A 124499-nucleotide genomic window follows, 5' to 3' on the forward strand; every position below is an offset into this window, starting at 1 on the left:
CTTTTGCAAAAGACCTCGTGCAGAGGGTGAGAAGACAACTGACTAGGCACGCGGCTGTCCTGGCAAACCAAGCATCCAATTGAGGACCAGCATCCAGCATCCTCCAGAGCTGGGGTGACTCTAAGATCAGGAGGATGTTTCTAAACAACAGGATGGAGCTGATACCTACAGAAGCCTCATCTTTCATAACCGTTACCTTGGGAAATTATACAAACCCTGAGAAGTTACGTGCTTGGAGCAGGGCTCAAAACATTTTGAAGCTCCTCTTTGGGGATTACCTTCAAAAACAGCTAACCAAAAAGTCATGTCATTTCTCACGGAGAACATCAGCAATGCATCAACCTTACCTGTCCCGCAGGATTTCCCTAGTGGTCCAGTGGTTAAGCACTTGCTTTGCAGTGCCAGGGACTCAGGCTTGATCCCTGGCCAGGAACTAAGACCCCACATGCTGCAAGGCACCCCAGCCTGCATGCCACCGCCGGAGAGAAACCAGAGAACGGCAGCCAAAGATTCTGCCTGCTGCAGACCACACAGTCTGCGACTGAGTTGATGCAGCCAAATAAATAGATGCATGTTAAAAATTTTTACCTGTATCTCAAAAGACACTGCCAAGAACAGCCAGAGATTAGATATCACAGCAAATATATTGAAAAAGAGTAAAACCCTCCACAAAATAAAAAGAGCCATTTTTTTTTCCAACTCATATCACACATAGCTAATTTCCCTAAGGTAGAATTTCTAAAAAAAGCATTAAGAAAGAGGCCAATAAATTCATATGAAAAGAGCGTGGTTTGAGAACACAAACCGATAATACATGTCAAAGGAATTACTAGCGTGAAAAGAAGCTCAACTCACAGGTAATGAAAGGTGCCCTGAGAACTCGCTTTCTCCTCTCAGCTCTGCACGTCAGAAGCTTGGTGACACAGGCGGGCAGATTCCGACATAGGTACCTTGGCAAGATTTATCAATATAATGTAGGTACTGATGGTTTGTGGGTTTCCCTTGTGGCTCAGCAGTAAAGAACCCACCTGCAGTGCAGGAGACGCAGGTTCGATCCCTAAGTAGGGAGGATTCCCCTGGAGGAGGGCATGGCAACCCACTCCCGGATTCCAGCCTGGAAAACCCCATAAACAGAGGAGCCTGGCTCACTACAGTCCAGGGGGTTGCAGAGAGGCAGACACAACTGAAGTGACTGAGCACACATACACACACGCACACACCGTCGATCAGCAACACCGGCCTGGGACACAGAGCTCAGGGAGACCCAGGGAGAGGCAGCTGGCCCAGGCCGTGGCAGCAGGTGTAAACAGCAAGCAGCTGACAAGGCTGGTCTCTACGCCCGCCCCGTGGAGGCTCCACGTTCACCCAGAGGCCTCAGCAGGTCCAGGCCTGGACTCAGTGACCAGGCCTGTGAGTGATCTCTATCCCACATCACTCTCCAGGGCTGCCTCCCTGAACGTGGTCCTCTGGGTGGGCCCTGAGGCCAGAACCCGCTTCCAGGGGACAGGGGAGGGGTGAGGAGGCTGAGGAGCCTGGGATCGCCTGGGGCGGCTGGCGGGGCGGCCTGCAGTCAGAGCCTCTCTGTGACATGATGACCTCTTCCACACACGCCCCTAACCCAACAGCCACCCCACGGATCCATTTCAACGTGTGCCAGGGATCCGGGGGTAAGGCATTCTGGCACAACTTGTTTCTGTGAAACAAGAAACCTGTTTCTTGTGAAAATCCAACTTTTCATGATTTTTCTGTCTGTATTACAGATTTAGTACTGTGGGCAACACATTCTCACAAATCACTTTCCAAATATAAAACTACTAAAATTTAACTCAAATATGTTGTATTATTTCATTCAAAAAACATTAGCTGAGTGCTTGCAAAATGCTACATGAAATTAATGTTCTTTATCTACTCTCTCAAAAATGACAGTGTAGAAAGAGAAATATCTATCAATAAATAAGACTAACAAAAAAATTCCAAATAATAGTGCAACCTTACACTGGTCCTAGTAATTAAATATTTTCCCACTCTTTAATTTTTTATCCCTACTTCACATGCGGTGGTTCTCCTGGCATTTTCTGACTACTTAAGGATTGCCAGGTGCAGAAAGCCACTCAAATCAGCTCAAGTAAAACTGGATTTTCTGAGCAAACATAAAGTAATCACCTAGAAACAAAGTCTGTAATACAGCTGGACACTTGGGAGGTGGACATGTCTTTAAAACAAATCTATCTTTTCTTTCACTCTGCATCAGGCAGCCTTGGATGACCAAGATGTCCAGAAGGGTTATTCCAGAAATTGATATTTGTGTCAACTGTTCATATAAATATTTTAAAGGTATTACATATTTTCCTATAAATATGAACTCATACTTCCTCACTTGTAACTTTTCAGTAGCTAGTGGTTATCCTCTGAGTGTGAACCCCAGAGTCCTAAATTTTAATGACCTTCCCTCTCTTCACCTACCCATCTTTATTCCACGACACCCTGCCCCTTAATTCCCAGACATTTCTCATCCTGTGGTTATTCTTTGAACTGGTATCACTTTAACATCATATAAATTGTACTTAAATACTTTTTTTCACATTTTTAAAAACATTTGCAGTCACGTCTGTGTGACTGTGACAGGAAGATTGGGAGAACGAGGCACCAGAAGCCTGCCTCCTGCCGCCACACGCACCATCTTCCTCCATCTTCGTGAAATCGGATCAGGGAAGATCTCACACCCAGTCCTCCGAAATGAAAGTGGTTGATAAAGTTTCCATTTCATTTACCTCTCCCAGTGGTATTTGCATTTGATCATGAATCAGAGCTTTAAAATAAAGTTAAAACGTTAGACTGTTAGCATTGCCATCATCAGCCAGGAGAAAATTGATATTATTGGAAAGGCAGGAGAGGACCCTTCGGTGCCTCCTAGTTCAAACCATATTCTGCCTTCATAAAAGTCTGACCTTGGCTGCACTCTGATTGTCAAGAAAGTGTATATCACACAGATGAATAAACTGAATTTCTCATAAAGCTGGCTATTATTGCATCTGCCAAGACAGGACTTCACAACTACTCATCAACACACATTTCAAATGAATTCCACAGTAGGCCAGCAATGATTCAATAACTTTTGTTGAACAGTGTTTGAAATTTTGCTCTTATCTATATTTTTTATAATAGTCAACAGAGAAAAGAATAATGCATGCCTCTGAGAAAAGAATAATCTGGCGTTTTAAAGAAGTTCCGGGGTGCACATTAGAACAAAAAACCACCCTGCTCCAGTGTGTCAGGCACGCACAGCTCTGAGGCATTCTCAAGTACTTTATCATCCAGCTTTTCCAAATGCTGTTTTTTAAAAGCGTCCAGATGTCTATCCTAAAGGCAATTATTTCCTTAAAGTTCATAGAGCGTCAGAGACAAAGGAAAAATACATTTTAACGTTTGCATATTTGTCCCCCGGCAGTAGAAGTTAAACATTAAATTCCACTACAACTCTAAAAGCAGTAGGGAAAAAGGGACCATGGGTAACTTTAGTCAAAGACTTCAGAAAATCTGCCAGTCAAGAAAGCTTGGACAAATTCTCACATTTTCTTCTGAAACGTAGTCAATGCCTCCCTAGGGATCATGGGTTGCTCCTTACCTAGACTAGAGCGTCCAGGTTTTCCATCAAACCTTAACCTAGGTGTTGCTATAAAGATATTATGTAAACATGATTAATGGGTTTCCCATGTGGTGCTGTGGTAAAGAACCTGCCTGCCAATGCGGGTAGATGTAAGAGACTGAGGCATAATCCCTGGGTTGGCAAGCTCAGCTGGAGGAGGACACGGCAACCCACTCCAGATCAGGAGCGGGTCTCCAGCATCAGGGTCTTCTTGCCTCGAAAATCCCGTGGACAGAAGTCTGGTGGGCTACAATCCAAAGGGTCACAGAGAGTTGGACATGACTGAAGCCACTTAGCAGGCATGCAGACATGATTAATATCTTCAATCAGTTGACTTTAAGGAGATTACCCTTGTTGATATGGGTGGACCTCATCCAGTCATTTAGGAGCCTTCAGATCAAAAACTGAGGTTTATTGGAGAAAAATGAATTTTGTCTCCAGACCATCAGCTTTTGTCTGCTGGCCTGGAGACTTACCAGCGCCCACAGTCTTGTGACCCAGTCCTTGAAAGAAATCTCTTTATAGGTGACAGATGGATCCATCCATTGATAAATATCTCCATCTCTTACTGATTAGGTTTCTCTGGAGAACCCTGACTAATACACTTTTCCACGCTCTTTTGTTGTTCAGTCGCTTAGTATTGTCTGACTCGTTCAGACCCCAAGGACTGCAGCACGGCAGGCTTCCCTGTTCTTCACCATCTCCCGGAGTTTGCTCAAACTCCTGTCCATTGAGTCGGTGATGCCATCCAACCATCTCGTCCTCTGTCGTCCCCTTCTCTTCCTGCCTTCAATCTTTCCCAGCATCAGGGTCTTTTTCAGCGAGTCAGCTCTTCGCATCAGGTGGACAAAGTATTGCAGCTTCAGCTTCAACATCAGTCCTTCCAATGAGTATTCAGGATTGATTTCCATTAAGAGTGACTGGTTTGATCTCCTTCCAATCCAAGGGACTCTCAAGAGTCTTCTCCAGCACCGCAGTTCAAAAGCATCCATTCTTCAGCACTCAGTCTTCTTTATGGTCCAGCTCTCACACCCATACATGACCACTAGAAAGCATAGCTTTGACTATGCAGACGTTTGCCAATAAAGTAATGTCTCTGCATTTTAATATGCTGTCTAGGTGGGTCATGGATTTTCTTCTAAGGAGCAAGGGTCTTTTAATTTTATGGCTGCAGTCACCATCTACAGTGATTTTGGAGCCAAAGAAAATAAAGTTTGTCCATGTTTCCACTGTTTCCCCATCTATTTCCCATGAAGTGATGGAACCGGATGCCATGATCTTCGTTTTCTGAATGTTGAGCTTTAAGCCAGCTTTTTCACTCTCCTCTTTGACTTTCATCAAGAGGCTCTTTTGTTCCCCTTCACTTTCTGCCATAAGGGTGGTGTCATCTGCATATCTGAGGTTATTGATATTTCTCCCTGCAATCTTGATTCCAGCTTGTGTTTCATCCAGCCTGGTATTTCTCATGATGTACTCTGCATATAAATTAAATAAGCAGGGTGACAGTATACAGCCTTGACATACTCCTTTCCCAATTTGGAACCAGTCCATTGCTCCATGTCCAGTTCTAATTGTTGCTTCTTGACCTTGAAGTGAAAATATCTCCTGCCATATCAATAAACAAGAAATGTCACAGCCATCAGCTATTTCTGTCCTCCAAACGTGACTGTGGGCTCCCCAAAATGCGATCCAGAGGATGCCGCTAAGCCCCACAGTGATTGCTGAGGAGCTGGAGGAATGCAGATCACTGCGTCTGACAGTCCTCAAGCTGAGCAAGGAGACAGGATTGGTCCCAGATAGCTGAGGTGCATTTGAAAGGGGCAAATTCAGTGAGCCCAGAGGCTTGCATCTTCCCATGCACAGGATGCTAAACTCCTTAATTTGGTATCCGATCTTTGGTGTTCAGACTGCCTGCTCCTTTTGTTGCAAACTTGCATATAGCCTGACTCCCTCTCCTGCCTGCTTGGAGCAGTTTTCTCAGGGCTACTGAGACACTGTCTCCCGGGCTCAGAGTCCTAAACATTCCCACCAAATAAAGTAACTCTCTACTTTCAGGTTGTAATTATACTTTTTAGCAGACACCAACTAGCGTCACAAACTTTAAGAGGTGGCAGAGTTGAAAGCCAGAAGGAACCCTCATTCAGTAAATTCTCCTGGATTCCACTTATCTTGCACAACTGAGCCAGAAGCTCCAAATACAACATCTTTTCCCCATAACTGGTGGGGTGGCGCGTGTTTTATAAAACACGACCAGAAGCAGCGGTTTTCCCTGGAGGCTGATGAGGTATCTAACATGTCTCGTAAGCCCTAGTCCCTAGTCACTTGGTCTCTGAAGACTGAGGTTGTAGGAACACTAGATTCTGGGTCCAAGGAGACACAGAAACGTGCAGAGAAGGACCGACAGGAGGGGTTGGGGCCTCGTTTTTCATCTGGGCTTTACCTGCAGGGACCCCAGAGCTGTCGGGGCAGGTGCCCGGGAGTGATGGGGCCAAACTCCCTCCTGATCGCAGAGAGGCAGCTCTGAGCGGTGGGTGAGGTGAGATCTTAATTCCCTGCCCAGGAATGGAGCCTGGGAAGCCTGGGTGAAAGCCAAGATTCTGACCTCCAGACCAGCAAGGGCTAGAGGCCAGCTTGCCCCCAGTGACAAATGCAAGTTTCATGGAGGCAAAAGCTGTAAATGCAGATACAGTTTATTATTAGAGACCCAGCCTAGCAACAAGCAGAAGTGCACACAGTTTGTTTAGACGAGACAGTGGCAAGGCAGAGAGGACACTGGAGAGGAAGGGCGTGGGTGTGTTTCTCCACCTTGGGGAGGAGCACACCTCCCCAGTGCGGAGGAGCACGGAGAGGAGGCGGTTAGGCCATTTGTATTCATCAGTTCTTCCAGGTCTTTGTTGACCTTTTGCCAATTATTTGGTTTCTTTTTCCACACCTGGTCTAACCTGGAACCCCCCCCAACATGTGTGCACACCTTTTTTCAAAGATGGGTTCCAGCCCAGAGGCCTGTGGGATCACGTATGGAGTGGTGTCCCCTCCATTTTGACCCCTAAGGAGCCTTCCTGTGCACGTGAAACGTCTCTGCTGCCCCAATGATGGGAGATACAGGACCTCCTGATCCTTTTCTCAGAGCTTAGCCTCTCTCTGTTCCTACCACGTTGTTGTTCAGTCGTTCAGTCGTGTCTGACTCTAACCCCGTGAACTGCAGCACACCAGGCTCCCTGTCCTTCACCATCTCCTGGAGCTTGCTCAAACTCATGTCCATTGATTCGGTGATGCCATCCAACAGTCTCATCCTCTGTCATCCCTTTCTCCTCCTGCCCTCAATCTCTTCCCTCATCCTACCACTGTTACCTTCAAAGTGTCCTCAGGAGACCTTTTCCATGAGCAGATAGGAGACTGATTGTAAATACCTATCCTGGAGCCCACCTAGCCCATTTCAGGAAATGCAAACAGGAGGCTGGCCGTAACTGTCCAGCCCGTCTTTTCTTGCCCCGGGAGATGTGAGCAGGAGGCCAGCTGTGAGCGCCTGGCCTGCGTCTGTCTCCGGCCTCACTCCTGCCTGCGCCTCACTGCACATTCCTGGTCCAGTGCCCTGTTTTAAAAAAGTGAAAGTCTCTCAGTCGTGTCTGACTCTCTGTGACCGCATGGACTATACAGTCCATGGAATTCTCCAGGACGGGATTGCCTTTCCCTTCTCCAGGGGATCTTCCCAACCCAGGGATCGAACCCAGGTCTCCCGCATTGCAGGCGGATTCCTTACCAGCTGAGCCACAGGGAAGCCCTTCTTAAAAAGGACTGGCAAATTTTATAGGCTTTGGGTCCCATCGACCTTGGGGACACCCTTGTGCCCATAAGCACAAAAGAATGTTAAAGGGTAGATGTTAATTTTAGAAGCTTACTGTCTTTGGTTGGTGGTGATTTAGTTGATCAGTCGTGTCCGACTCTGTGACCCTGTGAACTATAGCCCACCAGGTTCCTCTGTCTATGGGATTTCCCAGGGAGCAATACTGGAATGGGTTGTCATTTCTTCCTCCAAAGGATCTTCCCAACCCAGAGATCGAAACTGCATCTCCTGATTTGCAGGCAGTCTCCTGAATTACAAGCAGATCCTTTAACAATTGAGTCAGCAGGGACGCCAAGAAACACTTTCAAATGTGAACATAGATAACACGGATCCTTCTTTCTGGATGATTCCAACCAGTGTTCAAGTATGCTGTCCATTCTCTCATCCTAAAATATGACCCTTTCTTTCTTCCCCTTTACACAAGCTCCCAGAGAGAGTGCCAGCCCCCACTGTGGCCAGGCTGCCAGCGCTGGGTTTGGGGAAGGTGCAGAGACCCTCTCCCTGCACTAAAGGCCTATCCCCCAGGCAGCTCTCCACCACCCCTTCTGCAGAGGCCCCTCCCAGACACCCTTCCCACCCCTGGCCGGCCCCTGCTCAGCCTGGTCTTCGTCCTGGTGGGGTGAGTCCTCAAATCCTTTGTTCTCCAGCTTATGCCCTCCCCAAGCGACCTCAGTCAGCCAGTCTCCAGATTCATGAGGCACCCATAGAAGAGACAACTCCCCCCACAAACCGTATTTCCCACCCTGACCGCTGCCTCAAACACAAGCACCCACATCTGCTTGGACACCTAAGAAGCAGGACTGAAAGACAGTGTCTGACCTCCCCCTCGTCGGGGCAACGTCACCCTTTCCGCTGCTCGGACCAGTCATCCTGGCCCTCCATGTGCCCCCCCCCCAACCCCCACACACAGTGAGGCCAGACAAACCGAAGCATCGGAGTCTGGAGCGGAGAGAGGGTTACTGCAGCGTCATGCAAGGAGATGGGTGGCTCAAGCCCTAAAGAGCCTCCAGCTCCCCAAAGGGTTTCAGCAACGCATTTTTAAAAGCCAGTAAAGTGTGGGGCGGGGGGGGGGGGGGGGCGGGAGGTGTGGTCTCAGGGTTTGTGATCAGATAGGCACAAACCTCTACTTGGCTGATGGTGAGGGAGCAGGGTGTGGTCACAAGAACTGAGCTCAGTCCTCAGGCTCCAGGAGGCCTGGGGCTGTGTGCTCACTGTCACTGAGCAGTTACGATCTCCTTTGGTGGGGGGTTTTCATGTCTGGGAAACCACTCAGGAGATGTGCCTCAGATATTATTACTGTCCCTCGGAGAGGACCTGAACAGAGGCCGTAGGGGAGGGTCTGACCCTGGAAGGCCCACCAGGTCCTGCTCCTCCCTTGCCCTCACCCCACCACCTTTCAGCCTGTCCCTGCTCTGCCTGAAGGAGCACCCCGCACCCAGCATCTCTCAGCACCGGCTGGTCTCCTCCCTGGACCACCGCACTGGTTTCTAACTGGCTTCCTGCTTCTGCTTCTCCCCACTCCAGTCTCCCTCCGAACGTCATTTCCCAGAGGGGCCACAGTGGATGGTAAGGCCCTCTGTGTGCCCCGCGCCGCCCCCCGCCTGACTCAACCTCTAACCTGTTTCCTAACAGGCTCCCCCTATTCTCGTCCCTCCAGCCCAGTGGCTCCCACAGTTCTCTGAACACACAGGCATCCGGCCACCCCAGGGCCTTCGCACTTGCCGCTGAGTGTCCTGGAAGGCAGGCCCCCTCCCCCGAGACGGGCACAGCGGCTCCCTTCCTTCCAGGTTGAACTGCACGCCTTCCCCTCCAACAATTGCTGCCCTGGTCCCCACCTCCCCACCCTGTCACCCCTTACCCGTACTTCCTGTCTCCTTCTGTGCCTGCTCCCACTGGCTGTTATTAACTGAGACAGAGGCAAGGCCTTATCTCCAGGCAGACCTCGCTCCTGCAGTCTTTCCGTCTGGCTCCCCACCCATCCTGGCACGCACACAGCAGTGGACAACAGGCACTAAGGAGACGAGTCCTCGCAGGGGGATTGGGGTGGGAGGGAGCTGGCACTGTGCAGGGGATCCCGGAGCTCCACTGAGTCCCCACAGCCAGCAGCTGGAGCAGGGAGGATGAGGGCGGAGGCTGTGCCCCGCTGGAGAACGTGGCTGTCATCCGGGCCATCCAGAGCCCTGCATGCAGCCTGACCTCCCTGCTGTCCCCATCAGACCGGCACATCATCTGCCGCCCCTCATCTTGGTCAGCATCCACCAGCCACCCTGCCAGAGGCCTGAGTGTCCCCCGGGAGCCCTCCCTCTTCCTCAGCGCCCCTCCCTGCCTTCCCAGTCCAATGGGCACTGCCTGCCCTCTGCGGTCAGCAAAGAGGGAAGCACGTGGGGTCTGCAACTTCCGAATTCTGACTCCAGCCCTTTCGACAATGGCAGCAAATATTAATTAGGGGCCCACCAGCCGGGCACCCCTCCAAGTGCTTGACAGGCAGGCAGTCATTCGTTTTAACAGGGGTGCAGGGCAGGTGCCCTGCCGCGCCCACTCCAGCTGGCGCCTCGGGCCGCCAAGAACCTGGGGGCTGCGGGGGATCTGGGTCTCATCCCAGAGCTGCCCTGAGGCTGGGGCTAAGGCAGGAGCTCCCTGCACGTCGCTGGCGGCACCGGGACCAGCGGCCTCGCCGCCCCGCCCCGGCGCCGCCCCGCCCCCCAGCGCCGCCCCGCCCCCGGCGCCGCCCCGCCCCCCAGCGCGGGCCCCGCTGGACCCGCCTCTGCTCCGGGGCAGGCTGCATCGTCCCCTGGGCTCGGGGCGAACACGTGGCACACGTGCGTGTTCGGCACACGCTGCCCCTTCCTGGCTCCTCCGTCCTCACGCCTCTGTCAGGCCAAGCCCTACAGCCACCAGGCCGCTCCCTTCAGAAAGCCCCCCAGACCCCCACCGCCCTGCCTCATCTGGGAGCGCTGCCCTCCTCTCGCTCAGCCCCTCTGATCTCCTCCTTTGTCTGGCTTTAAGGGCACAGCTGATATAAGTGCATCGTAAATAGTCCTGAAAACGTAAAAGCGAATGAAGGGGTGAAACACTTGATCCGTAATTGTTGCTCAGTGAGACCCTGGCCTTCCTGGAGAAGGAGCCCGTGCTCATCTCCTAGAGGCGAAGTAAGCTGCAGGCTGGTGGGTGGCCCCCACGCCTCACCCCCTCACCCCTCATCACCCCGGGGCCCCGCCTTCCGTCTGTCATTCTGACCAGCCTTCCAGGCACCACCAAGGCACCCGACTTCCCAACCCAATGGAGCAAGGCCACAGTGTCTCTGGGCTCCCTGATTCAGGGTCAGGAGTTTGGGGAGCACTCGGGGAGGATGGCTGCTTTCTGCTCCTTGAGGCCTAGGAGCTCGACCAGGGGGACCCAGAGGCCAAGGAGATCCAGGCTGGTTCCCTGCTGAAGGCGCTGGCGTGTCACTGGGCCGCCCTCGCAGGACAGGGGCTGGGCTCTGAGAACGCTGGCCTGGAAGAGGGGTGCACATGGGCTCAGCATTGCTGGGACCTCACTGCAGAGGTGCAGAGCCTAACTCCTAGGGCAGGATATCACAGGGGTGCACCAGGGTCAAGGGCAGGGACACACATCCCCTCTTCTCCATGGCACTGGCAATAAAGTCACAATGGAAGGAGAACGTGGGTTTTGTGGGTTTGCAATGGCTGGGGGCCATCTGTGGAAAATACACCTGCCACACGGACACACAGCTCATAAAGCGTCTCCCTGTCAGTGCACATGAGCCCAAGAGCTCAACATGGTGTTGAAAACACGCCATTCAAGGTTGAGATCTCACCGGAGAACAGAAACTCTAGACGCAATTAGAGTGGGAGGATGATATCTATTGTGTGTGTACACATTTCCTTCAAAAATATGCTGAATCCAGAATATCCTTCTGTAGCTCAAGAGTGAATGGGTCTTACGGAAAGCAGTTTGCTTTTATTTTTATTAATAAAATTAAGCTATTCTTAAAGAAAAATGCTAGATACATATGTATATATACACACACTTTTTGTATAAATACAAAAGCAACAAATTGATGGTAGAAAAAGGCATGAAAGATGTTTTTTGTTTGTTTTTTCCCACACAACGAAAGTTGTACAAATCTCCTTGCCTTTTTATTTCTTGGATAAAAAGAAGTGACAGGTGGCTTGTGTGTGTGTATGTGCGCGCATGTGGTCAAGAGATCTCTCTCAAATGTTTTCCTTGTTTACATAACTTTTTCTGTTACACGTTATGGAATTCATGCACCTAATTTTCTGGCACTCACATCTACAGTGGAGTCTGTTCGGTTATTAACTGGAATTTATGGCAGAACCATCAAGCCTCAATAGTGTACAAGTAGACTATCTGCTTTGTGGGTATCGCCAGCAACTATTCATCACAAACCAGAGATGAAAGTGATTCTAGGTCTAAGCAAAAATATAATTCCAAAGATACATCCGTTGATGAAGGGATTTTTTAACTCATGCAGTCTGGTCTCCTGGACATTATTTAGATTAATTTCCTGACTTCCTTCAGTTTGGGTAATTTGGAGATTTAACTGGACTGAATAAAAATGTACTGAGTGTGTACCATGCAGGAAACTTCGTGCTCCTGCTCCAACATGAAATGCGGAAGGCTCCTTCCTCTCATCATATGAAGAGCAGTGGGGGATAGGGGGAGTGGTCGTATACCTTGCTCAGAAATATCAGAGACAATGAGGTTTGGATAGTTTATCTTTTACCTGTCAAAAGACCCATTTCAACTTTATTGAAATTAGTAACATAAACCTCTGTCACCGTGCTCACAGACGCAAGACCATCTTCATGTGAAGTGTGACCCCACAGCCCCAAGGGGAAGCGGCCCCCTCTGCCTCCTTCACGCTGGTTCCTCCCACCAGCACGAGGGGCCCGCCAAACACCCATTCATCACTTTATCGTGTTCCTTGCTCCCTCGTGTACACTGTCCTTGAAGTTCCCATGAATCAGGGGGCATTACATCCCCCAGTACATGCATGGTGGGATTTTATAAACACTGTAAGGACCATGTTAACTGGAACTTGGCAGGACTGCCGTTTGCAGAGATGGCTGCTGGCATCGGTGACGTTTCTACAAGCAGGCAGCAGGGCAAACATTGCTGCTCCCCTGTGGCCTGGGCTCCCCAGTGTTCAGCCCTCACTGACCTGTGCAGGTCAGAAGGCCATCCTCCTGTTTCCTGGTCACTCCAGGAAGACATCTGGGGGAAGCAGATGAGATGTGGTTTGTGATGCTCAAGTGAAAGTCGCTCAGTCATGTCCAGCTCTTTGCAGCCCCATGGACTGTAGCCCAGCCAGGTTCCTCTGTCCGTGGGATTTCCCAGGCAAGAATACTGGAGTGGGTTGCCATTCCCTTCTCCAGGGGATCTTCCAGATACAGGGATCGAACTGGGGTCTCCTGCATTGCAGGTGGATTCTTCACTATCTGAGCCACCTAAAACTGACTTCCATGTGGAACCTAGTATATATGGGGGTGGGGGGTGGGTTGCATTTTAAGAGTGACTGGAGTCAGGGACCTGGGAGTCAGGGAGCTTCTGGGGTCTGTCAGTGCCCTGAGCGTCCTTGGATTCCTCCAGCTCCCCTACCGGCACCCAGCCACCCTCTACTGCAAGGAGGGAAGGCCCCACAGAAAACCGGGAAACAGGTAAACTTCACCTTCTGCACAGCCCGCGTCACTGCTCAGCTGTCTTCCTGACCTCCCATCTCCAACTCCAGAAACCCCCAGACGAATCTTTTCCGAGGAAAGAAGCAAATGTTTCTGCAATGGTGGACACCGTTCTGGTGGCATTACCAGCCCTGGAACGTGGTTCACAGACCCCCGGTTTGTGAGGGCTGGCTGGGACAGGTGGCCCTGAAGCCACACTGGGCGCTGGCTCTCCTCGCGCGCTCTGCCCGCCCAGGAGACCCGGGTTGAGCCTTGCCAGGGGTCAGACTTCCGCTCCCCCGGGGAAACAGTGAGGGTCCCCGCCGGCTCCCGGGAACTATCAGATCAGACCCCCGACCTGGAATCTAAGTCGTGAGGACTCCAGCGTCTCCCCCAACGCCTCCTATTTTTCCACCATCAGGAGGTCGAGAATCCGGGGTGGGGGTCGGGGGAAGGGCCATCTGACTGTGTGCAGGTGACTGACGTCCAAAGGACAGTCTTCCTTCGGACCAAGAACTCGACACTGACCGCAAGCCAACAGATGCTCAGGCCGCAGACCCCGGGGCGCGCCCTCCCGCTGTGGCGCCGCTCTCCGGCGAGCACCTGTCTGTAGGCTGGATGCACGAGGACCTCCGGGCGTTCTCAAGGGGCCAGTCTTGCGGCGGCCCTGAACCCCGAGCCCGCGCAGCAGAGTCAGCCGGGCGGCCGCGCTTGGCCCCTCGCCGCCCGCGGAACGGGGCGTGGAGCAGATGCTATCGCTGGTCCCTCCCCGCGCTCGGGCGGGGTGGTTCGCAGGCTCAGCCGCGAGCGGAGGCTCTAGAGCCGCAGTTCAGCCCGGGCCGGAGTCCGCGCCGCCCAGGGCAGCCCCGCGCGGGGCCCGCGTGCGCCCGGAGCCCGCGAGGCGGAGCCGCGGAGAGGCGGTCGGCGCGCGGGCGGCAGGTGGGAGGCCCGGCTCCCGAAGGCAGTGTTTACCTGGCTCGCAGGAAGCCCGGGAGGCGGGGGAGGAGCGGCGGGCGCGCCGGGCCCTCGGAGCTGCAGCCAGACTGCGCCGCCGCGCCAGCGAGGACGAGCCTGCGGCCCCGGCGACCGCGGCCGCGACCCCGAAGGCGGCGCCGGAGCCCCGGGACCCCGCGCGCTTGGGGCCCCGGCGGCGGGAGGCGGCCCGGACCCCGCGGCGCCCGCGGCCTGGAGAGACGATCGCCGCGCGGTGGGTGACCTCGCCGGGGGCGGGCGGGTGCCTTTGTCTGCGCCCTCGGAGCGGGGACGCGGGAACGGGGCGCAGGGCTTCCCCGGGCGGCCGCGCAGGTGGCGGCAGGTGGCACCCGGGCGGCCACTCTGCGAGGGGTGAGCGCGGGTGTAGACGCCGACCCGGAGCGGCGGGGCTGTCCCCGACGGGTGTCCAGGTGTGGGCAAGGCCGGGTCGGGGGCCGGGGTCGCGGGCAGAGCGTAGGAGGCGCTCGGGGTGGAGTTTTGGGTGGGAGGTGGCAAAGGTCAAGGAGGCCACCCTGGGCGGTGCGGGACCGCTGCGAGCTTCAGGGCAGGCCGGGGTACCCGCCGCTTAACGCGCCCCGTAAGGATACGTCTGGAGCTTACCGCCGACTCCTGCCTGCCCCCTCCCCCAGCCCGGGCGAAAACCAGTTTCCCTTTGAACGCCGAGGGCGGCGACAGGCGACGCTCCGGGCTTCCGCCTTCCGGAGGCCTGGCCTGGCTCCGCCGCGCCGCCGCGTCCACCTGCGCCCACCTGCGCGCCTGGCGCCCGGGTGTGAAGCCCCCCCTGGGCCCGGGACTGGCCGGCGTCCCGAGGGTGCCGCGTGCTCTGCACGATCCCCAGGCACCCGGTGGCTCTGGCTCCTCTGGACTGCTGGGGGCACTGCCTCGTTTCTCCCAGGCTCTCCTTTCTCCTCTCCTTTCGGAAGGCAGAGGGTGGGGTTGGAGAAGCCTTGGAGTTTCTCTGGGGATCTCAGTAGGACTCTGGCAGGAAACAAGCGCCTTTGGGTTTCTGGTTCTCTGTTTTCCAGTAGCGACAAGGTGAGGGAGTCCATACCGTGAGTTCACAACCTCTGCAGCGCGGCTGGAGTGTGTCTGGGGAGACCCAGACCCGGTTGGGGGCGCTGGCTGTTCTGACAGGGACTCCACACCTGGCCTGGAGAGATTCTCAGAGGAAGGGCGCTTTAGGGTGTGTCCCATTTAAGACATGTGGCTTTTGGACAAGACCCCCCAGCCCAGGGAAACGGTTTGCAGAGTATGGCCCAGGAGTCTGCGACACCCCGAGAGCTGGGCTCAGTCCTGCCCCCGGCTCCCTGGCAGAGTCACGCTGGAGTGCTGGGGGCCTTCGTGGACGTGGGGAGCTGAGAGGGGTGCAGACCCAGACGGAGCTAGGCCGGAGCAGCCCTTCAGGAAGGGATGGTCAGCACTGGGTCGCAGCCTCACAGCTGTTTCTCCCAGTTCAGGGGAGGGGCCGTCTGTTCTCCAACTTTTTTTTTTTTTTCCAAATGGGATAAACCAAAACCTGAAAGGAGGGAATCCAGTTAAATATTATGTAAAATGGTGGCTGATAGTAGCTCCCAATGGTTTAACTGTTCCGAAATGACTACCTTTACTAACTCAGGGTTAAACAAAAGCTATTTGGTTCAAATTCACTTTAAAAACTTTCCAAACTATCCCATTTCTGCCCAAAGACAAGAACACTTTTGAGTCACTTGTGCTGTGATTTGGTGTTGAACCGCTCCAGCCTGGTTTGGACTGGGAATGGCTCTGGCCACTTGCCCTGAGGAAAGGCATCCATGAAGGCGGAAAAGGGCAGAGACCAAGGTTTCTGGCGATTCTTCCTTTTTCCTCCTGAATTTTTAAACATTAATGGGAGGTTACGTTGTTTGACTTTTAGTTTCTCTCTCGAGTCTTTAAAAATCTGACACTGGATCACAGCTGTCCCTGGGCCTTTTCTCCCCAGGTATCCAGGTAGCGTTTCTGACCACTTCCCAGTGGCCAGGCCATCTTCTGAGAGCTGCGTATCATTGCATTAACAGGTGTAATACCCTAGGATGCCCTCATTTGATGTAACTAGCCTATTAGAACTCTCATTTTCACTGAGTAGGAAACCAAGGCACAGAGATCCCCTGGGGGCGCCCAGGGCTCAGTTCCAGAAATCTGACACCAGCCCCTGTTGCTGCCCTTCAGGGCGAAGAGGGCAACTTGCAACACCCACCGAGCTGCCTTTTTCTTCTCTGGCTTCCCTGGTGGCTCAGAGGTTAAAGCCCCTGCCTGCAGTGCGGGAGACCTGGGTTTGATCCCTGGATTGGGAAGATTCCCTGGAGAAGGAAATGGCAATCCACTCCAGCATTGTTGCCTGGAGAATTCCTTGGATGGAGGAGCCTGGTGGGCGATAGTCCACGGGGTCGCAGAGAGTCGGACACAACTGAGCTTCATTTCACTTCTGTTTAAAACCCCACCACTAACGGGTGGCTACACCCAGCAAAGCGTGCTTCCTCTGCAGGGTGGTGGGACTGGAAGGCTGCTGTCTCGTCTCTGTTCGTCACCTCTTCCCTAACTTCCTCAGCAAAGATATCAATAAAGAGGGAAAGACAGTTCTCTAATGCCTCAGCACGGTTTTTAGTAAGTCATCACAAGCAGTGAATCACTTCCACTGGTCCTTTAGAGCCACTGAAGGAAGCTTAAATCAGCCTGAGCTTGCGGGCCCCAGGAGGTGGGTTTAATCAACAGTAAGTGTACAGTAATTTAACCAACAGTAATTATAATGATGCTGAAGCTCCAGTATTTGGGTCATCTGATGAGAAGAGCTGACTCATTGTAAGAGACCCTGATGCTGGGAAAGACTGAGGGTAGGAGGAGAAGGGGACCACAGAAGATGAGATGGCTGGATGGAACCATTGACTTAATGGACAGGAGTTTGAGCAAGCTCCAGGAGATGGTGAAGGACAGGGAAGCCTGGTGTGCTGCAGTCCATGGGGTTGCAAAGAGTCTGACACGACTGAGCCACCGCAAAACAGCAGCAGTTATACGTGGGGAGGCCCTGCTGGTCCAACGTCCTCCTAAATGCGTGGCCTCAGGCTTCAGCCACAGAAGCAGAACCAGCAGAGACACACACGCATGACTTAACGTGAGGAACCGGGGCCAGAGAGGCCTGCAGGCCTCAGGCCGGAGCTCTCGGGCACAAGCTGAAGCTGCCTCCAGAGAAAGAGCCAACCTCACGTTACAGCCGGGAAAAGATAACCAGTAATGCATATTATGAAGCTCTTAGCAGTGTCTGAGAGTCAATAACTGTTAAAAATTCATAAATATGGATCAGAACTCTGAGCATCACTGAGTAAGTGTGAGGCTCTATTATAATAATAATAAAAAAGATGGATGCCCGGAGAGTGAGGATAGACAGACTCGGGTGAAGTATCTGGAATGTACCAAACATTCTAAGACTCAGCAAAATAAACCACCCAAGAGGAGAAGTAACTGAGCAGGCTGGCCCAGAAGAGAAAGCCCAGGGGGGCTAGGAAAATGGGAAGGGATGTTTAACCCACCAGTTCTCAGAAGCAGAAATCACATCAATGGGATAATTTTTTATACCCATCTGTAAAGATCTTACCGTCTGTGCCAAGTATTGAGGAAGATAAGGAGAACTGAGAACTCCCATGGTGGTGAGTATAAATAAAAGCAGACACTTTAGACAAGAGCCCAGAAAAGCTGAAGACAGACGTTCCTGTGACCCGGTGCTTTCAGTTCTGACTGCACCCTCTAGGGAGAACCTGGGCTCAGCCACAGGGCACATACAAAGGTTACTCCCAGAAGCAGTTTTTAAAAATATATATTTATTTACTTTTATTTATTTGGCTGTGCTGAGTCTTAGTTGCGGCCGGTGGGTCTTTTAGCTGTGGCATGTGGGGTCTAGTTCCCTGATCAGGAATCAAACCTGGGCCTCCGGCATTGAGCGTGCAGAGTCTCAGCCACTGGACTGACAGCGAGGTCACCTGGAAGCACTTTTAAAAACCTTGTATTTTGAGATCGTTGTAGATTCACATGCAACTGTGAAAAATAATAGAGCTCCACATGTGCTTCATAACATCTTGCAAAACTATAGAAGATATCGTAATCAGGAAATTAACGTTGGTACGACCGATCAGAGGGGTTGAGATGTCACATTTCACCAGGTGACATGCTCCTATGCATCTGTGTGTGGTTCTGTGTAATTTTATCGCACGTGGATCATCGCGTGACCACCCACGCAGGTGGGACCATTCCATCACGAGGTCTGCAGGCTGCCCGTTGTGGCCACAACCAACTTCCCCTTCCTGCAGCCTATGCCCTTCGCAGCCACTGCTTTGTTCCCCATTTTCTGTAATTCGTCACTTTGACAATGCTGTTTAGGCGGAGTCACACAATATGCCCCCTTCTTTTTCACTGGCTTTTTTCACTAAGTGCAGTTCTCTCGAGATGTCTCCAAGTTGTTCAGTGTCCAGAGCATGCTGTGGAACATATGCCCCCCACCCCCTGCTCCTCTAGTTTTTTTGGTTTTAACCATCCACCCTTTGAGGGTTTCCAGCTTGTGGCTATTTGAGGGCACCTACTATGACGTACAGGTTTTTGTGAGAACACGGTTTTTGGTTTTCACTTCTCTGGGATAAATGCCATTGCTGAGTCATAAAGCAAACGCGTGCTCCAGTTCACAAGACTTTGCGCTCTGTTTTCCCAGAAAGTTTGCAGCGTTTACATCCCACCGGCCAGGTGTGCGTGGTCCTGGGTCTCCATGACAGCATTTGGCCCTGTCTTTGCTGGGTATATGAGCTGTTCTGACAGGTATGCGCTGAGACTTCACCGTGACTGCAGTCTGCGTCTCCATCACAAACAGCGATGCCCGTCTTTCCATGAGCCGTGTCTGCCATCTGCACATGCTCCCATGTGCTCCCATGCTCCCATGTGCTCCCATGCTCCCATGTGCTCCCATGCTCCCATGTGCTCCCATGTGCTCCCATGTGCTCTCATGCTCCCATGTGCTCTCATGTGCTCCCATGTGCTCCCATGTGCTCCCATGCTCCCATGTGCTCCCATGCTCCCATGTGCTCTCATGTGCTCCCATGTGCTCCCATGTGCTCCCATGTGCTCCCATGTGCTCCCATGCTCCCATGTGCTCCCATGCTCCCATGCTCCCATGTGCTCCCATGCTCCCATGTGCTCCCATGCTCCCATGTGCTCCCATGCTCCCATGTGCATGCACATGCTCCCGGGGAGCAGCCTGGTCTTGCCTTTGCCTCCTGTCTGATTGGTTTGTTTGGTCTCTAGTTCCTTGTAGATACGCTCTGGAGACAGGGCTGGTGGTCTGCAGTTCCTCAGGCAGTGTATCTTGTCTTCAGCCTAACCACAGGTGCTTTTGCAGGGAGAAACTTTTTCATTTTGAAGAGATCCATTTGTTGATTTTTTTCTTTGTGTCTTGTGCGGAATCTCAGGCTACTGAGACCCGCTGAATTGAAATCGGCATTGCCTATTTATCTAGTCTTGGCTGTGATGGTTCTTTGTTGCTGTGAGATCTCCCTCTAGCTGCAGTGAACGGGGCCTACTCTCTAAGGTGCAGGGTTCAGCTTCTCACTTTGGGGGTTTCTCTTGTTGCGGAGCATGAACTCCAGAGCATAGACTCAGTAGCTGTGTTACACAGCTTAGTGTAAGCCTAAGTTACACAACTCAGGCTTAGTCGCTCCGCATGTGGAATCTTCTTGGACCAGGGATCAAACCCATGGCCCCTGCTTTGGCAGGCAGATTCTTAACCACTGGACCACCAGGGAAGTCCTAATTTTTTTTCTTTTACGGATTGTGATTTGGGTGAACCCTTGGCCTAGTCTGGAAGATTTTCTCCTGGCTTCTATTTTTCCTACAAGTTTTATACTTACAGTCTACACTGAAGTCAGTTGTCCATTTCCAGTTTTTGTATGATGAATAAGGTTCAGGTGGAGGGTTTTGGTTTTGGTTGGTTTTTGTTCCTACCACGGAATGCCACCTTGCCCAATACTGTTTGTTGAAAAGATGATCCTTCCTCCATAGACTTGGTTTTCCATCTTCGTCATAAATTGTGTCCACATTTTTGTGTGGGTCGATTTCTGGGCTCCCTGCTCTGTTCCCGTGGTCGAGATGGCTGCCGGCCACCCGGATCACGCTGTCCTGCTTACCAGGGCTGAAGGGTGAGCCTGACTGTCAGGTAGTGTGAGCCCTCTCACTTCCTTCTTCTTCATCAGAATCCTGTTAGCTGGGCTGGCTCCTGTACCGTTCTGCACATTTTAGAGTAGGCTTTATCATGTCTACAAAACCCCTGCTGGAATATTTACAGTGTGTGTGTGTTGGGGGGGGGGGGTGTGCGTGCGCGCCTAGTCGTATCAAACTCTTCGTGACCCTATGGACTGTAGCCCGCCAGACTCCTCTGTCCATGGCATTTCCCAGGCAAGGATACTGGAGTGGGTTGCCATTTCCTTCTCCAGGGAATCTTCCCAACCCAGGGATCGAACCCACGTCTTCTGCATTGACAGGTGGATTCTTTACCATCTGAGCCACCAGGGAAGCCCCTGCTGTTTCATATGTGCATGTGCACGTGTGTGTGTGTGTGTGTGTGTGTGTGTATACTCTTATGACGTATCTAAAAACCACTGAGTGTTAATTGCTCAGTCGTGCCCGACTCTTTGCGACCCCATGAACTGTAATTCTCCAGGCTCCTCTGTCCATAAGATTCTCCAGGCAAGAATACTGCAGTGGGTTGCCATGCCCTTCTCCAGGGGATCTTCCCAACCCAGAGGTTGAACCTGGGTCTCCTGCATGGCAGACAGATTCCGTCTGAACCACCAGGGAAGCCCCCAGTCCACTAAGAAGCCTAACTAATCTGCCCCACCACCCAGACAGACCATCTTTCTTTCTGTTTTCATAGTTTTCAGTTTTGTTTTCTGTTTTAATTGAAGTATGGTTGGTTTGCAGTGTTATGCTCACTTCCGTTGCACTGCAAAGCAATTTCCTTACGCTTATATTCCGTTCCATGTTCTTTTCCGTTACAGTTTATCACAGGATATTGAATGTCATTCCTGGTGCCATACAGTAGGACCTTGTTTATCTGTTTTATATACAGCAGTTTGTATCTGCTAACCCCAGGCTCCTAATTTATTTCCCCACTCCCTTCCCCCTTGGGAACCATGAGTTTGTTCTCCGTGTCTGTGAGTCTGTTTCTAGACAGACTTATTTTCTGAAAGGACACAGGAAAATGAAATGATGGTGTCCAGACAGGCTCTGTCAGCATCCTGGGGTCAGACCATTCCCCAGGGGGTGGGGGCCCTCCTGCCCCCTCTGCCCCCCGCTGGGGAGCCAGGTGTAGTCTGTGGCTCATCGCTGTCCCTCAGCGACACTCTGAATGAGTGGCGTCTTCCTCTCATTACAGGCGAGGAGACGTGAATTCTCGGGGGTCAGTAGACCCGGGAGGTCCTGTGACTCCCAGGGCCTCCTCTGCTCTGTCTGGTGACCCTGTGACGGCCAACACCGCTGCGCTATGCTCCTGAGGGCTCGGAAGCACATTCTCAAACCCAGGCATCCCTACACCCACGTCTGACCACGTGGACTCAAGTCACTGTCCCCAGGGAGGGAGGGACGTTGGACCACCTCCTGGCCCCCGTCAGCCCCAGGCCCCGTCCCCAAGCTGCTCACGAGTGCTGGGAACCAACCAGAAACCAGGGGCTGCTGTTTTAAAAGGGGCCCACTTTTGAAGGAAAGAGTCAGTATGAAAACATGCAAGAGCAGCGTCTCTCTCAGTGGGGACTTGACGCCCACATCAGAACTGCTACCGGTTTTGAAAAGGGGTCAGTGGTTGAGAGCTGGCGACACGGGGGTGCCACCCTCCAGGGTGCGAGGCAGCGTCTCCGAGGCCCAAAGCCACAGCCTTTCACAGGAAATGAGCTTCTGCTCAGAGCCCCGGGCGTTGTTCTTGGGGAGTGACGCTTCTCCGGGGTGCTGTGAATTTCAAGACCCAGGACACAGGAGCCGTTGGCGTGTTTGAGTGAACACACTGGATTTTAGTGTTGTGCTAATGCTAATTACGTGGTACCTAGGCTTGGATTTGGTTTATACCTCTGAGGTGTTAAAAATCTAGGAACTGGTGAGTGGTGGTGATGCTTCTTCTGAGAGCTGAGTTTACTTGGTGGCTTACTGCGTCAGGTTCTGCTTTGATCGGTGGCCGACGCTCATTGCAGACCACCCCGTGGGCAGCTCTGAGGGGCACTCCGGGATGCCACGTCCCGCCCTGGGCCCTGCAGATGACGGCTGAGCACCGAGGTCCCAGCTGCCGGGAGCCCCTCAGCCAGCGGCCCCCCAGCTGGAGTGAGACTTCCTGTATGTGGAGGTCGGAAAGGCAGGCAGAGCCACTGGGCGACATGCCCCGCTGTCATGGGGTTTTCCGAAATGTTTATTTCGGAGCATGACTCCTGCAGTCAATTTCCCCTTGTTTCATGGGACGAGGGGGTTGGGAGGTGGAAGCTGGCAAGGGTTTGACTTGTCTGAGTGTGAGGAGCCTGGTGGCCCCATCCTCGAGGTTTTCAGTCAAGAACGGGCTCCCGCTGGCGCCCTCACCACTAATAACTGCACCCACAAGTGTGGGCCTCGCCTTTGGGGTGTGTCAGCGACAGAGGGTCTCCCCCAGACACATCCGGCACCCTCTGCTGCAGTTTGCGGCACCCCCCTGGCAGGAGCAAAGAGCCAGGGGCAGAGACAGCTCCTCTAGCAAAGATGCCAGAACCTCAGCCTCCCCCACAGCGGCCGCCAGCCTCCCCAGAGACGGAGGACCTCCCCCCGGAGTCTGATCAGAAACCTGCCGGAGCCCGCAGAGAGGGCGGGCGGGGACCGAGACTGGCTGGGAACAGGATAGCAGCACCCCAGCAGAGCACCTGCAGCGGCCGGAGCCGGACCCCGAGTCTCCTCGGAGGCTGTGGATGAGGATGACACCCAGCGACCACGCCCGACCCGGCAGCCACCTGCTGGCATGTCGGCCAGAGTGCTCGTTAAATGCAGAGTCCTAGGCCCTGGTGCCTGGACACCACCTCCAGTCTTGGGGTCTCAGCCCAGGAACGTGTGTTTCTAGTAGTCACGAGGCCCACTGCCCAGTGAGAGGCAGAAACGGGTGAGGAGGGCCCCAGGGGCGTCTCGGCGACACAGGTTCACCTGAACACACCTGCACGAGCTCCCGCTCATCCACTTCAGCACGACTGAGAAATTCTATTTCCTGGTAAATGACTTTCTGTTCAAAGAATGATTCATGGAAAATCACACCCTGTACTGGCGGTGTGTTCCTGTGCGTATCGCTTATTTTTGATACTCTCTCCATTTAGGGGGTGACATTCTCTTTCGTGCCTCTGAGCGCTGGCATATCTGACAAGGAATATTTATGGATATTCATCCTCTCCATCCGGTTTCTTGGAGAGTTGGAACCTAACATTTTTGCTAAATTGCTCTGAGACGAAAGCTCCAGAGCTGCATTATAGGCGCCCAGATGGGGCAGCTGCACAGTTTAAATTCCCTGATTCTCCAGGACACTCAGAGGCCCTGCATGAAGGAGACATGGCTCTGGCCCTGAAGACTGAATCGTAGTGTGTCATCAGGGAGCTTGGGGTCCTAAGATAGGTTCCCTAGGGCACTGCGTTTGCGGAGCACCTCGCAAGATAAACAAAACCTGTACAGGAGTCCTGACGAGGGGCTGTGCCAGCAGAGGGCCGCTTCTGACCCTCCTAGCAGCCCTGCGCCCCCCTGCCTGCAGCCTGGCTGGGGGTGAGTTAGGGTGAGGGCTGGGGTGAGGATCTGCAGCTTCTTCAGGGCTCTTTCCAGGATGCCCACCTTCCCTGGACAGCTGTTCACAGCAGCAGCTCCGTCCCCTGGTTCTGATCACATTTAGTTTGTAAGGGGCTCAGCACTCCACCCCGCACTTACTTTCTGGGAAATTTAGAAGTTTTTCTCATCTCCCACCGTCCACATAGAGGTCAGGTTGGTGTCTGCTACCTCTCTGATAGCTGGTTCCACTAACCCTGATCATCACCATCCAGCTGACACCCAGAAGAGTCTGAATTCTGCACAGGTCACCTCCAGTCCTTTGGCACCCTGATGCAAAGAGCTGAGTGACTGGAAAAGACCCTGATGCTGGGAAGGATTGAGGGCAGGAGAAGGGGATGAGAGAGGATGAGATGGTTGGATGGCATCACCATCTCGATGGACATGAGCTTGAGCAAACTCCTGGAGACAGTAAAGGGCAGGAAGCCTGGCGTGCTGCAGTCCATGGGGTCGCAGGGCGTTGGACACAATTTAATGACTGAACAGCAGCAACAACCACCACTGTCCAAGTCCTCTTTACCAGCCAGGACGTGGGACATCCTGTGGGACATCAGCTCACTGTGTTGCCTTAAAGGACCACGTCAAGCAGGAACCTAGACACAAATGATTCTCGTATTTTAGGGGCTAGGTTTCTCAGAGTGTGGTGGGGGTCAGGGTGTGCTTCGGTTGTTTTTATTCTGGTCCTTTTGGATGTCTGAAAACAAAATAACCCTGGACTGACAAGCTAAGACCAGGGGTTTACGAGGTGGGGTCCCATCCGGCGCCGTCTTGCTGGAAACAGAGGATAAATTATATTTCAGACTCAAGCCCAAAGCATCACTGGTTTTGAAGGATCATTTGTACTGCTGTATGGCAGATGCTGTCTGTTTTAAAAGGCAGATGATGATTACTTTATTCTGTCATTATCTCTGTGTGTCAAGACTCATTTTTAAAGAGAGAAGGATTTGAACCAGGTATTAAAAGCTAGCCTTGTTGATTTCAGACAGTGTTTGGAAATTGTTATGTGAAGAGAAAAAGGACATAGCAGTACTGACTTGGCAGATGGCCTTTCTGAAAAGGCATGGAAGGGTCGTGTTTAAAGCCACATTAAGTAACAGTCCTAACAGTAAAACATGTGTATTTATATGGAAATTTTTACATAGGATTAGCAACACCAAAATAAAGTGTGTGATGGGAACTTAAAGCAGATTTTAATGTGAAGGTAGATGAAAACCTGTACAAATATTTATACTCTTTTTTAATAAAACTTCATTCGTTCATGAAGACAGGCAAAGCCCCAGATGTCATTTCTGTGGGCTTCTGTGGCAGAATCACCTCAGAGCCTGGACTCTCTGAGACTTAACTTCATTGCTTTCACAACATGTGGGCTTCCCAGGTGACTCAGGGGTAGAGCATCCGCCTGCCAATGCAGGAGACACAGGAGATGCAGGTTCGATCCTCGGGTCGGGAAGATCCCCTGGAGAAGGGAGTGGCAACCCACTCCAGTATTCTTGCCTGGAGAATCCCATGGACAGGGGAGCCTGGAGGGCTACAGTCTATGGGGTCGCAAAGAGTCGGACACGGGTTAGTTGAGTACCAGGCCTTCCTTGGTGGCTCAGCTGGTAAAGAATCTGCCTGCAGTGCTGGAGACCTGGGTTCGATCCCTGGGTTGGGAAGATCCCCTGGAGAAGGGAAAGGCTGCCTACTCCAGTATTCTGGCCTGGATAATTCATGGACTGTATAGTTCATGGGATTGCAAAGAGTCGGACACGACTGAGCGACTTTCACTTCACTAGCAGCAGCAGCAGCAGCAGCATACGTATACACACACACACAACATGTGTTGAAGAAGAATTTGACAAATGTACCCTGGACTCCATGCCGCGTTTGTTCCTGGCTTTGTCTGCCTGGAGCCGCCGTCGGTGACTGTGAGGTCTGTGATCTGTCGGAGCTCTGCAGGACGGCGGTCCCAAACCCCGCTGTTTCCCCATCCGTTTTTCAGGTTAGCCTGCCCATTATGGAGTTTTCTGCAGGCAGCTCATGTGGGTTTCATGACTAATTACAGATGTTCCGGGAGAGCCTGGGAGGCAGGTGTAAACGCAGAGAGGAAGGAGACGGGAGGTGTCACTCACCCCTCACAGCAGGTGAACCCGGACCCAAATGGGTGCTGTGGGCTCCGTGAGAGAGAGATCACTAGGCTGAGGTCTCTGCACTGCATAGTCCTGGCTGCCTGTTGAGACCCTGTGTGTGTAGCCTGTCTGCACAGCTAACCAGGCTGGAAACCAGTAACCGAAAGGCCAGGCACTGCACCAGATGCAGTGTGGACTGCCCTGGGCTCAGCGGTTTCTATTCCACCCTTCAGTCGCCTCTCCCATTAGAGTGTGGCTCACAGTTAGCCCTTTGGAAAGGTGGCTGGCAGCTAGGGGACACTCGGGTGACAGCTTGTCCTGTCTCGTTTGGACCCGGCCCCCAGCTTCGGGAACCCAGCCGTCTGCGTGTCCGACATGGTGCAACAGCTTCGCTCAAACCTTGTCTGGAAAGGCTGTTTTCAAAGCTTCCGGGGTTACGGGGCGAACGTGTGGTCCCATCCTGGCGGAAGTCGGTGCAGCGCCCCCCTCAGCCCGCCCCCTCGCTTCCCCAGGAGAGCAGAGCCAGTGACCTGTCCAGGGCTGCCCGCTGCTGGTGGCAGAGGGGACTAGACTCAGGCTTCCTGCCCCGCACGCCTCGCTTCAGTCACCCTCTTGAGCCCTTCAAGTAGGTCCTGAGCTGTCTTTGGACGTTACCCCCTTTTTACCCCCTCTTGGCATCAAAAACCATGCTTTGGGGGGAGTGTGAGTGATTAAGACCCTCGAGTACAGTGTCAGCGTGGTCAGGGTTGATCAGGTAAACACAGTATTGTAAGCGCTCTCTGCCAAGATGTTTTCAGTTTTCATTTATTTCCTGTAAAAGGCTTCTGAATAATCGTAATCGTGATGGAGAAACAAAACCATAAGGCCTCCACCTTGTGGTGATAAAGCATCCTTCTTAAAAGAAATGGCAACCCACTCCAGTGTTCTTGCCTGGAAAATGCCACGGACAGAGGAGCCTGGTGGGCTGCAGTCCATAGGATGGTAAAGAGTCGGACATGACTGAGCACACACACACACACTCACGCACTCTGAAAGGATACTGATCCTTTTAGGCCTTAAAGAGGACACTTAGAAACTAAAAAGCAGGCAGAGCCAGGTGAAAAGTTCAGGCTCAAACTACAAGCTTATTGGCAGCCTCATATCCGTCACGTCTGTTGTGCTCTGTAGATACTTGTTATTTATTCATACAATTTAGTTAATACAATTTTTCGGTAACAGAGTTTTTTTAAAAAGATTTCACTTGTGGGCTTCCCTGGTGGCTCAGTGACGGAGAATCCGCCTGCCAGTGTAGGAGACGCATCTTCCCTCGTGGGGGATATCCCGCGTGCAGCGGGGCAGCCATGCCCGGCGCCACAACTGCTGAGCCGAGCTTGAGCCCTGAGCATGCGCTTTGCAGCCAGAGAAGGCCGAGCTCTGCAGTGAAGAGCAGGCCCCCCTCGCCGAAACTAGAGCAAGCCCATGCTCAGCGACAAAGGCCCAGCGCAACTGAAAGTAAATAACTGATTTTAAAGAAAGATTCACTTGTAGGATATATTCCTATAATGCTCCGCCGTTCACTGCTGTCTGCAGCGGGGAGTGACATCGTGGGGAACAATGGTCAAGGCTCCGCCCAGGTTGCTGTTAATGAGCTTTGAGCTGTCAGAACATACCTTAAAACATGTGAAGTAGAGAAAAAGCTGCGCCTCTATCCCCCAGGCAGCTCTGATTCCCTAATAAACTGGAGGCTGCACGCATCGAGGGTCCTTTTCCTGCAGAAATTCAGCTCCCTGCCCAAGTCGCTGGGTCAGCCTTGAACCTGTGACTGTGAACTTGTGTCACCCAAACTTTCCAAACCTCGTGAGCCTCATCATCTGTGAAAGGAGGAGCTTTGGAACAGCACCCACCTCCGCCTGGACAGGAGCAAGTCGGGAGGATGGACGTCTGGAGAGGTCCCTCCCAGGGCACGCAGGCAGCACCATCACACTGGCCATCCTCTCGAGCCTCCCGCCTCGGTAGAGCCCTGTCCACTGAGTCCTGCTCTCCCGGAACGTCTCCCTCCCTTTGCTTTATCTGTACCTGCCGCCGGCCCACATCCCTCACCCTCTGCAGTCCCGCACGCCCCAGTGACCACGCAGAGCCCTGACAGCTCTGAGCCCTGTGCCTGCGGGGCCTGATGGGGTGATGACCACGCCTGCCTTCTTTTCCCCGCTCAGCATCTGGAAGCTTGTGGGAGGAGCTCACCTGGGAAGAAGGTGCCAGGTGGGAGACTGACTCTCTCCCTGGGACCGCCGTGGGGCTGCTGGTCTGAAGCTGGAGCGGTGAGATCGGCAGTCCCAGGGTTCACGTGTCCTCTGTGTTTTCAGGAAGATGAGAACTCGGGCTGTAGGTCTCTTGACCGCAGACCTCACACCAACCTGGGCCCGAGCAATATGTTCCCTCCCCACGCACAGTTATCAGGAGCCGTCATGTCTGACGCCAGGGAACATGTGAGCTGTTCTGGAGGTGGATTAAGTGCACGAGCTCAGCACGCCCCCTGCCCTTTGCTCGCTGGCTCTGGCCTTGTGCGAGGCCCACGATGTCCGTGCTTCCTGTCTCCAGCGCCAGCATCCTGGTCATGGGCACGCCGGTACCTGTCACAGCAGCACACATGTGGCCCCCACTGCACTCGGCTAGTAAAATATTAACTGGTCATTTCCACAGCCCTCCTGGAGTAAACATGTACCCTCCGGGACCAAAGCCTCAGAGCAAGCGGCAGAGAGCCTACAGGAAGGGGCACCCCAGGGACTTGAGCTCTGGGACTGTTTCTCTGGAAGCCCCACCTGCTGGTCTCCAGGTGGGCAGCCCAGGCACAGCCTGACCCAGGGGGGTCAGCGGGGCCCGGCCTCCATGCCCACGGCTGAGTTAGGCCCCGGGACGGGGCTGTTTGCCGACGCCCCACCTGCTGCGGAAGGTGTGTGTCCTGCATCTGCCTGAGTCCACTTCCCGACCATCAGAGAGCCTGTGACTGCGGGCCTGGTGGGCCAGGGCCCCAGCAGCCCGGCTTCCTGGGAGCTGCGGTTTTCACACGGAATTTCCTATCTTCCTGTTGTTGTCATTATTCACTCAGCCGTGTCTAACTCTCTGTGACCCCATGGACTGCAGCACGCCAGGCTTCCCTGTCCTGCACCAGCTCCCGGAGCTTGCTCAGACTCATGTCCGTTGAGTCAGTGATGCCATCCAGCCATCTCATCTTCGGTCGCCCCCTTCTTCTGCCCTCAGTCTTTCCCAGCATCAGGGTCTTTACCAATGAGTTGGCTCTTCACATCATGTGGCCAAAGTATTGTAAGAGCTACAGAAAGCTAAACATGCTGGCTAACCATATATGTGTGAATATATTTATAAGGCTTTCTAAAAGTCATCCTAACTTAAGCATTGATGAACTACTGTTTGGTTTGCTGCTTTTTTTCCTTCAAGGAGACGCTTTGTTGTCACTGAGAGAGGTGATGTTATGGTAGCACCTGGAGCCGGGGACTCCAGGATGTCACTTGCATCCTGTTCTGGTGAGGACTTTCCTGCAGAGTCAGCTGATACCGGGGACCAGGCTCAAGGAACCACAGTCAGACTCCACAGCGCCGTCCTTTTGCCGTTCTGTGATTTCTTTTTTTTTTTTTTTAATGGTTTTTGAGAACTTTCAGGCAGTGTTCGTCCGTGGTGTAAATCTGATAAGCCTGGAGAAGATAGAGAGTTAGTTGCTCAGTCATGTCCAACTCTTTGCAACCCCATGGACTGTAGCCCACCAGGTTCCTCTGTCCGTGGGATTTCCCAGGCAAGAATACTGGAGTGGGTTGCCACTTCCTTCTCCAGGGGATCTTTCCAACCCAGGGATCGAACCTGGGTCTCCTGCATTGCAGGCAGATTCTTTACCAGCTCTGGGACTGTGGTCAGTAGCTGTGGATATTATGTGATAACCCAGCACGAAGTGTCCCATCCCCTCAAATCTAGAAGCTGCTTTCTTCTGATACTTCCTATGCGAGACCACAGGTGGTCTCGTGCTGGAAGCTTGAGGGTGCGAGGGAGTTTGGGGGGAGCCCGAGGATCTCAGAGGTCAACATCACAGGCGTTCCTGAAAGCAGGGTGGCTTCTTGGGCATCCCGCCCCGGTTCCCATCCTAAAATGGGCTTTTGTTTTGTCTCGTTCACAGGAGCGTGTGGGGGTTTATTTGGGGTGGTTGTTCTGGTGATGGTGGTGACTGTTTACTGTGTTCTGAGCACAGGGTGTTACAGGAATGTTTTTGACCTGGGAAATAAAAATGATCGTCTGCAGAAAGCTGGCATGAGCCCGGGGGTCCTGGTGGAGGGAGGAGGCAGGGATGGGGGTGGGAGGGGAGGAGGAGGACAGTCCCCAGCGCGGTAGGAGCCCTCAGTTGGTCTCACTCTTCTCTGTTGGGCCCTTTGACTTCCTACGTGAGCTCCTTGCTCTTTCACACGCGCTCTCTGGGTTTTCCTTTAAAGGTCAGAGGCGCAGGCCTACTGTCTGTCGTTCAGAATCCTTGCAGCCCCCGCCCACCTCTTAGGGGGCTGGGATCTGTGTGGTCTGTCAGGGTCCACACCCCAAGACAGGCTGTGCCCAGCACAGAAGGGCGGCTGGGAGCAAGCCAGCAGCTGCCGCTTGTGGGGTGCCAGGCGGGTGCAGAGGGTGTGGGGGAGGCGGAGGGCCCGCCTTCAGCTCTGCATCGCGTTCACTCCGCCTCGCATCAGCGGCTCCCAGAAAGGAAGCACGGTGCCCCTTGGGTACCTCGAAGCCCCTTCAGCGTGTAGTTCACAGGAACTCGGGGCTGCGAGTCATCTGGATCAGCTCAGAGGTTAGGCACACAGCGTGACGGTAGTGAGAGCAGTGAAGTTATCACTTTATAGTAAGCCTGAAAGCCTAGTGGGAAGCTGAGGCTCTGATACTTTGGCCATCTGATGCGAAGAGCCAGCTCACTGGGAAAGACCCTGATGCTGGGAAGATTGAAAGTGAAGGGGGGCGGGTGGGGCGACACAGGATGAGATGGTTGGATGGCATCATTGACTCAGTGAACATGAATTTGAGCAAACTCCGGGAGATAGTGGAGGACAGAGAAGCCTGGCATGCTGCAGTCCACGGGGTCACAGAGAGTCAGACACAACTGAGCAACCGAACAGCAAAAAATGCTAGGGCTCCACTAAGGGTTAATACCAAAGGACATGGAATTTTGAAAGCGTTGCTTTAATGATGTTGAAAAGCAGAGAGAGCAGGAGTTAGCCCCCTGGTGGGGTTTTAATCCTGCTGCCAAAGCCCGTGTGAATCCTCTCCGGGCTGGGACGGCTGTGCGCGGATTCCAGCGGGTAGATGTTAAAACACGGACTGTGGATTCAGTGCTTCTGCGGTTTCACACCTGACCCACGTCTGTGATCCCAGGCGACCTCAGCCTCTGGGTCCTTCGCAGCCCCTCCCTGCAGACGACATCCTGCTGTTGCTTGTACCGTCAGTATTCACACATATGCAAGTGCAGACAGGACAGAGAAAAGCTATGAATACTCTGAGCTACTGTACGTGGAAAATTGCACCCAAGTCAGTTGAGAAGGATGAATGGACTTTGGTTTTCTCCTGATTATGAGGCAGTGTATTCACTGAACATCTTTATTACAAGCAAGTTGAACTTTGACAGTTAAAATGTCTGCGATGATTGGCCCTTCGGGGTCATAATTAACTCCTTATTTGTCTCATTCTGCTGCCGGCGTCTCATGTAACATACACGCCATTCTCTAAGGGAGGGAAGAGAGGTGATTATGTTGCCGATGGACTGTCCGGGGCCCGGGGAATTTGAGTCTGTTACTTTATTGAATCCTCTGCAGATGGACTGCAGGTATTATGATCTGATTTGACAGATGAGAAATCGGGAGTTCAGAGAACCAAATTTCTAAGCTCTGCAGTAAATAGTAATTGGCGGGCATGGAATTAAAACCCAAATAAATCTTTGCACATACTTTTCACCAGCTGTTGTTGCAAGATATTGGGCAGGAAATTAAAAAGATGCCCTCTTCCTCATGAAGCTTGAGGATCCACGTACAGGTGTTCATGAGGACCACGAACAGGTGTTGTGTAATTCAGCCGTTTTCTCAAGGTGACTTGTTAGAACAAAGTCTTCTCTTTATCGCGTTGATGAACAGTCTAGAAATGGATGAACACTTTGGATTGAGGCCTCGTCTCTCCCACCGTGAATCTATGGAGACGATGATTTCATGACAATCCCATTGCCTATGAAAATGCACTCAGAGTTACTTCAGAAACAGCGAGCTCAGCCTTTTGGTGTCCGCAGCCTCCCCTGGGTCTCAGTCTCCCCTGCTTCTCTCTTCTTGCCGCCCCTCTTTCACCCCCGAGTCTGGTCTGGACCTAGGAGAAGTCGCGCCGTGTCCTGTGCGGGGCTGTCTTTGACGGAGAAGGGTCAGGGTTAGGACCGAGCAGGAGCGTCGCTTCTGGGTTCCTGAGCTTCTCACCCTTTTCTCCTCCCCTGACCTCAGAGTTTCAGCGCAGATGTCCACATGTGCGAGAGCCCATGTCAAGGGCTCTACGGAAGGTGTGCGACAGCTAGACGGCTGGAAGATGTTTTCTCAACCTGTCAACACCCACCCTGGGGAGTCATGCCACCACTCCCACCACGATGACACAAGCGTGCGTGATCATGAAAACAATATGGAAATTCTCAGTCATCCCAGTGGCTGCTTAGAAATCTCACGTGGGCCTGAATTTGCACCTAAGGAGTACGGGCAGCCGCTATCACCTGGAGTCCACCCTGCTCCCAGTACTGACCCTCCTCTTCCCCTCCCACCGTGTTCCTTTCATATTATTTCACAAAAAGCTTCCTAATAACCCAATGATGCTTCCGGCCTGAGTTCCAAGCGCATTCCACATGAATTTTCCTCTTTCTCTCTGTTTGATTAATTACAAAAATGGAATGGAATAGAAATGACCTCACACGCAGCTCTTCCGCCTGCAGATGGCTCTTTGCAGCGTGTTACAGAGACCAGCTGTGGGGCGCCTCCGTAAGCCCGCCCCCTTCTGTCCCCGGCGGGTGGGGCCCGGTCACCCAGAGTCAGGTCCAGGACCCGCCGTCGGGGCTGCGCCACATGCCTCACGTCCTGATGGCCCCGCTGGTGAGGGGCCCTGAGCTGAGAATGGTCACGTGGCTTTTCCTGTCTTTCTTTTCCTGCCAGTGCAAATTGTGCATTTAAGGCTAGAATCTGCCTACTGGAAATGATGCATAAATGCTCTTTCTGTTCATCTGAGACCGAGGAAGAAGTTTGTACACGCTTAGAAATCTGACCTGGAATGTTTGTTTCTATCTATTCTGTGCCCAGTAGTCTTGAGTTCTAAAAGTACTGATTAATGTATTTCGCAGACAGTCCTCTGAAGGACAGCCTAAAGTTATGCTCCGAGGGGTGATGAAGCTCTGGTCAGAACACACGGCCTGGAGGCGGCCTCCCGTCCGCAAGGGGCAGTGCGGGGGTCTCGTGCCTGGATCAGCTGTGCTTCAGAGCATTTGGTCCAAAGACAGCGCCTCTGTGTCCAGAAGCAACGCTCTCCCCGCCCCCCGATACTGACGTCGCACAGTATCCTGTTAGGTGAAATCCTGAGGTTTGTGTTCTGGAAGGAGGGGACAGGGAGTCAGGATTTGCCTAATACCTGCAGGGGAGGTGACTGAGGAGGCGAGAGAAAGACGAGGCCAGAGGAGGTGCTGCCAGGGGAGAATGTGGATGCCCGCGGGCGGTTCTCTGCACCAGGGCGGGGAACCCCAAAGTCCAGGCTGCCAACTGGAGAAGAAGTTAACTATTTTGCCTGTGATTAATTTCAAATACAACAACTCTGTTCTTTTTTTATTTTGGAAATGACTATTTATATGTAATTGAAAAAGTTTATATAATTTTATCACTTTTATATTTGTATAAATTGAATAGTTGCAAATATATAACTATATATAACTATATATAATTGAAGTATAGTTGTTTACAATGTTTTAGTTTCAGGTAACACAGCACAATGATTCAGATATATAGATATAGACAGATTCCTTTCCAGATTCTTTTTCCTTGTAGGTTATTACAGAATTTTGAGGGCACTCCCTGGCAACCTCTGCACTTTTACTACTGAGGGCCCAGGCGCCACACCAGGTCAGGGAACAAAGATCCCAGAAGCTGCATGATGTAGCCAAAAAATATATATTGAATAAAGTCATCCGTGCTATACAGCAGGCCCTTGCCCTCTGTCTACTTTGTATGTAGCACTGAGTATCTGTTAATGCCAGCCTCCTAATTTATCCATCTCCCATCAAATACATCAGTTGTTATTTGTTAAACAGAGAATGGATGCGCAGATGTTCGATGCATTGTATTTTCTGTATTACATACACCACGCTGGTTATCAGTACTCACGACCCTGCATGGGGGCGCAGAGAGCTGGAAGTCCAGAATGACCCTGGCTCCGCCCCTGCGGTTCAGACTGCCACCCTGAACAGAGAACACACAGTTCTGCGCTTCAACTGCAGCTCAGGCCCCAAGGGGACAAAGGCGAGTCCCCTCCTCCCTGTCTGTGCCCGTCTCATCGAGCAAACCACCGTGTGTGCCTCAGACCTCCATTTCCCCAGTGAGACGACCCCCATAGAGGCGTTTTGGGGGGTGATCCGTGTGAGTGAATTGGGAGGGTGGATGATAGAATACTGAAATTGTCTGCAAAGGTCAACTTGCATTTTTAAAAGCATCCATTTTATTTATTTTTTAAAAGCATCATTTTTTAAATTTAAAAATACTTCGTTGCTAAAAAATGTCAGCCATCATCTGACAATGCAGAGTTTCCACAAACCTTCAATTTGTAAAAACTGCATCAGCGACAAAGAGCAATGAAGCAAAGCACAACAAAATGAAGTCCGCCTGTCCACATTGCAGTGCTCTTAACTGTAGCCACCATGTAAACACACACATTGAAAGCACAGGTTTTTCCACGCGCATGTCTTCACACATGACGCACTCTTGTGGTTCCCCTAAGTCAGCAGTGTTTTTATCGCCACTAGGGCCCTGGCTTTGATTTACCAGAGCATGCTGTCCCCACTTGGATCTACGTTCAGCACTTAATCTGAAATTCAGATCTTGAAAGATCTGCCCTGGGTTCCACCTAAAAAATATGAAGACAGGAAGAGTTTCCACTCTGCAGGGACTTGGCTGTGTGCGGTCTCCCGCGGCAACAACCCACTGCTCCCCACACACAGGAGGCGATGCTATCAGATGCTGTTGCCCCCTTTCTCACCAGTCGACCTGGGGAAGAGCATCCAACATCCTTCACAGTCACCAAGGAGACACTCAGAAATACGGGAGGCTTTGGGGAAGTTCAGATACTGATACTGACATGCTTCTCTAAAGAGTGTCTTTGCAGGAACGAAACTTGCCTTTCATTGGGTGTATGAAATATTTTAGAAACCCTCCCCATGTTTAGAGGACAATTCAGTTTTTTGCTTTTCAAGGAGCGCTGTTCCTTGTTCAGCTAGAAGCTGGTCCTCACATGTTCTTTGAATCATCACACGATGAGGGTGACAGAGGGTGAGATGGCTGGATGGCATCACTGACACAATGGACATGAGTTTGAGCAAACTCCGGGAGATGGTGAAGGACAGGGAGGCCTGGCGGGCTGCAGTCTGTGGGGTCCCAAAGAGTCAGACACGACTTAGCGACCAAACAAAGCAACGTGATGAGTGAACTTTACAATGGTCCTTCAAGACTGGTCACCTGAGCCAGGGGACAGGTCTAAAGTGATGGTGCAAATGGTCCTCATGGTTCCTACAGGTCCAGGGATGCGAGTAGGTCGAGGGACCTGTGTGCAATGAGTTTGGCTGAATTCTTCAGTTGTGTACCTTTCTGGGGGAGAAAAACAGTACATTTGCTGCTAGAAAAGTTTGGGCTAGAAAATTCACATGAGGCACATGGGCTTTTTTTTTCTAATACAACTTTGTCTTCCAAGTTTCAAGGCGAGTGTTTGCTTTCGCAGCACGGGGACTGTTGGATAAGGTCTGTGTGCGTTCTTTTCACGTTCCAAAGCTGTGACCTTCACTTCGTGTTGTTTTTGGTTGATGTTGATTCAATGAATCGTGTCACTCCTGAATGTGGACTGTTGGGTTTCAAGGTTGAAACTCAGTGTCTTTGAGATCCTAGATGATTCAACCAAGCCCTCATCAATCAGATTTCTAAATGAAGAAGTCATTATTTGTAGAAAACCTAAGATTCCCTCTCCTTTCTGTACTTTGATGTATCTTAACCTCCACAGTTTCTAAAGAAAAATTCAAGAACCAGGCAAAGAAATATCACTGGAGTTTGATACCAAGAACTGCCTGAGCGAGCATCGAAGCTCATTCAGGTATCTAATCTGAGTCCTAATTTTACCATTGGCCAGCTAGGGGGATATAGGAAAGCTCCACTCTGCAGGGTTTTTTGTATACTTATTTCATTTTGGTTTTTGGTTGACTCAGGACCTTAGAAGGAAAACCAACCATAGCAGCTAGTAATCTTTCAAGCCTGTTGCTGCTTATAAAGCATTCTCAGGAACAATAAGCAGAAACCCACCAGACTTGGAGAAGATATGATTTATTTTATCTGAAAATTTTACAATATATGTGTTAGGGGCTTTTGGTTTGGAATCTGTGGTGGCTTCATTTTAAGTGGTCTCTAGTGGTGAAGAGAAGTACATGGGGGGCAGACAGCTGAGGGGTTCCTGAACAAAGAGGGCTTTGGATCAGGGCTCCTTTGGATCAGGGGCTAGTGGAGATGCCCCTTTCTGGATACCAAACAAGCACAGGAAATCAAGGAAAGGATGACCCAGGTTTTGCTACTTGGCTTCATGACTGTCTCCATTGGCCTTCCTTGCTCACCTGCGTGTCCTGGCAGCCCTCTCACAGAGCCCCTGTACATTGGTTTGCAGAGACCCCTGGCAGATAGGGTAGAACCAAGACTTTCTGGGCCAGGTATCCTTTCAGAGAAAACTCAGCCGCCTGCCAGCTCTTCCTGGGCGGTGTTTCTGTGCTGCTTTATTTGAGGTTGCAAGTACCTGGAAAAGAGAAGCAGATGTTTTTCAAGAATGTTTATGAAACTTCTGTTTTTAAGGTGCACATTAACGGGGCCCAAACTCTTGCATTTGCAGCTCACTTCGTGAGATTATGTACATGTCCTCTAGAATTTGCTTGGGCAAATCTTTATCCATGGGCATTGGAAACCCCTTGGTTTCTGCACTGAAGCCGTTCCAGTCTTGCCAATGGCCCCACTCCAGTACTCTTGCCTGGAAAATCCCAAGGACAGAGGACCCTGGTAGGCTGCAATCCATGGGGTCACTAAGAGTCAGACACGACTGGGTGACTTCACTTTCACTTTTCACTTTTATGCATTGGAGAAGGAAATGGCAACTCACTCCAGTGTTCTTGCCTGGAGAATCCCAGGAATGGTGGGGCCTGATGGGCTGCTGTCTATGGGGTCGCACAGAGTCGGACACGACTGAAGCGACTTAGCCGCAGCAGCACCAGCAGTATCTTCCTACAAATGCTGCCGATCCTTGGGACGCCTGTCTGATAAGCGGCCTTTGGTCGGGTCTGCTCCTTCTGCGCTCGCGGGACTCTCAACGCTGCAAGCGTCCTGTGTGTGTCTGTGCAGCGTCCGCAGCTCCTCCCCACGTCTGTCCGTCTCCTTACGTCATCGGGCGTGAAGTATGCCTCTGTCCGTTGGTTGGGACTTGCGCCCGGTCTGTGAGCGCGCTAGAGATGGGCTGATCTTCCTGGACAAGGAAACTCGCTGAACCGTGCGTGTCCCTGGACAGAATCTGGGTCTGGATTTTTGCCAGGGATTAGAGGACAGAGACGCTGCCTCAGAGACTTCAGGTGCCCCTTGAGTTTGGGGGCTTTCGTTTTCTCTCTTCAGAAACAGATGTCGCATTCAGAACGGGATCATTGTTCTGATTGGAAAACCATGTTGGAAACTCTGGAAGTACCACTTCCAAGGCTAACGGCCTCTCTTTCCTTTCAGCATCTGAAGACTCGGGGCTCAGGATGGGGAACCATGCAGGGAAGCGGGACTTTGGTGCCGAGAAGGGCAATAAGGTAAGGAGTGAGCCACCCCCAATCCTTCAGGTGCTCGTATGCCCTGTGGCCGCCAGAGTTTTCCCCTAAAGCTTGTTACTTTCTTTCCCTGGAAACTTCTAGGGCTGAGAATGCTAGTCCTGCACACAGACCAAGACCCGAATTCCTCGGCCAGGACGCCAAGCCCACTGCATTCTCACTGTGGCTGGTCGTCCGGTGGCACCTGCCCCCATGTCCCTTTCCGCACTGATGGTTAGGGTGTTTGGAAGATGCAGGAGAACAAATGGGAAAAAATGCAAGTAAAAACCATCGGAATCCCTCCAGCGACTCAGAATGACTCCTCTGTGGATTTTTAGGCTCGGATTTCCCATTCTCCACCTCATTCCATAGGCATTGGCTTCCCTGTGTGGTGAGGAGCCTCTAGGGATGACCTCTGGGTCCCCAGAGTGTCTGAGCCCCTTAAACTGATGACCCATCACCAGGGCATCTCTGTCCACCGAGGAGTCATTTCAGATCATGAGGAAATAGCCCTGATGTGTGTGCGTTTCCCCTGTCCTTTGTAGGAGGGAAAGTTTACTTATCCGTTGTCTTTGGTCCTTTAACTCAAGACTAGGGGACAGTTCACAGAATGTCATGATGCTGAGGATGGACCTGCATATGCACAGCAGCATTTCATAAATGTCCACTGGGTTGAGTTACGTCATGCTGCAAACCCCAGCCCTCTTTGTCAAGAATCTGTAGTCAGGTTTCATTTAAGAATAATGAACTTTCTGCCATGGGTGCTTCTCTGATCTATATTTGGACTCCAACATTTCTGTATCAGCCAAGTGGGTAATTTTCCGTAATTTGCTTCCATGCCATTCATGTAAACACATGATTACATAACTGTTTTTGTTCCTATTTATAAAGTGCTTCAAACACTTGAGAGAAAACATTGCTTTACCTAAAACAATGTCATGGCTTTCCTTTCCTAATGATTTCAGGCCCAAGGCAACTAGAAGGGGTTTACGTTTCTACGGTGTTGTTGGTTTGGAATTCTCCCCTCCCCGTTGAAAGGAGGACCCGTGTTCTCAGTGTGTAAACGGTCCGAGTAGATACTGACTGGGGACTCCTGGTATTTCCTGTAAGTCGCCTGAGGACTGCCTTACTGATGCTCTCCCTGTGAAGATAGTGGTGACTCTGAACCTTCAGTTACTGTGAAGACGGCTCTGGGCGGTGTCTGCCCCAGGAGCACAGAGGCCCCACTGAGAGTGAAAGTAGAAAAGAAGCTCTTCTCAAGAGAGCCCCATCCTGTTAACACTTGGTATTTTAAGGCTCAGAGCAACTGATTTGCAAGTCTGCTTCTAAAAACCTCAGTGGCTCACAGCTTCTTTCCTGTTGTTGGACATTGTAAAACATCAAAACATCCTTCTCATTGATTTCATTTTTACCAAAGTCAGATTTCTGACCAACAGGAGAGCCCATACTTAGGCTTTTGTTATCTGAAAGCTAAACTTTAACATTCTGATAATTTTTAAAAATGGTCGTTTTGGACCCATGGCTTCTATGGGACGCTGTTACATGTGACAGCCCTCTCCTTTGTTGTTGTTTAGTTGCTAAGTCGGGTTGGACTCTGCGACCCCATAGACTGCAGCACGCCAGGCTTCCCTGTCCTTCACCATCTCCCGGAGCTTGCTCAAGCTCATGCCCATTGAGTCGGTGATGCCATCCAGCCATCTCATCCTCTGCCGTCCCCTTCTCCTCCTGCCCTCAATCTTTCCCAGCATCAGGGTCTTTTCAAATGAGTCAGCTCTTCTCATCAGGTGGCCAAAGTATTGGAGTTTCAGCTTCAACATCAGTCCTTCCAATGAACACCCAGGACTGATCTCCTTTAGAATGGACTGGTTGGATCTCCTTGCAGTCCAAGGGACTCTAAGAGTCTTCTCCAACACCACAGTTCGAAAGCATCAATTCTCTGATGCTCAACTTTCTTTATGGTCCGGCTCTCACATCTGTACATGACTCTTCCTTTAATTTTTTGTAACTTGATGGAAAATGCCTGAGGCCTTTTAGGTGGAGTGGTCTGTGGTGTTACTTAGCATTTCAGCTTAGAAAAGGAAAGATCACACACACTCATGCCCTGCTGTTTACCGTCCTGCATGTTTCTGCAGTCACTCTGGGAGGCTTTCTTTTCACTTACGAGACAGTGGACAGATGAGAGCTTGTCCTGGGAGCAGTTGTTGACCCGTCAACAGGCAGGGGCTGCAGGGAGAGTCAGCCCGTGCATCCTCCCAGCTCTGGTTCTTTGCAGTCCCCTCTCCCCACCGGCGCCGCCACCACCATCAGCTCCGCGTCCACAGGCTCCCGTGGGCTGCCTTCGTGGCCCACAGGCCTGTGTTGGGCGCGGGAGGCAGGGGCTCCTTGTGACGACCCCTCCCATATCAGGCACCCACTGCCACCCCCAGGGGCTCCCTGCCAGGAGCATGTGACCTCTGCCCCCAGGCTCCTCCCCGTGACAGCCCACTCTTGGCTCACTTGTCCTCTCTCCTGATGAAGCTGCACCAGGATGCAGGGAGGAGCTCGTGAAGGAAGGGGCTCCGGCCTTTCTCTCCCTGTTTCAGCCTCGCGTGTCTGCGTGTGGCAGGGTCCCCTCTGGCAGCGAGGCGGCTGTGAGCGCCCTCCTGGCCCATCAGGAGCAGAGTGATGCTGGTGGGGGGAGACCTGTCCTCCAGGGGGACCAGAGGCCTTCAGGCAGGAAGGCCACCTGCTCGCTTTGGGGTCCTTGTTTTCCTGCGTGTCCTGGGGGACTTGGTTTCCAGAAAGCTCCCCTCACTAACCCTCGCTAACTCACCGGCTCTTTCTCAGTCGGAGCGCGGAGTGGAGCGCGGAGTGTATTTACAAGGTCGTTTGGCAGAACTGGGGAAGCACTCAGCCGGGTGACCTGTCCCTGGGGACACACAGTTCTCAGCAGCCCTGCCCGAAGAGACTCCAGGAGGAAAAACCGGTTTCTCAAGCTAAAAATAGCACCGCCTACCCCTTGGGGAGGCTGTGCCGGGCAGCCCAGGGCCCGAGCTCAGGTGGACGTGACTCTGGGCCCCTCTGGGCCCTGGGGAACAGGCACGATCAGAGCCAGCCTGCTTGACCCTCGGCAGAGCCCACCAGTGCTCAGGTCCAGGCCGGTCCCTGAGGCTGCTCTGCCGTCTCGTCTAGGGTGGCTCTGACCGCAGGCAGTCTCTCCCCGGTGGGTCTTAAGGTTTGTTTAACTTTCTGTTTTGAACATTAGCCCCAGTCCACGTGGGGATCAACTTGAAGAAGGAGCTCTCAAATCGCATTGTCTTTTTTCTCACAGGAAACTAGTGAGGCTGTTCGCTAGTTTACAAGCATTGATGTTCTTCAGTCGCTAAGTCGTATCCAACTCTTGTGACCCCATGGAATGCAGGCTCCTCTGTCCATGGGATTTCCCAGGGAAGAATACTGCAGTGGGTTGCCATTTCCTCCTCCAGGGGATTTTCCCAACCCAGAGATCAAACCTGAGTCTCTTGAATTGGCAGGTGGATTCTTTACCCCTGAGCCACCAGGAAGGCCCAGTCAGAAGCATTACAACCAGGAAATGTGAGAAATAAAGAGCACTTTATCTTGGCATTCCCGCATTTTTTCCAAAATGATGAAATCAAGAGTTGATCCATTCCAACTCTGGAAAATCTTACACTAATAATTTTGAAAGCCCGTTCTTCACCTGTGGGATCTCCATACTATTCCTGGCAGTGGTATCTGGCCCACAAAATTTCCCCAAAGGTGCCCAGCCATGTTTCTGGATTTTTCCATTTAATCAACTTAAGAAAAAAGGTACCATGCTGAGAAACAAGGTCGAGAGCAATAGCAGAATTCAGATGCCTGTCGGAATTTTACAGCAGGGAGTAACTGGTTAGTCTGTTTTGTGTTTCCAATTAAACTGATTAGCTCTTTGAGCTATTCCTCCAAGCCCAGAGCGTGCTGGCCGCCCCTCCAGGGATAATCATAGCCCTGGGGAAGCCATTCGGTATTTAATCATCAAACCCCACTGTCTGATGAGCCCTTGCGATGCTGTGCCAGCGACACTCTTAGAAGTGAGAGACGGAGTTTGCAGATACATACAGAAGCACCAAGCAGCTCAGCCCTCCCCACCAGGGCGGAGATGAAAATGTAAATTTGCCAGGAAAATAACTTTCTTGCAAACCTGCCACATCCCCGCTGTGGGACAGATTCTCCCCCCGGGGGTTTGTGCCTTAGTGTATTCCTTTACAGAACCGTGATCCAGCATCATCTTGCCCCAAGTGTGGGGTGCCGTCAGTGGTCTCTCTGATGCAGGAGGCCCCATACTTGCCACCCTGGCCTCCAGAGGAAGAAGCTTTCTACTTGAAGCCGTCACTCGCTGCTGGGTCCCCGCCGTCCTTTCTCCACCCACACGGAAACTAAGAGCCCTGAGGCTCCACTCGCAGATGTGTGTGTCCTTGCCCCCACCGGGTGCTGCTCTTGGGGGGATCCAGTGCGCCCCCCCCCCACCGCCCACACTGCCAGCTCCAGGCCAGCACTGTTCACCTGAGGGTCCCAGCCCCGGGGCAGGATATCGTCCCCGCCGCCTGCCCTGAGGACAGCACAAGTGGGGCCTTTAAACCCCAAAGCCAGGGTGTTTTCTCCCCAGGTCAGGCTTCCTCCTGCGGTTCCTCCTGAACCAACCACGATCGCCATGACTACCACAGTGCACGGGAAGCGGGTTTGCTAAGAGACTGTCTCCCATCGGGTCGGGTCGCCCAGACCCACACGACGGGGCTGCCTGCCGTGCCTTCGAGCAGGGAGTCATTGTTCTGTGCTGGCAACTGTCAGAGCCATATTCGGGGAATTCCATTGTCTCAGGTGAGAACTGAATAACTATTTTTGGAAAACTCAAGTAGTTACTAACCTAAATAAGAGATGTTTTAAAATGTAGAGGGCAGAAAAATAGAAAGTATTTCCCTGAAGACACTTACCAATCTAGTCTGATACTCAGATATGCGGAAACACCTAGTCAGCGTCTGAGAAAGCCCTAGATCATGAGATACGGGCACAGTTGCACTCGAATCTGTCTGCACCGGTCCCAGAGTCCTCCGTCTGCCTGTCTCCCTCCATCTCCGCTCGTGTGCCCATCTGTGTCACACACACACATGCACCTATCAGGAATCGCCCTTCACCGCAACGGTGGGGCATTAAACCACCTTCCAGGCTCTGCTGGGGGCTCACGTGGTTAGGAATCTGCCGGCAATGCGGGAGACCCAGGTTCGATCTCTGGATTGGAAGGATCCCCTGGAGAAGAGAATGGCTACCCACTCCAGTATTCCTGCCTGGAGAATCTCATGGACAGAGGAGCCTGGCGGGCTACAGTCCATGAGGTTGCAAAGAGTCGGACACGACTGAGCGACCAACACTTCGCTTCACAAACCACCTCCTGGTGGGCAGACGGCATGCCATCCAGTAGCTGCCTTGCGTCGGTTCCTCACCATGCAGACCTGCAGGAGCTGCTGCCCTGTGCGCCAGCCACCTGGCGGGCAGTCACATGACACGCATGGCTGAGAAGCACATGGTACAACCCAAGAACCAAATCTTCAGTGTTACTGGTTTTGAAAGGACTTAGATTTTAAGATCCGCATGTCTCAAGGGGCAGTGTGGTCCCACCGTGCTTGCCGCGCCTACCCTTTGTTCCAGCATCCCCAGAACCTGGCAGACTCGCATCAGCTCCTTCTTGTCAATGACAAACACTGGGGCCTCTCTCAAAGTCATACGATTTTGCACAGCAGTGAATATGGAGTTCAGAAGGTAAAGTCCTCTGAAAACACACCCTCATAAGTACCAGCAGCTGCAGAGGTCAGCACCGTGAGCTCCAGCCTCGGACCTCGGCCATGAAGGTCCCCCGTCCCCGCCCAAGGGGACCACCTGCTGCAGGACTGGGAGACGCACGTGGCAAACAGCGTCCATGCGTCTAACTGCTTCTGGGTTTCCTGCACTTCCTGTAGAAGCCTGCCCGCCTGACTTGCTTGGTGCTAGAACTTCAGTGAGCTCTTGAAAAGAGAAATAAAATCATGTAGAAAATGCGCCCTGTCAAGGAGGCCTTCCCAAATCTGTGAGTGATCAGTAGTCTCTGATTCGAGTCGTGGAGAATCAGCATGGGATCTGTGTCTGACTCGAGGAGGACCCACAGGAGTTTAAAATGAAAGACCTTGTCCAGGCCAAACTTGTGAAATCGGCACCGAAGGACCCAGGGCCGCCTCTGAAGGGGGTGTAGTCTCCCAGCCGTCCTCTGGGCCCTGAGGGACGGCAGTGTCCCCAGGGAGGGTGAGGAACGTCGCGTTTGAGAAGCAGCGCTTCTCAGCAGCAGGAGAGCACAGCCTTGCTGAGACTTCTGAGCTCTCACTTCACAGCCGGGCCTGGACGTGCGGGGTCAGCACCCGCCTGGGCTCCAAGGGGAAGGAAGACAGTCTGTCGTCGCAGTCTTGGGTGCCTAGCACAAGCCTACGCTTGATTCTGATTTGTAGGGACTGTGAGGGGGGCATTTTGTTGCCTCTGAAAAGCTCAGAACACGTACACCTTTGTTGGTTGGGCGGCCATGGGCCTCACTAACAGACCTGAGTGAGGCGTGAGACACGGGTGTCATTAGTGAGCAAACCGCCCCCTCAACAGCCCTCATAAAAGTAATGAGGCAGTGACGAAGTGGTGCCCCAGGGAGCATAAACCCGCAGAAGGCAGCTCAGCAGCCCTGATTCATGACCCCACCTGGCTGCGTTCCACCCGAGCTCGGCCCCAGGCCAGCCCCACCCCTCCCAGGATGACCTCGTGGACCCCTGCCCAGGGGCCCTCCCTTCAGTTCCCTTCAGTTCAGTTCAGTCGCTCAGTCGTGTCCGACTCTTTGCTACCCCATGAATTACAGCACCCCAGGCCTCCCTGTCCATCACCAACTCCCAGAGTTTACTCAAACTCATGACCATCGAGTCAGTGATGCCATCCAGCCATCTCGTCCTCTGTCATCCCCTTCTCCTCCTGCCTTCAATCTTTCCCAGCATCAGGGTCTTTTCAAATGAGTCAGCTCTTCGCATGAGGTGGCCAGAGTACTGGAATTTCAGCTTCAGCATCATTCCTTCCAAAAGAACACCCAGGGCTGATCTCCTTCAGAATGGACTGGTTGGATCTCCTTGCAGTCCAAGGGACTTTCAAGAGTCTTCTCCAACACCACAGTTCAAAAGCATCAATTCTTCAGTGCTCAGCCTTCTTCACAGTCCAACTTTCACATCCATACATGACCACTGGAAAAACCATAGCCTTGACTAGACGGACCTTTGCTGACAAAGGAATGTCTCTGCTCACCTGCTAAGCTCAGGCCCTGAGGGGACCTGAGGCCCCCAGCTGAGGATTTAGGGCTTGAAACCCCAGGGGTGTGGAGTCCCCTGCAGTGCACATCTTTTGTGTCCTGTCACCCTACCGTAGGGCTTATTAGGGTTGAGCACACTTAGCTTTTATTAGAAACCACGAACACATTTGCAAAGAGCTGACTTTGGGCCACAAGAGTCGTTCAGAAGAAGTGACACATTGTCAGACATTTCTGAGATGGATCACAGATTCTGTATTGCACGTCCTCCACCTTGCCCTGCCCTCAACACACGCACACACAGACACACACACACACACCTAAATGGAAACAAACAAACTGGGAAACTATTTTAAAGAAAAGTGACACATTGAACACCAGTCATTAACTATAAACGACGTGACAATGAACTTGTCCTCTGGATGAAACTACAGCAGAGCAGCCCACCCCCGAATGGCTCTCGGATGTCCAGCCCCCCCCTCCCACCCCGCCATGAGCCTTCTCTCCTCGCAGTCATGTTCTTGGGCGCCCAGCAGCTGATCACACAGGTCAGGAGCCCGGTGACCTACGAGGCACCTGTTTATCTTCTGGTTTTCAGCTGGTCTCACAGGCATTCCTTCCGCATTCCTTCCCTCCCTGTCCCAGCCCCTGACTCCTGTGTTCCTGCGTCTATGACGCTGAATCATTTCTGAGAGTTGACGGGACAGGGCAAGGAGGCCAGAGACGTTGGCCCGTCATCAGACACGCAGCGCAGAACAAGCTGAGGCAATGCTGAGTTCAGTGAATAATTTGTTTTAAGTTGGGGAAGTATTTGAGCTCGAGATGGATACACGTGGCCTGAAAATCGTGTTCAGGTTCAGTTTGGGGTTTGCATTGGACTGAGAATATAGTTGCAAGTGTGGCACCACAGACAAGATTTCGTGAATTGTTAGGGACTTGAATTTAAGCAGGAAGAGGGTGGAAGAGTTAGATTTCCCAAGAATGGACAGTGTACTGAGCGCCCTCCTTTAGGGGGTCCGGGTGGACTGGCTGGGGAGAGGGCGTGGGTGGTACATGTTTTTAATCCCCAGTCTCTTTGGGGCTCGCCACTTGGGGTGCCCACGGGCAGCTCCCGAGCTGCTGTTTCTGACCCTCTGCCAGGTAATTTCAGAAAGGCCACCGTGTTATTTTATCTTTGAGGACAAGTTTATTTAGAACTCTGACAGTGAAAAGTGTGTCCTTTCGTATGAAAAACTCTGCACTTGCTTTGTTATTAAGGAAAACTTTTTAAAAAATTAATCAAACACAATGTTTTAAATGAAACAAAACCTAAAAATCTAGATTTTAAAGTGATGCTTCCTGTCCTTTTTACTCATGACTAAAGCAATGTGGCTTTAAAGTTTAAATTTGAGAGATTTTAGAGACCGGAATACATTAATGAAAATTTATCTTTCTCTGTGTGTGTGTGTGTGTGTGTGTGTGTGTGTGTGTGTGTGTGTGTGTGTGAGGGTGGGGGACATTTTTTCGTCCACCAGCCTCCAAACTGCAAAATACCCATCAGCAGCTGTGTGGACATCTTCTCAGGCTCAGCCCGAGCTCTGCACTCGGACGAATCTAACACACGATGGTCCTAATTGAGATTTGATATGCACATTAATTTAATTGTCATATGGTTAAACAGAAGTGCAGATAAACTTCATTATTGTTTCCATGACTTTTGATACTTGAAAAACAAAGTCTCTTATTTCCTATGTCCTAAATTATGCTGTTGCACATGTTATATGTAACCAAATGTAAGTCGTGAGTGAATAAATAAGGCAAGTTGTTAATTATTCTAATTCCCCTTGGAGAGTGAGGGTGGCTGCAGCCCGGGCTATTCACAGACGTGCGTGTGTTCACACTTGACCTTCTCCGAGCTGCACTAAATCGCAAAAAAACAGCGTCTCAGAATTTAAAAATAAACTGTTTCTGAGTGTGTTGGGGGGGACAATGCCTCTTTCCAACTCAGTCTGCAGAGTGTCTTTGCCGGCACACCGGGGGCCTGGCCCCCACCCCGGTCCCCCCCACCTGCACCCGCCGCCCTCCCCCCTTGCTGCAGACCCCCTCTTCCAGCTGCTCATCGTGTGCCCCTCAAGCTGGTGTCCACCCACACCCCTGGGCTCATTCTCTTTCCCTGGCTGGCTCCCTTCCACCCTGCAATGCACACCTTGTGGGAACGAAGACTGGCCTGCCTGTGCCCACACCTCCCGGGCCCCTGGGCACCAGCACGGCCAGCAAGTCAGCAGCGCTTCACCCCAGGGTCGGCTTGGGTGCGGTCTGGTCAGTGGGAGGCATCCAAGCTGACCTCGGTAGTGAACTTCAAACCCTGCGGGGCCCTTACTTTTCCTAGAAATATCTGAGCGTGCATTTGCAGAGAGCGCCAAGCACACACTCTAGACGGAGCAAGGAATCGATCCCAGTGGTCTTGGTGATCGACATCCGTCACCTGTGTGTATCAAGCTCTTGAGAGGCACTTGGTTTCTTAATCAAGCTCAGGTGACTCATCTTGCTCTTGATCGGGTGGAAACCAGCTTCAGCCTGACTCTTCCTCTGATTCCTGGAGCGAGTCTGAGCAGGTTCTCTGTTTCGGGGATCCGCCTGGATGATCGTGCATATGGAACTCAGCTAGGAAGAAAAGCACCACAGAGGCAAGTGGCAATTCCATTTTGCAAAACAAGTGTGTTCCTTTTGAGCAAGGGAACCAGAACGCAGGCGCAATCCGAGTTCTCTGTGAAATCTCTCTTCCGTTTATTTCTCAATCTTGTTGCATTAACAGGCACATTAAAGCCTGATTTTTCCTTATGAAGATTTTATTTCTGCCTTTACCAAAATGTGGGGAAAAAAAAAAACAGAAAATGCATATAGTAAAATCAGTAGTGATGAAGTCGAGCAGCGACCATACTAGCTGAGGGTCAGATTCTGTTACAGTCACGACACGTATGGACTATTTCGTGTTCAGGATAGTCCAGGAGCTACATGGTGTCATTATGCCCATTTTGTGTGGAAGGAGGAAACAGAGGAGGCAGAGGTGAGGCTTATATTCAGAAAAATGGTTGGAACCTGGTACATCAGCGTGTTTGTCCTTTAAGCAAAGACACATCTTCCAGTACTAGTCTTCTGCGCTTCATCCTGTCTGCATCAAGGAAGCAGTTGAATACCCACGGGCAGGCTCAGAGCAACAAGTTCAAGGAGAGTAGGCAGGAGAGGTTTTCATTCTACGAAACTAAATGACGTGAATTCACCTTCAGATGAAGAAAGTCAGAATTTTCCGTTACCTTATTCTGTTTTCAGTTACTGTAGACTACCCGTTTGAGCTAAATGAATGTCCTTCTGTGAGTTAGCTTTAAGTGCATTTTAACTAAACTTTCTAGTCACCCAACCATCAAACTCTTTCAGTAAAAGAGCTCCGCTAAAACCCACCTCCCTCTCCCCCGAGCCATGCCCGCCCTATGTCAGCGTCCTTCTCATGCTACTTAACCAGCTGATAGAGCAGTGGCTTACAGAAATAAGCAGCAGGATATCTGCATTCCTACAGCAGATGTTAGCATGTCCAGTTGCACAACAGGCCTCAGTAGGCAGTTTTACTGCGACACTCGTTAAGATTTATGTTGCTCTGACTTCTGACAGTCGGTGATGAAATAAAGTCCCGAGCTCCTTTCTTTGCATGGCTTATTTACAGAACACTGTGATCATAGTTATGCTACTAAATGGTCTTCCAGAGAGGGTGGCTTTAAAAGTAAGTAGTGAAAGGATCATTTCCTAATCCAAGATAATAGGGCCGCAAGTGCCTCAGACGTGCAGTGCTAAATTCTTTCAGTGCTGTGGCAGTGTGTCGCTTAAACCACCTGCAAAGCATCCATGCTTTCTAAACATCTCTACTGAGATGTGCTGCGCATGCCGTACAACTCGCCTGTATAGTCTGTACAATTCAGTGATATTTTTTAGTTTAGTCATAGACGTGTGGGACTCTCACAGCAGTCGATTTCAGAACCTGTTCATCACCTCAGGAAAGAATTGTTCCCTTCAGATGTCACTCATCCCCCCAGCCTCCCAGCCCCTAGCCATACGTGACCACTGCTTCTAGATTTCTGTACTCTGGACATTTTGTCTGAATGTAACCATTTAATATGTGGTCTTTTCTCTCAGGCTTCTTTCAGGCAGTATGACATTTGCAATGGTCGTCCATAGTGTAGCCTGTGTCATCCTTTTTAAGGTCAAATAATGACTCATTGGAAAAGACTCTGATGCTGGGAGGGATTGGGGGCAGGAGGAGAAGGGGACGACAGAGGATGAGATGGCTGGATGGCATCATGGACTCGATGGACGTGAGTCTGAGTGAACTCCGGGAGTTGGTGATGGACAGGGAGGCCTGGCGTGCTGCGATTCATGGGGTCGCAAAGAGTCGGACACGACTGAGCAACTGAAATGAACTGAACTGAACTGAACTGAATATCTTTTGTATGGATATTTCACATTTTATGTATCCATTCATCCACTGATGGACAGTTGGGTTGTTTCCACGTTTTGGCTGCTATAAATAACAACCACTATAAACAAAAACTCACAGACAAGTTTTAGTGTGGACATATGGTTTCGTTTTTCTCATATAGCTTCTTAACTTTTAAAAATCCTAGATTTTCATATACTCATATTATCAAAAATTCTTCTTATGTTTTCCAGGCAAATCTAGGAAAGGGGCCCTAGATTTGAAGTCTCATCTCATTGAGAGTCATAAGGTCAGCATTCTTTTCCTCTGGAGTCCACAGTATTGAGTAGGAAGCATTTTTGGTACCTTTAGTCATAAATCTATTCAAGTTAATCACTCTAGCCATCTCCCTACTCCCACCCCCCAGCCCCAGGCCACCACTAATGTGCTTTCAGTCTCTAAAGATTTGTCTGTTCTGGACATTTCTTATGTATGTAATCATATAACGTGTGTGTGTGTGTGTCTCATTTCTTTCACTGACGTAATGTTTCCAAGTCTCATCCGTGTTGTAGCACATGTTGAAAGGTTGTTGTTGAATCACGCAAAGACACCGGGATTCTTGGCCCCCGGAGGAGAAGAATTCAATCCGGGGCCAGAGACGAGGCTTGATCACTCAGAGCTTTTGTGTAATAAAGTTTTATTAAAGTATAAAGGGGATAGAGAAAGCTTCTGGCATAGGCATCAGAAGGGGGCAGAAAGAGTACCCCCCTGCTAGTCTTCAGCTGGATGTTATATAGTCACCAGCAGTCTGTTAATGAAAGAGAGGAATGTCTCAAAACTCAGAATGGCACCAGGCCCCTCACCCATAAGATGTATTTTGGGATAATCTTGGCACCAGATGGTTCATCCTGGGCCATAAAATGATTAACTTGAATCTTGAAGAAGAGCAGATCACCATACAAATAGTTTCATTTACACAGATTAGAGGAACAGTATCTGAGTATAACAGACTGGTTTGTCAAGTAGGTTCTGAGCCAAAAGGCGGAACCAACTTGAAGACGGAGTTTGGGGGTAAATGCATAGTATTTTAGCATAGCTTAAGATAAACATTTCCATAAGAAAAGGCATTGGTTATCTCTAGGCTTGAGAACAGTTAACTTCAGGTGAAACCAGATGTCATTATGCAACACAGTATTTTCAGAGAAACCTCCTTTTAAATTTGTCTGCTGCTGCTGCTAAGCCGCTTCAGTCACGTCTGACTCTGTGCGACCCCATTGACGGCAGCCCACCAGGCTCCCCGGTCCCTGGGATTCTCCAGGCAAGAACACTGGAGTGGGTTGCCATTTCCTTCTCCAATGCATGAAAGTGAAAAGTGAAAGTGAAGTTGCTCAGTCGTGTCCGACTCTTAGCGACCCCATGGACTGCAGCCTACCAGGCTCCTCCGTCCATGGGATTTTCCAGGCAAGAGTACTGGAGTGGGGTATAGAGAAGGAAAAAATATAGCTAGTTTCTTTCCTCCTGCCACTTAAGAGAGATAAAAAATGTCTGACACTTGCAGGCTATTTCCTCCGTTTGGAGACCCCTGGCCTTCCTGCCTGTTTCCCTCTCAATGTCAGTACGTCATCCCTTTTTGTTACTGAATAATATTCCACTGTAGGAAAATGCCATGTTTTACTTATCCATTCATTGGTTGGTGAACATTTGGGTTGTTCCCACCTGTTGGGATTGTGAATCGTGATGCTGTGAACATGTGTGTGTGTGTTTGCATGGACATATGTTTTCATTTCTCCTGGGTGTATACAGAGAACGCACGTGCTGAATCAAATAAGTAACTCTGCTTCTGAGACGCCAGCCGACTCTCCCACAGCGGCTGTGCCATTTTGTTACCAGGGGAAGCAGTTTTCATTTTTCTTCGTAGTCTTTACTTTGATCCTGTAAGCTTTCAGTGTTTTGCTGGTATCTTCTGTTACTTGTCCAAATCCAGCCAAGAGCAAGAATAAGACTATGATCCTTGTTTATTTTAAGAAATAAACCAAAAATGCTGAGTAATAAGTGCAGAGTAATCAGAAGTATTTTATATACTTCTTAATAGTTTACAAACAATATACAGTTACACATCCATACTCACAGTCACGCACACACTCAGACACACACACATACACAGACACACACATGATTTTTTCTGGTGCTTGTACTTTGGTACTTTAATGGTTTCAAACAAAGTTTACCACCAGACTTAAGTAACAGAAACATGTGGTGGTGGTTTAGTCGCCAAGTCCTGTCCGACTCTTTGCACCCCATGAACTGTAGCCTGCCAGGCTCTTCTGTTCATGGGATTCCCCAGGCAAGAATGCTGGAGTGGGTGGCCATTTCATTCTCCAAGGGATCGTCCCAACCCAGGGATCAAACCCAAGTCTCCGGCACTGCAGGCAGATTCTTTACTAACTGAGCCCCCAGCCCCTAGCCCCCAGCCAGAAGGAACACACAGGACTTTTTCACCCACAGAAAGCACCTGTAGATTCGGTCCTCCCCGCCTCACTCTGGTCCTTGGAGCGCCCACACCGCCCTGGCTGGCTGGTCGTCGGCCGGATGGTTTCCTTGCTTCCCTTGCCCTCTCTGCTGGCCGCTGAGGTCTCAGAAGTGACCGAGAGCAGACAATGGGAACTGAAGCTAAACACGTGCACGGCCAGCTCTACGGGGCCTCAATTTATTCTGAGAGTGAAATGAATGATCTGCTTCTTAAATCAGAGAGAGAGAGAGTCTCCCACAGAGAGAGTCCTCAATTTTCCTTGAAAACACAAAGTGTGTCTGGAGCCTGGGCCTGGCTGGTTAGCGCACTGGCTTCCGCCCCAGGTGCCTGCCTGACCCCCTTCACAGGTCGCTGCGCCGTGGGCTCCTCTCTCCACCAGCCGAGTGCCTTCCTGGGAGGATCCTGGGCGGGGAGGGTCCTGGGTGACCCCAGTGGCCAAGCCCACGCCAGCTCCTGAGAGTCACGGGCAGCTCAGGGGTGCCAGAGGGCAACCACCCTGGAGAGGGGTGACATTCCAGCTCCAGGGATGCAAGTCCGCCCCTCAGGATTCCCACCAGGGACATTCTGCCTTCTTTGACCCTGGAGCTGCGTCCACCCTCTGCTTGAGGCCCCGGCTGGACATCCAGGGAGAAAACAGTGGGAAGAAGGCTCGTGTCAGAAAGTGCACGTGGAATCAGTGACCCCAGCAGAAGACAGTGTGCAAAGACGCTCCCTTGTTGCCGTCACTCTTTCTGTCTCTGGGAATTATCGCCCCAGTGTTATAGGAAGTCTTCTCTACCTTTCCTCTGATGAAACAAGAATATTTTAAAAAGTCCTCAGTTCACAGGAATTTCCTAATCACACAGCTAGAAACCTCTGCGTCATGATGTTCCTTGCACACTCGAGCAAATGAAGTAGAGGGAACTTCAATTGTTTTCCAAAGTTACCCATGTTGGGGTTGAGGGGGCTGGATTCAAGTACAAGAAATGGTCCTCAGAGACCCGGTTCTTAGCTTTTGTGCAAATCATGATTTGGTACAATCAAGACCTGACTCATTGGAAAAGACCTCGATGCTGGGAAAGAAAAGGCAATAGGAGGGGGGGCGGTGGAGGGCAAGATGGTTGGATGGCATCACTGACTCAGTGGACATGAATTTGAGCAAGCTCTGGGAGGTAGTGGAGGACAGCAGAGCCTGGCGTGCTGCAGTCTATGAGGTCAGAAGGAGTCAAACATGACTTAGTAACCAAACAATAAGAACAACACCCCCTCCATGATGACTAAGGTCAAAGATGCGTGTGGCACCCTGAGACTTCTCTGATGAGGGTTATAATGCTGGGTGGTGACTGGTACCCAGAGCTCTGTGGCTCCAACCAGGCTGTGTTCTGTCAGGCAAGCCCGAGAGGCTGAAACGTGGATGCGGAGTGTGGCAAATGTGCCGCTGCTGAACCTGTAATGAAATCTCTGCTGGGCTTCTTCTTTCTGTTTAAGACGATGACATCAGTCAAGCCTAAGATACGGAGGGAACATCATGGGAGAGGGAGGAGTGGGTGACCAGCGAGACTTACCTGGCTCAACATCTGAGAAACTGAGTGTGGTGGATCACACCGTGCATTTTTCCTAGAGTATCTCAGAAAAAGTAAGCGTGATGCTCACTCAGCAAGCTGGCTCACCCAACCCGGGACCAGTTTAAATGGGGCTGATCTGATAGGGACTGGCTGGATGGTTCTCTGGTTTTCTTTTTGAATTTTGTCCACAACATGGGAGCTCCCCACGGAGGCCCACACCTTCACACTCCTCACATCCTCGGCTCCTGCAACAAGGTCCTCATGGGAATAGATGAGTGAATGGGAAGAGAATTGAGGAAATAAAACCAGATAAGACTTCCCCTGCAGCTAAACCCATGATGCCCACTCAAGTGTCGTGGCAGTTCAGGAAATGTCTTTTTTTAAGGGACTGAACACTTCTCGAAACCATTTCTCACTTCTTTTTTTTTTTTTTTTTTTTTAAGCAGTCTATAGTGGACCATGTCTCCAAGTCTAACAGGTACCTGGTTTTGCAGTTTAGAATGTCACTTTTTAAATGTCTCAACACCTTTCCTGTCCTGATATGTTTTCTAGTTTGAATCAGAACTTTTATAAACTTTTTAACTTCTAAAAAATGTGCCTGCAGTGGGTTTTTTTTTTACCCCTCCCCCAGAGCTTTCTTGTTATTTGTCAGAAGTTTCTATAATGATCAGCAGCTTATCCTCTGGGTCATTCCTCCTAAAATTGCCACCCTAAGACTGTCAGTCTTATAAAAAGGCTGGGCTGACAAAAGGCAACTTTTCCTCCATAACTGTGTGTGTGTGTCAGTAGCTGTACCAAGTAGAAGAAAATCTCTAAAAATGACACTTGAAAGGATGGGGTCTGTTGCCAGGGAATTGGACATGATGGTTAGCAAGCACAGCAAACTGCTTCAACTGAGATGAACATTGTGCCAACGTTGTTGAATAATGAATCTCCTTGATGATTATGGGAGTTGTGCTTGTTGTATTTTCCCCTAAAATTCACAGGGGAAAGTAAGTGGATTCTTACACTGTTAGGCTGATGGAAGGGGAAACTGCCACAAATATTACAAAGAAGTCCTAACAGCTTGAAACGCACTCAGAGATTTACAGTCACAGACACAATTTAAGAATCAGGATGCACTGGGACAAGGACACTTGGGGTCTCCATGTCCTGGGCCTGACCCTGTTATAGGCTGAGCCCTTTATCACATTTCATAACTTACAGGAAGCTCTTCTTTATCACGAAAATTCCGTTCCATTTGAGACACATCACCTTTAATTTCTTTGTGTCACTTGTGGTCATTTCGCTTATTGAAAGTGTGTTCTTTGTAAGGATGCTTTTTACACTCACAAATAGCAACAGTATCAGGTCTCGGAAACAAGTTCTTTTCTTTGGACAGAAATTAGTCAGTAAATTTCCCAGGGCAGCATGTACTTTCCACACACCTTCGTGCTCCATGGTGTGGGGGAGAGGTGTTTACTCAAGTAGAGGGTTGGTACGGAGAAGGGAGAAGGTGGGGGCAGAGGGGGAGGTGCTTCCGCGGTCCTGCCTGTATCGCTGCTGGGGCGGCACCTGTGGGCGCTCTGATGGAAGGGCGCCCTGTTACGAGAGCCCAGAGGCTGCGTGAGGCATGGTGTGAGACACGAAGCATCTCTTCACCACGATGCCACTCCAGCCTCACCCATGGACTCATTCCATAGTGAGGAAGCTGTGTGACCATATCATAAACCTCCATTCACTGAAAGCACAATGATTTGCTTGAAATATCAAGCTTTTCCTCTGAACCATCATCCCTGACCCTCAGCACTGTTTTACTGAGTTTTACCGAGAAGGAAAACGCTGTCCATTCTAGTTAGAAGACATAATTGATTTTGCAGGAGCATCCTGATTTTAAAATGTGGGAAAAAATATCCACAATGATTTACAGTAACAGCTAAATTGTATTTAATTAGCCACTTCTCCAATAAAGCTGATTATTTTGTAGTTAGTGAAGGATATGATATTGATGGGTTTCCCAGGTGGCGCTAGTGGTAAAGAACCCACCAGCCAATGCAAGAGAGATTCGGGTTCCAACCCTGGGTGGAAAGATACCCTGGAGGAGCAACCCACCCCAGTATTCTTGCCTGGAGGATCCCATGGACAGAGGAGCTTGGCGGGCTACAGTCCATAGGGTCTCAAAGGGGCGGACATGACTGAGATGACTTAGCATAGCGCAGCACCTGATATTCGTACCAGCATAGAAGGGAGACGTGAAACCAACACAGATAACAAGAATTTATAGCTGATGAACGAATCTATCACAAAATCCTTTCTGTTCCAGGTTTTACTCTCTTCTAAAAATAAATAGGTAGACACGAAAAAATACATACTACGTTACCTTCGGCTCCCTCTGCTAAAACAGAACTTAGCCATTTAAAACTAGTCTTCAGTTCAGTTCAGTTACTCAGCCGTGTCCAACTCTTTGTGACCCCATGGACTGCTGCACACCAGGCTTCCCTGTCCATCACCAACTCCCAGAGCTTGCTCAAACTCCTGTCTATCGAGTCGGTAATGTCACCCAACCATCTCATCCTCTGTCGTTGTCCCCTTGTCCTCCTGCCCTCAAGCTATTCTTAAACAGCATAAAATTGAAGTTTTCTCTCCAGCACTTGTGGGGGACCAGGCGCTGTGCCAGGTTTGGGTCTAGAAAGATTTATCAGGCAATATCCCATCCTCAAAAAGTTTACAGTGTTGGTGGGGAGACAGGGATGGGGCATATTGGTCTACAGTAGAGACCAGCTCAGATCTACAGGATGGGGGGAGGGGGACACAAGAAGGGGACTGGAGACAGGGAAGCCACTGACGTTGGGGTGGGGCTCGGTGAGGGCCTGAACCCCCAGGTCAGGTGGAAGGGATGATCTGAAAGATAGCGACGCAAAGTGTGCATGGAGCCCAGAGAGTGAAGCAGCAGGGAGCGGAGCTCAGCGGGGCAGGCTGCCCACGGTCTGGCCAGAAGCCAAGTTAGGCACTGTCTTTAAAAGATTATGGTTTGACTCATTCAGCCTCCAGAAATGTGTCTTGTGCAACGTTGAGCAAGCAAGCAAGGAGTAAGGCAGCATCAGTCATAACAGGTCACAGGGTCCTGGGCTGGAGCCTGGTCACCTGGGAAGAGTGACGCTGTGATGCAGGGCTAGGTCCCTGCTGACCAGGACACAGTGTCCTCAGGGACCACCTCTCCAGGACTCCTGGTTCAGTGACAGAGCAAGAAGCAGAATCATGTCCAGAGTGTGGCAGCATTTACATGAACACAAAAAGGAGGAGGAAGGGCGTGAACTTGGGCAATGGCTGAAATGAGCCCAGGCTGTTTTGAGGAAGACAGAGGCTAGAACCTCGCCCGCAGGCAGGGTGGCAGCTGGGAGGTGCCCAGGGAGCCTACTCGTCTCCCCGTGACCTTTTCAGTGCTTTTTGAATTTGATGTCAAGCTCAGGCATTCCATAGGAAAATAATTAAATACCATAAAATTGATTTAAAATAGGAACTGAACCACGTCTATTCTGTGCACTTAAATTTTAAAATTCAAAAAGCACCCTGGGGAAAAAAAAATGACATAAACAAGAAAAAAGACAAGGAGTCCTCTCACACCCAAAAAAAAGCACCATGGTCTTCATAAAAAAAGCAGAGGGAGTGGGGGAAGGGAGGGAAGAAACTCCAGCTCTGAGGGTGCAGGTTCCCAGAGTAGACAGGATGGAGACCCAGCCAGTCCAGCCCCTCCCCTCAGAGGTCCAGGTGGTTGAGGATATTAGTATCAGTCCTGCACCCTGGAAGGGACTCTTCCCCCAGGGCTGCTGCTGTTGTCCAGTTGTTCAGTCGTGTCTAATTCTTTGCAACCCCATGGACTTCAGCACGCCAGGCCTCCCTGTCCATCACCAACTCCTGGAGTTTACCCAAACCTATGTCCATTGAGTCAGTGATGCCATCCAACCATCTCATCCTCTGTTGTCCCCTTCTCCTCCTGCCTTCAATCATTCCAGCATCAGGGTCTTTGCTAATGAGTCAGTTCTTTGCATCAGGTGGCCAAAGTATTGGAACTTCAGCTTCAGCATTAGTCCTTCCAATGAATATTCAGGACTGATCTCCTTCAGAATAGACTGGTTGGATCTCCTTGCAGTCCGAGGAAATCTCAAGAGTCTTCTCCAACACCACAGTTCAAAAGCATCAATTATTTGGCACTCAGCTTTCTTTATAGTCCAACTCTCACAACCATACATGTTTACTGGAAAAACCGCAGCTTTGACTAGACAGGCCTTTGTTAGCAAAGTAATTAGTCTCTGCTTTTTAATATGCTGCCTAGGTTGGTCATAGCTTTTCTTCCAAGGAGCAAGCCTCTTATTATTTCATGGCTGCAGTCACCATCTGCAGTGATTTTGGAGCCCCCCAAAATAAAGTCTGTCACTGTTTCCATTGTTTCCCCATCTATTTGCCATGAAGTGATGGGACTGGATGCCATGATCTTAGTTTTCTGAATGTTGAGTTTTAAGCCAGCCTGTTCACTCTCCTCTTTCACTTTCATCAAGAGGTTCTTTAGTTCCTCTTCACTTTCTTCCATTAGAGTGGTATCATGTGCATATTTAAAGTTCTTGATATTTCTCCCGGCAATCTTGATTCCAGCTTGTGACTCATCCAGCCTGGCCTTTGTCATGATGTACTCTGCATATAAGTTAAATAAGCAGGGTGACAATAGGCAGCCTTGATGTACTCTTTTCCCAGTTTTGAACTAGTCAGTAGTTCCATGTCCTCTTCTCTCCCAGGGCTACCACTGGGAGAAAGTTAGAACCCAAGGGAATCAGTTTTGGTATCAATTCCATCCCATGCTTTCAGCTCACAATCCAAAACAGGAACCAAGTAGTCACATTCCTGAGATACATGGGATGATGTCTAGCTTATTTAATTTAATCATTTCAGTTTCTTCTGTACGGAAATACATCCAGATGCTTGCATGCTCAGGCAGAGAAAACAAAGCAGAATGCCACATCCTGTACAGAAATCCACAGCCTAAACTGAAATTCCACCTCAGACCTTGAGGATGGATGTGAGAATTTGTTTATCAGCTCCAAAATGTGTCAGGAGGAAAACATATTATTTTAAGAGTTTATGTTGTGTTGTTTTTTTTTCCCCCCAGGACAGTGAAACTAACAGAGAATATGAAAAGAAGAGAAACACTCGTGACCTTTCCCGGGAGATCTCGGAAGACAGTGATGTGTTTGGTATGTAATGTGAAAATGAGAAGATGTGATTTCCTATGGTGATCCTGGGCAAACACATTCTCATTTGGAGAAGGTCTTACTTTTCTAATTACATGAGTGAACTGTGAATCTGTTCTCCTTGTTAGAAGAGCAGGCTGTGCAGAAACCTGGAGGCTAAGTACCCTCCACCCACCTCCTGAGAACACCCTCACATGCTCCGCCGCCATGAGACTGCCCTGGCCACCCTCAGCGCCAGTCTCCGTCTTGCTTGTGCTCTTGGCTGGGTTTCGCGTGCTGTTTTGTGCCCACAGACACCAGAGATTCCCCAGGTTTCCCCTTGCTATACGCTGTTTCTCCAATCATGTATTTGATCAGTTGGGTGTGGACATCAGAAGCGGTCACAGTGCACATAGGAACTATCTAATGAGGAAGGGCGGTAGTCCCAGGACCTGGACACGCTGGAGTTCATGGTAACTGCCAACAGTGACTCAGGAGGTGTTGGGAAATATGTTTTCTGTAAAAGTTTACTTACTCGTCGCCCTAGAGACGGAGGTTGCCTCTCAGGTTCCCACCAACTTTTGTGTGTTCACTCTTGGTCCCCTCCGCCGCCTGATGGTGGGCCTGGTGGCTCGCCCAGGGCCACAGGCCAAGCTGAGACCCGAGCAGACCTGGCCTAGGTGTTGCTCCTTGCTCCACGTGTTTGTATTCCTAGATGCCGGCTCCTGGTGGCTCACTTATCAAAACAGAGGGCTGTTCTCTGGCTGCTAAGACATACCTTAGTCACAGAGCGAGGCCTCCCCTCAGGGTCTGGCTGGGTCTCTGCTTATTTCCAAAAAAGAGTCTCTTCACACTTCACTTATCAGGCAGGAAAATCCACCCCAGTTTTGTTTTTTTTTTTTTTAATTTTGTTCCCGATTTATCTGCTGTTTTAAAAAATTCCTTTCCTTTTCTATAATCCCATCGTTGTTGAGTGGCACACAAGAAGGATGGAACTAGACAGGCTACCACTGCCCACTTTCTCAGTATCTTAAGCTTCCATGAAAATCAACCCAAAGGCCCACAGATGAAGCCCTGAGGATTGGTGTAGGGGAGTCAAGATAGGCAGGCAGGAGAGGAGACATTGCTGTGTGCTGATTTGCTTGGGGGTTTTCTTGGGGCCTGAACAGCCCAACACCTCTTGGTGGTGGGGTTTGAACTCCATGGGGGAAGAGGAAGGGGGAGAGGGGGCAGCCTACCTGGAGAGCAGCCTGCGTGCCTTGGGGTCTAGAGCGGGGCACAGTCTGTGAGTCTGTACAGAGCCTCTGAGTGTCAGTGACTTTAACACTAAAGCTGCCTGTAATCCTCTAGATTAAAAGGTGTCTTTAGCCTTCTATTCCAACTGCATATGTGTATAAATACATAAAAGAAAGTGACAAAGCAGAAATGTCCAATTTTAGGTTCTACATACAAAGAAGAGCAAGTTTTTAGAGTTGTTTTGGCTAAGCTCGCTTATTTTTAAAGTAAGCATCATCTTTGTCATAATTCTGCAGATTAATTGCTTTTAGGATTATTCATAACAACATCAGCCTTCTCTTCTGCTATCAGCATGCCCACACACAGTTTTATTGGTATATAAATGTGTATAATGGCTGTATGACACGAAAAAAATCTATTATAAGCCTTTTCCTTAAGTTATAAATGTGGTATAATTCCTGAAGTACTTTGAAAGGAAGCCCTCCTTTAACCTTCTCAGATCCATCTGCAATTTGGAGAGTTTTTTATTATCTAGAGTTGAATGTGAAAACCAAAGGAAGTGCAAACATCCCAGTACAAAGCTAGATTTGCCTTTTACTGGGAAGAATCGTGCCATCAGCCAGCTTCTGCCTGTCTTGTCGACTGTACGCTCCCGGTGCCTTGAACAGTAAGACCAGCTCAAATATCTGCTGATCTGAGGTTCTGCTCACAGGCCAGGCTCTCAGCCCATCAGGATGACTGGGGAGGAGTTCCCTGCTTGTCAGCCTCAGGGCAAGAGCTGCCGTCACCGCTGAGTCACGGCAAGGGGGAAGTGTGACCGCGGATGGGGTGGCCCGGGACGGGACCCCCCCCAGGCTCCCCAGCCTGGTGCTCTGCTCTCCTGAGTCATGCAGAGTGGGCCCTGCGGAGCTATCAGATGTCTGCTTTTGAACTTCATATAACCTCCCGATCCTAATGCCTTCCTGGGGGCCAAAGACGCCCAGTCTAAAGTGATAAGGGGGAAAGAGGCTGAAATAATCTTGGCTATCAGTCTTGACTATCTGCTCTTGGGAGACGTATATATGAATTCTTGTCAAATTCTGAAGTGTATACTAATGTCACTCCAAAGAAATCAGCAACTGGGTCTTTCCCTGACCAGACAGAAACTCCCTAAACACAAGAAGAAGCTGTGCTCCTGTGATGGTCCGTGAGCCACGAGTCACCAGCGGCCACTTAACCATGCTCCTCAGGCTCCTGGGCATCATTTTGTCCACGTGTCAGAGAACTCAGGGGTGGGTGAGGCGTGGGGGGAGGCCATTAGCCTTTTCCTAACCCAAGTCTGAGGAATGCATGTCCTCAGGGTCCCAGCGGAGGTCAAGCCAGCTCTGTGAGAGTCCTACTTAAAGGCCGGACAGAGAGTTGAGAGGCTCTGACTGGCACTGACCGCACACAGGTGCTGAGTGCCAGGCTCACATGCCTCAAGCCACGAGTTGCACAACTCAAACCAGAGGGACTCCCTCTGTCTCTGGGGAGTGCCTGCAGACTTTACTGGGCTCAGGCGTGTTGGACTCTGCAGCCCCATGGACTGTAGCCCACCAGGCTCCTCTGTCCATGGGATTCTCCAGGCAAAAATACTGGAGGGGGTTGCCACACCCTCTCCAGGGGATCTTCCCGACCCAGGGATCGAACCTGGGTCTCCTGCACTTAGCACTGTGCCACCTGGGAAGCCCCAGGCTTCTTTAGCAGTTGTATTTACTTTTTCATTTCCTGGGAAACTTTCACTGCATGCTTTAGATCTGAGTTAATAACTCATTGGCGTGCTCTTGGAAATCTTTCTGTAGTTTGTCTTTGGGCTGCAGGTGGACACACTTGGGACTGTTTTGCCTGGTCACCCAAAGAGGAAGAAACAGTTTAGGACTCAATCACACCCTATGAGAACCATGAGCTGCCTGGGATTTGGGGAACCAGGCTGTTCTGCGGTGGGACAGTTGAACCTCACACCCACACACTCGGCACAAACTAGCCTTGTGGTTGGAAATCCAGGCAGGAAGGAAGGTAGACACTCACCCCAGCCCCTCCCCCAGAGCTCACGAGTCCGGGGACTAAAGCAGGGCAGGTGGTTCAGCCAAGGCGGGCCGAAGATGCAGGTCTCCCTGACGATGCCCAGAGGACAGAAGTCTCCAAGAGAGGGCAGTCCTGCTCTTTCCAGAGCAACCGTGGTCCCTTCCAGACATGCCGCTCATCTCCCAAGTCAGAGCAGTGGAGTCCTGTCACCCTGGATGGACGCTAGTGCAGCTCACAGGCTCATGGGATCCTGAGAATGTGGCTGCACTGTGTCAGGTCAGATAATGGACATAAAATTGTCCAGGTTCAATGTCTAGGGGGAAAGTACTCATATTAGAAACATTTGAGTATATGTATATAAGGACTTCCCTGGTAGCTCAGCCGGCAAAGAATCCGCCTGCAATGCAGGAGACCCAGGTTTGATCCCTGAGTCAGGAAGATCTCCTGAAGGAGGGCATGACAGCCCACTCCAGTACTCTTGCCTGGAGAATCCCATGGACAGAGGAACCTGGCGGGCTACAGTCCCTGGGGTCACAAAGAGTCGGTCATGACTAAGCGACTAAGGACAGCACGGCACATAAAAGGACAAAGTTATAAAGCATATAAATTATGTATTACTAATATACGTATATATTTTAAGTGGCACGCATGCATACTTAGTTGCTTCAGTTGTGTCCAGCTCTCTGTGACCCCATGGACTATAGCCCACCAGGCTCCTCTGTCCATGAGATTCTCCAGGCAAGAACACTGAAGTGGATTGTCCTCCTGCAGGGAATCTTCCTGACCCAGGGATTGAACCCACATCTTTCATGTCTCCTGCACTGGCAGGCGGGTTCTTTATCACTATTTTAAGTGGGTAGAAGAATATATATGTGCATATATGTATGTTTTTATTTTACAAGGCCAGAGTTAATTTACTCTGAGAAAACACACAAAGAAATGAAACATAAAAAAAATCAGGTGGAGATGAAGTAAGGCCCCATGTACATTTGCTGGCTGTACAGCAGTTGCTGCAGCTGAATTTGACACTTAACCTGGAGCTTCCAGCTGCCTGATGGAAGTGAGACCTCATCAGCTTCTCCTTGTACACGGGAGGCGGCATCGACTCCCCGTCCCCACCTTCTAGCCGTGTGGTTTGGGGCAGTGTCTGTCCTCATCTGCCTGTGTGTCGGCCTCCTCGCCAGCACGGGGCGGTGACAACGGAACCACCGTGAGTGACAAGCGAGCGGACACCTGGGGGCTTGCCGGCGCCCCGCCCCCGTCCGCCGCAGTGACAGCTGTTGTTTTCAGACAGACGTCTGCGTGTGCTCCTCGAAGGAGGGAGCGCTGTGGTTAGCACGCTGCGCAGGCGTTTTCCTGTTTAAATCGTCATCACAGGCGATCACGTGGCAGTCAGTGACCTCGAGGTATTTTTATGGTGTGTTGGTGATTCGTTTCATTTGCAAACAGTGATCAACTGGATAATGAGTTTCCTTGAGGCTCGAGGTGCCCTTGGTGCCAGAGCTCATGGCAAGCGGAAGCAGACTCCCCACTGGATGGGGAGGACCTGCGAGCTCTGTGTGGCCTGAGATAACGCCCAGCCAAGTTTGGAAGGTACTCTGCCACAGACAGATATTGCCCTGAGAATCTTCATGTAGCATTAAAAAAAAAAAAAAAAAGTTGCCTTTTTTTTTTTTTAATTTCCAAGAACCTTCCACAAGGAAATCTTTTTGAGATGCTATTTAAGTGATACTTAATATGCTATGACGATCAGATTGAGTTATAAAATCCATAAGCAGCAGTCATTACTGATCTAAAATTCTACCTCAGTTCAGTAACAGCCGCAGGTGAGGGAGCCACTCTGTCCTGCCTGGCAGACGCGGCTCAGTGTGTCCCAGATAGAATCCGACTCCTTCAGAAACGATCACTGCACAACCTCTTCCCTGGAATATTTGAGGGCAGCCTTAATGAGCTGCTGATTATGAGCCAGCTGCTGCCTGAGGCCTTTACTTCATACCTGGACAAGCCATAGAATCAGGATCCTGTGAGTGCACCTCCTGGGTGGATAGAAACCATGGAATCAAAGTCACAAGCAGAGAACTTGAAGGAGTGTTAGAAATCATCCTGTCCACTGGCTCACTGTGTCCATGAGAGTCTGACTGCCAGGACAGGGAAGACAGAGGCGGGAGACACAGGATGGCAGCCCAGGGACCCGCCCTGCTCTGAGCCCCACCGGGAGAACAGGGGCTTGTCCGGGACGGTCCTTAGGGAAGGAGGCAGCGCTCATTGGACAGATTTGTTAGAGCAGTGAAACATCCTAGGGTATCACTTCTCTGTGCATTTGACTGAATAAGATGATACCTTGTGTCTCTAAAGTACTCAGTTGTGTTCAACTCTTTGCAACCCCAGGAACTGTCGCCTGCCAGGCTCCTCTGGCCATGGGATTCTCCAGGCAAGAATACTGGAGCAGGTTGCCATGCCCTCCTTCAAGGAATCTTCCTTCCCAACCCAGGGATCAAACCAGGGTCCTCTGCATTGCCAGACGGATCCTCTACCATTGAGCCACCTGTGAAGCCCGCGGTCTTTAAAGTACTAGTTTCTCCTTGTAGTTCCCCGACAGTCCTCTGGGGGCACTCTCCCCACTCTCAGTTGTATTTATTTCTGGCTGAAGCCCCCCACTGGAAAAGACCCTGATGCTGGGAAAGATTGAAAGCAGGAGAAGGGGACAACAGAGGATGAGATGGTTGGATGGCGTCACCAATGCGATGGACATGAGTTTGAGTAAACTCTGGGAGTTGGTGATGGACAGGGAGGCCTGGCACGCTGCGGTCCTTGGGGTCGCAAAGAGTCAGATGTGACTGAGAGACTGAACTGAACTGAACTGAGGCCCACAGCTCCCCAAGGGGCTCGGGTGATGCCCTCAAGGTGGGCGTAGGTTTGTTTTGTGCCTGTGGGGTGTCAGGTCTGCTCCGCCGCCTCCACCACGAGCTGCTGGACCAATGTCCTGGCTTCTGGGATCATCTTACTTCTTGAGTGAGGCTGTATCACCTAGCGGCTGGGAGTGTGGAGCAGACCTCTGGGGGGGGGGGGGGCTCCGCCTCTGTGGGCTCCGGTTCCCGTGTGGAAGGGGCTCCCAGCACCGCAGGGCTCCAGGCTGCCGTGGGGGGTCATCCGAGTTAAACAGTCCGTAAGAGGCTGGGCCAGTGCCCAGGGCAGGTGCTGAGCCAGGCAGGCAAGTGACCCTCAGCCCATCCATCCGGGTGGCCTGCCTGAAGCCCCCATGACCTTTGACTGCTGCTGCTGCTGCTAAGTCATTTCAGTCGTGTCTGACTCTGTGCGACCCCATAGACGGCAGCCTATCAGGCTCCCCCGTCCCTGGGATTCTCCAGGCAAGAACACTGGAGTGAGTTGCCATTTCCTTCTCCAATGCATGAAAGTGAAAAGTGAAAGTGAAGTCACTGAATCGTGGGAGTGGGGTGCCATTGCCTTCTCCGGACCTTTAACTAGTCCACATACAAATGTGGTATTCAATCACATGTACAATATTTAAATTAAATGGGTGTGGCTGTGAGTCGGCTCCCTCTTCTGGGTTTTCTGCTCTGAGCCTCGTTTTCCTAAAGATGAAGTAATCATCAGAGGGAAACAGCAGAAGAGAAAGGAGCGTATAGCGATAACTCACCGACGTCTCCAGGAGTCTCTCCAGGAGTCTGAGCACCGGCTCGCTACTGTGTCCCTTTCCCGCGGGGACAGGGTGGGCTGTGTTGCTGGTGTGTTCTATACCAAGAGCACTGATCTCCAGCCTCCAGCATCCGCAGAAGCTCGTCCTACTTACTCCCTGTGCTGGGTGCTAAGTCACTTGGCCGTGTCTGGCTCTTTGCGACCCTATGGACTGCAGCCCACCAGGATCCTCCTCCATGGGATTCTCCAGGCAAGAATACTGGAGTGGGTTTCCACGCCCTCCACCAGGGGATCTTCCCCACCCAGAGATCGAAGCCAAATCTCTCGTGTCTCCTGCACCGGCGGCAGGTTCTTTACCACTAGCGCCACCTGGGAAGCACTTACTGGCTGGCCGGCACTGACTTGCCACCTGTCAGGGCATGTGGTCCAGGCCGCCAGCACGGCTCACCTGGATGCCTCCAGGAGCCCGGCCTCCATCCTCAGCATGCCCCTCTGCCCTCATCGCCCCTGCTCGCAGGCCCCCCAGCCTCCCCACGCCCCTGGGGCCCTGCAGGCCAGCACTGCCTGCCCCACCCCCACCTGCTCCTGGCTCCTGAAGCTCAGGGCCTTTGCCGGGGCAGCCCTTCCCCAGGCCTCCGCACCCAGGTGACCAGCCCCCTCAGAAGAGAGCGGTGTGGGGACGGGGGGCTGTGTCAGCCCTGAAATGGGCCCTCAGAGCTTGGTGTCATGACTTGAGCTGTGTGACACCCCACTGAGGGTAGGCTCCCTGTCTGCAGGGACTCCAGGGCGGTGGACGGCTTCTACCCGAGGGCTGTGACGCAAGAGGGGACAGTGCCCTTTGCTTGCACTGAGGGTCCGTGGGCCCGCTCTGGCTGCAGCCCTCCAGTGGGGGTTGGCATATCGTGTGTCCTCTGCCTCCCACAGCCTGACCCGCGGCCCTCGCAGGAGCTCGGTCACCCGGTGGATGACAGAGGGGTGGTGGGACCCGGGACCCCGCCCCCCGCCCCTACTCTCTCTAAGACACCTTTGCAGACTGCGGCTTTTCACCGAGGATGCATGCCGCAGCCAGTGTGACAGCCCGCCTGAGCCCTTTACTCCTGAGGCGTTCTGCCCCTGGGCGGCGGCTGAGCAGGCAGCTCCGGAGGTGGGCCCGGACTTGGACCGGGCCGCGGGGGCCTGGACGTGGGTGGGGCAGGGGCGGGGCTAGACGTGGGCGGGGCCAGGGGCTGGACTTGGGCGGGGGGGCTAGACGTGGGCTGGACATGGGCGGGGCCGGGGGCAGATGACTGCCTGTTTGCTGAGATGGCTGAGCACGCCCCCTGGGGACCTGCAGCACCAAGACCCCCGTGAGGACTGTGGTCCAGGCGGGAGTGAGGCCCCCTGTTCCGCGGCAAGCTGGCGGTGCCTCGACTTGCACTAGTGGTCAGATGGGCAGACCAGCCGCACCTGGCCGGCTGCCCGGGCGCTCCCCCGCTGGCCCTGGCTTGTGGAATAGCATGTGCTGCTCAGAGTCACTTGAGGCCATCAGACTCACAAAAGGACAACGGGACCATTTCCAGAACAAAAAGGGACACAGGCCGCGCCGGCACAAATAGCAGCTGTGAGGGCCTGGCGGGCGGACGGCCCCACGTCCAGCCGAGGTCCGGGGCCTCAGAAGCCCCGTGGCCCCCTCGTGGCCCCTTCCCCTCATCCACGCCACTCTTGTGACTGGTGAGCCTGATGGGTCTCAGGTCTCCACCTTGAAACCACCACATTTGGTTTCCATCAGGAAAAGGGACCATGTCCAATCTCCACCCCAACCCGACCTGAACTCCTAACGTGGCCTCAGGAGCTGGCATGTGGCTGGGGCGCTGTTGCCTCCGATTCCTGGGTTAGCTGGAGATCCTTCTCCTCAAGGCCGAGTTACCAGCGGTACAGGGCCATTTCGCCTCTCTGGGCCGGCTGTCCTCCTCCCGCCAGTTCAGGAGGTGGCTGTGGCCTTGTCTGTTCTTACTCCTGTGGGGGAGGGGGACCACGTCCTCCAGGATCCTTGAGGGGTGGGTGCGCCTTCCCTCTTTCCCACGGAGGCTGTTACGTTCAGTAAAGTTGCTCAGTCCTGTTGGACTCTTTGTGACCCCATGGACTGTAGCCCGCAGGCTCCTCTGTCCATGGGATCCTCCATGCAAGAATCCTGGGTAGCCATGCCCTTTTCTAGGGGACCTTCCCGACCCAGGGATGGAAGCTGCATCTCTTATGTCTCCTGCACTGGGGAGAAGGGTGGTGGGTGATCTCACGCGCTCTCGCAGGACTGGCGGTTTTGTTCGTGCTCAAGCACGTTTCCATCTCTGCAAACGTTCAGGAGGAGCCATCATACCCGCCTCACTAGCAGACAGCTCCAAGGCTCCTAGACACCAAGAGACGCTGGATTTTTATTTCATATAAATGAGATGTGATATTTAGGAGACACACACACGTCGTCATCTGTAGTTAACTTGCTATCTGGCCCAGCAACTTGGATGTGCAGATCATTAAGTGTTTTTCACATTTTGTCAACAGTGTGTATCAGTGAAGTGCTGTATGTCCCTGACACGAACGTTAGATCTGTGCACACGCTGGCCACCGACTCCTGCTTCAGCTTTGCTGCTGGATTTTTCATGTGTGATTGTTTTCAGTCCTTGCAGTTGTTGGGGAACGTGGGTCTCCCGTTTCCACCCACTTGCCATCACTCAAGCAATTTCACTCTATGTGCTTTTTCTAATAGAAAATGAGATTAAATTCATGCGAATAATTTTTTAAACTAAAGATGGCCTTGCTTCAGAAGAAGGAATGTATTGAAAAGTGTGGGATTTTGTGATTGTTTATCCCAGTGATCCTAGTCCTTATGGGAACACTCTAACCTGCAGAGGTTGGCAGAAGTGACCCCAGAGGTCGGAGGTCAGTGGTCGTGGTGTGGGCACTTTCTGTTAGGAAATCTGTCATTTAAATGTCTGCACGGGGCGACTGTCCTCAAGTCATGCTGCTAGCTTGCTGTAGTCAGATGCTGCCAAAGCTGATCAATTAATGCCGTGCTCAGCGTTGCCTTGTCCGTGGTCTCTGCTGTGTGTGTGGAGGTTGGGGAGGCCAGACCAGGGCCCCCTGTCTGCCAGCTCTTCTCAGAGGCTGCTTTGTCCCCAGCTCTCACCTGTTTCCTCCAGCCATCACCATGTCCCTTCTCTGATGAGAAAGAAGAAGCAGATTAGCTCCCAGCACGTGAGCTGATTACTTAGAAAGCAAACCACGGTTGTAATTATCAAGAGCATATTCATCCACTGATCAATATATCCAGAGGCATCTTGTTACAAAGGGCATCCTTTAACCTTGGGAGTGCGTGTGAACACCTACACACCCACACACACACACATACATACACACACACAGAAGATGACAGCAGCAACAACAAAAATACAACCATCATAACCACCGTTGCTAAGGAAACAGACATTTCCATTTCTTCACAGCATATTTACTTAAAAAGAAAAAAATTACAACTCTCTTTAATGAATGTTCTTCTTCTCTTCTTTTAGTTTAACTTGATTTTAGCTTTTCAGATCTGATCTTGTCTATCGACACAGCACATAATCCCTGGGTTTTCTAAGGTGTGAATGAGCAAGAACCCCCTCAGTGGGGGTGCTGCAGGCTGGGTCGGGAGGTGAGCACAGCACAGCGGAATGGGGGCCGCCCCCCACTCCAGGGAGGGTCCCAGGTATAGAGCTGACCTCTGCGGGGGCTCCGTGAGTCCTGGGGTCTCCCTGAGCCATCCCTGCAGGGTCAGGCCAGTGTGGCCATTATTGGGTGTCCCCTCTGAGCAGCCTGGGGCCAGTAGGCCGTGCACGGCAGGGGCCGGGGGCCGGGGGCTGGGGGCTGTGAGCAGAGCTGTCGGCGGGCGGGGGGCCGACACTTGGAGCGCAGTGGAAAGGCGAGTCTGCGTGCAGTTTTCGTTTGGCCTTCGGCTCATCAGCAGTGGGTGGGCGCCGAGGTCCTCTGTCGAGCATCAGAGAGGGTGGCCCTGGGGGATGCCATAGATCTGCGGAGCTGCCAGCCGCAGGCGGGGGCAGCCGTGAGGGCAGGGCCGGCCCTGGCTCCTCGCACTTGCATTTCCAGACATTTCCTGGGTCACACAGGAACCACAGTCCCAGGATCTCGCCTCCCTCTCTGCATCCTCCAGTTGCCCTCTCTGTCGGTTCCCTGGGCATCGCCCCGGATCAGCGTGGTGCTGGCCCTGCAGCATCCATGGGGCCAAGGGGCAGGCAACTTGTCCTGAGGGGTCAGGGAAGCTCATCGAGGTTAAGAGCCTGAAACACCTCCGTCACCTCGACTTAAAACTGGGCAGCATAGCAGGTGCGGTTAGCATCTGCTGGTGTCCAGGGAGGGAACTCACCCTGGCGGGGTGGGGCTTGCGAGGGGAGGGGACTCACCCCCTGGTGGGGTGGGGCTTGCAGAGCCACAAGGGTGGCATGAGGAGTGGCAGAGCCGGGGATTCGGAAGCTCGGCGTGCCTGACACCAGCGGTGCCAGGCGGTAGTGGGAGTCAGGGTCAGGGAACGTCCAGAGCGCTGACTGGGCAGGGTCTGGACCTGGGACCCCACAGGAATGGTGCTGGTTGACCTGTGGGATCCTTGGCCCAAAGGTCTGGGCGTGAGAGTAACACACGTTAACACAGGGTCTAGACAGACGTGGATGGATCAGCCCCCGGGGACCCGAGTCCCTCCTCCTTCTGCTCAGGGTCCCCCTGGAAAGCCCTCAGATGAGCTAACACCCCTCACACCACAACACGGGGCAACAGCTCACTGCTTCGCCATGTACAGAGCATGCACAGGGATAAAAAGCTTTGTCCCAAGCAGCCACTTTCTAAGGATGACATTTCATGCACTGCATTTAGACATATGTAGAGATTCAGGCCAGAAGGGACATTGCCGCCTGCTCCAGACTTGCTTGAGCAGTGCTGGCCGGGGTGATCACAGGTGATGAGGATGCTGGCTGATCACAGGTGAGCATGGGTGTTGGCCTGAGTGACCACAGGTGAGCATGGGTGCTGGCCTGGACAGGTGAGCACAGGTGCTGGCCTGGGTGATCACAGGTGAGCATGGGTGCTGGCCTGGATGATCACAGGTGAGCGAGGGTACTGGCCTGGGTGACCACAGGTGAGCGAGGGTGCTGGCCTTGGGTGATCACAGGTGAGCATGGGTGCTGTCCTTGGGTGATCACAGGCGAGCCCGGGTGCTGGCCTGGGTGACCACAGGTGAGCACGGGTGCTGGCCTGGGTGACCACAGGTGAGCACGGGTGCTGGCCTTGGGTGATCACAGGCGAGCCCGGGTGCTGGCCTGGGTGATCACAGGTGAGCATGGGTGCTGTCCTTGGGTGATCACAGGTGAGCACGGGTGCTGGCCTGGGTCATCACAGGTTAGCGCGGGTGCTGGCCTGGGTGATCCCAGGTGAGCCTAGGTGCTGGCCTTGGGTGACCACAGGTGACCACAGGTGCTGGCCTTGGGTGATCACAGGCGAGCCCGGGTGCTGGCCTTGGGTGACCACAGGTGAACAAGGGTGCTGGCCTGGGAGATCATAGGTGATGAGGACACTGGGTGATCAGAGGTGAGCGAGGAAATGACAGCACCTGGCTCCGTGGGACCCGCTCCCCCACCTGGCAGGTTGCGCTGTTCATTGTTCTTCCAATTCCTCAGAAACCAGGGTCCCTCCAAAGTAATCCAGGACTTGTAACAAATGATGCCAAATTGTATCTGAGATGAAAATGTTGAATGTCACAGTGAGATTCAGGGAGATCAATTTTCCTTCAATTTTGCAGAACTTGGTATTACACCCAGGTGTATGTGTATGAATTTGTTTGCATGGTATGGAAATGTTGACTTTCTGCATATGGTAATCTCCTTATGAAATTATCAAATCATTCAAAGTTATACCACATAATATAGATTATCATAAGCAGCGGTTTCGTTTAATTTCAGAATTTTCAAAAACAAGTATTTTCAAGTGTGTACTACATGAGTAGACAGGGAATATTTTCTATTTCTTCAGATACTTGATAAAATGTACATGGTGTCTGATTATGTGATCATGATTAATTGTTTAAAAACAATTTCTGAAAAAGGAGCTAAACAAAGCAAAAAACCATGAAACTGTTAGCACACCCTTAACTAAAACACTATGTATCTGGGAACAGTTTAAGCAGCAGATAAAGACAGTTTACCTGAGACCATTTTTATAACTGGTATCTTGGAATGTTTCCTTTATTTCCATTTATCTGTTATATCACTTTTCTTCAAGTGAAACATCATGTCTTATTGCCTGATGGGGTTTTTTAAAGTATTTCGCTGACCATTTCTTCCCTTGCAGAGTGTTCAAGTTATTTTTATCCTTAAAAAGAGCAGTGGCTGACACTGGCTGGCATCAGACTGGCGCTGGGAGGTGCTGGGAGGCGCCTGTGAAAGGCAGGCGTTGTGCGAGGCACTGCCATCTCTGCCGCTAGACGTTTGACACCATTGTTCCCTCGGCTCCCAGAGACCGACAGGGCAGCGGGGCAGATCTGTGCCTGAGAGGAGACCTCGGCATCGTGCTCTCAGTTACCGAAACGCCCGAGAGCAAACCTATCAATTGTTGCAGAGTGAGCTGTGGACGATGCCGGGCCCCTAGGCTCCTGGAGGCCAGTCACTGGACCCTCTGGGTGGTCCTTCCGTTTCTAAAGCCAGTGACATGCTCCCCATCCTTCCTGTACCTGGATGTCTCTCCCTGGCCTCAGTCTCTGTCCCCAGATGGAGAAGACTCTGCCTTCCAAAGGCTCCTGTGGTTAGTGAAACAGTCCCAGAGAACCTCTGCTTTGCCATAGATACACCTTGTCATGTTCACGGGTTCCACACATCAGAGAGGAGGGATTATACGAGGGGTGAAGACTGGGACCCATTCTTAGCATTCTTCCCACACAGGCATGAAATGAATATTGGATGGATGGATCGATAGATGTGTGGGTGTGTGGATGGATGGACGGATGGATGGATGGGTGAATGTATGGATGTGTGCATGGACGGGTGGATGGATGGATGGATAAGTGCATGTCTGGATGGATGGGTGGGTGAGTGGATGATGGATGGATGTGTGGATGGATGGATGGGTGGATGGAGGAGTGCATGTGTGGATGGATGGGTGGGTGGATGAGTGGATGTGTGGATGGTTGGATGTGCAGATGGATGGTTGGGTAGGTGGATGGAAAACTATGGGTTTTTACACAAGGTAATCCCAAGCTAGTCTTGCAACATAAAAATAATAACAACACTAAAAAAACGCCCTGGCATTAACAACATGTTGTTTTATGCTCCTCGAGTGTTGTCAGAACAATGACATGAGGGGGCACCACGTATCTGTTCAGTGTTGCAAATGACGCCCAAGGCTTTAGGAGCTTAAACCACATGGTCAAGGTCACATAGGAGGTGGGGGACCATCAGTCAGAGTCTGTTGGCTTTGACTCCAGACCCTGCGCCTCCAGTCGCCTTGCCTGCGCTGGAGTGCGTCTGGCAGCTAGTCTGCTCCTGCTGACACGGTAGTGGCGCCCATGGTGTCGCCTTCTCAGGGCTCCCGCAGCCTCTGACGCCTGCGCAGGGTCACCGTGAGGCCCCCCAGAGGCTGCACGAGGAACGGAACCCTGTGAACATCGGGCCCTTCTGAGTCTGTCTGACAGCAGCTGGGTTTGGGGAGCTGGGCGTGCGATGGAGGCTCGGGGAGGTGCCCGACTGCCCGCTTCTGCTCCGGCTCTGCGTGGGGCTCCCTCGCCCGTGACCCCATCCCCGCCGTGGGAGGGTTCCAGGGGCCAGCTATTTAGAGTAAATAAAAACTGTATGTTCTATGTCCACAAAGGAGGCATTCGTGTGAGGTGGGTGGGCTGATAAGACGCGTTTGTGGCAGAGTTGTCAAGAAACCTCTGCGGGCGGCCGCGTGCCTCTCATAGAAGCAGAGTCTGCCCCTGCACGGCCACGGCCACAACCATGGGCCTTCTTGTTCCTCCACCCTCCCTGGTGACCCCGAGCGCCGAGTGCCAGGGACAGAAGTATTCCACAAACAAGGAGAGGCCTCTTCGCCCTGGCCCACACTAGCAAATTCCAGGATCCTCAGGCCCTGCCAGCCCCACTGCAGGAGCGGCCCGGTCCCATCAGAGACACACAGGTGCCTGGGCCCGCCTGCTCACGTGGGCTGCCGGCCACACTTGTCTGCTGCCTGTGAGGAGCAGCTCCCTCCTGCCTTTCATCCCTCTGGACCACACGCTTGTCCCCATCGTTTTCACCTGAGGTTCTGTTCAAGGCCTCCTCCTCACAGCCTGGTTTGTGGCCATCAGTTTAAGGCAGCCCCTGGCAGGACAGGAACTGAGTGCCTGGGCTGAGCTCCGGTACAGCCTGGCAGTCTCTCGGGCAGAGCCCATGGGCTACTCTGTGAGGCCAGCACCTGGGGGCCCCTCTCAGGGAAAAAGGGCGTGGCATCTGTGTTTAACCCAAGCCCAGCAGGCCCCACGCCTGGAGGCCAGGGCGGCGCCTCCACTCCCACCAGGATGGAGAGGGGCTGGTGACCCACAGGCGGGGTGGGCAGGATGCTTTCTTGTGTGGACAATCCCGTGAGATGAGACAAGATGTTCTTCTGTTGGATCACGTGTATCAGCAGGCCGGGTGTCAGCCCCACTCAGAGCAAAGTGACCTGGACATTTGAGTAGTTTCGAACCATCAACTGTCATCTGGCCAGGGCCCAGATCCACCAGATGAAACCACGTCTGCCTCCTTTACAGTCACTTCCCTGGACTCTATTCTGGAGGGACAGACGCCTGCGGAAGGAGGCTGGGGTTCTGAGTGGTCCCTGCTGGGCTGGAGTGGGGGGTCTGAGGGTGGGACTGCTCATCCACAAAGCTCTGCAGTGAGACTCCTGCAACAGCACGTCCAACCCATCCTCCCACCACCTGAAGCCGGTGGGAATCAAAATTTATAAAGACCGCTTGAAGAAGTCATGTGGTCCATCAGTTTCGATTTCTGAGCTTCTGCTTGGTTTTTTCTGGACTGTGGGAAACCTAGTCACCTTCTCTTTGTTTTGGGGGATCAGAAAGTGAAGAGGAGCTAAAAAGCCTCTTGATGAAAGTGAAAGAGAAGAGTGAAAAGTTGACTTAAAGCTCAACATTCAGAAAACGAACAGCATGGCATCTGGTCCCATCACTTCATGGGAAATAGATGGGGAAACAGTGGAAACAGTATCAGACTTTATTTTTTAGGGCTCCAAAATCACTGCAGATGGTGACTACAGCCATGAAATTAAAAGACGCTTATTCCTTGGAAGAAAAGTTATGACCAATCTAGATAGCATATTCAAAAGCAGAGACATTACTTTGCCAACAAAGGTCTGTCTAGTCAAGGCTATGGTTTTTCCAGCAGTCGTGTATGGATGTGAGAGTTGGACTGTGAAGAAGGCTGAGTGCCGAAGAATTGATGCTTTTGAACTGTGGTGTTGGAGAAGACTCTTGAGAGTCCCTTGGACTGCAAGGAGATGCAACTAGCTCATTCTAAAGGAGATCAGTCTTGGATGTTCTTTTGAAGGACTGATGCTAAAGCTGAAACTCCAGTACTTTGGCCACCGCATGTGAAGAGTTGACTCATTGGAAAAGACGCTGATGCTGGAAGGGATTGGGGGCAGGAGGAGAAGGGGACGACCGAGGATGAGATGGCTGGATGGCGTCACTGACTCGATGGACGTGAGTCTGAGTGAACTCCGGGAGTTGGTGATGGACAGGGAGGCCTGGCGTGCTACAGTTCATGAGGTCACAAAGAGTCAGACACGACTGAGCGACTGAACTGAATATCTCTTCTGCAATGCGCTGGAGTGTTGGATAACTTGTTAGGTTCCTCACCATCTCTGTCTCCCATAAGGTTTTCTTGGCTCTCAAGAACAGCCTATGACCTCAGGTGGCCCGCCCCCCCGCCTTCTGATCCAGGTTGCCCACCCTGAGGGACCTGACCTAGGGGTCACACGTTCGGCAGGTCACTGTCCCAGTGAGAGAACTGTGAGCTTTGTGCTAACCTGCATCGTACAGGGGTGTCAGTGGTCTCAGGAATCTTTGAGAGAATATTTGATGAAGGAAATGTGGAGGGAAAGGGTAAGTTGTAAAGCATGAGTGTAAAAACAGCAAGCGGAAGACCGGGTCCCTAAAGATTGCCTGCGCGTTTGTGGATTCCACAGTGCCGGCTGCTGCCATCTGCCCCACTCTGGCCCTCTCAATGAGAAACAAAGGATTCGTATGAACAGCTACGACAGCAGCGCCTTGTGGTTCACTGGGGCCTGTGGACTCATTTCTGGAGAACGCTTCCTAACGCGACTGCGAGCTAGGAGACCAGATGGTGAGTCAGTACAGGAGAAAACCGCCGCGCCAGGCCAGGGGCCTCCAGCCACTCTGAAGCCCTCCTTCGTGCATTTAGAGGAAAATGCCCCAGAGCCCCGTGCCCACCCTGACCCCCGTTCCACGCAGGGTCACCGTGTGATCCATCTCCAGGTGGTTTCTGCCTTGGGTACCTCGGACGTTACAGCAGGGTGGGGATGGGAGGGCGGGTTCCCCGTGACCTCAGTGGGCCTCCCAAGCGCTGCCTGAGCTCCTGGGAACCCTGGTGCCAGCAGCTCGAATGTGAACTGTGTGGACCTCAACAGCTCCTGAGACATGGTCTGCACGCGCCTGCACTCAGGCCCCATGAGGGACACCAGGGAGCCGCTGTGGGGGCGGGGGGGAGGGGCTCTCCATGGGGCGTCCACAGGGGACTGCACGTGGGAACGCTGTGTGTCAGACCCACCAGGGAGAAAGGGTGGACAGTGGAGACCCACAGTTCCAAGCCAGAGAGACCTGTGCTGGGGCACACGTCGAGCAAGGCAATTCTGTTGTGACTTTGATTTGGGGATTTTTTTTCCTGTAATTTAACAAGTGACCCCATGGACTGTAGCCTGCCAGGCTCCTCTGTCTATGGGATTCTCCAGACAAGAATACTGGAGTGGGTTGCCATGCCCTCCTCCAGGGGATCTTCCTGACTCAGGGATCATACCTTGGTCTCCTGCAATACAGGCAAACTTTTTTTTCCCTTCTCTTTCTTTCTTTTTTATTTTTATTTTCCACTATCTGAACCATCAGGGAAGCCCTAGAATAAGAAAGTAAAATCACAGGTTACAGTCTGGGCTGTAAACTTAATTAGATATGCCACCTAAAGCTACTATTTTGAAAACCAAGGCAAAAAATGTAGGTACAACCAGTGAGTCTGAGCCCTCAAAATGAAGGAACAAATTTTATTTTCTATCCAAATATCTGAGGGATGTCATATGGGGAGAAAGTACATGTATATAATACATACCAAAAGCTCCTCTCTGGGAAGCTGCTGGAGGTTAGTGGCAAAATGAGGACTGTGGGTTCAGAGTGGAGTTCAGGGTTTGGGACTCCTGCACGGCAGAAGGGAGGGTTGTTGGGACTCTGGGACTTCCTGGCGTGTCCAGGCCCTCCCCAGAGGACCAGCAGCAAGGCTGGACTACAAGCCTCCCCGCGGTGAAGGCATTTGTGGACAGACGCAGGCTCTCGGCAGGAGGATCAGAAAGTGACCTGAATACATCCCTTTTGTTCTGAGATGATGCCTTTCTTGTTCTTTTCTTGTACTTTCCCAAATTCCCTTTCTTCCTTTTGTGTAGGCTGCTGCTGCTGCTGCTGCTAAGTCGCTCAGTCGTGTCCGACTCTTAGCGACCCCATGGACTGTAGCCTATGAGGCTCTTCCGTCCATGGGATTTCCCAGGCAAGAATACTGGAGTGGGGTGCCATTGCCTTCTCCATCTGTGTAGGCTAGTACATGGTAATTTCTTGTTTTCTCTTAATGTCTTGTTCAGTCACTAAGTTATGTCTGATTCTTTGAAACTCCGTGGACGGCACCACACCAGGCTTCTCTGTCTATCTCCCGGAGCTTGCTCAAACTCATGTCCATGGAGTCAGTGATGCCATCCAACCATCCCATCCTCTGTCATCCCCTTCTCCTCCTACCTTCGAGCTTTCCCAGCATCGGGGTCTTTTCCAATGACTCAGTTCTTCACATCAGGTAACCAAAGTATTGTAGCTCCAGTTTCAGCAATAGTCCTTCCAAGGAATATTCAGAGTTGATTTCCTTTAGGATGGACTGGTTGGATCTCCTTGCTGTCCAAGGGATTCTCCGGCAGTACAGTTTGAAAGCATCAATTCCTCGGTGCTCAGCCTCCTTTATGATCCAACTCTCAGAGCCATGCATGACTACTGGGAAGACCACGGATTTGACTAGACGTACCTTTGTGTCTTAGCAAAGGTGAAAGCATCCCAGAGTTCTAGAAAGGCCAGTCTGAAGACTTCACTCCTCATTTTTGCTGTTTGACTGCTCCGTGAAGCCGGGGAACCGCCCTTGAAATGAGAGTGATGCGCGTGAATGAACCCACAATGATGATGTGTGGTGGGCTAAGCCTCTACCATGCAGTTTTAAAGTGCATTCTTGGCATAACCTCTAATTAGCTAAGCGATGATCTTTTTTATTGTCTCTAGCTTCATTAAAGATCCGGTCAGCTGTGAATATGAAACCTTCCTGATGAAATTATAGTTGCATGATCCCTTAGGTCTTATGTTTCAAGCTATCTAATCACAGGAATTAAAATGTTTTAAATTAATTATAGTGAAAAGAAGCCCACCATGACTCACATCTTGTCAACAGAAGGTTTTCATTTTGTTGTTAAATTTAATAGACGGACTCGCCTTCACAGAGGGGGGTCTCTAGGTGTGTGTTATTCTAGTGAGAGGAGGGATACAGTCCTGCTCTGACAAACAGCATGTACTTCCTCCTTGTGTGAACCTGAGCTGCTGTGTGGTGCCATTACTAAGTCATGTCCGACTCCTTGCAACCCCGTGGACTGCAGCACTCCAAGGTTCCCTCTCCTTCTCTGTCTCCCGAAGCTTCCTCACACTCACGTCCATTGGGTCGGTGATACCCTCCAACCATCTCACCCTCTGTGGCATTTGAAGATATAGGAAAACTCAGAGGTGAAGCCACAGCCATCCTCAGGCTGGCCTCTCCTGGACTCAGGAGGCTGTAAGTGGATCCCAGGAGGTAGAACAAAGCCGCCACCACGTCGGCCCAAAGCTGGGAAAAGCCATGAGTCCCAGCCAGACCAGCGCTCTCCCCACAGGAGAGGAAGTTGCAGCCTTCCCTAAGAGCCCAGAGGGTGGGATACAACAGTGCCTCCAGGGGCTCAAGGTCATCAGCATCTCTGACGCTGACCTTCCCTGGTAGTTACTGGGCACGGGGGCGTGGGTGAACAGCAGGTGTCACTGGACGTGTGTGGTGCTGGGTTAAAGGGTCAGCCTGGTTATTTGGAGAAGGAATAGCTCCCTGGCCACTCCTCCCCAGCCTGTCAAGAAAAGAGCAGAATTGGGGGCCACCCTGAGCATTCTGCCTCTGGGTCTGGGGTGTGGCTTGGCACCTGTATTGCTTCTTGTATGTTTACACACACACACTCACACATAGGGTTTTGATGCAAGTCAGTGATGGAATATAATTTCCAGGAGTGTGATGGAAAACAGCATAAGGTATACAATCTAGGTAAAAACAGTCATTTAAATATAGAACAGCGCTCACTGAGTCATCACGGTTTATTTGAGACCATCGTGTATGAAAATGTGATGTATGTCATTTTCTGGTTACAGTGAGATGATGGGTAAGTGGCAGTTATATAAACAAGCAAGGACTCAGAGCTTCCGCGTGGTTGCAGGGTGACATGTCTGCTGTCAGAGCTGCAATGTGATTTTCAGGATCCCTCAACTCGGCCTTTCTGAGTGTTCAACAGGCATTAGCACATTCTGCCAAGGACAGCTGGTGTAGTAAATTGTGAGCGGATGGTTATGCATGCCCGTGGGGTGGGCAGGAAGGGGCTGTGTGGGGAGGCAAGGCAGCCGCTCCCACCCTGCAGACCGCTGGGGGACCCGGGGCCCTGTTGCTCGCAGAGGAGGCTCTGGCTGGGCTCTGGGAAGCCCTCCCATCTCTCCCGGTCAGTGCCTCTGTTAAACAGAACGTCTCAGCTGTTGGCCATCTGCAGTTAATGTCACCCTGAGAGGCAAAACCTAGGGCCAGGTAAAGGCAGTGGGGGCCCGCATGGAGCACCCAGAAGTGGGGGTGGCCGGCAGTTTGGGCCTCAGAGTGAGCATCCCCTCCTCTGTGGAGCCCTGCCTCACTTGCTCTGCCTCGGTTTGCTCACCTGAGCAAGTGGCCTCGCAAACGACCTGCTCTGTACGGTTGCTGGTCACACTTATAAACCTCCAGCGAGAGCTCAGCTTTCCCTCCTGGACCATCGCCAGCCACTGCATCTACGGAAGGGGCAGCCCGGGTAGACCCCCAACATGCCCAGTCCCTGCGTGTGCCACTCCAGGAGCCTCAGGGTGCCAAGGACAAGCGTGCGGCCCCACCTCCCTATTCATGACCACAGACACCACCGGAGGCTCGGGGCCCTCGCTGGTGGGCAGGGGGTCAAGGTCAGCCTCTGGAGACCCTCCTGGCAACACCTTGCAGGTCCTGGCCCTGCACACGTGGCAGCCTGTGCTTGCTGTGCCGTCCACATGGTTTGGTTTGCTGCAGACAGCGCAGAGCACAGGTGGCTGAAACGGCCTGGGAGATGAGCCCGCCTGGTGGCTGCGCTCCACGTGAGGGGCTCGCCCAGCGCCTGCGCTCGGCTTTGCACTCGGAGAAAGGCAGGGCAGGGACGCTAAGGGCTTTATCTGGAACCTCAGAGCCGTGATGAGGGGTTTCTCTGAACCTCCACAAATGGCCAGAAAGAATTCAGTTGCGCAGGTGAATTCATTTGTAAGCCAGAGCTCTCTAGACCCTGGCATCCAGCCTTTTGGGATGGAAGGAAATTCTCTGTTAAAAATGGTAGAACAGTTGCCATGCTGAGAACAAAGTTCTTCCAGCTGAGAAGAGAGAGCGGAGTCTGGGTTCTGTTGCTTGCTGGTGGAGTCTGGCCTGGGAGACAGCACTTCTGGGTTCAGTACCTCGTGCCAGCCCAGTGACCCAAGGGGACAAGTCTGGCAGGGTCCCCACCTTCAGGGACGGCACTGCCAGCTGGGAACAATTTAGGTGGACCTGAGGCGGTCCCTCTGTGAGGCTGACCGCGTAGAAGCTGGGTCGAGAGAAGCTCGGTCCAGCTGCCTGGAGCAGACCTCCCAGTGGGTGGGGGTTGGGGGGCAGGTGTCAAGGTCAGGGGAAACAGGGGGCGGAAACCAAGCACATGGAGCCGGGCGCGGAGCCGGGCGCACCGCGGGGCCTGGGGGAGAACTGAGAGGCCGGAGCAGCCCGTCCTGGAGGGCGGGGGAGGATGCTCCTGAGGGCCGAGGCAGGGTAGGTCCTGGGAATCATCAAGGTCACGGTCACGCCAGAGCTGAGCGCCCAGCAGCTCCTGCTCCATGAGCTGCAGGGCCCAACAGGGCCGTGAGCAAACTCGGCTCAGGGGTAAGTAAAGGAAGAGGTGATGTGGTCAGGGGCATCGGGAGTAACCCGGGAGAGACCACGGACTCCGACCCTGGCCTGCTGGTGGCGGGTGGTGGGGAAGGGGAGGGGCGGGATGCCAAGGGCCCACAGGCCAGGTGGTCACGGCGAGACCCTGGGCTGGAGCCTCCCCGGGGGGTGTGACACTGGCGAGTTGCTCCAAACAGTCATCACTGCCCCGATGTCACCATCCTGGTCTGCAGGGTGGTCTGTGCCCCAGAAACCACCTTCCAACTTACTAGGTCCTCAGCTTCTCAGAGACATTTGTGAGTTTAACACCACCACCCTCAAAAGTGCACTTCCCTAAGTTTCCTGGGGTGGGTTTACCCATTAGACAGAGGTGTGATTTTTTTTAAGACATTTTCTTGCAATTTCCTGTAGAATCTGAACGTAACTGAGAGAGGATTATAAATGTCTGTTGGGTCCTGCCAGATCCGAGCCACTCATGTTGTGCACCAGAGCTCTGCTCCAGAATTACTGTCTAAATAAGAACTCTGCCCCTTCGATGAAAGCTGTTATGAATTGACAAAGTAACACTGCACTTGTCCTTACCCAAAATGCTGCGGATCCACAGATTTTAGCTTCTCCCTGGGCTCCTTGCATCCCGGGAGAAGCAACTTCCAGGACACAAACGCCCTTCTCTGTGCCTCACAAATAACCATATTCAGGGACACAAAGGCTGACTGTTGTAAAAATATTAGTATTCAGATGCGCTTGTGTTTCGTTAATGCATTTAACCACGTATAATATAGCGATTGTTTCCCGTTCACATTTGCATTAATTTATATTAGCCACAGAATCTAAAGCACAGCGAGAAAAGCAGACCCTTTCTGTTGCAACCTATAAATCAGCTCTGCGTCCCTGTAAAAATCTACAGCCTGGTGCCGGCCACGGCATTCTGCAGGGTGCTTTCTCAGGACGGTGCGAGGTGGTGAGGGCCTGATATGTGATAGATATGAGAGCTTTCGTGTGGTTCATTTAATCAGTGTCATAAACGATGTGCCACGCTCTAAGTGATGGGTTTGTAAGGCTTGTAGCGTGGCTGGCGTAAGGCACAGTTGACACCTACCTGTGTGCACTGTCTTAGGAGCAGGAAAGAGACCCCAGGACCCCAGGGCCTGGCTGTTTGCCAGGTACTTGGTGTCCGACAGACATTTATGATGTCCGTACTCTGCTTTGGGAACATAGGTCAATATATTGACTGCACAGTGAATGTCACCCATGGGACAGTCTCTTGACCCCTCTGATTTTGTTAAAGGAGTGTGCAACCATTCAGGTTTTGTAATTTGTATTGTGGAAGTACGTGGTGTAGATGCCAAGCCTCCCCTGAGTACGTGTGATGAAAGGAGAGGCCCTCCATGCAACCATCACCCAGACTGGCCGACCCTTCCTGACGCCCCCGGACACGACCTTGGCCCTGCCTTGACTTAGGCCCTCCTACCTGTGCTCACCTGCACCTGTGCTCAGGCTGAGTCTTCTTCTCTCTTGAGGTCTGGTCCTACCCACACCCTGTTCCTTGACTGTCTCTGGGCACTTTCTGGAAAAAAGGGGGAAAAAAATCCATTCATCTCAACCCCTGAAGCCTGCACAGGCTGGCCGGCCTGTCTCTTGAAGCATCCTCCCCTCAGCTCCCCCCCTGCACCATCCCCCTTTACCTCCCCCTGCCAGCCTCCTCCCCACCTTCCCCACTGCATCCTGCCCCACCATCACCCCTTCCAGCCCCTACTGGCTGCCTGTCTCCCTCAGGCCTCACACCTGCCCCCTGGGGCTCCAAGCCTCCCTGCTCCCGAGTGAACACGCCAAGCTCCTTCCCGAGGACTGTCTCACGGGCATTCTTCTCTGCAGAAGCACGTTGCCCCCCACCCCCCGCCCCCCGTCCCTGAGCAGCCACACTTTCACACTGTCCCCTCGGTAGGTCGTCCTGATGCCTGTGTCCCGCTTCCTTTTATGTCGTCACTCGACATGACATCACACACTGTGTCTGTGTCCTACGGCAGCCACAGCAAATGACCGCAAACAGGACTTGAAACGGCAGGGAGCTCTCCTGTCCTGGCTCTGGAGACCAGAAACCGGCACGGGGTGGGGGCGGGGCAGCGCTCTCCCTGGTGTCTCGGGAGGGGCTGCCCTGGGCCTCCACCGCCCTGAGTGCTGGAGACCCTGAGTTGTGGACACACCAGGCCACGGTCTGCTTCCGCACCACGCGGCCTCCCCTCCGTGTGTCTGCATCCAGATGCCCTCTGCTCACAGGGACACCGGTCACTGGGTCACAGCCCACCCTACGATAGTGTGACCCCATCTTGACCTGATAACATCTGCAAAGACCAGAGGTCCAGAGAGTTCACATCCGTGGGTGCTGGGGGTTAGGATGCGGACACACCATCTAGAGGACGCTATCCAACTCATACTGCTCATTCTCATCTCTGTTCATGAGACAAGGACCACATTTCTGCTGAACTAGTGCAGGACATTACGTTTGCTAGATGCTTGGTAAGGCCGGGTGGATGGATGGATGTGTAGATAAGTGGATGGATGGATGGATGAGTGAATGAGTGGGTGGGTGGATGCTGTTGGTAAATGTCAGTGAATAGATTGCTGGGCAGAGAGATGGATGGATGCTGTTACAGGAAAGTGTGAGTATATCCACAATTTTTGTCGATGAGTAATAAACTTTGGAGAGGAATGTTCAGTTATACCCACCTTGGTAATTGAGGGCAAGATGAGGTCCTGCCATTCTTAAGAGAAATGCTGTGTATTTTTGTGGAAAGCTAAGGGAGAGTGGTGTGCAACACGAGACACCCCCTTCCCACTCAAGTTTTCTGATTGTCACTGCTTGCAGAGGAGAAGCTCAACCAAAATATCCTGAATAAGCAGCTCTGTCCTGCAAGAGGCCTCTTGTGGATTCTGGGAAGCAAAGAATTCTAAACACCCCGTTTCTTTAAGGCATGAATTGCAAAAGACGTGGGAGGTTCCATTTTTACTGAGAACACTAAAAATACCTTTTGCCAAATACGTGCTTCCAACACGCTTGGCTTGGGCACCACTGGCCTCTTAGGTGATAAATGTGCCGTCAAGGTGCCCAGAACCCTGGAGCCTCCCAGGGCAGGAGTGGCAGCACCCAGGGGCGATGATGTGCACAGCTGTGTTTGCTCGGGGAGGCCTGGTGCCCAGTCCGGAGCCCCTGAGACAGTCTCCAGGGCCCCTGAGATGCAGAGCCGCCACCGAGAGAGAGGCTCGGGCCGGGCGGGTCCTTCCCAGGGCGGTCAGGGGCCACACAGAGCTGCATGGCGCCCACACCCTCCGTGGATTCTGTAGGCGACAGCCAGTTCGCCAGCCGGGAAGAAAGCGGCATTGTCCGCGGCCCGCTCTGCACAGCCGCGTTCACATCTCGCTGTTGTTTGCAGGAGCGGCAGATGTGGTCCCGAACAATGGGGCCCCCTCGCAGGGCGCGGCGGTGACAGACTCCAAGCGCACAGCGGACCCGAAGAATGCCTGGCCCGAGGCCAGCCCAGCTGACCCGGGCGGCCGCCCCCACCTGGTCCGCCTCTTTTCCCGAGATGCCCCAGGCCGGGAGGACAACACCTTCAAAGACCGGCCCTCGGAATCAGACGAGCTCCAGACCATCCAGGAGGACAGCGCGGCCGCTCCCGGGGCGGTGGACGCGATGGCGGCCCAGAAGAGACCCTCCCAGAGATCCAAGTACCTGGCCTCGGCGAGCACCATGGACCACGCCAGGCACGGCTTCCTCCCCAGACACAGAGACACGGGCATCCTCGACTCCCTCGGCCGCTTCTTTGGCTCGGACAGGGGTGCGCCGAAGCGGGGCTCCGGCAAGGTGAGCTCCGAGGAGTAGAGCCGCGACACGGGCGTCCCCGGGGCAGTGAGTGGGGCGGGAAGGGCACCCGCGGGTGGACTCAGCCCCGAGAGGAGGCGCAGCGTCTCGCTGGAGATGCTTACAAGCCCCTGGGTCTCAGCTTCTGAAGTCCCCACCCTCCTCCCCCCCGCTCACCAGGGATGCAGTTGGAACGTGGTTCGGGGTGAAGAACATTCTGAGTTTGCCTCTCTGGGGTGGCGTGGGTGCGGGCGCCGCAGAAAGGGAGCCCTGTGCTGGGGCCTCCTGTGTCTCGCGCTTGGGGGCTTGAGTGCTGGTTCCGCTTCTGCTCCCGCGCTCCGGGGTCAACACGGGGCTAAGCGGATTTGTTCTTGGAGTCAGTGCCCCTAGCGTCGTGTTGCTTTGTAACAATACTGCAATTGAGGACTTCGGGACAAATTTGAATTCGCCTTGAGCAGACGTTGTCTTTTGTCTGAGTCGCAGAGGGGAATAAATGAAGTGTGTCTGTGAATCAAAACTATGATTTTGTTACTCCGTTTGAATATAGAGTTTGCGCTTTCATTATTTAAATGTTCTGTAGATAAAAATGTTATCACAAGAGGAAATTGCTTCTATTGTGGTCCAGGTTGCAGCAGTGGCTACTGGACTTGATGGTGAATAGATCTTTTATAGGTGACGCTTCATTGAAGAGCTAATCCCCAAGTGACAATCAGATAGCAAACACACGGCGTGCGTGGCACCTGATTTTAGAGCGTTGGATAGCTGGGGGATTTTGGAAAGAGTGAGGCTTTCCATAAAAGCCTCTGGTTTATTGGGGGTGCTCACAAAACTCCTACGATGCCCTTTGCTTCTGGCTGTGTCCTGTGCTTGTTCTGCAAGCCCCAGGAAGGCACGAGGCTTCTGAGCCAAGTGTAGGCAGAGACCCTTGATGTCCTAGTCTCATCCTCGATGCTGGGACCCTGGGAGCGCAGGAGTTTCTCAGATTTGCTTCAGTCTCTAGCTACAGTTCTTAAAATGACTGACGATCCTGATGTTGCTGAAGATAAACAGATGTCAGCTGTGCCTGTATGGTGTCAAGCTGCACAGAGGTTTTCGGGCACCTGCTTGGAGCTGAGATCTGTCATGTGGTCTAGTGAATAACTCAGTGCACCTTCTCGGCTTCTAGAGTTTGTTTCCTGATGGTTTCCTTCTGCATCCTATACTTCGGGGCAGTCTTACCTCCCCCTGAAACGTGGGTCAGCTGACCCATCTCTAATGCTATTTCAAGCCGAGATGCTATCCAACCACACCGGATCCTGGCTGCCTAACCCAGTCTTGCTATTATGCACAGTACCCCACATGCATGCAGTCTCACCAGTTTCGAAACCGTAAACTATGCTGCTTAACCCAAAGGAAAAATACAGGTGCGCAGACGAAACAGGTGGAAAACATCTCTTATAAAGCAAGCTTCATTTCAGGGTGACAGGCTAAGCTAAAGTCAGACTGTGAAAGCATTCATTTCAATTGTTGTGACCTTATCTCAAAATGACTGTATCACACATACATGTTTTTCTTCCTTTGTGTAAAAGTTGAACATTGATTGCGTAAGGTCTCATATTCCTCAACATTTTCAAAGAAAAGATGCCTCACAAGTGGACATCCATGTCGCAAACCAGCCTGGCTAGATTATCAAGGAGCTAGATCAAAACATTTTCACAGGATTTAAAAAATAAAAACAGTGTTGAAATAATTGATTCAGTACTTTTAAAGTATCAATTCTGTTCACGCCTGGGTCTTGAATAAAGAAGATTTTTAAATGAACAGCTTTGCCCTTTGATGCCGATGAAATCCATTAGAACTTGAATGTAAAATCATATCTGTGATTGCTTATTACAGACACTGGCTAGGATACATTCCTGTCCAGTATCTTTGCTGAAATATGCAGTGGGGCTTCCTGGGAATACTTTTCAGCTCTCCTGTTTTCCTGAGGATATTCTGTTCACTTTTAAACTCCGGAGGTGTGAGCATGATACACTCTATGCCCAATGATACACTTTCAATGCCTAGAAGCCTGTGGTTGGTTTTTTATGGGTGTGGGTCTGTTTCTTGGTTTTGATTGTATTTTTGCTTTGCTCTGTTGATAAACCAGGAGAACCCTCATCTTATTAGATGCTAGAAAGGTCTTTTGGACTAAAGCATGTGAAGCTGAATGGAGCCCTTGGCTCCTGGAAAAGGGGCTGTTTGTCACCTGCCCCCTCCTCTGAGGACACGTTGGGGGCCCCAGGGTGAGCAGCGCCCCCAGTCCTGGGAATGCACCAACACACCCACCCTCTGTGCGGCTGGGAGTTGGCATTCAGGGAAAGCACACACAAATCCCTTGAGGAGGCATATTCTTTTGAGAGCCTTAAATGAAAACTGCATTCATGGAGACCACTCGCCTTTGTTGCGGGAGGAAAGAAAGACGGAGTTGTTGCCTTTGAGGAGCAGGTTTCCAAGTCCCTGGACAGTGGGGCCCTGTGAGGGCCAGCACTGTATCCTCAAGCTTCACCCCAGAATCATGACCCCTTAGCTTGCACAGTAACCAAGGTGGCCAGTGACCTGGGCAGCCCCCTGGAGGGGCTCGAGGAGGCCTGTGCCGCCTTCCTCCGCACGAGCCCGCCCTCCTGCAGGCGCTGTGAAGCAGGCTTAGGTCCTGGCCGTTAGGCCTCTTTCCCGCTGCTGACTTTGCGGTCAGAGCCGCGTGGACCGCTGGTCTCGGCGCCCATGGCCGTCCGTGTCCAGCCTCCCCTCCCTGCCTCTGGTCTTGACCGTGAGGGGTGAGAACCTTTGCTGCCATTTAGTGCCCTGGGGACAAGCGGTCTTGGAAATTAGTCACAGTGTTCTGTTCCCTGCCTTTTCCCCACTGCGTTTTAACTTCACTCACATTTTAGTTGTACAGTAACTGCTAACGCTTCATTGTTAACAGGGTACCCTAAATGCTGGAGATGTGTTCTGTAACCCCCGGAGAGGGTGGCTTTGGAGGGTGACGTGAAGGACACGGCAGGAAGGGTCTGGGTAAGGTGCCCTACTCCGTGTGAGTCCGGCCCCGGGCGTGGGGCCAGCAGAGCTGCACTCATTCACCTCTGCTGGGAGTGAGTCCGCTCACAACACACAAACCGTGAATCTCAGTGTCACCCACCGAGCCACGCAGCACGTGGGTTTGCCAAGAGATTTGGCCAAAGACCTTTCTAGAGAAAAATCTCTTTATGCTGGGTGTACTTCTTTCCACACCCAAAGAAACACTTGCTGAGATTTAATACAGGAATTCCTTCTGAGGTATTCATGTCATTCTTCTGATCGATTAAGGATCAGTTATTGATTGGCTCCCAGTACTTCGCTGTGTCCTCCTGTGGCCTCCACACCCTCAGCACTCCGGGCGAGAGGTCGGTCAGAATGTGACGCCCCTGTGTGGGTGGCCATGTGCTGGTCCTCCGAGCGAAACGTTTGTAAATTGTGTTGATGTATTTAATGCTGATTACCTTCTGCTGTCTGTATTCTGATTTGATTTTGTGATGACCTTTTACCTTTTATATATCTCTCCCTTTTTACGCATTTATTAAACATTTTAACAGACTAATTCATTGCACGTGAGTTTTTTAAGTTGCCTTTTTTGACGTCCCTCCCTTACTAAGCACACGTGTGACTGGCTTCCTGACAGCAGCTGAACAACAGGTGAGTCTGGGGCCTGCGCACCCCCTCTGCGCTCAGCTTTCAAGCATCAGCTTTCTGTTCTCTGATCCTTCTGTGAAGACGGTTCTCACTCTGCCTGACGTTGTTAAGTGTTTCTCGAAAACACCATCCTGCATACGTGGCGGGTGCGGGGAGTGTCTCTACCGTCCTATGTGTCTGGGACACGGAACCCTCAACAGCATTTATTGAGTGACTGAGCACAGAAAGACGGCCTCCAGCTGGACTCCCTGGAGGGTGCAGACCAGGCGGTCAGATCAACACTGGAGAATCTGAGGTCAGAGTGTGAGGCAGGCAGTGACTATGCCAGGTGGAGTGCAAGCTGGGAGTCTTGGTAAGCCGGAAATGAACGCGTGCGCTGTGCTAGGGCGCTTCAGTCGTGTCTGACTCGTTCTGCGACCCTGTGGCTCCACTGTCTGTGGAATTCTCCAGGCATGAATACTGGAGTGGGTTGCCATTTCCTCCTCCAGGGTATCTTCCGGACCCAGGGATCGAACCTGAGTCTCCTGCGTTGCAGGCAGATTCTTTATGGAATGAGCCACAGGAAAGCCCTAGAAATAAGCATAAAGGCATGGAATTAATTTTGATTTGTCTTCCACTCATCTGTACCCACATCCTGCCCCCAGACCCTCTTCTTAACTCATCTCCTTCTAAACTCACTTTCACTTTCTGGTGTCGATTTCCATCATCACTGACTCCTTTTGGCAAAAGGAATGGCCAATTCTTACCGGTTGACAGAGAGCTCCGCTTGATATCTGAGAGACTGTCTCATCATGAGGGAGAAAACACACCCTCAGTGCCTCGTGCGAATCACTGAGGTGCGGAGTCAGCATCCCAGAACTGGAGAAGCCTCTTGTCACTCTCGGGTTAACAGGTTATCTTCGAGTTTTTCCATCACGGACGTCACCACACTCTTAAGTGCCCAGAAATCATCCTGCTTCATTGGAAGCAGTCAAAGGCGGGGAGGGGCAACAGGTGGCGCCTTCCTGCCTCTTCTCCCACCCCCACTTCTTCTGCCGGAGATAACCTCCCCTTGACCCTGAGCATATCTGGACATGAGGAGGACCCGCCTCAGCTACATCGTCCCTCCTGCTGCTGCGGGAGGGGCCGGTCACTGGAGGGTTGCCCAGGGGGCTGCCCCGTCTCAGAGCCTCGGGCCAGCATCCCAAGCTCTGTGACCAACACTCAGGAGGCCAGGGGTGGCAGTGGGGGGCGCTTACCACCAGCCCCCAGAGCTACCTGAAAGTGCTGCAGAGACAGCATCGTCATGGAGAGGGACGCAGTCTGAACTAGAGGACCAGAAAGCTTCCTTTGTCTGTGGACCAAGTGCCAGCGTGGACTGGCCCACAGGCCAATTTTGGGGGGTTTTCACCCTTGGTGGGAGCAGCCATGCCTCTTAGAGGCAGAGAATCCTCAAGCTTGTCCACCGAGATGTGATGCTAAATAAATACTCGGTGTCTTAACTCGTTTAAGTACCCAATGCCCAGTGCTTTTTGCTAGCACAGAGCATGCCTCTCACATGTGCAGAAAACTGAACATGAGGTACCCAGCCAAGCACAGGCTCACCGCAGACTTGCCTCTGGGAATTCTATTCTGTTCACTTTGCAATAATATTTCTAGAACACCATAATGCTTCCCCATGTCACAACTACTGCTTAGTTCCATGCATAACCAGCTATTCACGTCATTTTTAAAAATCCATTTCATCTGTCGTCAGTATAAGACCTCTCTTGACATCTATTACACTGCCTTCATCTCTTGACCTCTGTAAGGCATCCGCTGTCTCTCTCTCTCTCTCACCATTTTGCCATCGCCATCAGAGGCCCTTCCTGCAGGCCCCTGTCCTTAGTCCTGTAATAATATTCTCTACCACACCCCTCAAAGTTGCTCGATTCAGCAACTATCTCACAGGTAACAGAATAGGAAAAATGCAAATACCATTGAGGAAGATGTATAGTAAAGTTTACGTTCATTCATAACTCACGAAGGACTATTAAGTCCTTTTAATATTAGGCTCCCAGATGTCACCAACAGCAGAGAAGAATATGGAAGTGGTCTGCTGGAGGGACACTCTGTTGCCCTTACAATGACCTCCGTTTACTCCGGAGCAAACCGAGAGGGTCCAGTGTGGCAGGTGTTGCAGTGACCCTCACAGAGCAGGGAAGACGTGTCAGTCCCGTGCAGAAGCTAACATGCTCACTCTGAAAGGAAAAGAATGATAAACTGCCTCTGCGTGTCAAATCCATTCCTCTGCGGACTTGGAAAGGCCCTTTCAGCTCTTCACGTGGAGCTATCTTGGACCCACGTGCCTGGTGCCGGCAGGGTGTTTAAGAGAAGGTGGCCACACAGCTAGCTACGGCCCCGGAGCAGGCGCTAGGGCAGAACGCGCCCCTGAGCCTCCCTCTCGTCCTGTCTCTCTGTGGTCCTCTCAGGGGCTGCCCCCGCTGTCTTCTCGCTCCGTGTGTCCCCTGACACCCAGCCGCCGGCTGGTCCACCGCCCACCCTCTCGCCAGGCCACGTCTTCCCATCCTCACCCTCACCAGCCCTCTTCCCCGCCTGGGCTCCGCCGGAGGACGCGGGGCCCGGCCCGGGTGCCCACGCGGACTCAGGTGCCACTCTGTCCCTCTGGCAGGTCCCGTGGCTCAAGCAGAGCAAGAGCCCCCTGGGCCCCCATGCCCGCAGCCCACCCGGGCTGTGCAACATGTACCAGGTAAGACGGCTCCTCCTCGCGGCCCCGGCCACACGGCATCAGGGCCGTCTCTCTCCCGCCCCAGGAGCCTCGGAGAGGCAGCTTGTCTCCCCCGCAGGGCGGCTCCTGGGGAGGCGCGGCAAAGGAAAACAGCAGAGACGGAGAGGAGGGGCCTCGCGAGGGAAGCGGGGCCTCGATTCTGGGTGGGGGCGCCCTGCAGGGCCGCGGGCGGGGTGAGGGCAGGGAGATGCCCGCGGCAGGCCTGGCCCACCCAAAAGCGGCCTGTGAGATGGCCCATCTGCTTTAAGAACCAGCGCCTAACAGACTGTGTGTGCCCACCAAATGCCAGGTGGATGAGCCCTTCCAGGCACAAGCCCAGTGAGCATCCTTGGGCAGAGGAGGAGCCTGTGGTCGGTCCTCCAGAGTCTCAGCTGACCCTCAGAGCGCAGGACGGGGGGCACAGGGACCTTGGGGTGAGCCCGGGGAGGTGCGGGGTGCCATCCGGCTGAGACTCTGCTCTCTGGCCCATGGGTCTCAGTGGGCACCATGTCCCAGCGTCGGGCTCTCCACCCTGGGACGATACGCGAGGAGGACACCTGGTGCTGGAACAGGGCGTGGGAGGGCCCCCAATGGGGGCTCAGGGACCCTCACTGTGGATCTCTCTCCACAAACTCACGGGCCAGGGGCAGGAGCGGGAAGGAAGCGGGTCGGAAGGGCGCCCACATCTGCTGAGACCCCAGAGCCAGGAAGACAGGTTGTCACCCTGTGTGATGGTGGGGCACAGACCCCAGACCCGGCAAGCCCCAGAGGAGGAGCAGGCATGCCTGACAGACGGCTCCGGAAAGCCGGTCCAGGAAGGTGGGCAGGGCAGCCACGGAGGCCAGGGACAGGAGGCTCAGAGGCGCTGGGCCCCTGGGCAGACACTGGGCTGCAGGCTAAGTGCGAGGCACTGTCGTCAAGCCCCCAGGGGTGAATGGAACCTCCACTCCAGGCTGCAGGGGGTCGGAGGAGTGCCACCCCCAGAGAGAGGGGAACTCTGTTTCAGGCGTGGTCGCCGTGCTCACTGTGCAGACAGCCCCCTCAGTGGCTCCTCAAAGCCAGGAGGAGCTCCTTCCCCGCCCCCGGGAAGGCGGTGTGGGCCCGACCCCCTAGAGGCACATGTCCTCTGCAGCCCTTGGACCTCGGCTGGTTCAGACTTGGCAGGAGGAAGCCGGGGCTGGCCCTAAACGCATTCCTGGGGTGAGGGTGTGGGGGCTGAGGTGCACAGTCACCCTGCGGCAGGGATGTGGCGGTCAGACAAGGACCCCCTTGCGCCCTGAGCTCCGAAGCCATCTGGAGCCCTGCCCTTGCCTCCACGGGTCACATCACCATCAGCAAGCAGACACATTCCAACAGCAGGCAGAGATTTTGCCAGAAATCCCAGACCCAGCACAGAGTGTGGGGGCAAGAGGCCAGGGCTTCGGTGTTCAGGGATAAAGAGAAACCTTCAACAGAGTGTTTGGGTTTTTCTCTTTTGTTGGAACAAAGGCATCAGGCCCGCCCTCCACATCTTCATGCCAGATGCACTCTGCCCATGTGTACAAGCGGGACGGACATGCATGCTCTCACACCTGCGGGGGCGCCGTCCCCAGTCTCTGCGGGACGGGCATGCATGCTCTCACACCTGCGGGGGCGCCGTCCCCAGTCTCTGCGGGACGGGCATGCATGCTCTCACACCTGCAGGGGCGCCGTCCCCAGTCTCTGCGGGACGGACATGCATGCTCTCACATCAGCAGAGGCGCCATCCCTGGGCTCTGCAGACACAGTCCTGGGGCCGGTCGTCAGGGCCTCCAGTGACAGGCCTCTGCCTTTGCCATCTCTTCACTATGTCTCCCTCTGGCACGTCAAATTCTTTATTATTTCAGGAAAGAGATTAGATCAAATTTTTTAAAATCCAAAGGTTTATTGACTTTTCTTTATTCCCTTAAAAAACATTCATATAGCAACTACTTTCTGGACTAAAAAAAAAGAGGTTATGTCTATTGGAGAGGAAACAGCACCAGCCATGGGAAAGGGCTGAAGCGCCCGGTGGTACTAAAAGGTTTTCAGATACAAGAAAGGGCCGTGAAAGAAGCGTGGAGGAGACAGAGCAGCCCGCTGGGGCCACGCTGGGAACCGTGGTGCCAGGCCCAGCAGCTCAGCACCGAAACCTCCCCCATCCTTCCCCCGAGGCTCAGAAACTCAGCTGGTGAGCAATGTCAGGCTGACATCCTACACCCAGACCTTCTAGAACATTCCACCTTCGGTCTCTCTGCACAAACTCCGCAGGAAGGGTGAGAAAGCCCCACTGGCTATTTGTCAAGAAACAAGCGGGCTCAGCGCCTTGGAGGCCCTTCCAGAATGGGGCTCCCACGAGGAGCCCTTCGATTCCAGGAGACGCATCACTTCTTAGTTCCACCCCAGCCTGACCCGAGGGCAGACCTGAAGGTGGCGGGGAGCCCACATCCACGCAGATGACGTTGGAGGACCCAAGATGAGTCTGAAAAGCACAGGCACCAAGGGAGAAACAAGGAGCAGATGCATGTACAGCGGGGAAGACGGCTCCGTGGGGGATACAGGGCCTCCTCCTCCCGGCTCCCCATCAAGTCTCCCGACCCTGCACGGCCGGGCCTCCAAAGGCCACATCGTCCAGAGGTCGCATGGACTAAGGAGGCGGAAAGGTGCCCGGAGAGGGCAGCGGGGAGCCGCGCCTGGCTGGGCCCTGTCCCACCTGCACCTGCACCTCTGGGCCTGGAGACGCAGGCAGAGCCAGGAGCGCCCTGCTCCCACGCCCGGCAGTTGCTCTTACCGGCTTCCTTGAGCCCCTGCCTGCCACTCGCAGCCCCTGGGGGCCCAGTCCTTACGAGCCTGCAGAGGTCACCGTGGGGCCACCCGCCTGAGGGGTGGAGGGGCACCCAGAGGTCTGTCCAGAGCCGACCTCCCCACTCTGAACCTGCACCAACCGTCCCAGGGGCCGGGGCTCACCGAGTTGGGCTCCTGGCGCCTGGAGAAGCGCGGAGCGTGCAGGGTAGCACGTGCTGAGGGCCTGCTCTTCCACCTGCAGAGTCTGCTCTGAGCCTCCCCCCCACCCCAGCCACTGGCAGCGACGTCAGAAACAACCGTCTGTCCTGCCGACGCCCCGGGACCCCGGGCTGATGGAGGGAAACAGAGGCACCGCCCTGGTGCTGGTAAACTGGGCATCATGGATGCAGCAGACACCCCCCTCCCCGGGGTCCTACAGCCCAGCTCTGGCTGCAGCCCCTACGCTCCTGCCCTCGGGCCTCAGCATCTCAACTGGAGAGTCAGAGTCAGGGACTGCTAGCGTCTCTGTGGGGACGTACCCATGGCCATTTCCTCCTGTCTCAGGCCCTCTTGCAGCCATGTGACCAGCACAGCCCCCTCCAGCCCTGAGGCAGGGGCTCAGGGGCGACTCTGCGTGCCTGAGGCATGTAAGACCTTGCTCTGCTCAGTAGACAGACCTCTGTCAGCTCCCAGCCCCAGGCATTGTGCTCACACGGAAAGCCTTCCGGACACTTCCTTCGTACTCCGTCTCCAGGTTTTCTGAATCGATTTCTTCCTCATTTCCAAGGAAATGGCTCGGACCAGAGTTGGGTGGTCTTGACAGGCCCTGACGGTCTGGCCGTGGGGACCCAGAGCTGGTCAGTCTCCCTGGGGGCCGCACTGATGTGGGGCAGGCCGTCTGGGTCTCCGGGGGTGGCCCTCTCAAGGGGTCAGGCCGGGGTCAGGCCTGGGGTCTATTCCACGCTCCTCACCCTGAGGTGCTGCCTCACAGTGCAGCCACCCAGGGGCCCGTGGTCTTCAGTGGCAGGAAAGCCCGTTGCAACTTGGCTTTTCCTCCCAAAATAAGCCTTCCAGACTCTGCATCCCTCACACCGCCCGCTGCCATTCTGCATAAGGAGATGACTGAGTTCTAAGCCAAGGAAAGGTGCCCTGGGAGACTGTTTGGTTTACGCAGCTACCAAGGCATTAGCAGGATCTTTATGCTGGGAAGTCATGTGCATACTATAGACACAGTGAGTTCTTCCAAAATGGGAGCAAAGAAAAAAGTCGGAACAGTTAACGCCAACTTCCAGCCCTGCCTCCTGCGGACAGGAGACAGGGAAGCTTGCATGCCCACGTTCAGGAGCGTCGCTCTCAGCACCAGCCCGCCGCCCTGTTTGAGAAGCAGCGCTGAGCCGCTCCTCTGGAGACCGTGAGCCCGGGCTTCTGGCCATGAGCTCCCCAGCGCTGCCCGAGACAGGAATGAGGTCTGGCTCCCAGGACAGTGAGGGTGGCCCAGTCATGGCAGAGGGACCCACCTGGAGGCTCCATATCAGTTGATGCGAGACGGGTAGAAAACACGACCGTGGGCAGCATCCTCGTGGACCTGACGGCAGCTCCCAGCTCCAGCCGGGACCCCTACACGGCCGCCTCCTCCCCCTGCCGGTCCACTCCCCAGGGTGAGAGCTGAGGCCAGCCTTGAAGGCCTCCGCCTGAGGCTAAGCCCCCATCAGAAGCCAGGCAGCCGCTGCGTGTTCACAGAACCAGCAGACACGTCGGCTGTACATGTGACACCGACTTCCCTCCAGGGTGGCCTCACACCCACAGACTGGAGATTTCGTTCCGTCCTTGCCCGGAGGCCTCTAATCCAGTCCTTGCATGGACATCTATGGAGGCAAAGACTTGGTCCAGAAGAGGCTGGGCGCTTTGATTCCCTCGTTTCAGGTGAGACATCGCAGGGGGAAATAGGCCGATGTGCCCTCCCTCCCCCCACTCCCCACTGCCTTCAGCTTCACAACTTGCTGAAAGTAGAAACTCTCCAGCTTGGAAGCCAGGCCCTCCTATCCCGGCCCAAGCGACAGTCCCTCTGGGCAGAGTATGAGACAGCTCCCCACAAACACAGACCACCCTCCGGCCAAGATGAAACGTGTCATGAGAACAGGCAGTAGGCCACCTAAAATCTCCACCTAAATGAGAGCACTGCCTGTGCTGCTTCCTGTAACTGAGAAAAGCCCACTACTGACACAGCACGGCTCTCTCTAAAAGAGAGAGAGGCCACTGCTTTAAGTAAACTCTGCCGAGCCGAGGATTCAGGAGCAAACACATTCTTAAACTTGCTGAGGGTGAAAACGCAAGGGCAGACTGCAAGGATCATTCAGACCAACAAGAATTCTCTCCCCAGATTGCACAATCGAAAAGCAGCAACCTTGCCAGAAAGCATCTGGCGCCCTCCCCTGAGGCATACCAGGGGCTGGTTGATAAGAAGTGGAGCGATCGCTTCCTCTGAAGAACTTACATAAACAAGATCGGCCTCGTTGTCCAGCGGTTTCTGGGAACAGCCGGAGCGTCGCGGGGTCAGGGTGTTGAAGCAAAAAGCCGCCGTGGTCATTGGGGCCAGCTCTGAAAGGGGGCGCATTGCGGCCGACAGTTTCCAGCAGATGTGCTATCTCTCCTGCAGGCCTGTGACCTTCAGCTCACATGCTCTAGGAGATCATATTTTACCGGCAGCTAACTCAGAGCCAGATGCCACAGGAGCACGAAACTGCCACAACCCTGCCTTCCAAAGACGGGCCGAGAGACAGGACTACCGCAGATTAGAGTCTTTCAGCACAAGATGTTCACAATGCTGCTTTTTCGGAAAATCCTTGAGGAGGACTTCCTTGAGTCCTCGACTCTCTGTAGTCACCAAAATGAGATTTCTGGGGGAGTTTCGTAAACCATCCAAAGAAGTGTGAGGCAAGAGGAAAAGGGCAGGAAAAGAAAAGCCGTTCCATCATGACTACATTTCCTGGTTCTCAAATATAAAGACGACAATGCGGAAGAAGCATTTTTGCTTTTCTTAACACTTTCCCAAGAAGCAGCTCTCTTACTGATCCCAAGTCTCACTCTGTTGTTCTGCCTTATCATCGGCAGTTCAGGAAGACACCCACACTGTTGGAGCGTGTGGTTCCAAGCAGGTGAAAGAGACACGCCGCTGGATCTGGGCTTCCAAAAAGCCAAAGGGTTTTTATTTCGGAAAAATCAAAATGCAAATTGCACTTTGAAAAAAGCAAAAGGCAAATTCCTTCACTCTCTAGACCGCTGATGGAACCATCTACTGAAGGTGCGTATCCCTAATGCCGCTCTGTGGGTGCAAGCGGACTTCTACCACGTTCAGCCTGTAAACTGATACACCAAGGGGTGTGTGTGTTGCACAGCTGCTTCGTTGGATGCTTTTCACCCCTTCACACAACCCCTTCGAGCAGCTATGTCCACATTTGTAAAATGAGGTGAAAACAACCACATGTCCACCCCATAAAACACGGAGGAGCTGCTTTCCTTGCTCCTCCCCTGTATCAGCCCCAGGGACACAGAGGGCTGCACAAATTGCCTGACTCCCAGGATCGACTTGACTAAGAAAGTGCCAGAAAGAAAACGGTCCTGCTTTCAGACTCAGGACGACCATCTGGACACGGCGGAGGCCGATCCACAGAGAGGCCGCGCTGGGCTGCGTCCTTCTGGCACGGCGCCTCGACCTGTCCCTGAGTGCAGGATGTGGGCCTCGGGCACCTCAAGGTCCCCACCACAGGGTTAGGGGCTTGTTGATGGGCCGGACCCAGAGCACCTCGGAGGTACCCATCACGACAGACCCGCAGATGGTGGGTGAGGCACCCTGGCATGAGGGTACCTACACTGGTGACCTCCATGAAAACGCTCAATTTCAAGTTTTAAAAAGGGCAGCAGTTTCCAAACAGCAGCTCCACAAAGAGCTCACGTCCCTTCCTACAATGCAGAAAAGATGGAGCAGATGTTACCAACACTCGTCACCCAACACACGCTGTGACTGAAGGACCGAGCTCCCCACCGCAGCGCACGACACAGAGGGCAAGCACAGGAGCCGGAGTGCCTCTCGCTACCGCCTGAGCCCGGAGGGAGCCGGCGCTCTGTGAGGGCCAGAAACGCGCTCCCCTTGAAACACACCGCAGGTCAGAGCCTTGCCCTCCAAAGTACCAGGTAGAGCGCGGGTCCTCTAGAGGCTCGTCTCTCCTGTGTGACGTCTGCAAGCCGTGAGTCTGCATCTGGGCAGCCCTCAGATGCCTGTCTGCCTGGCGTTTATCACTGCTCTCCTGGCCCCTCCTTGGAACCCACCTAGTGTCATCCATCCGGAGAAGAGGCCAGCAATCTGAAGCCTGGGCAGAGAGAGGGGAGGCAGCCAGGCTCTAGGGTCCAACTGTCCTCAGGACTGACTGGTCTGACTGCATCTAGGGTGCAGAGCTCAGCAGGGTGGATGCAGTGGGGAGACATGTTCCAGACCCAGGATTCACTCAAATTTCCACCACTGGCATTCTAATGGTGGATCCAGGTTGTTCAGTCACTCAGTCGTGTCCAGTTCTTTGTGGCCCCATGGACTGCAGCACGCCAGGCTTCCCTGTCCTTCATCATCTCCTGGAACTTGTTCAAACTCATACACACTGAGTTGGTGATGCCATCCAACCATCTCATCCTCTGTCACCCCCTTCTCCTCCTGCCCTCAATCTTTCCCAGCATCAGGGTATTTTCCAATGAGTCAGCTCTTTGCATCAGGTGCCCAAAGTATTGGAGCTTCAGCTTCACCATCAGTCCTTCTAATGAGTATTCAGGGTTGATTTCTTTTAGAATTGACTGGTTTGGTCTCCTTGATGTCCAAGGGACTCTCCAGAGTCTTCTTCGGCGCCACAATTTGAAAGAATCAATTCTTCAGGAAAGATTTTACATTCTTCTTGCAGACAAGAACTAAATCAAGCTCTAGGACTCTATTTTCCCCTGAGCACAAACCCCAGACACAGTGGGTGTTCATTTTTTCAAGCTGCAGCGTTTTCTTCTGAGGGAACAATTCCATCCCTTCGTCTCTAATCAAATCCAAATGCAAATAACGATGCAGACAAATGCCTCAACCCTATTTTCATAAAACAGCCGTCAGAGTCGAGGGAATGAATCTTTACCCAATCTGATGACCATTGATCTTCACTGTGTCAGGCGAAAACTAATCTCCTCTTATTACTTGCAAGTTTGAGCAAATTGGAAAATAGTTAAAAATCCTTCATCGTGTCTCGAGATGGGACTGGCAAGCCAAGTGCACGAGCTCCACCTGCTGGTGAAGTACACATTATCACAAGTTTGGGGGGGAAATTAATCATAATTTTTCAAACAGGCGAATGGAAAAGGCAATTTATGTTAAAAATTAATGACCTGTTATCCTTTATCCCATGGCTTTCCTTCCATCGTATTTAGATTTTTAGCATAATGTTATTTTATTTGCCACCAAGAAGTTCGTTATTGTTTTCATTGTTACGTCAAGAAAGAGTAACGAGTCGGCGGCATGTAACCCTGCGCGCGCTGTGATCGCGCGCCAAGGCCCCGTACACTCACATCGTCCCGTGTACAGGCCGGGTCTGCCCGTGGGTCATCAGCACGTGGACAAAGCACAGCCCTGAGTGGCAGGACTTCTTCTACAGACTTCTCTGCTTTATTTGAAATCCCTATGTAATAAGTGCCATTTTTCTGAACAACTGAAGCTTTCGTTTTAAAAAAACTGGACTAATTTTCCAACTTCGCTTCCCAAATATTCAGCTCTGTGTACTTTAGAGAGAATGCGTTGACATCCTAACCTCACATGTAGACCAGTGTGGTGCGGGGTGGGGGTCCCGATCTCCGGCCCTTTTTCCTTTTCTGATCTCTCGGGGTCGGGGGTGACTGCCGCTTGCCCCTCGCTACCTCCTCCGCCCTGGCCTGGCGTCAGCAGCCAGGCCGCACCCCCGCGTCCATGTGGGGCTGTGAGGCTGCAGGGCCCCCTGGGCGCCTGGACAGCCCCACCGTCCTCCCTCCTCCCCGGCCTCCCATCCCCCCACAGGACAGAACAGACCCCCTTGTTTATGGCAAGGCATGAGGAAAGCAGTATCTGCTCCCCGCGAATTGTGAAATGTAACAAGACAAACCGTGCTGTCTTTAAAGCACGCCTCCAGGACCGCCAGGGCCTCCTGCCCTGCCTGGGTGACTAGGGCTGGCGCTGCTCTGACCGCCGACGGCACAGACCGCCGGTGGCCTGGCCGGAGCCTCCCCGCCCGGCGCCCCCGGGCTGGACGTAGCCCCTTCCCGCAGCACGGGCGGGCCTTCAGTGCAGCCTTCAGCTGCCTGGCTCACACAGAGTCAGGGCTGCACTTCAGGCCTAGGGAGAAGCAGGCTGGGCCACACCCCCAGAGCCGCCGGCAGCGCAGGGGCCGAGCCCCGCCAGGGTGGGAACAACCACCTGTCTGTCAGGGGGCGATGAGTGAACAGAACGCGTTTACACGGGCCCCAGGGATGGCATTTGAGCAGGAAGGAAGTTCCGACGCAAGCCATGCCTGACAGAAAGGAGCCAGTCCCCAGAGAACAAGCACTGGGTGGTCCCCCTGGCCAGGGGTCCCTGGCGCCGCCAGTCACAGGGGGCCTAGGGTGGGACTTTCCGGGAGGCCAGGACCAGTGAGGGGACCCGGTATCTGCTGGGTGCAGGGTTGGTTTGGGAAGATGGGAAAAGTCTGAAGCTGGATGCTGTGATGGATACACATCGTAAATGTACTTAATGACACCAAAATGTGCAATTAAAAATGGCAAAATGGTAGGTTTCATGTTAGGTCAGTTCAGTTCAGTCACTTAGTCGTGTCCAACTCTGCGACCCCATGAACCGCAGCATGTCAGGCCTCCCTGTCCATCACCAACTCCCGGAGTCCACCCAAACCCATGTCCATTGAGTCGGTGATGCCATCCAGCCATCTCATCCTCTGTCGTCCCCATCTCCTCCTGCCCTCAATCTTTCCCGGCATCAGGGTCTTTTCAAATGAGTCAGCTCTTCACATCACGTGGCCAAAGTACTGGAGTTTCAGTCCTTCCAATGAACACCCAGGACTGATCTCCTTTAGGATGGACTGGTTGGATCTCCTTGCAGTCCAAGGGACTCTCAAGAGTCTTCTCCAACACCACAGTTCAAAAGCATCAATTCTTCGGTGCTCAGCTTTCTTTACAGTCCAACTCTCACATCCATACATGACCACTGGAAAAACCATAGCCTTGACTAGATGGACCTTTGTTGACAAAGGAATGTCTTAGCTTTTGAATATGTGTCTAGGTTGGTCATAACTTTCTTTCCAAGGAGCAAGCGTCTTGTAATTTCATGGCTGCAATCACCATCTGCAGTGATTTTGGAACGCAAAAAAATAAAGTCTGACACTGTTTCCACTGTTTCCCCATCTATTTCCCATGAAGTGATGGGACCGGATGCCATGATCTTCGTTTTCTGAATGTTGAGCTTTAAGCCAACTTTTTCACTCTCCTCTTTCACTTTCATCAAGAGGCTCTTTAGTTCCTCTTCACTTTCTGCCATAAGGGTGGTGTCATCTGCATATCTGAGGTTATAGATATTTCTCCCGGCAATCTTGATTCCAGCTTGTGCTTCCTCCAGCCCAGGGTTTCTCATGATGTACTCTGCATAGAAGTTAAATAAGCAGGGTGAGAATATACAGCCTTGACGTACTTCTTTTCCTGTTTGGAACCAGTGTGTTATTCCGTGTCCAGTTCTAATTGTTGCTTCCTGACCTGCATACAGATTTCTCAGGAGGCAGGTCAGGTGGTCTGGTATTCCCATCTCTTTCAGAATTTTCCAGTTTATTGTGATCCACACAGTCAAAGGCTTAGGCATAGTCAATAAAGCAGAAATAGATGTGTTTCTGGAACTCTTTTGCTTTTTCAATGATCCAGCAGATGTTGGCAATTTGATCTCTGGTTCATGTTAGGTATGTTTTACCAAAATTTAAAAAAAAAAAATGTAGGGTGACTGAGACACTGCGGGCGCCTTCCCGCCTCTGCCTGAGGGTGTCACTGCCAGCAGCCAGGTGAACTCTCAGTGCTCCTTCCTGCGCTCACCACAGAACCTTCCAGTGATGCATAAACCGGGCCAGGACCAGCCCCAGGGTGTCAGCAAACAAGCCCTGGATACAGAAACCCTTCTGGAGACCTGGCTTGCTTCCCTCAGCTGCTACTCTGAGGGGTTCAGTTCAGTTCAGTTCAGTTCATTTTAGTCACGACCCCATGGACTGCAGCACGCCAGGCCTCCCTGTCCATCACCAACTCCTGGAGTCCACCCAGACCCATGTCCATTGAGTCAGTGATGCCATCCAACCATCTCATCCTCTGTCGTCGCCTTCTCCTCCTGCCTTCAATCTTTCCCAGCATCAGGGTCTTTTCCAGTGAGTCAGTTCTTTGCATCAAGTGGTAAGAGTATTGGAGTTTCAGCTTTAGCATCAGGCTTTCCAATGAATATTCAGGACAGATTTCCTTTAGGATAGACTGGTTTGATGCCCTTGCAGCCCAAGGGGCTCTCAAGAGTCTTCTCCAACACAGGTGGAGAAAGCAGCAATTCAAAAGCATCAATTCTTCAGTGCTCTGCTTTCTTTACAGTCCAACTCTCACATCCGTACATGACTAGTGGAGAAACCATAGGTTTGACTAGATGGACTTTGTCGGCAAAGTAATGTCTTTGCTTTTGAATAAGGTGTCTAGCTTGGTCATAATTTTTCTTCCAAGGAGCAAGCGTCTTTTAATTTCATGGCTGCAGTCACCATCTGCAGTGATTTTGGAGCCCCCAAAAATAAAGTCTCTCACTGTTTCCACTGTTTCCCTTCTATTTCCCATGAAGTGGCGGGACCACACACAGTGAGACTACTTGTGTAGAGTGTGCGGGTCTGTGAATTCTCACACGCACATGGCTGCCACCACCATAGGGACGCATCGCCCCCAAACCTCCCTCCCAGTTCACACCACCGCCTCCCTCCCCCAGCCCTGACCCCGGCCAAGCCCTGCTCTCGTCACCCTCCCCGTAAGACTGTCATGTGTGTGTGAGATCACACAGTATAAAGGCTTTTTGGAACGTCTTCTTTCACCGAGCCCAGTGCCTTGGAGACGCCTCTGAGTTGTCAAGTGTATCAAAGTCGCTCCTTACTGCCGCGCAGTATGGCTTCACATGGGCACACTATAGTCTGTTTATCACCTCACTCATTTGCGACCTTTACAGAGTTAGTGATTATGAATTGAGCTGCTATAAACATTCATGGCCAACTTTTAAGATTTAAATTACTTGCATCAAAAGAGCAGAGATGAACACATTAATTATAAAAATCACTTCCAAAAACATGTAATTTTTCTTTTCTCATTCAAAGCAGGAAGTAGGATCGCTGAGTCATATGGTAAGTGCATGGCTAGCTCTATAAGAGACTCAAATTGTGTTACAGAGTGAGGGTACCATTTTGCATTCCCACCAGCAATGCATGTGAGGTCCAGTTGCCAACATCCTCGCCAACACCTAGTATTGTCGGTATTCTTTACTTCAGCCATTCTAATAAGGGGGTAGTGGTGTCTCTGGGTGGCTTTGATTTACATCTCACTAATGGCTAATGATCTTGGGCATCTCTTCATGTGCTTGCTTGCCTGCTGCTCATCCTTTGCAATGAAGTGTTTAATCGCTCATTTTGTCCAATTTTTAAACCTGGTTGTTTGGGTTTTTTACCATTGATTTTTTTTAGAGTTCTTTACATATTGTGGTTTCAAGTCTCACATCATATATGTGATTGCAAATATTTTCTCAGTCTGTAGCTTCTTTTCATTCTCTTAAAAGTGACCTTTGCAAAAGTTGTAAATATTGATCAGGTCCAATTTATCAGTTTTGTTTCTTTTATGGATCACGCTTTCAGTGACAGATCTGTAAACTTATTGACTACCCTCATGCCCTGGAGGTTTTCTTCTCCTATGTACTCATTATAAAAATCACCAAAACAGACACTCTTGTTTCTTTTAGCATTAGAAGCTGGTGTGTGTGGTTCGGGCGTGAAACATTGTTATTGTCCACATAACACTTCATTAACTACATCACAGCATAAACAAGTTTAACAATATCAGATCTGCATGATACTACTGAACATTTATTTAAAACCTTTTCATAAAGCTTAAGAAACTTTCTTAGTTTAATCACAGAATGGGCCAATCGAAGTACACAATGTTTCTGTGATGAAAATTCCAACACATCCTGCAGAAAAATGGTGTATAAACACCAAAGTAAGCATGCATTCATTAGCTCAATCATGCCCAACTCTCTGCAACAGCATGGACTAAAGCCCACCAGGCTCCTCTGTCCATGGAATTCTCCAGGCAAGAATACTGGAGTGGACTGCCATTTCTTACCCCAAAATAAGCGTTAGTAGTGCAAAACTCTGAGCTGTGTTCATCATTTGGGGCCATTAAGGTGCTATTCAACAAATAACTTCACTTGCCAGATACATTGAATATTTAGACACAAAGATATTGTTCTGTCTAAACACAAAAGACATTTTTCTTGAAGTGGGTAACTTAAGGAAGATGCCCTGGAGGAGGACATGCAACCCACTCCAGTGTTCTTGCCTGGAGAATCTCATGGACAGAGGGGCCTGGCGGGCTACAGTCCATGGGGTCACAAAGAGTCCGACAAGACTGAGGGACTCAGCGCCTATGTACAAGTAACTTAAACAGTTTCCTAGACCATCTGTTTCCTTTCTTAGTTCTTGGCTTCACATTTTCCTTCACTGGAGAAGAATGTGTAGGGCTGACCAGCGGTGACGGAGTCTGATTGGCCCTGGGTGGCAGACAACACAACCCAGGGAGAAGCAGATTATGTGCCTTCTGGCGGCACCCACAGAGAGGATGCGTTAGCGCCAGGAGGGCGGGGTGTCTCAGCAGTTCCTGCAACGCTGCAGCTCGCCCCCGGGCCACCGGCTTCAACTCAAAAGTCCACTGCATCGGCCTCCACCCACGCCATCATGCCCACGCGCTTGAGTGCTGAGTTGCTCAGTCATGTCCAGCTCTTTGCGACCCCATGGACTGACTGTATGTAGCCTGTCAGGCTCCTCTGTCCATGGGATTCTCCATGCAAGGATACTGGAGAGGGTTGCCATTTCCTTCTCCAGGGGAACTTCCCGATCCAGGGATCAAACGTGAGTCCCTTACATCTTCTGCACTGGCAGGCAGGTTCTTTACTACGAGCACCACCTGGAATAACACAAATCCCTGGGTTTCCTGCACAGGGAACCCGAACACTGTGAAGTTCCCGGCCCCATGCGGGGAGGGAGACTCAGCACGTGACCCCCAGGCCTGGCTCCATCCTCCGAGGGAGGCTGTGACTGAGCTGCACAGGAAACAGGTCACTTGCTGAGCCTGCCCAAGGGAAGCCGAGAACTGCAACCTGCAGGACGCATGGCCGGGGCTCGGGGAGGTGGGGTCTGGGCACAGTGGGGAGAGGCAGGGGAAGCAGGGAGCCTGGGCCCCCGCAGGACCCACAGAAGGAAGGACTTAGAACCTGAGGGGCGAGCAGGGCGCAGAGTCACAGAAGGAGGACTGGAGGGCCCATGGACACCTCGTTCAAAAGACAGAGAGGGACTGGACCACTCAAAGCCAAGACAAGTTCTCAGAAAGTGGAGAACGCCTGGGCGTGCTGTGTGGTGTAAGCTCTTAGCTGCTCCTCCCGCTCCCCAGGCTGCAGAGAAGGGGTCCAGTTTGTGAGCAGACTCAGTGGGTGGCTGTGGGGGGTGGGGAGAGGGGGGTGGACAGGAGGCGCAGGGAATCCTCTCTTTGCAAATGAATCTTGGCGGGAAGGGGTGGGAAAGGGAGGGGCCCTGGCAGGGCTGCCCCAGTCTCGGCTTTGCTGTCAACGTGGGGCTGAGACAAACGCAGGGACTATTTTAAAGAAAAACCTATAAGGGTTGTGAACGGACCCGAAGGGGGAAATAGAGCAGAGAGAGAGGCCAGGATGACTGCAGGGCTTCCGACCTGGTGGATGGGGTGGGAGGACGATGTGAAGAATCAGACACTGACGGAGACGCGTGTGGGAACATGCCCCTGTAACTAGTGCCAGAGACCCCGGTGCCAATCCAGACAGGAGTGCGAACCCCAGCAGCGACACTGCGCCCATTACACGCGCTGAACTCCCGAGAAGCATGCTCTAGGCTTGGTGACAACAGCATCTTGTGAGCAAGAAGCGTCCTTCTGAACCGCGCCCCGAGCTGGGGATGGAGGGGGCGTTCGCGAGGCTGCGGCTCACTGTCCCGGTGGCTTTCAGGAGGTCCCCGTGAAGATCTCCTCTGACCTTCCAGACGTCTCCCCCTGTCTCTCAGGATGGACACCACGCGGCCAGAACCACCCACTATGGCTCCCTGCCCCAGAAGGCGCAGCACGGCCGGCCCCAAGACGAAAACCCCGTAGTGCACTTCTTCAAGAACATCGTGAGTGTCGGCGTGGGGCTGGGGAGTGGAGGGGTGCAGGGCGGGGGTGGGGGAGGGATGGGTGAGAGGTGCCCGGCCATGCCCCTGCCCAGGAGAGCTTGTGTGTCCCCAGGTGACACAGCTCTAATCCAGGGGGTGGAGATCTGAGTATATCCCCGGGGGACTCTAAGCTCTGATCCACAAGGGGTCTGAGCACATCCCCAGGTGACAGCTCTAATCTATGGGAGGGGGGGTCTGAGAATATCCCCATGGGACACAGCTATAACCCTCAGGAGGGTGGTCAACTGGCTCACCAGTTGTAACAAATGGACCACACAGAAGCCAGGGGGTGGGCTGTGCAGAGGACAGTAGGTAATGACAATGCTCTGCAGTTACTGTGCAATTTTTCTAGAAACCTAGAACTGGCTCTAAAAAAAATAAAGTCTTAAAAACAAAAGCAAAAGCACAGGCTCTATTTATAGACCTCCTTTTTCATGACGATGAGGGCTTTAGGGACCACACACCTGAGGGCTTTCCTTTCGAGGCTCCTAGTACCTGGGGCCCGTGACTGCCGACCCCAGGGAGGGTCTCTGTGACGCTCGCCCTCTCCATCAGCATGTGACAGGGACTGTCCCTGGAGCGCCAGCCACAAGGGCTCTCCTCGCTGAGTGCAGGGCCCTGGGCCTGTTCACATCCTCCCAAACACTTTCCGAGTGTTCTGGACGATCCGGGTGCCACTGGGTGCTTTCAGATCCTCAAATCCTATGTTTCTCCCTCACCTGGTGTCCCAGAACAGGACACAGAACAGGGTCGCTAGGCAGAGACCGATGGGTGGCTTCTTACACCGTTGGTGCCAGACCCTCCCAGCAAGCAGCTCCCTCTAGCTGGGAACTGGAAACGAGCCGGGGGAACACAGGGGTGACAGGTGGCCACAGGAGGCCCTGTCGAGGCGGTCAGGGCGGCGGTGAAGGAGGGACCACGCCCCAGCTCCGCGTTCTCCTGTGTCTTTGCAGGTGACACCTCGCACACCTCCTCCATCGCAAGGAAAGGTAAGCGCTCTGCAGGCACCGAGCCGCCATCGCTTCACCCTCCCGGAGCCCCTAAATGGGCCAGACGGCGGGCTGGGCTCTGGGCTCCCTCATTTCTCCCCAAAATGTTCTGCCACGTGGAGCCCACGCAGAACTAGAATGGGCTGAGAAACGCTTGCCCCAGGCAGATAGCACTCCAGTCCCCGCCCTGCCTGGATCGGAAGTCCTCCTGGGCGGCTCCGGGCGGCCGCGGCCACGCGCAGGGATGCGCTGTCTGATAAAACCGGTTTCCTGCCTCAGCTCAGCGCTGCTCTGACCGTGCCTCCTGCTGTGAGAAAGAGCGCCGGGCCTGCACTGACCCCTGTGTCACTTTCTCTTTCTCTTCCTCACGCAGGGGCGAGGACTGTCCCTCAGCAGATTTAGCTGGGTAGGTGCCGAGCGCCCCGCCCTCCCCTCCCCTCCCCCGTCCTCCCCTCCCCTCCCCCGTCCCCTCCCTCTCGGAGGCTCCCGCGTCCACGTTCCTTCCATCCTCCCGCTTTTGCCCCAGCTGCTTCCCCCCACAGCAGGCCCTTCCTTCTAGCTCCGCCAGCGCTCCTGTTCCCTCGCCCCGGGGCCCACGCACCGAGGGGCTCCTAGGAGACTCTGCTGGACTCTCCCCAGGAAAGGAGGACCCCCGTCTTTGAGAAAGTTCCTGACTTCCTTCCAAAACGGTGGATGAGAAAGTCCAGTCCCTGCAGGCTGCCTGCGCACCTGTCCAAGTAGCTAACCCCACCCTGCCGGGTGTTGACATTCTGTTGAGAAACAATGATTCTGCTGACAAGACAAAAGGCTGCTGAGTTCAGTTGCTCAGTTTATAACAACCTAAGTGATCCAAAAGATTTTGGTTTGGGTTGTGATTTAGTCATAACTAAAGCTTAGATACCAAGCCATCCAGAAAAACCTTTTTAGGAATTTCTGAGAACAAAATGTCCATGAAAATTTTAAAGGGCTCACTTGTTCAGCTTCTAGTAAAATTTGGTGTCTACACCAACTTCTAATGCTGATCTGTATTTTAACCAAATTACCTTCTAGTAAAGGCTTCCCTGGTGGCTCAGTGGTAAAGAACCTGCCTCCCAGTGCAGGTTCTTTACCACTCAGGTTGGATCCCTGGGTCTCAGGAAGATCCCCTGGGGGAGGGCGTGGCAACCCCCTCCAGTATTCTTGCTTGGAGAACCCCATGGACAGAGGAGCCTGGTGGGCTCCCATCCAAGGGGTCTCAGAGAGTTGGACACAACTAAGGAACCAAACAGCAGTATTTACCAGTAAATATTAGATACAGTTTTTACTTGATCAGATTTCCAGAATAAAAAGAGGCCCACTAACCTCTAGGCTGGGAACTGTGTCTGTCTTGGAGACAGAAACACATTCTCCAGTGTCCTTGGAGACACAAGATGTCTCTCCCACAGAGCCTGCATCTCAGTGATGCACGGTTAGTAGGCAACACAGAAATGAATGCATGAATTTAGAGAGAAAGAAAGAAGAAAGGGAAGAGGGAAGAAGAAGGAAGGAAGGAAGGAAGGGGAAGGGGGGAGGAGGGAGGGGAAGGGGGGAGGAGGGACTGCAGTACTGGAGAAGTACCGCACAATTCGGTAAAGCAATTACCCGTCAACAGAAAGTAAATACATTTTTAAAAAGAAGGAAGGAGGGAGGGAGGCGTCCGCCCTCAGAGAAAAGGCAGAGGAAGCTTCCGGGAACCGTTCCAACACATGATGACTGCAGTGTGAACTGAGAGGTTGCTGGGACATTCATACAGATACACGTGAGCCTATTTCCGATCTGATGAATTTGCAAAGAGTGCCGATGACGTAGAGAACTGACTCGGGCCAGCAGCCACAGACAATTAATGAGAGACTTCTTGTGCCAGCAGGAGAAAAAGGTGACACTGAGGAATGAAATCCATTTCTGACCCAGAAATCTTCCTTCAGTAACTACTCGACCTGCCTCGTAGCTTTCTAGGCGTGGTGGACCAGGGCAGAGCCGCTGATGACCGGGAGTGATGGGGGAGGAGACCTTCTTTCTTCCCTGTCGGTTAAGGCCCCTCCAACCCGGCAGCTAATAGAATGGCTTTGCATGCCTCTCCATGTCTCCATTTTTGTTCCCACTAACCCGTTAATTTTCTCTTTTTTCCAAAGCAAAATTCTGCTCTGTGTTCCGTGAGTCGGTCTGTTGGTTTCCGAGAACCGCATGACTGTCTTCGTTTGGAGATCCTGAAAATTTCACGAGTTTTCTAACTATGTTGTATGTTTTTCTGGCAAATTCTAGGTTGTCCAAAGATACAAGTGACCAAAAATTTGAAAGGAGAAAATTAAGCAGATTATCAATCTGAAAACCAATCCTTGAATTTTATTCTCAGAAGCACTTTATTCTGGAGAAAATCAACAGAGTTAGAGCATGACAGGCTCGCGTGGGACAGTGCGGCTTTTTCCCATGCTGGTCTATCCTTCGGCACAGCTCTCTTTAACTGTCCTTGGCCCTGAGACCCTGACCAAGGGGGTGTGTCCCTGGAAACTGTGGGTGCGAGGGCAGCAGTGGGCGCCCCTCGTGTGTAGTGCCCAAGATTCGCACACTCGACACCCCTTGAGACCAGATTTTCACGTGAAAGTGGTTGCCTCATTCTGAGTGGCCAGCATTTTCCCAGCATCTGTTTCTGGCTGAAAGCAAAGGAACCCACAGAAGTAGCGCTGGGGCGGGGCGGGGGGAGGGTGGGGGCCTAGACAGGTGGCCCTGGCCCAGCTTCAGTCCAAACACGAGAGAGCTGGCCTGCAAGATCCTTGAAGCTCCTGGAGCCCACCTCCAGCACTTCTGAACCAGAGGGATGGACTCTATGCTTCCCGAGCTCCCTCCAGCCCCACAGCAGCCTCCTGAAACTGAAAAGGACCACAGGCTGAGGCCAAGGGCTGCTTCCCAAGCTCCCTCCAGCCCCACAACACCCTCCTGAAACTGAAAACAACCACAGGCTGAGGGCCAAGGGCTCTAGAGCTCGATCAGAGATGGTTTTACTTCATTTGTAGAATTCTCAGGAGAGGCCCAGGCAGAGATAGTCCCGCTTCTTGTTGGCAAAATGTAAAGTGAGATCCCAGAGCCTGTCTGTTGCATGAGATCTGAGTGAGGGACGTGCACCCCAAGGCGCTAACATCTGAGCCCCAGAGTCCCCCTTCCTTCCCGCGCTCACAGTGCAGGGTCCCTTTGAAACTAGAGCTTATACGAGTGCAAACTGGCCCCAGAGACACACGCCTTTACATTGCAGTAACTGTGTGTCGTTGCTACCTGCAGGAGGCTAGCTTTCTCCATCTTCCCCGAAGTGAGAGGGGTCCCCCCCAGAGAAGCTGGAGGCGGAGGTGCGGGCTGCCTGAGGAGCCCCCTCTGCAAGCTTGAGAGTTCAGAGCCACAGGCTCCAGTCTCAGAGCAGGTCGTCCATCATCTCATCTCCCTGTTACAGAAGAGGAAACTGAAGCTCAGAGAGCTTCCGACAGTTGCCCGAAGTCACACAGCCAGGGAGTGGGGTTGCTGAGACCCACCCCGGTTGCCAGCCCTGGGACGGTGCCCAGGTGCACAGCTGGGGAACATGGCTTCCCATCCCACCCCTCTCCCTCTGTGGTCACCAGCCCGCAGCCCTGAGCCCCTGGAAGAATCCTGGTCCATCCACACTCAGGGCACCCACGGCGCAGCCAGGGGAGCTGGTTCTGGCCTGCAAGAGGCCTCTCCTAGCTGGAGAGCTGGGCATTGTGTCTTTGCCCTTTAAAAATGGATGAGCCCCCAATTCCCCAAGTGTGAAGGCTGCTGAGCCCCGGGGGAGCTGGCATGAAGGGTCTGTGCCAAGGGCCAGAACAACCCTGGGGCCGGGCGTTGTCTCTTGGGGTCCTGTCAGGGGCGTGGCCTCGCCCACCCTTCTCCAGCACAGTCCCAGCGCCCCTCCCCCCAGTGCGTGCAGATGAAGACTCTGGAGAGTGTATGTGACTCTGGCTGATCCACCCTGGGACCCGCTCGGCCAGGAGAAGGGCAGACGCTGCCGCAGGGACGGTCCCACCCCCCGCCGGAGGCACCGGGTGCCCAGTGTGTCGCCGAGCGGCCGCTGAGGCCGGATGGATGTGGACCGGGGCAGGGCCACGGGCCGTGGGCACAGACCGCGAGCCTCACCCTCTCTTGCAGGGGGCTGAGGGCCAGAAGCCAGGATTCGGCTATGGAGGCAGAGCATCTGACTACAAATCGGCTCACAAGGGACTCAAGGGGCATGACGCCCAGGGCACGCTTTCCAGAATCTTCAAGCTGGTAATGTACCTTCTCCACATGGGAGGCGCTGGGAGGGGTCCGGGGATGAGTCTGGGACGGCCTGGGGATGCCAGTCTCCAGCCCCTCCACCTGCCGCTTCTCAGGAGTTGCTCCTGCGCATCCCAGCCCTGCCAGGTGGCCGTTTCTGCAGAGCTCACCTGAGCAGGTGCTCTACCAGGTGCTAGGCCAGGGTTCCTCGGGAGCTTGAGGACAAGAGGGGTCGTGCTGGACCCCGAGAGGCTCAGGGGCCTGGAGGGCACCAACCCATCTGGAAGGTCAGGTGGCTCCCTGGCCGGGGCAGCAGCACTTTGGGCCCTGAGGGTGACGGGAGGGAAGATGGCTGGATGGCAACAGACCCTGGGAGCCTCAGGCATCTGTCCTGCTGATTCACACTGGAGCTACACGTCAGGTCCCCCGGCCTCCCTGAGGCTTCGTCTCTCCTCTGTGAGTCGGGGGGATGTGTGGGGAGCTGCTCTGACAGGAGGGCTACCGTGCTGTCTGCCCAGCTCCCTGCCCAGACCCCCTCAAAACAGCCGGATCACAGTGACACGTCAGCCCTGCTCAGAAACCTGAGATCTCAGGAGGGGCTGATGGGGACAAGGCACAGAGTCCCCAGGCCTGAGCAGACGGAGGACGGAAGGGAAGGCTCTGGACTCGGGAGGGGCAGACCCCAGGCAGTAACCCCTCACCCCAGGCCCCTCAGACTCCTTCCTCCCACAGCTACAAGCAGGCAGAGCTGTCCTGAGGTGAGAGGGATGGTGTCCCAGGTCCAGCGGCCAAGCTCACCTGGGAGGAGATGGAACACCCTGGAGACAGAGGCCCTGGAGCCAGGACGCCCAAGGGCTGGTCCAGGCTCTAGTCTCCTCAGACAGAGTAGACACGGCTGCCCCAGTGGGCAGGGCCCAAATGCCCAGACAGTCCTCGAGAAGGTGGAAAGGAGCAGCAGGCTTAGAGCTGGAGGGGCTCGGGAGCTGAGATGAGCCTGTGGAGCCACAGCAAGCCTCTCGAGCAGTTGAGGCCATTTCCACAAAGATTCGAGGCTCCTGGGGGGCCTTTCATCCCTGATAATGGAACCACATTTGCACGGCGGCCTGGCAGGAAGGAACAAACGTCACCAAATCCCAATCCCACTGGTTTTCTCATTAGAGCATCAGCCCAGCCACTAGTTTCACTGACTCTTGACCCAAATGAGGCCATGACTTCCCTGCTGATGTCCAGCTACAACTGCAGTCCTGACTCTTACAAGGGTCCGGTCAACTCCCCTTCCAGCTGGAAGACGTGTCATGAGGAAGACAGACACCAGCAAGGAAAGACACAGTCCGTGTGCTAAAGGAGGAGCGGCCGCGTGAGGACGTGGCACTCACAGTGCCCTCAGGGCCGCAGGACCGCCCTGCACCCTCGGGCATCGCGGTGCCGGCGTCGCTGCCGTGCTCTCACCCCACGCGGCAGCTTCTTCCACCCGTGCCCCGGGCCAGTGGCCCCCCGGGGGAGACCTGTGTTTCCATGGACTCCTGTCCCAGGTGTCCGTGGTCTTGGATGAGACCAGGAGTGCCTCCCGAGGCTCACCCGCTGGCTTACTGCAGGTCACAGCGTGATTTCACCTGAGAAGGTCCTGTGGTCTGTGGCGAGGCTATGCCACCAGGAGACCAACAGCCCCACGCGCCCCGTCCACGGGCTCAGGCCCCACCAGCAAAGCGTGATGGCTCCTCAACCCCACTCACCTCTGACCTGCAGAAGAGTGCTTCCTGCTGAGCTCGTTGAAACGTCGCGATTTTACAACTTACGGTGAAATGGTTTGGTCGGGAACACAAAGACTCGTAGGTTGGTCACCTAACTAATTCTGCATCAAGTCCCGTGTGTGTGTGGCACGTCCAGCGGTCGGGGTACACAGACGGCCGCGACAGACACAGCGACCTAGGCCCTGAAAGGTGCTGGACTCTGAAGGTGACGAGAAGCAGGACTCAGCTTTGAGGAGACTCAGTCTCTTCAGCAAGACATTTAAATACATGAAGTGAGCGGTGAGTGACCCACTGCTAAGTTGGCTGGTGTCAGACTCAATGTGGGCAGGACTCAGTCTTCAAAATATTGATCCTGAGGCAAATCTGATAAGGAGATAAATACTATCCCAAATGTCCAAGAAACAGAGAGCCTTACGATATACGTGTCTTGATTCTGAAATGAGACGGCGATGACGCATGTCCTGGCGGGGCTCTGGGTCTAAACCCAGAGCTGCGGTGTTTCCATCAGGTCACCTGCAGTGTCCAGACCATTTCTGATTCCCCAAGACTTCTGGACCAGAGCGACCAAGGGCAAAACCCAGATGTCTGCAGTTGGGACGATGTCCATCCTCATCAGAGTTTCTAACACCAGCTCACCTCTGCTGGCTGACTTTGGGGAAGTGACTCAACCTCTCTGAGGAGCTTCAGCTCCTTCAACTAGCAAACAGGGATGCTAAGAACATCCACCCACCTAGGCTGGCTTGCTTGTTCACAAGATGAAACAGATGTCAGAGGTTTAGATCACAGTAGATAATAAATTGTAGGCACAGTAATCGAAAAGAAAAGCCATAAATATGCCATCTCTTATTCAAAAGTTGCCCTTAGGGTGTTCAGTGGTGTCTCAGGTAAGGTGTTTGGCAAATAGAGTAGGAGGGGGACTAAGCCCGTCTCAGCGTGCATGTGCTTGATCAGATGGGGCAGCGGTCTGCTCTTGTGGACGACTGACTCGCACTTTCCAGGAGGCCCTAAGGTTAATCTCTCTGAAATTCAGGACAAGGGGGGGCCAGTGCTGCCTTGCTCAGGGCTACTCCAGGAGCAGCTCTGAGGACCAAGCACCCAAAGCCCAGCCAGACTCACCTGGGACAAGACCCAGGTCCCTGCTGAAGGGCTTGGCCCCGAGGCTGGGGAACAAAGCCCCTTTCCTGCAAGGGGAGTTATCTCTGAATGATGCCTGACATCTCCCGAGGCTAGAATTCCACAGACTTCCCCACACGTGAAAATAAAATGCGTCCAGTGAATCAGCAATGGAGGAATGTTTTGGGGGAAAGCAAAATTGCAAGAAATCAGAGCCATCATCTTTCTTTTGACCGAGTTAGCTATAAGACCTGGGGCCTTGTGTTTCCATTGCCTAATCTCGGGGTCACGTGGGGGACACAAGACGTGGACGAGGCCCGTCTGTCATCAGATCAATAGCGTATTTCATGTTCATCTTTCTTTCCGGGGGCTCACAGTCTCAAGGGGATCTTTGAGAGATCAAGTTTTCATTCATAACCTACGAGAAAAGGGAAATCCAAAAAGAGACTAAAATTTGAATAAGAATTCAAATGCAAAAAAAAAAAAAGCACCTTCCTCCAAGTTCACCTAAGTGGCACCTAGGGTGACAGTTGCCTTCTCGAGCCAATGCCCGGACAAGCTCCCTTGTCTCCGTCATTCCCACTCGCTCTCTCCACTTCCACCATTGCCAGCTCTTCTGCAAACCGTATTTGTCCAGAAAACATGGCAACTCTTGTTTTTTTAAGACCCTGAGGTCAGAGTCTGTGGATGGCTCATCTGGGAGGCTGGTTTCCTTGGTGATGCAGGAGAGGGCTCGAAGGTGGGGTGGAGGTCGCTCCCCGGTGAACCGAGTAGGGCTGTGCTCTCAGCATCCCAGCCTCACGCAGATGAGCCCATCCCAGGCATCGTTCATGGACCACTTCCTGCAGTCCCTGGGAATCTCTAGTTTAAATGTCAGGGGAGTGTGTAATTTCCTCGGTTCTGTCTCCTCACAACAAAGATTTGCAGCAACGGACATTAAAGCCTTCAGCGCATCATAGCTCTCAGAGAGTGTTACAGTGCCGTATTACAGCTCAGTTTTATTTAGAAAGTAAAGGAAAATACATCCTCGCGAAGAGGAGAGAGAGAGAGCGCGCGCACGCTGGAGAGAGACCGCTGGCCCTGTGGCTCCTCTTTTTCTATGTCTTTCCCTCCGCCCGGGCCTGCCCTGTGTAAACTGGGCCAGCCAGGAGTGCTGTTTGTTTCGCCTGAGGTCCTCACTCCAGTCCTCAGACCTTCCTTTGTTCCATTTTTACGGGCTTTTCCCTTCCTTGTCTTTCAGCCACCGCCATCTGGACTCCTTTTAGATGGGAGGCCAAATTCTTTGGGAATAGGGGCGTCGGGGTCTTTCTGGCTACTTCCTGCTGAGCTGGGATGGTGAGGGGCATTGGGCCTCCCGTCTCTTGAGGGGGGAATGTTAGGAGAAAACAAGCCCTCCTCTGAGACATTCAATGTGTCAGTGGAGTTTTCACCCCCAGAAGCGCATGGTTCTCAGACGCAGCGCCCACGCGCCCTGTCCTGTTTGCCCAGTGGTACTTGCATGTGCAATGGGATAGAGGATGCTGTGAGACACGGGGTTAGAGGCCAGCCCCACGCAGCTTCATCCCTAGAGACAAGCCCCGAGGGGCGAGGCCCTGCCCCTGGTGACCACAGGGCCCTGGCTCTCCCAACTAACTCTCTGTTTCTTTTTCTCAGGGAGGACGAGACAGCCGTTCCGGGTCCCCGATGGCAAGACGCTGAAGCCCAGCTCCCCTCCCGAACCCCGTCCCCAGCTTCTTAATACAACCGCCTCGACACTAACCATTGTCTAAATTCCCTAGTGCAGCCGGCGCCCCCCCAACCCTGCCCATACGCACGTCCTGCGGGCTCCTGGCCAGTGGCTCAATGGAGAAGACGGTGCAGCTGTCAGCTCACCCTTGGAGATCAGCGAGGTCCCCGAGGGTCCAGGGTGGGCGACCCTCCACGCCCACCCTCTGCCCTGGGACGGCCGTGGGAGCAGCCCTGGGGACCCTGGCGCCGGGCCCCCACGCAGGATGTGGAGACCGACCTTGGCTCTGAGCTTCCTTTGGTTTCTTTCCCGCCTCCTCTCACCTCTTAAAGCACTTCCTTTCCTAACTGATCACAGTGGAGCGGCTTCGCGGCGGGAGCTTTGGTACGTGGCAGGCGGGCGGGCAGCTGGGAGTGTCCCGTGTGGTGGCCACGGCTCACACCCCGGAGGAGCCGGATTGGCGCGTGCGGAGAAGGGACGGGGGGGGCGAACTCGGCCGGGCCTCGGGGGTCCCGCAGCGGCGCCCCCACAACCTGCTTCCTACGGAGCCCGGCCGGAGGGCGGAGGCGGCGCAGCTCAGAGCGGTGGCAGGACGTTCCGGGAGCCTCGCGGTGGCCGCGGCCACCGCGGGCGCGAAGGTGACAGGTGGCATGCTCGGCACGGCGGTGCGCACAGCGAACACTAACCCTTGGGGAGAGATAACCAGCCCACCCGCTTCCTCCCAGAAACCCGCTGACCAGCACACTGGCTTTTCCCGAATCGCTGCCGGGCTGGGTGCAGGCCCCAGTGAGGATGGGGAGGGGTCCTCTATCCCACTCTTTTCTAACCCCAGCTGATATCTCCCGTGCTTCCCCCATAACCTACTGATTCCCACCTTTTGATTTCAGCCTCTCTCCCACCAGACCCCCACGAAGTCCCCACACTGGCGTCACAACCCCCCTTAGGATGAAAATGAGGAATAGTCAATGTAACGCCCAAACGTGGCTCTTTAATCCCCTTCTAATTCTGAATATTTCGCGTGGGTTTACTATAATGTCTATTAATACGTAGCCTCAATGATGAGAGGATAAGAAAAAAAAATTTTTCAGAAACAAAATCTCCAAATTGCTTGACACACACACTGCGTCTCTGAGCTGGTTGTGACTGAGTGACCTCCATTCGTGGCCACACCCAACAATGAGAGCTGTGACCACAGGTCTCAAGGAAAGTATGCATTGTTCTTGAGTATTGAAATAAAGTAATACACTTTTAATGATATCTGCATGGCTTGTTTTCTGTGACTTATTCTGGTCTGCAGAACGTGAGTGTGTGTGCTAAGTCACTTCAGTCGTGCCCGACTCTTTGCGACCCTATGGACCCACCAGGCTCCTCTGTCCACGGGATTCTCCAGGAAAGAATGCTGGAGTGGGTTGTCATTTCCTTTTTCAGGGGATCTTCCTGACCCAGGGATTGAACCTGTGTCTCTTAGGCCTCCTGCATTGGCAGGCAGGTTTTTCCTGTAGCCACTGGGAAGCCCAAGAGGTCTGCATCACCACAAAGCTGCAGGAAAGTTCGTTTCCAGGTGGAGCTGTGAGTGGGGGGTGTGCTAGACCCCCAGCCACACACACCTCCATCTCTGCGTGCTCACCTGCGGACCGTCCCACTGAGTCCAGAGGTGCCAGGAGGGTCTATCTGATGAAGAAAGCCTCTTCCCACCAGAACAGAACAGCACGGTGATCACGCTTTCTCAGATACCCCGTCGATCCGCCCAGCCGCCTCTGCACCACGTGGTCCAGACCGAGAACCGTCTGTGGGTTCCTGTCTGCTCCCCTGCCCCGCCACCCGGGCAGAGGATGGTCAAGGGGCCCCAGCACCAAGCCCTGGGACAGCAGGCCAGGTCAGAGGTCAGGAGCGGGTCAGAGGTTAGCGGCGAGGATGTCGGCTCCATCTAGCGGGCTGGCTTTATAAACCAGGTGTGGGCTGTGAGCTGGGTTTGGGGTTTGTGAGGAGAGAAAATGGGCCTGAGAAAAACACTGAAATGGGCAGGAGCGGGGGGAGGGGAAGCCTCTGAAAATGAGAACGCCAAGCCTTCCAGGAGCCCTTGGTGCTGTGTTAAGTTGGGGCTGTCGTAATACGGCAGCAGGACTGAAGGCCTGAAACAATGCACGTTTTATGTTCTCGGACTCTGGAGCCTGGACGCTCACAGCCAAGGCGCCAGCAGGGAGTTTCTGGGGAGGCCCCTCTCCTTGGCCTGCACACACTGCCTGCTCTCCGGGGCACACGACACACCGTGGTGTCTCTCCTCCCTTGTCAGGGCTCCAGCCTCACCCTCGTGGCTGCGTTTAAGCCGTACTTAGCTCCTGGAAGTGCCATCACGTCAGGAGTAAACACCCCAGCAAATGGATCTGGGGCACCAGGCAGCCCACAGCAGGGATGTGTTTCTCCTGCAGTGACAAAGGTTTCCTAGACACCCCCAGTTGGCAAGAGTTTAATTGAACGGCAATGCTGAGGAGAACGAGGTGCTGCTCCAGGGTGAGGTGGCAGCCACGCAGGAGGGCTGGGTGCCAGGCGCAAGCCTGCAGTGGGTCAGCCGCATGGACTTCGGGCAACGCTGGAAAGCCATCTCTGGGGAAGAGTCTAGGAGGACTTCTTTGTTCTACTCTTGCAACTGTGCTAAAAGTTTGAAACTGCTTCAAAGAGTTTGCACAGAAAGCATCAAGAGTTCAGATTACTAAACTTGAGAAAGATAATTCAAACTGAGCCTAGAAAAAGTGCGTGGTGAGGAGTATCTTGGGGAAGTCGGCCAGCTGCTGTCCATCCTTCTCCAGGATGACGGAGGAGCCGGCTGAGGGCACTCTAAGAAGAGCTATTTTGTGCTAATTTATAAGATTTTTTTCCCCTGAAGCTGGTTACCAGGGTAACCTACAATTACTTTGTTCTGATGCTAAAATAGTGTCATAGAACCATCTCTTTTGCTTGAGTCAGGATTTAGAAATCAGGGAAATATCTGTATATTGGCAGAAAGGAGAGTGTGGGGCCGTGGGTGTGGGCATAGAAACTACCGTTTCTCCATTTTTCCTTAGAGACTAAAGGGATTTAACACTTTCACAGTACTTGTTTAAGTCGCTTAGTCGTGTCTGACTCTCTGAGACCCCATGGACTGTAGCCCATCAGGCTCCTCTGTCCATAGGATTCCCAGGCAAGAATACTGCAGTGGGTTGCTATTTCCTTCTCGAGGGGATCTTTCTGGCCCAGGAACTGAACTCATCTCTCTTGTTTTTCAGGCAGATTCTTTACCACTTAGCCATCTGAGAGGCTCCTTTAAAGTTCAGTTCAGTTCAGTCACTCAGTCATGTCCGACTCTTTGCGACCCCATGAATCGCAGCACGCCAGGACTCCCTGTCCATCATGACAATAAGATCTCCTCAGTGATAGAAATAACATTATGGATGATGCAGAATAAATTAATCATTGGCATTTGTAAAAGATACTTCTATTCATATGGTGGTGGTTTAGCTGCCAAGTCATGTCCAAATCTTTGCGACCCCATGGGCTGCAGCACGCCAGGCTTCCCTGTCCTTCACCATCTCCCAGAGTTTGCTCAAACTCATGTCCATTGAGTCAGTGATGCCATCCAACGATCTCAACCTCTGTCGTCCCCTTCTCCTTCTGCCCTCAATCTTTCCCAGCATTGGGGTCTTTCCCAATGATTCGGCTCTTGGCATCAGGTGGCCAAAGTACTGGAGCTTCAGCATCAGTCCTTCCAATGAATACTCAAGGTTGATTTCCTTGAAGATTGATTGGTCTGATCTCCTTGATGTCCAAGGGACTCTCTTCTCCAGCACCACAATTTTAAAGCATCACTTCTAAGATGCTCATTCTTCTTTACAGTCCAACTCTCGTGCTTTTCAGCTCTGCCCGTGCACAAAATGCATCGTAAACTCGCGCCCTTACCTGTGTTTAAGTATCAGCAATCTTACATCATCAGAAAGCCGAACATTCTGGGAAAACTCAGCTGGGCCGTTTTAAGTAGCTGAGGCAATCCATGGTAGAGGCAGCAGATGAGCCATAATCTGGTAATTTCTAGAGAACAACCCCCTCTCCCACCCGCCGTACTTTAAACACCGAAAGAACAATATTCCTCCTACAGACAAGGAGGAATAGCAGATTCCTTACCATTCCCTCTGAGCAAAGCCTGGGAGAAAATAAAAACCACTTAGCTATTTCAGTCAGAAAAATTGCATGAAGTGCCCACTCTGTTCTAGGAGTAAGGTGAGCAAAGAAAAATGTTATCTTCAATTCTCTACTTTAACAGGACAATGACTATAAACTATGAATTTCTGAAAGTTTGGAGATGCATCTTTAAAAGGGACCAGATGCTGTAATATCAACTAACTCCATTGGTATTTCTGGGAAAACCCAATGTCCTACATGTCTACGTGAATAAATAAGTTGATATTATGATTGATTTTCAATTATCTTCAACTACCTTACAAATAAGGGAAAAAGTGGAAAATACCCTCAAGGGTGGCAAGCAAGATGTCCTCAGACTGTTTGAGCCCCGTGGATCTGAATTCATTGCAAATTCAGCATCGTATTTTGTTCACATGCTGAAAATGTTACCTAGAGAAAATGCCTACCTTTAAATGCTTATAACTCACCCCAAACCCAAATAAGTAAATATATAGGAGTTCTAAGATGATACAAAAGTAACTTTATTATTCTTAAAGCCAGCACAGTGACTTCTGGAATAACTATGCATTCCTAACACAAAATTGTATTAAATAAATGTCATCCAATGCAGAAATAGACCATGGGACAATTCTGAAGATTGAAAAAAAGGACTCTCCTGTAAATTAAAAACAATTAACTTTAAACATGTCCTTTAGTGGTGAATCAAGAATGAATCACTGTCATTTTAGAAATTTGCCAAATGGATTATAAATCTTGACACAAAAGCCTTCATGCTGTGAGGCACTACACATAAAAATGATTAAATAGAATATTTTATGATCACTACCTATTGTTCCTGTCACTTACCCTTTACTTTTTTACGCTTTAAGTATTTTATTAGTCCTCCATACAAAAATCTGCCGCACCCCTCCATGTAAGTAAGTGAGGGGCAGTGGGTGTGAAGGGAACGGGGTCAGCTGAGACAGAGGGTGAGCTCAGATGGGACAAACGTGGTGGGTTTAGGGGCCTCATCCTGGAAAGGCTTCAGGAGGCTGAGGCAGGGCTCTCGCTTCAGCAAGGTGTTTGCCTCCACTGTTATAAACAATGAGATGGTTTTAAAACGCTGCTTTTCAGGAGTATTAGGTAGAGATAGAGTGGCTCCAAATGTGTACCAAGGCACTTTTGAAATTCCTTTCCAAAAACTCCAAAGTGCCTACATTACATGAAGAGAGATTAGGTGGCAGAAAGAGTGGTCCAGAAGCATCAGTTACGTAATTTCATCTTTGCCTCACTGTGTGCAACAGATTTTAGAAAAGAACAAATTAGCAACAGTTGGCGCCGGGGTGGGGGGGGCGCAGGGAAGAGAGGGCACAGTACTGACTTTGAAATAACCATCTGAAAAAATTAGGTAAAAGGCAGGTGTAAAATATTGTTAAAAATAACCAGAAGGCAGTGCTATACGTATCTTATCTACACATGTGTGCCCAACCACTTCAGTTGCGTCTGATTCTCTACGACTCCGTGGACTGCAGACCGCCAGTTTCCTCTGTCCACAGGATTCTCCAGGCAAGAATACTGGAGCGGGCTGCCATGCCCTCCTCCAGGGGATCTTCCTGACCCAGGGACGCAACCTGTGTCTCCTGCACCTTCTGCGTTGGCAGATGGATTCTTTATCACTGAGCCTCGGGGGAAGCCCCATGTCTTATGCATTTTCTTAAGATCATGTTATTCACATAAATTGGAGTGATCTTCTTCTAAAGAATGTGTTTCTCTGTGAGGTATGAAAGTCTTCTGCAAGGAGGAAAATCCACGGGAAGCAGCGAAGCCCACCTCCTTCTCAGAATCTCACCCTGTACTACCGTGTGCCTCCTGCCCACGAATACTGGTGTGACTGTAAAACTCAGGCTCACATTTCCTTACAAACGGTTATGGGCGAGGGTGCAAACCACTGTTGTGAAGAGACTGACATGAAGAGACACTCTCTGGTTAAACGCTGAGATCGGATGAAATGGAAATCCGAGGGAAGACAGGAACTTTGTTAGGCTGGGTTTGTCGCGTTCTGTCAGTAACTTCTGGTCAGAGCTCGAGGAGCTCCTCTCCACTGGACCAACAGCCCAAGCTCCCTCCATGCCCAATCCTCCAACCACAGGCCTGTCCAAGCTGCCAATTCCTTGAGGGGCTGAGGGAAGCTTGTGGGGAGGGGCGCTGGAAAAGTTGCTCCATTTTCACCTGCTGCCCTTTGTGCAGAAATGCCCGCCTCTGCAGCGAGCATGGATGGGGCTCCACACACCCTGACGGCAAAGAGTCCACCCGCCACGCAGGAGACCCAGCTCCGGCCCCGACCCCCCTGGAGGAGGGCACAGCAGCCCCCTGCAGTATTGCTGCTGGAGAACTCCACAGACAGAGGCGACAGTCCATTGGGTCACAGAGGGTTGGACACCACTGAGCACTAACCCTTCCCCGCCCCAGCACCCAGGAACTACACCCAGCTCCCAGGGCAGCTTCCGAGGGAAGGGGACTCGTCTTGCAGCGGCCCAGAGCTGCCCAGCTCCTTTACCACGGGACACAGCTACAGGCGGTTGCAGCCTCTCTACAGGCACCTAAGTGACCAGGGTGGTGTTTGTTATGGTCAACGGTGGCAGCAACGGAGGCGCTTGCAGCGAACGCAGATGGCGGGCCGGCCTCAAGGCACAGCCTGCTTTTAAGTAGGAAGCTCTTCATGTGGCCCTCACAAGGGTGGCGCTCGTGTGTGCTGCACGGAGGCGCAGGAAAACATCACTAAAGTTCTTTTCTGTGAAAACATATCTGAATGCATGCGCCAAACTATCTTACAGTAAATATTTTAAAAGAAAAAAATTAATCACATTTCCTAACTTCATTTTTTTTATTTATTGTTATTCCAAAGCAGATATGCTATGATAGATATTTTTTAAAAATACAATTATCTATCCTCAAAACCCTGGTTATGCAGGAGACTAGAAATCTCTTGTCAGAAGACTTTTTATCAACCAGTAAAGTATAAAGATCAACTTGTACTCCACTCCACCAAAAGTTCAAGTGAAATTATGTCTTTACAAAACCTTATTTTTCAAGGAATGTTTTGCAAAGAAGCAGCTTTTATAATTAGGAAGTAAATAAAAATAATACA

At 52.5% G+C, this 124499-nt stretch overlaps 2 protein-coding genes and 1 long non-coding RNA gene across 12 annotated transcripts in view; 1 reads left to right on the forward strand and 2 right to left on the reverse strand.

Annotated features, from left to right (window-relative positions):
* Window positions 1-13905: 13905 nt before the first annotated feature.
* MBP (myelin basic protein) lies at window positions 13906-118456 on the forward strand. 4 transcript variants are annotated; one of them, XM_060405498.1, is made up of 9 exons: window positions 13906-14110; window positions 38151-38224; window positions 59213-59297; window positions 85174-85604; window positions 107199-107306; window positions 108299-108334; window positions 108708-108740; window positions 112502-112621; window positions 117127-118456. In XM_060405498.1, exons 1-9 carry the CDS (start codon window positions 13921-13923, stop codon window positions 117169-117171), a joined length of 1122 nt encoding a protein of 373 aa, XP_060261481.1. In that variant the 5' UTR covers window positions 13906-13920; the 3' UTR covers window positions 117172-118456. The 4 variants fall into 4 exon arrangements, with proteins under 4 accessions (XP_060261481.1, XP_042095187.1, XP_027816631.2 ...); XM_042239253.1 differs by lacking the exons at window positions 13906-14110; window positions 38151-38224; window positions 59213-59297 and adding an exon at window positions 91939-92016 and having other exon boundaries at window positions 85387-85604; XM_027960830.2 differs by lacking the exons at window positions 13906-14110; window positions 38151-38224; window positions 59213-59297; window positions 108708-108740 and adding an exon at window positions 91939-92016 and having other exon boundaries at window positions 85387-85604.
* Window positions 89472-97714, reverse strand: LOC132658505 (uncharacterized). Its single transcript, XR_009598236.1, has 2 exons — window positions 97310-97714; window positions 89472-89857 (listed from the first exon to the last, which is right to left on the reverse strand). It is a non-coding gene; the product is annotated as an uncharacterized LOC132658505 (long non-coding RNA).
* Window positions 118457-124211: 5755 nt separating the features above from the next.
* The window catches only part of ZNF236 (zinc finger protein 236), a 69078-nt gene continuing 68790 nt past the window's right edge, over window positions 124212-124499 (reverse strand). For all 7 annotated transcript variants that reach the window (XM_060405496.1, XM_042239251.2, XM_042239250.2 and 4 more), the window contains one exon: window positions 124212-124499. This exon is cut by the window's right edge and continues 1568 nt beyond it. The gene's annotated coding sequence lies outside the window, so the exon portion shown is untranslated.

This window comes from Ovis aries, chromosome 23, assembly GCF_016772045.2.
Source record: "Ovis aries strain OAR_USU_Benz2616 breed Rambouillet chromosome 23, ARS-UI_Ramb_v3.0, whole genome shotgun sequence".
Lineage (NCBI taxonomy): Eukaryota > Metazoa > Chordata > Mammalia > Artiodactyla > Bovidae > Ovis > Ovis aries.

Bases quoted from the DNA above. Each gene is read 5' to 3' on its own strand.
- MBP (XM_060405498.1), top strand. From the start codon at position 13,921: ATGCTATCGCTGGTCCCTCCCCGCGCTCGGGCGGGGTGGTTCGCAGGC. The intron at 85,605-107,198 runs GTGAGCTCCGAG...CCTGTCTCTCAG, and splicing joins CGAAGCGGGGCTCCGGCAAG to GATGGACACCACGCGGCCAG. The intron at 107,307-108,298 runs GTGAGTGTCGGC...GTGTCTTTGCAG, and splicing joins TGCACTTCTTCAAGAACATC to GTGACACCTCGCACACCTCC.